Source organism: Somniosus microcephalus, chromosome 5 (genome assembly GCF_052327205.1).
Source record: "Somniosus microcephalus isolate GS21.2 chromosome 5, FLI_Smic_1.0, whole genome shotgun sequence".
Classification (NCBI taxonomy): Eukaryota; Metazoa; Chordata; class Chondrichthyes; order Squaliformes; family Somniosidae; genus Somniosus; species Somniosus microcephalus.
Genome location: NC_140991.1, coordinates 72390561 through 72534739, shown reverse-complemented (window position 1 = coordinate 72534739; position 144179 = coordinate 72390561). Strand labels below are relative to the sequence as shown.

Sequence of the window (144179 nt, the reverse complement as noted above, 5' to 3'; positions counted from 1 at the left end):
ATGGAGGGCTGTAGGTGGTAATCAGCAGGTGGTTTCCTTGCCCTGATGCCATGAGACATCATGGGGTCCGGAGTCAACGTTGAGGACTCCCAGTGCCACTCCCTTCTGACTGTATACCACTGTGCCACCACTTCTGGTGGGTCTGTCCTGCTGGTGGTACAGGACATACCCTGCGTTGGTGGAGGAGGAATTTGGGACGTTGGTCAATAGGTATGATCGTGAGTATAACTATGTCAGGCTGTTGCTTGACCAGTCTGTGGGACAGCTCTCCCAATTTTGGCATAAGTCCCTAGATGTTAGTGAGGACAACTTTGCAGGGTCGACTGGGCTGGGTACGCCGTTGTCATGTCCGAATCTGATGCTTAGACTAGGTCAATGCCAAGTCGTCCATCCAGTATTATTTTAATTTTAACTTTTTGTAGCAGTTTGATGCAACTGAATGGCTTGCTAGACCATTTCAGAAGGCGGAAGAGGCAACCACACTGCTGTGGGTCTGGAGTCACATGTAGGCCACATATAGTAACATAAAGACGGCAGATTTCCTTCCCTAATGATGGTGGGCTTTCTTCTCGATACAACGGCATGGCTTACTAGGCCACTTCGATATTCACTAGGAGACTGCCTGATACAACCAAATACAAATAAGAGTCTTTTTCATTGGAACAATGCTGATTATGGGCGATGCGATAGAAATGTTTCAAATTCTGAAAGGATGGGACAAGGTAGCAAGCATTAGACTGTGTACAATAGTTGAGACATCCAGAATGAGGGGCCACAGAAACAAGATTAAATGGAAGAGATTTAGAACAAAAAGAAAAACTTATTTTCAGAGAATTGTGTGGCTATGGAGTACACTTCAAGGTTAGTAGTCGAGATAAAAACAATGTCAACATTCAAGATTAGATTGGATAGGTGGATAAAAGAAAAAGGGATGGATGGGTGATTGGAATAGGGTGGGTATATGTGCCTATTTGCACACGTAGACAGTAAATGCTGAGATGGGCTCATTAGGCCAAATGACTCATTTTCGTGTTGTAACTTCTATGCAAGTCATGAAAATTTTCACTAAAACTGGGCCAGTTTTACAGTCAGCACTGGGCCTTTTTCAGCCCAAATTGTTGACCTTGGGGACTCTGTCAAGCTAGATTGTCAATGTGATCAAAACACTGGTTTCTTTGTTGGGGGCGGGGGGGGGGGGGGAAGGGAAGGGAAGAGGGAATCGAATAAAAGGTAGCTAAACAAAGATCTAGTTATGATCATATTTTATAGCTTGCCATGCAACTTTTATTAATCCTATGAAGTTAGAAAGTCACAGACAGTATGAGCAACAGTATCAAGCGACACTTGTAAAACTAACTGGGCTATTTAAAAATGGAAAAAAATAAATAAATCAGAAGCAGGTTCACATAGCCTTTCAGCACAGAAAAGTACAGCAAGATTTGTAAGTAGTTAAAATGGCAATCTGAATTATAGAGAACAAGTCCTGTTCAAAACTGATTACAGAAAATCTACACTACATTTATATAGATTCACTGAAAACAGAAAATTTCCCAGGCACTTGCCCGAGGCTTCTGCAAAAATATGGGAATGTAAGCAAGCCACAAAAGAGGTTTACACTCCAATATTTAATTCCCTCCCCCCCCCGCTTTTAAGTAAACAGCTTCGGCAGTCTTAGCCCCTTTCACACATTAGAAGATTGCCCCCTCCCAATCAAAATTACAACCTCCTATGATGTACAGTACCAAGGTTCAATATATACACCAATATCTTTTCACTTACTACATTTCCAGCAGTTTCTGATTATCCTTGGGTATTTTGTAGGACGTGTAGAATTAGTATTAAATTAGCTATGCTGTGCACCACTACAAAATGCCCAAGTATAATTACTGTAAAATTAGCTGTTCAAGTAGAATCTGGGAGGTGATTCCATCCAGGCACACAGTCAAAAAATAATTGACAGCAACCAATGCTGTCGCCACTGGTAAGCTGAACAAGCTGCATCAGAAATCAATTACATAACCTAAAAGCAGTTAAGACATTGGTTACATTTTGAAAATGAAATCACAAAATTGGTTTTAACCAAACCCAAAATGCAGTAAATTCATAGATCAATAGTCCATACTTAAAATGTATTTCTGGCTTATTAAGGTGACCCAGAATATTTTTATAATAATCATTGCCATCTGTCTTCACTTAACACATTCATTTTTTAATAGACCTTTTACTGCTACTTTACAATAATAAGAACAGGGCTCCCCGATGGCTCACCAAGATTATTCAGGAAGTATCTGAGCCATTGCGACTAAAAAAGTATTTTGAATGAGACGTTAAGACGAGGCCCCGTCTGTCCTCTCAGCAATACATAAAAGATACCATGGCACTATTCAAAAAGAAAGCAGGCAGTGTCCTGGCTAATACAGGAAACTCTTTATCCTGCACAGACGGGGCCGGTGTGGTGCCGGTTGATCAAAAAGTCCGGATTACAGAGTTACCAAGTTACAAGAACCCCGTACACAGCCACAGGTGCAGGAGCCCCGGTTACACGGCACTTGTGCAGGAGTCCTGGTTACACGACCACAGATCCAGGAGTCCCTGTTGCACGGCCACAGGTGCAGGACCTCCGGTTACACAGCCACTAATATACAGTAAAACATGCCTGAACCTACTCCTGAATTTTGTCGGTTAAGAGAGCTTTCCGGATTTTTTTTTTTTTTTTTTTTTTTTTTTTTTTAGGTGCCGGTTAAAAAAGAGTTTCCTGTATTTATCTCTCAACCAACATCACTTAAAAAAAATTCTTATCTTGTCATTAGCTCATTGCTGTTTTTGGCTGCCGCATTTCCCACAGTAGCACCACTTCAAAAGTACTTCCTTGGCTGTCACACACTTTGGGACAACCTGAGATTGTGCAAAAGAAAGTTTTTTCTTTCTTTCTTTAGAAGGTTGCAGGCTCAATCATTGTCTGTATTTAGTTAGCTGATCTTGCCAGGGTGGCAGATGTGCTGAAGTCGACTGCAGTGCCCGTGTTAGGAGCGGGAAGTCAGCCAGTGTTCCCAATGCGGATCGTTATCCAGCAACCCCTGTTGAAAATGCATGTGTGTGCACATCAATCGAGCTAAAATCAGGGCCAGCTCTGATGTCTGCCGACACTGGCTGACAAGTCTCACGTGGAACAGAATCAGAATAGAATCATAGAATAGTACAGCACAGGAGGCCATTCAGCTCATCGAGTCTGCGCCAGCTATTTCAAAGAGCAATCCAGTTAGTCCCACTCCCCTGCTCTTTCCCCATATTCCTGCACGTGAAGTGTGACCACTTGGGCTGGTATTAGAGGGCAATTGACGTTTGTGCAACTTGATGCGCTATCAATTACTCATAAAAGACTGAGAGTTAGAAGAGTAACTAAAGGCTTTTATTAACAACAGAATGGAGGTCTGCCTCGAGTGGTCGACCGGTCCAGGATACAAAGGGCTGGGGAGCAGTCACCTTTATACTAGGACCTGTGGGAGGAGTCAGCCGAGGCATGTCCAGGCATGTACACAGTGGAATACAAACAGGACAAACAGGAATACAAACAGTGGTTTACCACATTCACCCCTTGTTTAAAATTGAGTCCGGCGGGGTGAAGTGTATTAAAAGTTAGTGTATTGGAGTCTCTCCGGAGGTCTTGTCTGCCGCTGTGATCGGCGTGGCGACGGCAGGGGTAGTGAAGCTTCCGGCGTCGAGTCCAGCGTAGGCTGTGGCACAGGCGTGTCGTCCTCGTAGATGTCGAGCGGGTCGCGGGGCCCAGGCCTGCCGTCTGCTGGGGCTGGATATCGGATCGTGGGGGGGGGGGGGGGGGGTGGTAGTGGGTTACTGTGGTCCCCGAGGGTGCAAGGTCTCTTATGGAGACTGTGTCCTCCCGCCCGTCCGGGTATGCGATGTAAGCATACTGGGGGTTGGCGTGGAGGAGGTCGACCCTCTCGACCAGGGGGTCCGTTTTATGGGTCCTCACGTGTCTTCTCAGTAGGACCGGCCCTGGGGACGTCAGCCATGGCGGTAGCGATGTCCCTGATGTGGACTTCCTTGGGAAGACAAACATTTTCTCATGAGGGGTGGCGTTAGTGGCAGTGCAGAGCAGTGACCGAATAGAGTGGAGCGCATCGGGGAGCACATCCTGCCAGCGGGAGGTTGGAAGGCCCCTAGACTTTAAGGCTAGCAGGACGGCCTTCCAAACTGTCGCATTTTCTCTTTCCACCTGTCCGTTCCCCCGGGGGTTGTAACTGGTGGTCCTGCTTGTGGCAATACCCCTAGTTAGCAGGTACTGACGGAGTTCGTCGCTCATAAACGATGAGCCCCGGTCGCTATGGATATAGCTGGGGAAGCCGAACAGGGTGAAGAGGTTGTTCAGACATTTAATGACCGTGGCACTGGTCATGTCCGGGCAGGGGAAGGCGAACGGGAAACGGGAGTACTCATCAATAATATTGAGGAAGTACACATTGCGGTCGGAGGAGGGGAGAGGCCCTTTAAAATCAACGCTCAGGCGCTCGAAGGGGCGAGTGGCTTCTATCAGGTGGGCCCTGTCTGGTCTATAAAAGTGTGGTTTGCACTCAGCGCAGACTTGGCAGTTCCTGGTCATGGTCCTGACCTCCTCAATAGAGTAAGGCAGGTTGCGGGCCTTGATGAGGTGGAAGAACCTGGTGACCCCCGGGTGGCAGAGGTCATTGTGGAGGACCCGTAGTCTATCGATCTGCGCGCTGGCGCAGGTGCCACGCGATAGCGCATCCGGGGGTTCATTTAGCTTCCCGGGCCGGTACAAGATCTCGTAGTTGTAGGTGGAAAGTTCGATTCTCCACCTCAAGATCTTGTCATTTTTGATTTTGCCCCTCTGCTTGTTGTTAAACATAAAAGCAACTGAACGCTGGTCAGTGAGCAGGGTAAATCGTTTTCCGGCCAGGTCGTGCCTCCAATGACGCACAGCCTCCACAATCGCCTGGGCCTCCTTCTCAACAGCGGAGTGTCTGGTCTCCGGGCCTTGGAGGGTTCGTGAAAAGAAGGCCACGGGTCTCCCCGCCTGATTGAGGGTAGCGGCCAGGGCAAAGTCGGACGCGTCGCTTTCCACCTGGAAGGGGATGGATTCGTCCACTGCGTGCATGGTGGCTTTGGCAATGTCCTCCTTGATACGGTGGAAGGCTAAGCGGGCCTCTGCCGTCAAGGGAAAAGAGGTGGACTTGATCAGCGGACGGGCCTTGTCCGCATAGTAGGGGACCCACTGGGCGTAATAGGAGAAAAACCCTAGGCACCTCTTCAGGGCCTTTTGGCAGTGGGGCAGTGGAAGTTCCATAAGGGGACGCATCCGGTCGGGGTCGGGGCCGATGACTCCGTGTTCCACAACACAGCCAAGGATGGCGAGGCGGTTTGTGCGGAATATGCACTTCTCCTTGTTATATGTCAGGTTTAGGAGTTGGGCGGTGCGGAGGAATTTTTCGAGGTTTGCGTCATGGTCCTGCAAGTCACGGCCGCAGATGGTCACATTGTCCAGATATGGGAAAGTGGCCTGCAACGCATTTTGATCTACCATCCGGTCCATCTCCCTTTGGAAGACGGAGACCCCGTTGGTGACGCCAAAGGGAACCCTAAGGAAGTGATAGAGGCGGCCGTTTGCCTCAAAGGCAGTGTACTGGCGGTCCTCAGGGCGGATGGGGAGCTGGTGGTACGCTGATTTCAGGTCAATGGTCGAGAAGACGCGGTACTGCGCGATCTGGTTGACCATATCAGCTATACGGGGGAGTGGGTAGGCGTCCAGCAGGGTGTAGCGATTTATTGTCTGGCTGTAGTCGATGACCAGGCGCTGCTTCTCGCTGGTCTTAACGACCACAACCTGGGCTCGCCAGGGGCTGGTGCTGCCCTCAATAATCCCTTCTTTCAGGAGCCGCTCCACTTCGGTTTTAATGAAAACCCTGTCCCCGGCAGTGTATCGCCTGCTCTTTGTGGCGATGGGCTTACAGTCGGGGGTGAGGTTAGCAAACAGTGGTGGGGGGGTGACTGAGTGTGGAGAGGTTGCACCTGGTGCGCGGCGGGCAATTTGGAAGCTGCTGGCTGCAGACTGTGAGTGGGGGTAGGGGTCCACCGTACGCCATCGTAACACTTTTAAGGTGGCACTGAAAATCTAACCCCAGCAGGACGGCAGCGCAAAGGTCAGGCAGGACCAGAAGTTTAAAATGATCGTACACGGTCCCGTCTACTACGAGTGTCACCACGCAGTAGCCGCCAATGTCCGCCGACTGGGACTCGGAGGCCATAGAAATCCGCTGTTGCGCAGGCAGGACTGGGAGAGAGCAACGCCGCACCGTGTCGGGGTGGATGAAGCTCTCCGTGCTCCCAGAGTCAAAAAGGCAGATTGTATCGTGACCATTTACCTTAATGTCCATTGTGGAACTGGCCAGTTGGTGCAGTCTCGCTTGGTCCAGTGTAACGGATGCCAGCGTAGGGGTCGGTGTGTCGCTGCGGGTATCAGATGAGGCGGTGTCGGGGGCCTGCTGCGTCCCGGCTGTCGTCCAAGATGGCGGCGTCCATGATCCCCATGTGGCTGGAGGCGTCCAAAATGGCTGCTGTACCGGTGATTCGCACACGGCCGGGGAGGTCCAAAATGGCGGCCCGCATGGCCCACACGCGGCGCTGCTGGGGTTCGGGGTGGCTTTGGCCCTGCAGACGCTAGCGTAGTGTCCCTTCTTCCCGCAGCCCGAGCAGATCGCGTTTTTCGCCGGGCAGCGCGCTCTGGGGTGTTTTGCCTGGCCACAGAAGTAGCATTTCTGGCCTTGGGGCACTGCTGTCTGGCCTTGGGACACTGCTGCGGTAGTTGGGCCGTTGTTGGGGTGTGGCTGGGGTGGCACGGCGCTATGAGGCGGTACTACCGTGTCCCAGGCTGTCATTCCCCGCGGCGTCCACGGTGCAGAGGAGTAGGCATCCATGCCCTGGTAGGCTGCATCCAACGATAGTGCGAGTTCAGAGGCCTTGTTGAGGTCGAGGTTACTCTGCTCCAACAGTCGCTGTCGTGTGTAATTGGATCTGTGGCCCGCTACAAAAGCGTCCCGGATAAGTTCCTCTGTGTACACGGCGGCCTTTACATCCTTACAACCACAGGCCCGGCCAAGCACAGACAGTGCCTGAAGGTATTCCACGGTCGATTCCCCAGGTTGTTGTTTACGACTCCCCAGGAGGTGCCTGGCGTACACTTCGTTCACTGGGCGCGTGTCCTTGAGGAGCTTGATAGCATCCGTGTACGAGGTCGCGTCTTGGATGACCGAGTACACTCGGTGGTTCACTTTGGAGGTCAGGACATCCAGTTTGTCCTCGTCCGATTTGATTGCTTCGGAGGCGGTCAGGAATTTTTCGAAACACTTAAGCCAGTGAGTAAACTTGGTGGATGAGTCCGCCTCCCGATGATCTAAGTCCAGGCATGCTGGTGTGAGGATCTTCTCCATTATAAAAATGTTGTTAATAAAATTGATGCGCTATCAATTACTCATAAAAGACTGAGAGTTAGAAGAGTAACTGAAGGCTTTTATTAACAACAGAATGGAGGTCTGCCTCGAGTGGTCGACCGGTCCAGGATACAAAGGGCTGGGGAGCAGTCACCTTTATACTAGGACCTGTGGGAGGAGTCAGCCGAGGCATGTCCAGGCATGTACACAGTGGAATACAAACAGGACAAACAGGAATACAAACAGTGGTTTACCACACAACTATAACCAGCAAAGAGTCAAATCCTTCAGGTGGAGGAAAACATTTTTGATTAGGGGTAGTAAGACAGGATTTAATAGTTAAAATACATATTTTCAGTACGAAACAATACATTGCCCTGAATTTGCAGTCGGAGGCGTACCTCCGGAGTACACCTCCGACCCGCAAAATATTTCCAAACTTACTGCTGGCTCCAAAGCTAGAGTGTTTGGGTCCGGGGCCTCCAGGCGTACGCCTGCGTAAAGGCCCGCAGATCCCAGGCAGTTTGGAAGCATTCCTGGTGTCACGTGGGCCAGGTCCTCCAATGAGAAAGGAGGATTCCATTTCCAAATGGAATCCCAAAATAATTAAACAATTTAGACAACTGCAATAAAAAGTAAATGTTCTCATTTTCAAATTTAGTTAAATGTCCCTTCAATACAGCAAGTACAATAAAAATGTAATAAAAAAATAATTTTAAACATTTAATCCAGGCATTGCATAAAAAGAGTGTTTGTGCATCACTTTTTATTTTTAAACTTATTTATATTAACACTTACACTGGTGAAAGCAGGCCCTACGCCTGCTTTTACCAGGCGCAAGCGTTTCATGGGCATTTGCTGGGCCGTAGTTGGGCAAATAGCCCAGCCTGTTCAGAAGATCTGTCAAGGCATACCTTGCGCGATAACTCGGAACTTGCGAGGTCTTTCAGAAGGCATACGCCATCATCAGGTCTGCAAATTCCGGGCCACACATGTGAAAAAAAAACCTTTAACATGAAGAAAAACATTTATTTTTTTTTTTTTATTTTTTTTTTTTATAAATGGGCTCATGCACAAAAAGAAAATATAAGAATTCGGAGCAGGAGTAGGCCATACAGCCCCTCGAGCCTGCTCCCCCATTCAATAAGATCATGGCAGATCTTCAACCTCAACTCCACTTTCCCGCCCGATCTCCATATCCCTCGATTCCCCTAGAGTCCAATCTATCTATCTCAGCCTTGAATATACTCAACGATTCAGCATCCACAGCCATTTGGGGTAGAGAATTCCAAAGATTCATAACCCTCAGTGAAGAAATTCCTCATCTCAGTCTTAAAAGGCTAACTCCTTATCCTGAGACTGTGCCCCCTAGTTCTAGACTCTCCAGCCAGGGGAAACAGTCTCTCCGCATCTATCCTGTCAATCGCCCTCAGAATCTTATGTTTCAATGAAATCACCTCTCATTCTTCGAAACTCGAGAGTATAGGCCCAATCTACTCAAGCTCTCCTCATAGGACAACCCTCTTAACAGCTTACTTTCCCACCTAGCTTTGTTTCATCAGCAAACATGGATACATTACACTCGATTCCTTCATCTAAGTCATTAATATAGATTGTAAATAGCTGAGGCCCAAGCACTGATCCTCGCAGCAACCCACTAGTTGCAGCCTGTCAACCTGAAAATGACCCTTTTATCCCTCTCTCTTTTCGGTCAGTTAACCAATCCTCTATCCATGCCAATACATTACACCCAACCCCATGAGCCCATATCTTGCGTAACAACCTTACCTAATGCCTTTTGGAAATCCAAATATACTACATCCACTAGTTTCCCTTTATCTATCCTGCTAGTTACATCCTCAAAAAACTCTAACAAATTTGTCAAACACTGTTTCCCCTTCATAAAACCATGTTGACTCTGCTTAATCATATTATGATTTAAGTGCCCGGTTACTACTTCCTTAATAAATTGATTCCAGCAGTTTCTCGGCGACTGAGGTCAGGGTAACTGGCTTGTAGTTCTCGGTTTTTTGTCTCCCTCCTTTCTTGAATAGCGGGGTTACATTTTCTACCTTCCAATCTGCTGGGACGATTCCAGACAACCATTAGGCAAGTGACAGATGCCCTCTTTGCGAGGAGACAGCAATACAGCACCTTCCAATCAGGAGCGGAGAGCTCTCAAATTTGCCCACCTCGCTGAATTTCTTCGAGTGCAGGGCATAATTAATTGCAGACACGTTGCTTTGCAATCTTCCCCATCCTGAACCATCTACAGCATAGAGTAGCGTTAAGCGTAGAGTAATAAGAGATTGGAGTTGGGAGTCTTCTCTTAGCGACCCTGGTCAGGTCAGTCAACCTCTTGCAGCTGACCTGCTCTGCCAAGCGGCCTATCTCAAGACCTTTCTGTTGCCTGGTCGGAAGATGACATCCCTCCTCACGCCCATCTCCTCTGCCAAATCCTCCAACTCAACATTCAAAAACTTGTGGTGGGGTTTTCCAACTCCTGTGTCTGCCATTTCTGAAAGTTAAGTTGAAAGCAAGTTGCCCTGCCTTTATATAAGGCAAATGGTATGTTGGCCTTCGAAGCAAGAGGGTTCGAGTACAGGAACAAGGGTTCGAGTACAGGAACAAGGATGTCTTGCTACAGTTGTACAGGGCCTTGCTGAGACCGCACCTCGAGTATTGTGTGCAGTTTTGGTCGCCTTACCTGAGGAAGGACGTTCTTGCCATGGAAGGAGTGCAGCGAAGATTCACCAGGATGATACCTGGGATGGCAGGAATGACGTATGAGGAGAGATTGTGTCGATTGGGCTTATACTCACTGGAGTTTAGAAGATTGAGAGGGGATCTCATCGAAACCTATAAAATTGTCAGGCCTGGACAGACTAGATGCAGGAAGGATGTTTCTGATGACCGGGGAGTCCAGAACCAGAAGTCATAGTCTAAGGATAAGGGGTAAGCCATTTAGGACTGAAATGAGGAGGAATTTCTTCACCCAGAGAGTGGTGAACCTGTGGAATTCTCTGCCAGAGGGCGGTGGAGGCCAGTTCATTAAATATATTCAAGAAAGAGTTGGATATATTTCTTGAGGCTAAAGGGATCAAGGGAGAAGGCAGGGTACTGAATTTGGATGATCAGCCATGATCTCACTGAATGGCGGAGCAGGCTCAAAGGGCCGAATGGCCTACTCCTGCTCCTATTTTCTATGTTTCTATCAGGGATGCCCAATTTCCCCACCCCCCACATTAGGAGAGCTGGTAATCAATACCGCTAGTAGCACTGGCAGCCCGCTTACTGTATGATAATGAGGGTCCCTCACTAATTATAGTTCCAAGTAGCACAGCACTGATTCTGGGCCCAAACACTAGCTCAGGATGAATTTCTACCCAAAAATGTAAACACAAAGACACTCAAGCAGTACTTTCATACATTCTGAAATAGGAGACAAAATGTTGCACTTCACATTATTAAAATATACTCTACTGTATAGGAAGTTACTGCTTACAGCTCTTTGTACATACAGCAATATAAATAGCCATGTGGTGAGCATGCCATACTTTTTAAAAAAGAGAAGTCAGTTAGAGGGATGCAGCCTATATGCAGGTTGTTAATTTATTTTAACGCTGGGGTTGGTTCAAGTTTAGATTGCAGTAGTTGCCCATATGTAGGAGCAAACTTTCAAAAAAGTATCATCCTATGGAGAGTGGCTTCAGTGCAGATCAGGAGCCAAAGAGGAATATGACTGGAAATCAATGTTAAATTGATTTTTCTATCAACAATCATCATCATCATTGTTCAGACTGAGCATTTTGAGTAAAGCTGCCTTCAATTTTGACCCACTTACTGCCAAACCAGCATTACAAGTGGCGATTGCTACTTTAGTTTAAAATATTTTTCCAAGTGCAATTGGCTTTATCTTAAAGCGCTATTGCATCTGTGTAGAGTACAATTAAATAAAATGTTAGTCTTAGTTGTACAAATTGTACACACTTCTACACCAACACTGTACACTGCAATTGTGCCAAATACAAAAATGAAATTAATGGTGAAATTGTTCATAACGTTAGGCATTAAATATGATCACGCAGTTAGGAGTTTAAAAAACAAAATTCAGAAAAATTTGTCCAATTCTTCTGCAGATCCTGGACTTATCACCTAAACAACAACATTTCATAATGAATTCCAAATTCAACAGATTTTGCTGCCAGATTCACTTTTGCAAGAAAATAGGCCATAAAATTGTGCGCGCGTTAAGGTTAAAGGGACCAAGGGATATGGGGAGAAAGCAGGGACAGGGTACGGAATTTGGATGATCAGCCATGATCGCATTGAATGGCGGAGCAGGCTCTAGGGGCCGAATGGCCTACTTCTATCTTCTATGTTTCTATGTTAAAATTAAATCTAAAATACTGAGTGAATTAAGCAAATTTCATAATAAAAATTAAAGAGCTGCAAGCTTTTACTTACATATATAAGAGTGAAACTGTCCAATAGCTTCCAGTCAAATATTAGTACAAAAGATCTTCAGCAGTCACATAGGTTGCTGTAGACTGACCTCAGAAACCACACTTATCTGAAAGCAGCACGGTCAGGTTACTTTTCAATGTTGAACAGCCAAATTACAGTAAAATTACTGTTTAGAACATGGATACCCTTTACTTATCATTCACCAACATATGCAGCAGCATAATTTCTGGTTTTCCTTTAAAACATCTATACTGGCACGCACACAAAAACAGACTGCAAACGGCTGTACCAGGAATAAAAATAAACCAGGCTGTACAAAACATAAACACAGATTGTAAAAGCTTCTACAGGTATGTATAAAGGAAGAGATTAGCAAAAGTAAACATGGGACCCTTACAGGCAGTGACAGGGGAAATCATAATGAGGAATAAGGAAATGGCAGAGGCATTAAACAAATACTTTGCGTCTGTTCACAGAAGATGGTACAAAAAACATTCCGGAAACAGTGGGGAACCAAGGGCCTAATGAGAATGAGGAACTTACAGAAATTAGTATTAGTAAAGAAATAGAACTGGAGAAATTAATGAGACTAAAAGCTGATAAATCTCTTGGACCAGATGGCCTACACTCTGGGGTTTTAAAAGAGGTGGCTGCAGAAGATAGTGAATGCATTGGTTTTGATCTTCCAGAATTCCCTAGATTCTAGAACAGTCCCAGCAGATTGGAAAGTAGGAAGTGTAACCCCGCTATTCAAGAAAGGAGTGAGAGAGAAAACAGGGAACTATAGACCAGTTAGCCTGACATCAGTAGTAGGGAAAATGTTAGAATCTATTATTAGGGATGTGGTAACAGGGCACTTAGAAAATCATAATATGAATGGGCAGAGTCAACACTGATTTATGAAAGGGAAATTGTGTTTGACAAATCTAAGTTTTTTGAGGTTGTAACTAGCAGGATAGATAAGGAGGAACCAGTGGATGTAATGCATTTGGATTTACAGAAAGCATTCGATAAGGTGCCACACAAGAGGTTATTACACAAAATTAGGGCTCATGGGATTGGGTGTAATATATTAGCATGGTTTGAGGATTGGTTAACGGGCAGAAAACAGAGAGCAGGAACAAACGGGTCATTTTTGGGTTGGCAGGCTATAACTAGTGGGGTACCACAAGGAAAGTGCTTGGGCCTCAGCTATTTACAATCTATATTAATGACTTAGATGAGGGGACCAAGTGTAATACATCCAAGTTTGCTGATGATACAAAGCTAGGTGGCAAAGTAAGTTGTGAGGAGGATGCAAAGGGATATAGACAGGTTAAGTGAGTGGGCAAGAACATGGCAGATGGGGCACAAGGTGGAGAAATGTGAAGTTATCCACTTTGGTAGAAAAAAAATAGAACGAGAGAATATTTTTTAAATGGCGAGAGATTGGGAAACGTTGTCCTTGCACACAAATCACTGAAAGTTAGCATGCAGGTACAGCAAGCAATTAGGAAAGCAAATGGTATGTTAGCCTTTATTACAGAAGACAAAAGCAAAATACTGCAGGTGCTGGAAATCTGAAATAAAAACAGAAATGCTGGAAATACTCAGCAGGCCAGGCAGCATCTGTGGAGAGAGCAAGAGTTAGTGTTGCAGGTCGATGACTTTTCATCAGAACTGACGATAGGTTATCGACCGAAAACGTTAACTCCGTTTCTCGCCCCAGGTACTGCCTGACATGCTGAGTAATTCCAGCATTACTGTTTTTATTTATTACAGAAAGATTGTAGTATAAGCGTAAAGAAGTCTTACTGCAAATATATAGGGGCTTGGTGAGTACTGTGTACAGTTTTGGTCTCCTTACCTATGGAAGGATATACTGGCCTCAGAGGGAGTCCAACGTAAGTCCACCAGACAGATACAGTACCTGGAATGGGGGTGGGGGAAATTGTCCTATAAAAGGGAATAAGGAGACCAAGCCTATATTCCCTAGAATTTAGAAGAATGAGAGGTGATCTCATTGAAACATACAAAATTCTTACAGGGCTCGACAGGGTAGATGCTGGGAGGTTTTTCCCCTGACTGGGAGTCTAGTACTAAGGGTCACAGTCTCAGAATAAGTGGTCAACCATTTAGAACTCAAAGGGTTGTGAATCTTTGGAATTCTCTACCCCAGAGGGTTGTAGATGCTCAGTCATTGTCTATATTCAAGACAGAGATCAATAGATCTTTAGGTATTAAGGGAATCAAGAGATAGAGAGGAATAGTGCAGGAAGGTGGAGTTGAGGTAGAAGATCAACCATGATCTTACTGAATGGTGGAGCAGGCTCAAAGGGCCCAATGGCCCTCTCATGTTCTTAATATATTTGTTTCAGAATACAAAAAAGAATGGCAACTTTGCAAAGACAAAACAATTATTTATCAAATTACATTGTCAAGTTTTAACTGGGTTAAGTTTTAATGAGGGTCAAAAACCACAGAAAGCAAAGATTTCCTTTAAATATAAAGAACCTTGCAATCTTCATGGGATTTCAAAACTCTTATTTTTCAATTATTGTCTGCAATTCCATTAAACCTTCCTTTCTAATCTTATAAATCAATTTATAGTACATTTAAAAGAACACAGGCTACAATATTCAGCATCAGCATATACGTACATCAAACCAGTTGAAAGGCTGGGAAAGAATTCAGTTATTTTCCATGCATCCTAGGTGTAGAATATATATTTTTTTCTCAAACAAAGCAAAAATGTATGCAAAATATGTTGCCAGGACAATGGGCATCAAACCAGTGTAATAACATTAAATTATGGATCATAGATGACTGACTGCACTGAAAAGCTTGTAAATATTTTCAGCTGAAACCAATTTACCCCATAAGCCTTTTAGGAAATTTGTTGTGGCGGGGGGGGGGGGGGCACGGGGGGAAGAGAAGAGAAGTCCCTACTTTTTATCTCCAGAACTGGAATGGAAACAAGAGTCAAAAAGGGGGGGGAATAAATTTCACACACCACAAGAGGAGAGTAGTTTTAGCCTCAATATGAAGGGAAAGGTATTGGATTTGTTTCCTTTTCTGTAAATGTGATTCAAATAGGACTACTGGTATGATGCTTCTCCTCCACTTTGTGCGGTCTTGGGCCAGGGATTCCCAAGTGTCGGAGGGGATGTTGCACTTTTTCAAGGAAGCTTTGAGGGTGCCCTTGAAGCGTTTTCTCTGCCCACCTGGGGCTCTCCTGCCGTGTCAGAGCTCAGAGTAGAGTGCTTGTTTTGGGAGTATCGTATCGGGCATGCAGACGATGTGGCCCAACCATCAGAGCTAGTCAAAGCTTCGATGCTGGGGAAGTTGGCCTGAGCGAGAACACAGACGTTGGTGCACCTATCCTGCCAATGGATTTGCAGGGTCTTGTGGAGGCAGCGTTTGTGGTACCTCTCCAGTGCTTTGAGGTGCCTGCTGTACATGGTCCATGTCTCTGAAGCATACAGGAGGGCGGGGATCACTACTGCTCTGTAGACCATGAGCTTGGTGCTGGGTTTGAGGTCCTGGTCTTCAATCACACACTTCCTCAGGCGACCTAAGGCTGCACTGGCACACTGAAGGCGGTGTTGGACTTAGTCATCGACGTCTGCCCTTGTTGACAGTAGGCTCCTGAGGAATGGAAAGTGGTCCACGTTGTCAAAGGCCTCGTCATGGATTTTGCTAATTGGGGGGCAGTACTATGTGGCGGGAGCAGGCTGGTAGACCTTTGTCTTACGGATGTTTAGCGTAAGGCCCATGCTCTCGTACGCTTCGGTGAAGGTGCCGACGATGGTTTGGAGTTCAACCTCGAGTGTGCGCAGACGCAAGCGTCGTCCACATACTGTAATTCGATAACGGAGGATGGGACGACCTTGAATCTGGACTGGAGGCGACAGAAGTTGAACAGTTTCCCGTTTGTTCTGTAGATCAGCTTCACTCCAGCGGGGAGCTTACGGAGGGCGAGATGGAGCATTGCAGCAAGGAAGATCAAGAAGAGCGTTGGTGCGATGACACAGCCTTGCTTGACCCCAGTCTGTATGTGAATTGGATCTGTGGTAGATCCGTTGGTCAGGATCACGGCTTGCATGTCGTCGTGAAGCAGGTGGAGGATAGTGACAAATATTTGGGGGCAGCCGAATTTGAGGACATTCCATAATCCCTCAGTTGGCAGTGTCGAAGGCCTTTGTGAGGTCAAAGGCGGCCATGTACAGCGGTCGATGCTGTTCCCTGCATTTCTCTTGTATTTGATGCGCTTTGAGATCATGTCCATTGTGCCCCTTAGTGGATGGAATCTGCATTGCAACTCTGGGAGGAGCTCCTCAGCCACTGGGAGAAGGTGATTGAGGAGGATTCTTGTGATGACTTTCACTGTGGCAGACAGCAGGGAAACTCCTCTAATTACCACAATTGGACTTGTCACCTTTCTTGAAGATGGTCACGATTACGGCATCCGAGATCCCCTGGCATGCTCTCCTCCTTCCAAATAAGAGAAATGAGAGGGGGGTGGGGGAAAGAGGAGAGCAGCCCCTACTTTTTACCTCCAGAACTGGAATGGAAACAAGACAGTCAAAGAGGGGAATTAATTTCACACACCAAACTACCAAAAGATTGGAGTAGTTTTAGCCTCAATATAAAAGGGAAAGGTATTGGATGTGTTTCCTTTTCTATAAATATGATTCAAATAGGACTACAGGTATTAATAGTAAAACAAGAGTTTCAGTTATGATTAATAACTAGACAAAGAAAGCAAAGCCAGCATTTACTAGGAGTTCCAAAGTAAAAACAAACATGAACAAAACTAATTTTTACGTCACTAAAACGCCTGAATTTTAAGATTATGGAGTTTAAACCAAACATTACAAAAAGCTGAAGGATTTTTGGAAGGTAACAACCCTAAAATCTCATCTCATCTGTTAAGAGGACAGCTACTGTAACAATATAGTTTAAATTAAATGATTAAAGCACTTTTCAGGAGTAGGCACACTGTTTGTTACCTTTTCTTTGCAAATCTGAGTATTAAAAAAAAAATGCAAACATAACTTTTAAATGATCAGTTCACAGGTCATTTCCTGGATTTAAAAATAGCACCAGGTAACAGAACTCTCAGGAACTGGGAACTGCATTGCAAGACTTCCATTTTAGTGCTTGAATTTCAAAAGACAACTGCTTCTCTTTTGTCTCTGTCACACTCTCCTTCCCTCCTGGCCCCAACATGCTGTGCCGCCTTTTCCTTCCCCATGTCCTGTTTTGCTGCTGCCAGATACTCCCGAGGCCCCTCTTTGCTGCCCCTCTTGCATTCTTCCCCATCAAACTCTTTTCAAGGTGGCTCCTTCCTGTTTTTAATCCTTCCATGCTGCTCAAAAGTTGATTTTCATTCCCCCCCCCCCCCCACCGCCAAGCTGCTAACACTCCTGTTCTTCCTCACCCCCACCCAGACTATGCTCACATCCGATTCCCCTCCGACCCCCCCCAAACTAGGCTACCCGCTATGTTTTTTCTTCAGGCGGTTACTGTTCAGGTTTTCTCTCCTGTACTATGTAATATTTGGCTGCTGCTGTGCCTTTCTTTCTCTGGAACCTGGTCCTCCTGCAGCACGCCCTCAGTCTCCCCAAGACCCTACTGCTCTTCTCGCATATGTTCTTTCTATGGTGATCAGCAAAAATCATCCGTTCATACATCAAGAACCAGAAGTAAAATAAATTAACCATCAGATTGGATTATGCTTGGAGTGGAGAATCATCAGGTAACATAACATTACTTGTGTCTCAATATGATGGTTAATTTAATTATACACATGCTTAGGATTACGTATGGTGCACGGGAACTCCATTGAATAATCCGCCATAAGTAAAATAATTTTTCCTTAACTGATTATTACATAATTTTGCCCACACCTAAAAAGTGATCCACCATACATTTGATAGTAAGACATTACAAGATAGCGACACCGAAGGCGATAGAAATTCACACACGGGATGGGAAGTGGGCCTGCTTCGTATGGTAGAATAAAGGAGCCAGGCAGTAGTTTAAAATGGTGTGTGGCGAATATCAAAGAACAACGGTCAACCTCATCCAATGTATAGAAACCCTCGGTGCTCGACAGGGAGGCGATACGATGGTGGTTACGCCAAAAAGGCCATTTCCCTTTTATTGCTTGAAAGTCCTTTATTTGGTATGATGCGGTGCTTTTTGAACCGATGGGTCTGATCAACAAATTTTTGATCCTGGTCAATAAATTGAATAAAATTCCCCAGGAATTTACCAGATTCCTCGTAAGAGCCTTACAAGGTCAAAACTGATTTGCGTTAAGAAATCATAGTTTGCGACAGATTCCTTTGGCTTATCAGAATTAGCTTGCCTTTTTAAAACAAGGTCTTAGTTATCTGTTGAGAGCTGAAGTTTGGCGTTGTGGTAAACCACTGTTATCGTTTTCATTGTTGTACACTGTGGTTCACTACTGTTATCGTTATTGCACATTGTTACCTCTTGCTACTCACTGTGTACCAACGAATGCCTCAGCTGGCTCCACCCATGGCTCCGCCTACATGACCTGGTATAAAGGTGGCTGCTCGGCAACCCACTTCCTTCTTGGAACCAGTCGTCCACGAGAGGCACGCTCTGTTCTTTAGTTAATAAAAACCTTTTCATTACTATCCTAATTCATCGCTTTTTATGGATTAATTGATAAGCGTATCAATTTTATTAACTAAAAGTTAAAATGTCGGCACCTGAGCAGCAACAACAGCAGGCGTTGCTGCGAGCCCTCAGACCAGCATGCCTGGACCTCAACCCTCAAGCGGCGGGTTCATCTACCAATTTCGAACACTGGCTGAGCTGCTTTGAATCCTTCCTAGAAGCCTCTGCCGTGATATCGGAGGAGAACAAATTAAAAGTTCTGACCGCCCAGGTGAGCCCTCAAGTATATACACTCATCCGGGATGCTACTACGTACACGGCGGCTCTCGACCTGCTAAAAGGGCAACACACGCGCCCAGTGAATACGATTTACGCCGGACACCTCCTGGGATCCCGCAGGCAGCAACCGGGGGAATCAGTAGAGGCATTTTTACGGGCGTTACAGACACTCTGCAGGGACTGCGACTGTAAGGCGGTATCGGCTGCGGCGCACGCGGAAGGACTTATCTGTGATGCCTTCGTTAAGGGCCTCCAGTCCGACTACTCCCGGCAGAGACTGCTCGAAAGCAGGGAGCTCGACCTGAAGACGGCCGTAGCCCTCGCGCTCTCATTAGATGCGGCCCACCGAAACCTCGAAGCATACTCACGTAACGGTGCCGCGCCATGGTCATCGCGACCTTGGGACATGGGACCGCCGCCCCCGGTACCAACTACTGCAGCGATGTCCCGAAATCAACTGGGACCGCCGCCCCCAGTACCAACTACTGCAGCAATGTCCCGTAACCAGGCCCAAAAATGCTATTTCTGTGGCCAGTTAAAACACCCTAGAGCGCGCTGCCCGGCGAAGACCGCTACCTGCTCTGGCTGCGGGAAGAAAGGCCATTACGCCAACGCCTGCAGAGGGAAACCCGCGAACGCCAGCAGCGCCGCGTGTGAACCGTGGGGGCAGCCATCTTATCCGCCATTTTGTGCACCTCCGGCCGCGTGGGGATCGGAATCATGGCCGCCGCCATTTTGTCCGCCGCACTCAACCGCCATTTTGTCTCCGGACTCGGCCACCGTCTCGCCTGACGACCACATCGGCTCACTCAGCCATACACTGGCCTCCGTTACGCTGGATCAAGCTCTCCCTCATCATCTGTCCAGGTCCATGATGGACATTACGGTAAACGGCCGCGCCACTACTTGCCTGTTTGACAGCGGGAGCACGGAGAGTTTTATTCACCCCGACACGGTGCGTAGCCACTCCCTCACGGTCCTGCCAACGCGCCATCGGATTTCTATGGCGTCCAAGTCCCATTCAACGGACGTCGGCGGCTACTGTGTGGTGACCCTTTCGGTTAGGGGCACAGAATATTAAAATTTTAAACTTCTTGTCCTGCCCCGTCTTTGCGCTGCCGTTCTGCTAGGGTTGGGATTTTCAGTGCCACCTTAAAAGTGTCACATTGGCATACGGTGGACCCCTCCCCCCACTCACAGTCTGCAACCAACAGCTTTTAAATCGCCCGCCGCGCATCATTTGCAGTCTTTCCACACTCAAAGTCTCCCCCCCCCCCCCTTGTTCGCGAACCTCACCCGCGACTGTAAACCCATCGCTACCAAGAGCAGGCGGTACAGCGCCGGGGACAGAGCTTTTATTAGCTCCGAGGTGGAGCGTCTCCTGAAGGAGGGCATTATCGAAGGGAGCACCAGCCCCTGGCGAGCCCAGGTTGTAGTCGTTAAGACCGGCACTAAACACCGCCTGGTCATTGACTACAGCCAAACCATAAACCGGTACACTCAGCTGGACGCGTACCCCCTTCCCCGCATATCTGATATGGTCAATCAGATTGCACAATACAGGGTATTCTCCACCATTGACCTTAAGTCAGCATACCACCAACTCCCTATCCGCCCTGAGGACCGCCAGTATACTGCCTTCGAGGCAAACGGCCGCCTCTACCACTTCCTTAGGGTTCCCTTCGGCGTCACCAACGGGGTTTCGGTCTTCCAAAGGGAGATGGACCGGATGGTTGACCAGAACGCGCTGCAGGCCACCTTTCCCTATCTGGATAACGTCACCATCTGCGGCCACGACCAGCAGGACCATGACGTTAATCTAGAGAAATTCCTCTGTACGGCCCAGCGGCTGAATCTAACATACAATAAGGAGAAATGTATGTTTCGCACCACGCGCCTTGCCATTCTCGGCTGCGTAGTGGAGAACGGAGTCATCGGCCCCGACCCCGACAGAATGCGCCCCCTTATGGAGCTCCCCCTCCCCCACTGCCAAAAAGCACTGAAGAGATGCCTGGGGTTTTTCTCTTACTATGCTCAGTGGGTGCCCAACTATGCGGACAAAGCCAGACCCCTCATCAAGTCCACCTCCTTCCCCTTGACATCAGAGGCGTGTGCAGCCTTCACTCTTATTAAGAGTGATATTGCCAAGGCCACAATGCACGCTGTGGATGAGTCCATCCCTTTCCAAGTGGAGAGCGATGCATCCGACTTCGCCCTAGCTGCAACCCTTAACCAGGCGGGGAGACCCGTGGCCTTTTTCTCAAGGACCCTCCAGGGCCCCGAGATTCGGCACTCCTCTGTCGAAAAGGAGGCCCAGGCTATTGTGGAAGCAGTGCGACACTGGAGGCATTACCTGGCCGGAAAACGATTTACCCTTCTCACTGACCAGCGTTCAGTTGCTTTTATGTTCAATAATAAGCAGAGGGGCAAAATCAAGAACGACAAGATCTTGAGGTGGAGAATGGAACTCTCCACCTACAATTACGATATCTTGTACCGGCCCGGGAAACTCAATGAGCCCCCAGATGCCCTATCACGAGGTACATGCGCCAACGCGCAAGTTGATAGACTGCGGACCCTCCACAATGACCTCTGCCACCCCGGGGTCACCAGATTCTGCCACTTCATTAAGGCCTGCAACCTGCCCTACTCCATCGAGGAGGTCAGGACTATGACCAGGAACTGCCAAATCTGTGCCGAATGCAAACCGCATTTTTATAGGCCAGACAGAGCACGCCTGATCAAGGCCACTCGCCCCTTCGAGCGCTTGAGTATCGACTTTAAGGGGCCTCTCCCTTCCTCTGACCGCAACATGTACTTCCTCAACATAGTTGACGAGTACTCCCGTTTCCCTTTTGCCATCCCTTGCCTAGACATGACCAGTACCACGGTCATCAAATGTCTGAATGACCTCTTCGCCTTGTTCGGGTTCCCTAGCTATATACATAGCGACCGGGGCTCATCTTTCATGAGCGATGAACTTCGTCAGTACCTGCTCGCGAGAGGTATTGCTACGAGCAGGACCACCAGCTACAACCCCCGGGGGAACGGCCAGGTGGAAAGAGAGAACGCGACGGTTTGGAAGGCCATCCTCTTAGCCTTAAAATCTAAGGGCCTTCCGACCTCTCGCTGGCAGGAGGTCCTCCCTGCGGCGCTCCACTCCATCCGGTCACTCCTTTGTACTGCCACTAATGCCACCTCTCACGAGCAAATGTTCGTTTTCCCCAGGAAGTCCACATCGGGAACCTCGCTACCGACATGGCTGACTTCTCCTGGGCCCGTCCTACTGCGGAGGCACGCGAGGACCCATAAAACGGAACCCCTGGTCGAGAGGGTGAACCTCCTACACGCCAACCCCCAGTATGCCTACGTGGCATACCCAGACGGGCGGGAGGACACGGTCTCCATACGAGACCTCGCCCCCTCGGGCGCCCCTGAATCACCACCGTTATTCTCCACCACTTCTCCCAACCCAACCCCTGTAGACGGCATGCCGGAGCCCCAGGACCCTTCGTTGACCACTCAGACACCAGATTCGACGTTGGATACGGCACCACCGCCGCCGCTACGACGATCAGGACGGCATACAAGGCCTCCTGATAGACTTACCTACACGAACTTTTAGTACACTTCACCCCGCCGGACTCAATTTTAAACAAGGGGTGAATGTGGTAAACCACTGTTATCGTTTTCATTGTTGTTCACTGTGGTTCACTACTGTTATCGTTATTGCACATTGTTACCTCTTGCTACTCACTGTGTACCAATGCATGACTCAGCTGGCTCCACCCATGGCTCCGCCTACATGACCTGGTATAAAGGTGGCTGCTCGGCAACCCACTTCCTTCTTGGAACCAGTCGTCCACGAGAGGCATGCTCTGTTCTTTAGTTAATAAAAACCTTTTCATTACTATCCTAATTCATCGCTTTTTATGGATTAATTGATAAGCGTATCAGGCGTATTGCCTCAGAGAAGAGCCAATAGTGAAGTGCTACGTTCTTATGAAAAAATTAGGTTGTTTAAGAGACTCACCATCAGATTTTGTATGAAAATTCAACCGAGTAGTTTGGTCACAGTTATTGCGAAGGTTATCATGTTGCATGAGCAAGCCGAAGGCTTAAAATTATAAAACATTGGCCGGGATTTTAAGGTGGGTAATGATAGCAAACTGCCAGCAATTGTCATCATTACTTTTCTGAAACTGACCGCAACTTCATGATTTAGGGCATTCGCATCTAAACGCAGAAATCCTGAAGTTGAAGTTGTGGTCAGTCATTCACTGGTTACGCTGTGGGCACACACCCCCACCTGCCCCCCAAAGCTGGCAATCCGTGAAATCAGCGACACTGATGAAAACTTGAGCTTTTCCGTGCTAATATCACTGTTAAATACCCCATTAAGTGTTAAGCCTTGTTGGAATAGGTGTAGCTGGTGTTTTAACTCAGTATTGACTGCTAACTGATCGTTTTGGCCCTGAACAACTAATGTTTACATTTGTGGCATGTCAAATTTCTCCATTATGATAAAAATTACAATAAAAAAAAAACTTTAAAAATTAAAGTTTGTTCATGATATTTCAGCTTCTACCTTATCCCCAAGTGAAAGTCCCACTCTATTTTGCTCACTAACATTTTTAAAAAGTGAGGATAAAAGCTGCTTATTTCCTGGTTTGCTATCTGAGAATTCTTCAATGTGATTCGCTGCTTAGACAGCTTGTTGACGTCACTGCAGCTCTTCACTGGGGATTCCCTTTACACAGCGCTACAATCAATTGCACATCGAGAACGGTAAAGTTCCTGCCACAGAGATCATGAGATCTCTGTGGGCAGTTTTCTTAAGAGTTCAGCGGCGAGTACCTTAGCTTCGCCACTGACCGCAAATTACAGGCCAATATTTTGCTCCACAGCATAGGGATTTTGCTCCAGCAAAATTAGATGTGCTGACCCCAGTTTTAGTTTCTGTCGATATTCAACTTAACTTAATAAGTTGAATAATCATAAATGTTAAATCTACTTCAATGAGAAAGCAAGTTAATGAGAACTTTTAAATTCAAGTATTTCATCATTTTATAATGGAAAATACAAAAAGGTATTAATAGCATTTGTTTGACTTTTAAAAATCATTTCCTACCTGCTAGAGGTCTGGTAGGCTCCCTGTATGATCAATGGGAGTACATTGGCTTTGTAGAAAATAGCAAATTTGGATTCAGACCACCTCAAATCAGACTTAATCAGAAGGCAAGAAAGACATACAGCTACAAAACTAGTAAGATGGGGGAGGGATCTACAAGAAATGAAACCAGCCTAAATATAAAAACAGGAAAGGAGAGCATATGAAAGAATAAACTAAGGGAGGACATAGACGGTCAGGGAATAAAGAGAGTTATAGAACAGGAGTGTAAAAAGATGGTTAAAAATAGAGAGAGGAATTGCTATTAAAGAGTTAAAATGTCTGTACGGTGTAGATAATCAAACGGGGGCACTGGAGGCAATAAAACCTCGAGGAACCAGACACAGTAAGGATTACTGAGACATGGCTACAGAAAAATCAGGACTGGGAATTAAACATTGTATGGTATAGCCTATTTAGAAAAGATAGAAGGGGATGGTATAGCCTATTTAGACAAGATAGAAGGGGAAAAGCGAGAGGTGGAGTAGCTATACATATTAGGGATAACATAATGGCAATAGAAAAAGGTGACACAGCTATTGGCAACACAGAAATAGAATCCATGTGGGTAGAGATAAAAGATAATAAAGGACCAATCACATTAATATAGTGGTAGTTTACAGACCACCTATTGGTGGAAGGGAGGTGGAGGAAGAAATACGCAAACAAATTAGGGAATGAGTAAAAAACATAGAATAATCATCATGGGGAGTGCCAACTATCCTAATATTAATTAGCCAGAAGAGGTAGGTAAAGGGAATAAGGAAATGGAGTTCCTATAATGCGTACAAGACTCCTTTCTAACCCAATATGTAAGAAGCCCAACAAGGGAGGATTCAATACTGGATCTAGTAATGGGGAATGAACCAGAGCAGATAAAATAAGTAAAAGTAGGGGAACAACTAGGCAATAGTGACCAATATAATATGCTTTAAGATAATAATTGCGAAAGACATAAGTATGACTAAGACCAGGGTAATAGATTGGATGAAAGCAGATTTTATGGGGCTGAGAATGGTACTTGGCAAAATAAAATATTGGCAAACAATGATGTAGAACAGTAATGGGAAACATTTAAAACAGTGTTCAACAGAGTCCAGGAAAAATACATTCCACTACAAAAACAAGAACAAGCTAAACACTAATGAGACACCATTGATGAATAAAGACACAAGGGAAAAATTGAGGGAAGGAAAGAGGCATACACTAAATACATGGACAGCAGGGGAGAGCATGACGAGGGAGAATACAAAGATTAGGAGAGAAGTAAAATAAACAATTAGGAAGGCAAAGAGGAACTATGAAATTGAATCAAGGAACATAAAACAATAGCAAAATATTCTACAGGCACAAATTAAAAAAAATGAAAGTCAGGATGGGAATAGGGGCACTAAGGGATGGACAAGATAATATCACAGGCAGCGATAGAGAAATGGCAGAAATATTAAATAATTACTTTGCTTCAGTATTTACCAGGGAGACAGAACAGCTGGACTTGACATTGGACGATGAGATTAGAAATGAGATAACTGCATTTAAAATAGAGAGAAATATTAAATAAACGAATCATATGCAGAGGATAAAACTCCTGGTCTGGACGGATTATATCCGCACATTTTTAAAAAAAATCTAGGGAAGAGATAGCAGAGGCATTACTAGATATTTAATAATTCATTAGAAAAAGGTCTAGTGCCAGAGGACTTGCGGATAGTTAACATAATACTTATATTTAAGAAGGGAGATAGAACATGTCCAGGGAACTATAGACTAGTCAGCTTAACATTGGTGTTAGGAAAAATAATGGCATCCCTCCTAAAGGAGAAAATAGAAGAACATCTCGAAAACAAAAACATAATAAATGAATAGTCAGCATGGATTTCAAAAGGGAAAGTCTTGCTTGACCAACCTCAGTGAATTTTTTCCAAGAGTTAACAGAAAGTAGACAAGGGTAATGTAGATGATGTAATTTATCTAGATTTTCAAAAGGCCTTCAATAAAGGTACCACATAACAGACTAATGAATAAAGGCCAGAGAACGCAGAGTCAGGGGGGCAAGTAGCAGAATGGATAGCTAGCTGGCTTCAAAACAGAAAGCAGAGAGTAGGGGTAAAGGGTAGCTATTCAGAGTAGCAGACGGTGGGAAGTAGCATCCCACAAGGATCAGTGCTGGGACCACAGTTGTTGACAATTTAGATTAAAGATTTAGACTTTGGAATCAAAAAACACTTTCTAAATTTGCAGATGACACCAAATTTGGGCGGGGGGGGGTGGAGAGAGGAGAAAAAAAGAGGGGGAATCGTCAATACTGAGGAGGATGGCAACAGATTACAAGACAACATTTATAAACTTGCAGGATGGGGATATAATTGGCAAATGAATTTCAACACATAAATGTGAGGTATTACACTTTGGTAAGAAAAATAGGGAGGTCCCATATTACTTGGAAAATCGAATCTAAATAAATAGGGTAGAAGAGCAAATACACGGAGTACAAATACACAAAATCACTAAAAGTAGCGACAGATTAACAAGGCCATTAAATTAAAACAAAAAGCAAACCAAGCACTAGGGTTCATTTCTACAGCGATAGAATTGAAAAGTAGCAAAGTCATGCTAAACTTGTAACGAACCTTGGTTAGACCACATTGAGTACGGTGTACAATTCTAGTCGCATATTATAAAAAGGATACTGAGGCACTGGAGAGGGTGCAAAAAAGACTTACAAGGATGATACCAGAAATGCGAGGGTATACCTATCAGGAACAGATGTACAAACTCGGTCTCTTTTCTCTTGAAAAAAGAAAGCCGAGGGGTGACCAAATAGAGGTCCTTAAAATGATGAAAGGTTTAGGATAGAGTGGATAGAAAAAGAGAATGTTTCCACTTGTGGGGTTAGAGCATAACTAGGAGGCCATCAATGTAAGATAGTCACCAAGAAATCCAATAGGGAATTGAGAAGAAACTTCTTTTCCCAAAGAGTGGTGAGAATGTGGAGCTCGCTACCACCGAGTGGTTGAAGCGAATAGTATAGATGCTGGACAAACATATGAGGGAAAAGGGAATACAGGGTTATGCTGATAGATTTAGATGAGGAATGACTGGAGGAGGCAAGTGGAGCATAAACGCCGGCATGGACTGATTGGGCCAAATGGCCTGTTTCTGTACAGTAGATCCTATGTAATTGAGGGGTGCGGGAACAGTGAAGCATGCAGAAACATTATTAATTTTAAGCTGAAAAAGAGTTCTCACGATTCAATTAATTTATCCAGTGAGCAACTGAACCAGGAAGGTTCCAGATTTGATTCCCAGATTGTGCTGAGTTACTTGATGTTAGGACAAATGCCCTTTGGCTAGAGATTTTTTTTTTTTTTTTTTTTTTTTTTTTTTAATTCGTTCCTGGGATGTGGGCGTTGCTCGTAGGGCCAGCATTTATTGCCCATCCCCAATTGTCCGAGAAGGTGGTGGTGAGCTGCCTTCTTGAACCACTGCAGTCCTTGTGGTGAAAGTATCCCCAGTTAGGGAGGAAGTTCCAGGATTTTCACCCAGTGACAATGAAGGAACAGCGATATAGGATGGTTTGTAACTTGGAAGGGAACTTGCAGGTGATGGTGATCCCATGAGCCTGCTGCCTTTGTCCTTCTAGGTGGTAGAGGTTGCCGGTTTGGGAGGTGCTGTCGAAGAAGCCTTGTGGAGATGGTCATTGCCTGGCACTTGGGTGGCGCAAATGTTACTTGCCACTTATCAGCCCAAGCCAGAATGTTGTCCAGGTCTTGCTGCATGTAGGCATGGACTGCTTCATTAGTTCCATTCGCAGCTCCTCAGATAAACACTGTAATCATCAGCGAACATCCCCACTTCTGACCTTATGATGGAGGACAGTAACTGATGAAGCAGCTGAAGATGGCTGCGCCAAGGATACTGCCCTGAGGAACTCCTGCAGCGATGTCCTGGGGCCGAGATGATTAGCCTCTAACAACCACAACCATCTTTAGAACATAAGAAATAGGAGCAGGAGTATGCCATTCGGCCCCTCGAGCCTGCTCCACCATTCAATATCATGGCTGATCTGATCTTGGCCTCAACTCCACTTTCCTGCCCGCTCCCCATAACCCTAGATTCCCCTGTTTCTTTGTGCTAGGTATGACTCCAGCCAGTGGAGAGTTTGCCCCCTTATTCCCATTGACTTCAATTTTACTAGGGCTTCTTGACACTACACTCGGTCAAATGCTGTCTTAATGTCAAGGACAGTCACTCTCACCTCATCTCTGAAATTCAGCTCTTTTGTCCATGTTTGGACCAAGGCTATAATGAGGTCTGGAGCCGAATGGTCTTGGCGGAATCCAATCTGAGCATCGGTGAGCAGGTTATTGGTGAGTAAGTGCTGCTCAATAGCACTGTCAATGACACCTTCCATCACTTTGCTGATGATTGAGAGTCGACTGATGGGGCGGTAATTGGCCGGATTGGATTTGTCCTGCTTTTTGTGGACAGGACATACCTGGGCAGTTTTCCACAGTCGGGTAGATGCCAGTGCTGTAGCTGTACTGGAACAGCTTGGCTAGAGGCGTGGCTAGTTCTGGAGTGCAAGTCTTCAGCATGACAGCCGGGATGTTGTCAGGGCCCACAGCCTTGCTGTATCCAGTGCGCTCAGCCGTTTCTTGATATCGCATGGAGTGAATCGAATTGGCTGAAGACTGGCTTCTGCGATGGTGGGGACGTCAGGAGGAGGCCGATATGGATCATCCACTCGATATTTCTGGCTGAAGATGGTTGCAGCCACTTCAGCCTTGTTTTTTTGCACTCACGTGCTGGGCTCAGCCATCATTGAGGATGGAGCCTCCTCCTCCCGTTAGTTGTTTAATTGTCCACCACCATTCACGACTGGATGTGGCAGGACTGCAGAGCTTTGATCTGATCCTTTGATTGTGGGATCACTTAGCTCTGTCTATAGCATGCTGCCTAGCGTGCATGTAGTCCTGTGTTGCAGCTTCCCCAGGTTGGCACTTAATTTTTAGGTACACTTGGTGCTGCTCCTGGCATGCTCTTCTGCACTCCTCATTGAACCAGGGTTGGTCCCCAAGCTTGATGGTAATGGTAGAGTGAGGGATATGCCAGGCCACGAGGTTACAGATTGTGGTGGAATACAATTCTGCTGCTGATGACCCGCAGCGCTTCATTGATACCCAGTTTTTAAGCTGCTAGATCTGTTCTGAATCTATACAATTTAGCAGTGGTAGTGTCACACAACACGATGGAGGGTGTCCTCAGTGTGAAGACGGGACTTCGTCTCCACAAGGACTGTGCAGTGGTCACTGCTACCAATGCTGCCGTGGACAGATGCATCTGTGACAGGTAGATTGGTGAGGACGAGGTCAAGTAGGGTTTTCCCTCATGTTGGTTCTCTCGCCACCTGCCGCAGACCCAGTCTGGCAGCTATGTCCTTCAGGACTTGGCCAGCTCGGTCAGTAGTAGTGCTACCGAGCCACTCTTGGTATGGGACATTGAAGTTCCCCACCCAGAGTACATCGCGTTCCCTTGCTATCCTCAGTGCTTCTTCCAAGTGGTGTTCAACATGGAGGAGTACGGATTCATCAGCTGAGGGAGGGCAGTAGGTGGTAATCAGCAGGAGGTTTCCTTGCCCATGCTTGACCTGAAGCCATGAGACTTCATGGGGTCCGGAGTCAATGTTGAGGACTCCCAGGGCCACTCCCTCCCGACTGTATACCACTGTACCGCCACCTCTGGTGGGTCTGTCCTGCCGGTGGGACATGACATATCCAGGGATGGTGATGGAAGAGTCTGGGACATCGGCTGAAAGGTATGATTCTGAGAGCATGACTGCCAGGCTGTTGCTGACTAGTCTATGTGACAGCTCTCCCAATTTTGACACAAGTCCCCAGATGTAAGTGAGGAGGACTTTGCAGGGTCAACTGGGCTGGGAATGCCATCGTCATGTCCCAAGTCAGTGCCGAGGTTGATGCCAGGTGGTCCATCCAGTTTTATTCTTCTTATTGTTTTCTGTAGCAGTTTGTTACAACGGAGTGACTTGCTAGGCCATTTCAGAGGGCAGTTAAGAGTTAACCACATTGCTGTGGGTCTGGATTCCCACATAGGCCAGACCAGGTAAGGATGGCAGGTTTCCTTCCCTAAAAAGGACATTTGTGAACCAGATGGGTTTTTACGATAATCCGATAGTTTCATGGTCACCATTACTGATACTAGCTTTTTATTCCAGATTTATTTAATTAACTGGGAAGCAAAACATCAGTCAGAAAGGGTTCTTGCGCCTGATCACTATCCAGCAACAACTGTTAGAAGTGCGCCCATCAGACGAGGACATGATCAGGCATTGATGTGATGTCCTCCGCTATCATATTGCTTACTGGCATTCACCATCAAAGCTCAACTATCAAAATACCAGAGGGCAACCAGTAACTGTAAAACATTCCTTGGGACAAGGTGGAAAACTGGTATGAGTTTTTGAAAGTCGCCCTAGATAAGTCGTTGTTTGAGATTGTGGTGATCAACCCCTGACACAGAGCAACTAATATCTGTAAAGACAGGGTAATTTGCCAAATAACATTACAAGAGATACTACTTACCAGCAATCAGGGTTGGGGGAAGGGGAAGAGGCAGTCCCATTTGGCAACACTGAGAAGGGAGTATACTGGGATGGGGTATCAGGCTCTAACATTATTTTGATGGGGTCTCCCTGGGTCTAGAAGCACTGGGAGAGATGGTGCCGGGAATATTGGAGAGGATGGTTTTGGCAACCCTGGGGCAGGTCCTGGAATGTAGTATCACTGGGAGAGGGGTCCTAGGATCCCAGAGTATAGGGGAAGGGGCTGTTTCAGTGTCTTGAACCATTAGCAGCAGTTCTGGGATCAAGAAAAACTAGGAATGCAGTCTAGCAGTTTAATGAGCACTGAAAAACATGTCTTAGGATCTGGGAATGGGTGGGGGGGTGGGGAGAAGGGGTCTTGGGTTTCAGAGCACACGGGTGCAGGATTTGGCAGTATAGAAGGCAGAAGATTCTTGCAGCAGAGGGCTCAGCAAAATAGGACCCAAACAGCCTTTGGACCTTTCAGACAAATCAGGCACAACCTCCCCACCATTTTTCCATCGGTCAGCCTCCTACCTGATCCAGCCAGAGACCCTTTTTCACTTTCAAGTATCCAACACTGCTTTCCCAGTCATCAGCAAGTTCCCGTCTTTACCTTCTTGCCTTAAAAGCATTTAAGCTAAAGTTTTCTGCTTCTGTCCATCCAGCGCACATTGGGCATGCATATTGGGAAATTAATTCAGCTGGAGGTGTACACAGTCTCGAATAAACATAAATTTCCATAAACAAGCAACAATTACATCATTTAGTTTCCACATTTTTATGTAAAAGATCCCTGTGCTAAATGGCCTGTTTCGGTGCTGTAAATACTGTGTAATGTATATTTTGTTACAAAACCTTATTTTTGACATTAAAACATTTCACAGAAAAGAAATGGCAGACAAAATTCTTTCCAAAAAGCAACAAGAGATTTAACTGGCTCGTCAAAGTGTCACAGCGAAATGTTTACAGGTAGATTCTCATTATAAATGTTTATAAGCGCAGTTTCTATTCCATATATTGGCATAAAAAGCGTTACTGAAAATACTGGCATAGAAAGTGTGCGCCATACACAAGATTTAATACCTACAGCTGGAAACTAAAGGCAATTTGTACAGAAGTAACATTCTACAAAAATATACTGCCTATATTTTTCAGAACATATTCTGTAAAATCAGCGATACAATAGCAGAATATTAATTAGGTACCGCAGTGCCTTAGTGGGTAAATGCATGCATGACAGGGTACAAAGCCAAAATGGTCCCAGGCAAAGTTCTAACTTAGTTCTCCATTAGGACATCAGGTGGGGGAGGGGTTGGTTACTATCTAGTGACACCTGCGAGAAAATGTTCATGTAGGCATCTGGCTTGGCTATAATGCCCTCCGCAGTGAAATAGGCTTCCAACAAAATGAGGAATAGCCATTTAGGGAAGATAGAGGGATATCGGTATCCATGTAACCATGCATCTTAGCAAGAATCAGCACCTTCAGGGAAGGAGCGAAGAAGCTCCAAAATGGAATGCTTTAACTATCATAATGATTGTGCTTTTCCAGCTATAACAACAGAGCAGATGGGACTGGCAGACTTCTGCAACAATAGTTTTGATTTGCAAGTCATGTTAATGATCCATTTCATGAGACACGGGATTGAATAAGTTATACATGCACATATACACACTCAAGTTTCTGGAACACCAGTTTAAAACCTTTATGCCAAAATATTCACTTTATAACTATATACATTTCTGCAATAATTGGAAAAAATTGTTATGCAAAAAGGTACAATGTGTTACACAGCAATCTTATATCACTAGAATTGGGTTAAAAGGAATGAGTGCAATGGTTGCAGATAGAAAATGGTTTAGGATTTTTAGTTTCCGCAGACTTAATCTGAATAGCTTTCATGTTTTAACTTGTGTTGATCCAATAAAAAGGTATCATACTACTGTCAATCCTGTTGATTTAACAAACACCATGGGCTAGATTTTGCTGAAAAATTAATAGCGTCTGAACAAATGCGCAAATCGACCAGCAACTTGTAGCGAGGAAGAGGTGCCCTGTGAATTGCCACAAGTTGCGAAAGTCATCGCGCGCTTAACCTCCCTGTGATTTTCATGAAGTTGCTGCATTTGCACATTAATCTCGCCACAGAAAGTCAAGTCTAGTAATTAACAGTGCAAGAACCCTTTTAACGTGATAATTGTTGATGAATGTCAATCAACCTCTCTTGTCCAGAAAGCGAACAATTATAAGTGTGGAGTCTCATTCTCTCAGGTTGTAAATTGATTCAGGAGATTTTAAAACTATCAAATCACTTAATTTTTTTTTTTCTTTCTTCTCCTTTCCGTCTCTTTTTTCTCTCGCTCTTAATACAACCTGTCTTTCTTTATTCCTCTTTCTGTACCTGATGTGACATTGAATTCACCCACTTTAATTCACAGTCCTTCTCGGTTTTATTTCTCAATCCTTAAATCTCATTCGTTAGAGATCTGCTGTTTGTCCAAGTTGTTCACCGAGGTCCCAAATGCCCTGTTGCCCTCACTGCACCGTTGTCAACTCGCACTTCCAGCAACTTTGTGCGCAAAAAATTTTAAAACTTAAAACATGCCTCACTCATGGGGCACGCCACGAGATGCCACGCTCCAGCAAAATCTGGCCTTCTCAAATGGAAAGGACTGTACTACATACAAGTATTGTACAAATGTTACAGCACAATTAAAAAAGAGAAAGTTTAATGCAGCACAGATTTGGGGGATCAAAGGTTGGGAGTTTTTTTTTTCTTTAACAGTGTACAGTAGATATCTACAATAATGCTTTCCACTTTAGCCAGAATTTAAGGTATTAAAATGCATGTTAAAGCACATACTTCACAAAATGACCACTCATTCATTTCATAACCCATTGCTATTGCTGTCAAATTTGTATTGAATACTGCCTCCTGGTGATGGAATACAATTCCTGCCACAAGTAAAAGCTCGTTCTGGCATATTTTATACTGATCAGTTTGATTTTTTTTCTTTTCTCTTGTTCTTAATACAAAGTTAACACTGTCATTTTAAATTCTGTTCATTCTAAATATCAGAATTGCGAAATATTTAAAGTTACCAACAATACTGTCACTCTTTATATTAGAATATAATCCCAAGCATAAATTCTAGCCAAGAATTTTAGAAAAAGGATTTATTGTAACTGCTAAACTTAAGTTAAATACTTAAATTTGCCTGAAAGTAAAATGGACTTTTTAAAATTGAGACTTCAGGTTGATTCACGACAGAAACATTTATTTGATTCACAACAGAAAAATTTACATTTATTTATGAAACAAAATTCCCAGATGTCTTTCTGCACAAGAAGCTCTATATAAGCCATTGTCATTTACTTAAAATGATGAAGGGAATAGATTCTGTCCAGTTGGATAGGTTATTTGAGCTAGATAGGGATGGGAGAACGAGGGAACACAAGTATAAAATATATCAGCAAAGTGGTTAAATGCCAAGAAGTATTTCTTTTCAGAGAGTCGTCAGCCTCTATGACAGATTACCTCAGCATGCAGTAAGTATGGATTCCCTACAGACCCTCAAAAGGGAGCTGGATAAGTTCCTGAGAGAGGACATTTCATGCTATAATAAGGGTAGCTGGGATTAGCAAAACTCACGAGTTGCTCTGGTCTCCTGGGGCTTGCTTGCCTGCCTTTGGGGATCAGAGAGGAATTTCCATGAGTTTTTTTTCCTAAATTGACCTCAGATTTTTCCCCCTGTCCCAGGAGACTGCATGATTGCAGAGCAGGGGGGGGGGGGGCAGGGGCGGGGGTTGCCAATGGTGTACAAGGCTGCCCAATTCTGAATGGGATGGCTTTTATGGACCAGATGGTCTTTTCCCATCGTTCTTTTCCATATGTATGCTTGTAAATTTATATGCAATTATCCTTGAAGCTTATGGGTAATAAGCAAACATTTTAAAATTGAAACCGGTCTCATTACAATTATTTAATGGCAAGGAAATTGGGTGCTACAGTGTTGGAGGATATAGGTTCACTCAGATTATCTCGTGCATGCAGATGTCCTGATCTTAACTGTGTCTTTCTGGGGAGGTAGTAAAGAGAAGCTAATTGTTTCCCCACAGGGAAGGGGTGAAAGCTTTAAAACAAAATTACATGACTTATCGATCTATAATATATTAGAAAAGTATTGCATATAGCATGCACTCCCTGCAAGTACCATACTTTGCTCAAAATAACTCATGATAAAACAGCATATCTTCCAAAACACATACTGTATATACATATAGACACGCACACACACTAAAATGTCCACTCACTGGTCCTCTCACTGCACATAGAAAAAAATGTACTTTTGGAAATTTTACAAGAATATGTACTCAGAAAATTCCTACAATTTACATGAAAAGATTAGGTAGTTATTTAAAAAGCACAGTTGTGTTGCATTTTTAAATGGCTTAGTAGGTCAGCTGCCATGTAATTTCTCTTTAATTCTGATCAAATAAATACCAGTTACTCTTTATTCCTAAAGACTCAGCAGTCCATTGGTCTACTATACCAAATCAAAATAAAATGCTGGAAATACTCAGCAGATTAAACACTATTTGAAAAGAAAAGGCAGGTTTCAGGCCAACATCCTTTATCACAGCATTGATGAAGCCTTGAAACATTAACCTGTCTTTTCAGATGCTGACGGACATGTTGTACATTTCCAGCATATTCTATTTTTATTTCAGATTTCCAGCATTTGCAAGTTTTCTTAGACCTGCTATAATATATTTTGCACAGTTAACTGGTGTAGTGATCTTTAATTTTGGAATTTGACTATGCAATTAAACAAAAATGCAGTGGGGAAAAAACACTGTACACAAAGCTAGGCAAATATGAATTTCAAATAAATATCAATGGAAAATATTAGATGACTACACTTAATTTAAGATAAGGCATTTCATTTTTTTCCAAAAAAGTGAAATTAAAAACCACTAATTAAAATATAAATGATATGACCTTGGTAATTAAAAGATGGATAAAATGAAGCACTACATTCTTGCTGTTCTTAACCCATTTTTATACTACGCTGTTTAAGATTGGATTTCAGGAGACAAGCATGCATGCTTCCGGGGTTTACACGGCTTTCTTATCCCGCCAGACTCGCAGGCCCTCAAACAACAAGTCTATACTTGGATAGGGAGATAGATTTAGCAGTGTAAACATTTAAAGCCAGCTCATGGAATCTGACCTAAAGAACCAGCTTGCGTCTACTACAATCCAATTATATCCAATCAATCACCTCCCACACAAGTTCTTGCCTCACGAGCAAGTGATAACAGTCCTTCCCACAAATAATTAAGTTTAAGGTATTTGTGGATTTTTTAAAAATGTAATATTTTAACAAGGGGTATTGTTAACAGAGGTCGCATAAACTGTTGACATTTCTCCAGAGATGACTGGTCAACATCTTAAAAATCCTCTATACTGGGATTAACTATTAAACTCTTGTGGTCCTCTAACCTCCAAATACTACTACTTTCATCCAGGAACTAGTGTAAATAAATATTTAGCACTCTGAATCAATATAAAACAATAATACATTTGCCAAATTGCTATGGGAGAAAAAAACGACAGTCTTACCACTTTAATTCAATATAGCAGATCATAAATGCAGTACTTGCCATGAAATGCCAGAATAAGGCAGATTTATAGCTCTAGTGGCAGGGAGGCAGTGGAAGCGGAGAAAGAGTATAGCTCTCAGAAGCTTTTAACACACACACGTGTGAAATTAGCATCACGTGTGTAACAAGAATTTAATCATATAAAAATACCAAAGCCTATTTGTATACTGCAGTAGTATTTGTGCACGTACACTGACTGCAAGCTAAATAGCAGTAAAGAGTAGCTTCATTATTCATCATAAATCACAGCATGCAGTTTTATTACTGACACACTAATTTCAAGAATGTATTTAACCAGTGAACAAAAACAATCACGACTATATCTGAACAAACACTATAAAAACAAGTTACTATGCCTTTTATCATTCAACTAATTCAAGATTATAGATAGCCAACTCCAAAGAGAATATACATTTTAATGGGCTTCATAAAACATCATACCTCTGTCTTTTCTCTTCATCTTTCAGAACTTCATAGATAGCCACTAACTGAAAACAAAAAAAAGTAAAAATGCAAAATATTTAAACAAAAATACAAAATATAAAAAAAGGTACAATAAAATAAATAAAAGGCTGCCCTTACTTGTCTAAATTGAATTTCTGCATTTTCATCTTTGTTCTTGTCCGGGTGTAAGATCAAAGACATTTTCCGATAGGCTTTCCTGATGTCTGCTGATGAAGCATCCTGCAAAAATACAAAGTCGACTTTGTCAGAAATATATAAGGCTCTTAGCGTAGTGTTCTGATCGAGGAAGACAGCGGACCCAGTGCAGCTCCTCGGGCAATGTAATTTGAGCAACAGCCGCGTTCTGCACTCAGCTGCACATGACTAAACAGTCATTGGTTCGGACTTCCTTTTCTTTTTCACTTCTCTGAACTACTGCAACACAAAAAAAGTCAGTATACTTTGTATAAAACCTTCTGGATAAGGGCCTTGTTCAACAGTGAAGAAAAGGAACAGGGAGGGGATCACACCAGGTTAATAACATGATACTGCTCAACAACAGGCACCTGCTTGCATGGAGACTGAGGCTCTGCTTATTCAACCTTTGTATATTGCTGCACTGGATTTAAAAAAAGAAAACCTGCATACAACCATTAATATTTCTAGCAACACTCTATCCTCTTCGGTCAAAGAGAGACCTCAACCCTCATGAGTGAGACCGTTGCAAACACTTTAGCTTTTAACACAAGCCAGTAATTAGAAGATTTACATACAACATCTGCACAACACAAAACAAAATCAAGGCAGCAATTTTGCAATTCCAAAATCAATACAAGTTATTGCACAAACTGTTCAGTTTTGAAACTTAAATTGGAAAATACCATAAATTATACAGAGCTTTAGCTAATTCGTCTTACTGCATTATCTTAATTGTAAACACAACTGTACAGCATATCTGTCCAAGATGCTTGATATTTCACAATACAATTCAAATTTTGGAGAACTTCAATAACCCTCCCTATGTAAAGATGGAAATTATTCTCCCCCAAAAGGTTTCTATAAACAAATTGCAAGATGCATTTTGTCACAGAATAAATTAGATTCCGATTTTCTTTAAGAAAAATGCTAAACTAATTCTCAGAGGAAACAGTAAAAATAGAAGCTTGCGTAAATCTTCATCTTTGTAATACAGTATTAAGCATGATGCAGCACTTTACAATTTTTCTGCAGCGTTCCACCACTGCACTTTCAAACCCATATTTAAATTTCATACGCGTTTTAGGGAGAATGTTACCCATAGCAGGTGTAATTTAAAAAAAAACTGGCTCATTCAAGAATTCTGAAATATAAATTTAGTTCAATACTGTAAATGGCTTCAGAAATAACAGACTGACATTAACACAATAGTACGACAAGTGTTATCTGAACATTTAGTCCTCCTGTTCAACGCTGCTGTTTCCAACATGCTTTGTTAACAATTTATACTAAAGGGGAAAAAAAGCAAGACACGACCCCTAAAAAAAGTGACTAGTGACATTAAAAATAATCTTACAAGAATAATTTGGAGAACGGATGGTATCTGAAGCAAATAAGGTATTTAGACTACAACTTAAATTTCAAATCAAACTTGGAACCTGAATATTTGCTATTAAGAACAAATATGTTTGATGTATTCTTGAGAATATTAAACCCTAAATAATTTCAAAATTTACATTGAAAAATAAAATTGAGAATTCTTTGAAAATAATCCCTTTGCACCCTTACAGTTCATGTATAGCAAATTGTTGGAATTCTCTATTGATATTGCTAGTTTATAGCAGACATACTCCCTATAATTTATATTTTAATAGCTCATGGGAATAAGGTGACCTGTGCACATCTTGTTTTAGCCAATTTTATTGTTAGCATTGCAAAAGTCAAAATGACTGCATAAAAATACAAGGAATTCAACCATCTAGGCCTCAGTGTTCTGTACTCTAACCTAAAGTGTAATAGTAAATAGGATTATATTTTTTGTATAGACTAGGTATTACTCTATAAAATCCAGAATATTTATTAGATTGCTTGACTATAAACATGCAAGATGACAATATTGCCATTTACAAATTTTCTAGTTGTATTAAAACTGTTTACGTATGTCAACACCAATTACGATGACCCTAAACACAACTGTTCTTTTTGAACACCGAATAGTCCGCGTGCAAATTTCAAGGAGTTAATAAAATGAATATTCTAATACTACTACTCATCAAGATAGTTAATTTAATTGCTCACAGAAATACATAAGAATACAATTTTAGCAGTTTTGGGGGGATTAAATACAAAGTGTTCTGAAAATTGGATTATAGATAAAAAGAAAAAAATTACTACAAATGCTGGAATCCAAAATAAAAAAAGAGAAACACTAAAAATAGGTCTAACAGCATCTGAAAAAAAAAGTTTGTAACCTAGATTGATACCTTTCGTCAGAAACCTGAACAAAGGATCGCTATTTAAAATGATCAAACTGCCTTGTCCTTTTTTGGCTAACTGATCTGCTGTGCATATTCAGCATTTTCTGGGTTTAACTGTGTACACAATTTTTTGGGGGAATTCTAGATTCAGAGCGGAAAAAAAGATTGCGAACCAAATACAGTGGCCCAGCTCACAAAGTGCTAAGTCATTGGTCCATGCTTACAACAGGGGGAAGATGCTGAAGAGGGTCAGGCATTTCCCCATATGCTACATCACCCCTTGTGTGTAACAGCCAGTTCAAGAGCAGTACTGCAGATACCGAGGAGCCTGCTCACCATCTCAAGACAGAGAAGAGAAAGCAAAGGCAACAAACATAATACTGCGAAGTAGCTTACAAATTCTCTCAGATACTTCTAATTATATTTGTTTGATTCTAAGGTGCCATTGTTTCACTTTTTGGAGAATTAAAAAGTTTAGTACAGGGTACTTGCAAAAAATTGGTACCTCCAAAAATTTGTGTTTACAAATTGTAAATTGAATAAAGCTGATGAAAAGAACAAACTCACTTTCAGCAATATTGTATCTGCAATTACAGCTCCAGGCGGTGATGCGATTATTTATTACATTTTCTTAAGTGCATCAGGAAATTAGACTACTTGGATTAAAAAACAAGCCCCGAATGAAACAATTCATTGCTGCTGTTCATATTGACCTCAACATTTTTTAAATGCCAAAAACAAAAAACAAAAAATTCTATTGGTCACATCGATATAGATCTGCAACATTTAGTTCACAGTTCGGTTGGGCCAGTTAACTTTGACAATTTTAAAATCAGACATTAACAATTTGGCATCATAGGGTGATATCAGCAAGCACACATCACAAGTTTTACTCCATTCACATGCGACTTCATAATTTTTTTTCCCCCCACTCTTCTCCAGTGGTTGCTTACACTGAAGTATGGATCCATAGCACAGGGCACCCACCTTAATACAAAGAATTGTTCGACCACAGAAAGCATCACAGCGAGGCCCAGTTCTGGCCTCACCTAACATCCACATATGCACATTTTTAGCAAGGGTCATTAGAAACCAATTGAGAGCAGAGTCCTTTTTTTCCCTCTTTTACCGCCGCCCCCCCCCCCCCCCCCCCACAACATCGCTGCTCTGACTGAACAGCTTAATTCAGCACAGGCCAGAGATCGAACCAGAGCCCTTAAAAATAGATTTAAAACAGTTTCAGAAGTATTGGCCCTGAAATTACACCAGTGAGCAAATATTTAACGTTTTTGTCTAGCATTTCTCTGTTATTTTGGCAGAAACGTTGGCAGGTTAATGCCTTCACTAAAATATTGGAGAAGGGAATTTAAGATGGCCAGTTAAGTGCTCATCTGCTTGTATTCCACGGCATCATTTCTGTGCCATTGTTTCTCATCACCTTCTCTGAATCTAATGTTAAATACAAAATTACATCAATTCCTCTTTTAAACAAAATCAAAATGATGATTACAACAAATTTGCTACTTTTAGCCCATTTAAAAAACATGCAAGTCTTAATGTCACCATGGGAACTACCTTAGAGCAGTACAGGATTACACACTACAAGAAAGCTAAATTAACATACATGGTTGAGCTGATAGAATCGTTGTAGTACACTGGGTAAATGACCATCTTTACGGATGTTAATTTAGCTTGTTTGCTATCTCAGGCTTGGTAACTCCTTGTGGCCAGATCTCTCAATGAAGTCATCAGCACTCACTATTTAAACAAAAATAATCACCCCTTCCACCTACCAAAAAAAATCCAGCAGAAATGGCCAATAGATGTTACCAAATTTTTTTAATTTTTTTTTAAAACTTAAAATGCTTCAATAAAAAAAATAGGGCAAGACATAAAAAGCAATATTGCACACTCCAAGTCAAATGTATGTAGACTGAAGAGTTCTCCTACAGCGCCTTATCTAGTCTCAAAAAAATGTTATTCATCTTTCAGTCCTTGACTTGCAGTTACAAACCATCATTAATTATGAAGGTCAAAGCCAATTTTAATTAGGGCAGTATTTTGTTTGCACAAACACAGCCTTGTTTTTTTTTTTTTTATAAATGTAACTGGTAGCATAATCATAAAAATGTGAGAAATGCATGCTCCTGACAAGCTAGATTTACTTGCTTGAAGTATAATCTATAGCCTTGGAAAGAATTCTGAACAAGGTTAGCACAGCAAAGACCAAAATGATCAGGAGTGCTGCCAGTACAGTTTTTATATCTCCTATGCATTTATCCGTACAATTGCAGTACTGTGCTGATGCTTAACCATGTTAATTAATTAAATAGAAAGCTGCAAATAATTCACCATTACGTACAGAATTACAGTACAAAGCACCTTTATTTGCCACAATAACACACTGTACTAACATATACTATCAGGATTCAAACCCATGACAATTGTGTACTTCTCTGAATCACGAGAATCATGAGCCATAATTGTAATAAAGATGAGGGGGAAAAAAGATAAAGACCACTATACAGCTCTTTTCATTTAATACAGAAATCGCATTGCGAGATTTCACTAAGCTCTCCAACAGCAGTGGCATTTTTAACAGGGAAGCACTAAAAGTATTAGGGATTGCAATGAAGAAGAGCATAGGATACAACTTATACCCTACAAGTGGGCTAACTTGATGAATGACAAAGCAGCAAATGAGTGATCAGTACCATTCGTGATAAAAGTAATATCCCACAGCTCAGCGCATAGTCGCTACTTCAATAAACGAATTAGGTGAACAATTAGTCAATAAGTTACATCTCCCTGATGTGAACTATTTTAAGTGCAAACTATATTGATGTATGAACTGGCTCTGTGGATGCTGTGTAGATCCTTGCCCACCCCCATCAATTTTTAATTAAGAACTCATCTTCACTAAATTAAAAATTTTCTCAAAGATATCACAAGTAATATAATAGTTGCCAATTTCTACAGTAACTGGTTAGGGTAGTAACGAGAGAATAATGTTTGAACATGACTCGCCCTTACCGCTTTTAATTTTCAGAGCTAAAGATGTAGTATTAGGCAATCCAGAGCATTGATGCTGGGCAGAACAAAAAGAGATGCAAGAGTTTTTATTGTAGGAGATTATCTTGGTTAATTAAGAGTAGTTACTTTTAACCTCTGTCTAGCAGGGACGTATATATGGGCAGAAGTCAGTGCAGTGTTGAGCTGCTGTACAACCAACACAAAAGGAGGTTCAGAAGGATTTGCACTCAGAAGGTTTACAAAGTTAGATAATTCAATTGAGCCACTGTGCATATGCTTCAGACAGATATTCTGTTTGGTAGACTGAGGAATTCCAAAAAGTGGGATTGTACTGCAGAGCGTCAGGCGAGCTTATGCAGCAAACGGACAAATCCTTTTTTAAAAAGCTGCTGAAGCAGTGCATCAGCTCAATGTTTTTTGTGGGGGCAAGGGTTTTTCCCTTTCCACTGGGACAGCTAAAATCAGCTAAATCCCTAGAACATAGATTACTTCCACAATTAATTGCTGGGGGTTTACAACCAACTACCAAATTTATCACTATCTTAGATAGTTTTCTTTCTTACCATTATCTAATGAAGAATTTTTTTCCAACTGTTGTAAAGTAAAATGAACACATACCACCTTCTTCCCCCAGAGTAGCATGTGCTCAATTTTAATGCCTTTGTTGCTGTTATGTCACTGCCTAACCCTAATTGAACACATGCTATTAACCAGGTGTTAATAACAGATCTACAACTACTACTTTGGAAGCTCATATCTTTAAAATAGCAATCAAGACAACCTAGAGTTACACTATATATAGAAACACACCATCATCTTTGCCTTTTCTTAAAATGCAAAATTTTCTAAATTAACAGACAAAAAAACTACTGTTGTGATAAATCGGATAGCGCATAATTTCAGGAAACAATTGACACAAATTGCAGTATTTTCAAATCTGAATCATTGCATTCTCTTACATGTAGCATCAGAGTAACATCTGATATAGGATATCTAACAATTTAAAAATAAATTTAAAGATAAGTTATCTCTTTGTATGGTTAAAAATGGCAGAATAGAAAGATAGATTTTGGATAAAGTATGAGAGCAGTCGGGTCTCCTAGGTACTTCCTAAACCTACAAACTGGTCTAGTTCATCCCAAATATCAGGTATGTGTACATTTTAAAAAAAATACCTAGTACATTGAAGAAACTAGACAAGCTGAAAGCAGATGCACAAAGACAAGCATACAATAGAAAACCCCCAATATACAGGAGACCAGTGTGGATGTCGAGGTGAGTGGAAAAGTGAGGACATTTCTTTTAAGGAAATTATTCAACAGTCCTAAAAACTATTTATGCTGGGAATTTTAAACTTCCAAAATAAATGCAACTATCAGAGATGCTACACAAAACTAAAAGTTGGTGTTTTGCAACTATGTCTTTAATAACCTCAAAAAAACCATGGCTGACAGCAAGCCGCGCTGCTGAAGCACTCCATTCCATGCACGCAATTTTAAAGTCGCAGTTTACAACTATTTTGCGGTTTTCCCCAGCATAACCATCACAAACGGTGACTTTAAAATTGCACACATGGAAATATACACGTGCTCAACTCCAAATTCCATCCAGCAGCTGTCTGAGCAATTTATACAGCAGTGCAGAGCTTAACAGAACACTTCCTGAAACAGTTCTCCTAACGCAAATGCCAAATTATGAGGCAACCATAACATGCAAAGGCAACTGTGGAAAGTAAAAAAAACTGCAAAAACTGACCAATACAAATATCAAGAGGAACTCCCCACCCACTGCTAACTTCCTGGTTTGCTTTAGCTATTTGAATGGATGGTTTCCTGACCATTGCAAGATGCACCTGCTTTGGATAGTGCCATTTCTTTAGTGCTAGTCTTTGGTAACATTTTCAACAATGAATATGGTAAAGCAGAACTTTAGAAACATGTTTTAAGGTTTGCACTGTTATCTGAATTTTGCATAACAGGTTTCTAAGGGAGGCCCCTTTCCATCTATGGCTATAGCATTTTCAGTAACTAGTTCATAAGCTGTTCACAAACACTTAAAAAAACTCAAAGCTAGTGAATATTTATTTAATAAAGATGTGCAATTTCCAATTACTTCCAAACAAACTCATCACACCTGATGTTTTGGTTTGATTTCGCAGCACTTTCTGCATAAGCTCCCAAGAGTTTGAAACATCTGGATGAAACTATAAAGATTCCGCATTTAAATTTTAATTCAAAAATTTTCCCCCCAGGAGTTTGGGGGGGGGGGGGGGAGAAAGGGAAAGCCAATTAAAAAAAATGAAGCTCTGTTCTGAAAATTGTGTAGTGCATTTATGAGACCCACTCAGAAATATACGTTGACTTCAGCAGTATTAAATACCAATGCTAAATGTAAGGAATTCATCATTGAAACCTTTAAAACAATACTCATATGATACAGCTCCTTCTTATTCATTTCTAACTAATCTCCAGTGTCCTTTAGTTAACACATCACCACATGGCAAGCTCCACAGCACTGCCATCAAGTGGTTAGTCAGGATGTCACAACTGAAGCTCTTCTCCCCCTGGTATTATTGTAGCTTTCTTTGTGTGCAACAAAATGCATTGGAAATTTTTAATTTTTTTTTTTTTTTATAAATTGCTTCTATTTTTTTCCTCTCTCTCTGATGTGAACACATGGGGCATAAAAATGACAAAAGTTGAGGAATTAATGAATATAGAACAGAAACAAATTCTGGCCCAATAGTCCTATATCAAATGCAACATACAGTCACTCAGTTTCAGTTGTTTGCAACTAAAAGATACACTGCATGGTGCTACAGATTGAAACCGCCAAGAAACAGAAGTTACATTGCGCCTGTAAATTCAGCTTGCAAAATAATGAACCCACTTAAACCAATCAATTAAATTTATCCAATTAGGAATGAGCAATAAATGTTGGGCTTACCAGCAACACCCACATCCCAAGAATGAATAAAATAAATTCATCACTACCCTATGGAGTAAATATTCCCAATTGTACAATTCATATGGTCAATGGTTTATGCATCCCACAAGTAACCATAACTTTTTTTGATGCACCAATGACTAGCGTTAATCTGCACCGTCAAATGCATCAGTGACAGGATAAATGACACTATATTAGGAAGTGAGAAACAAAAACAGAAGTTGCTGGAAATGAGGCAGGCCAGTCAGCATCTGAAATACAGACAAGTTTACATTTATCAACTAAACACATCCACTAAAACACTAATCCATCTTTCCCTTTAAAATGGCAACTAGTCTTTCCAGCATGTTCTGTTTCCTTTATAATTTTCTCTCCTGCAGGCATTGTCTCCTACATGAGGTAGGATTCTAGAGGCATTGGGCACCCTGTATTACCTTGCCCAACAACCTGCCCAAGTAGTCCTTAATCGTGTATAAGCCACAACAGTGATCAGAAAGCAATTATACCATAGGGAGCATCAGACTGGTCATCAATGCTGTTATCACCCAATCTTCTACACAAATGCCCTTCCAGCAGGGGATTTTTGGACAGGGATCAACAACTGAATTCCAACCTGATTTTCTCCTCCCCAATCCAGGGGCACCGAGACCAATTGCACTCCTACTGTCAGCTCAGCAGAGATCAATTAACACATCACAGATCAGAAATTAAATTTGAGACTTTCCTAGTCTTTACAGTTCAGCTACTTACTGGACAAAGTCACGGAGCCAGAGAAGCCATTTTCAAGTTTTTCTATTTTTGCTTCAAATTCCCAGCATTTGTGTGTCTTTCATTTGCTTTCTAGGTAAGCATATTATTAAAAGCATGGATACAACACATCTAAAATATTATACATACGTTATACAAGTAATAAGTCATAGCCAACACAACTCATTCACAGCACTCCAGTACCACTCAGTATTCTTAATTTTCCACAGACTTCTGGTCAGAGATATGCATCCTTTATAGTTATTCCACAAGTAATGATTACATATGAATAGTAAATGTGGTCAACGCAGAATGAGAACTGAAGTATAAAGGGAGCTCTTACCAGCAACATTTACAGCTAATTCTTTGAAAAGGTAATGAAAGAGTAGACAAGGATAATGCAGTAGATGTCATGTACTTAAATTTTCAAAAGGCCTTTGATAAGGTACCACATTGTAGGCTCATGACAAAGGTTAGGGCATGTGGGGTTAGAGGACAAACGGTGGAATGGATAGCAAATTGTCTAAAAAAGGTAGAGAGTAGGGGTAAAGGGTAATTATTCAGATTGAAGGTAGAAAGCAGTGTTCCACAAGGATCAGTGCTGGACCACTGTTATTCACATTAACATTAAATGTTAGGAGCAAGTAACTTAGCATCAACATTTCCAGATGATACCAAACTGGGAGGTATCGCTCTGAGGAAAAATGCAACATAATACAAGACGACATTGGAAAACTTGCAAACTGGGCAGTTAAGTGCCCAATGAACTTCAACATAGAAAATTTTCTTCCTTCAGGTACTTATCCAATTCCCTTTTGAAAGCCACAATTGAATCTGCCTCCACCACCCTTTCAGGCACTGCATTCCAGATCCTAACCACTCACCGCATAAAAAGTTTTTCCTCAGATCGCCTTTGGCTCTTCTGCCATTCACCTTAAATCTGTGTCCTCTGTTCCCATTGGTGGAACCAGTTTCTCTCTCTAGACCCCTCATGATTTTGAACAACTCTATCAAATCTCCTCTCAACCGTCTCTGCTCCAAGGAGAACAACCCCAGCTTCTCCAGTCTATCCACGTAACTGAAGTCCCTTACCCCTGGAACCATTCTGGTAAATCTTTTCTGCACCCTCTCTAAGGCCTTCACATCCTTCCTAAAGTGCGGTGCCCAGAATTGGACATAATACTCCAGATGAGGCCGAACCAGTGTTTTATAAAGGTTCGTCATAACTTCCTTGCTTTTGTACTCTATGCCTCTATTTATGAAGCCCAAGATCCCATATGCTTTTTTAACCGCTTTCTCAACCTGCCCTGCCACCTTCAACGATTTGTGCACATATACCCCCAGGTCTCTGTTCATGCACCCCCTTTAGAATTGTACCCTTTAGTTTATATCGCCTCTCCTCATTCTTCCTACCAAAATGTATCACTTCGCACTTTTCTGCGTTAAATTTCATCTGCCACATGTCCGCCCATTTCACCAGCCTGTCTATGTCTTCTTGAAGTCTATCCCTATCCTCCTCACTATTCACTATACTTCCAAGTTGTGTGCCAACTGCAAATTTTAAAATTGCGCCTTGGACACCAAAGTCCAAGTCATTATGGAGGCAGAAATTCCAAACCCTATGGGTGGGTACGCGTTGTACTCACCCATAGGGCCAACGGAAATGGCAGTTTTAGGCATGCACTGGAAACCGGCATTTCCGACCAGTCAAGAAAGCGCTGGACAGATCCTCCGCCTGCCCGGGAGCAGGGCCTCTGTGGGCGGATAGTTCCGTTTTTTGGAGACCCTCTGCCTACAGAAAACACTTACAATTCCTGCTTTTATCAGGTTAAGAGTTGAAAAAAGTAAAAAAAAAAAAAATTCCACTGATTTATCAATTAAAGGTAAGTTTATTTTTAGCCCTGTTAAAAACTTTAATTCTTTTTTTCAAAAAATAAAATTTTTGTTTAATACTTAGTCATTTTAAAAATGTGATTTTTAAATTTTTAAAAAAAGTTTTACTATGTTTTTGGGGGTGATCTCTATTCATATATTTGACAGGGCTTCCTGTCAAATGTATGAATGGAGATTCCCTTCTCTGATTGGCTCCCCATGGCCCACGTGATCCCAGGGACGCTGCGAACCGTCTGCGCCTCTGGGATACGTGAGCCTTGCGCACCGGCAGTTTGGAGGCCCAGCAACGGAACTCTGCGCCTCCCGGGAGCCCTCCGGTCCAGGCGCAGATTTTTCCAGATCGCAGCCCTCCACCCGCGGGAGGCCTTCGAATGGAATTTCTGGGCCATGATATATCAACAAAAGCAGTGATCCTAGTACCAATCCCTGGGGAACACCACTGTATACCTTCCTCCAGTCCGAAAAACAACCGTCCACCACTACTCTGTTTCCCATCACTTAGCCAATTTTGTATCCATGCTGCCACTGTTCCTTTTATTCCATGGGCTTCAACTTTGCTGGCAAACCCATTATGTAGTACTTTATCAAACGCCTTTTGGAAGTCCATGTACACCACATTGCCCTCATCGACCCACTCTGTTACCTCATCAAAAAACGTAATCAAGTTAGTTAAACACGATTTGCCTTTAACAAATTCGTGCTGGCTTTCCTTAATTAATCCACACTTGTCCAAGTGACTGTTAATTTTGTCCCAGATTATCATTTCCAAAAGCTTCCTCACTACTGAGGTTAAACTGACTGGCCTGTAGTTTATACTTGCACCCTTTTTTTAATAAACAAGGGTGTCACATTTGAAATTCTCCAGTCCTCCGGCACCACCCCCATATCCATGGAGGATTGGAAGATTATGACCAGTACCTCTGCAATTTCCACCTTTACTTCCCTCAGCATCCTAGGATGCATCTCATCCAGTCCTGGTGATTTATCTACTTTAAGTACAGCCAGACTTTCTATACTCATCAATTTTTATCCCATCCAGTATCTCAACTATCTCTTCTTTCACTATGACTTTGGCAGCATCCTCTTCCCTTGCTAAAGACAGATGCAAAGTACTCATTTAGTACCTCAGCCAAGACCTCTGCCTCCATGTGTAGGTCTCCAATTTGGTCCCTAATCGGCCCCTCCTCTCCTCTTACTATCCATTTACTATTTATATGCCTATAGAAGACTTTTGGATTCCCTTTTACGTTAGCTGCCAATCTATTCTCGTACTCTCTCTTTGCCCCTCTTATTTCCTTTTTCACTTCCCCTCTGAACTTTGTATATTCAGCCTGGTTATCACTTGTAATAGAGTTATACAGCACAGAAAGAGGCCCTTCGGCCCATCGTGTCTGCGCCGTCCATCAAGCCCTGTCCAATCTAATCCCATTTTCCAGCATTTGGTCCATAGCCTTGTATACAATGGCATTTCAAGTGCTCATCCAAATGCTTCTTGAATGTTGTGAGGGTTCCTGCCTCTACCACCCTTTCAGGCAGTGAGTTCCAGACTCCAACCACCCTCTGGGTGGAAAAAGTTCCTCCTCAAATCCCCTCTAAACCTCCTGCCCCTTACCCTGAATCTATGCCCCCTTGTTATTGACCCCCCTACTAAGGGGAAAAGTTCCTCTTTATCTACCCTATCTATGCCCCTCATCATTTTGTACACCTCAATCAGGTCCCCCCTCAGCCTTCTTTGCTCCAAGGAAAACAACCCCAGCCTGTTTAGTCTTTCTTCATAGCTGAGGCGCTCCATCCCAGGTAACATCCTGGTGAATCTTCTCTGCACCTTCTCCAAAGCAATCACATCCTTCCTATAGTGAGGCGACCAGAACTGCACACAGTACTCCAGCTGTGGCCTTACCAGCATTTTGTACAGCTCCATCATAACCTCCCTGCTCTTATATGCTATGCCTCGGCTAATGAAGGCAAGTATCCCATATGCCTTTTTAACCACCTTATCTACCTGTTCCGCTGCCTTCAGGGGTCTATGTACATGTACACCAAGGTCCCTCTGACCCTCTCTACTTCCTAGGGTCCTACCACTCATTGTGTATTCCCTTGCCTTATTTGTCCGTCCAAAATGCATCACCTCGCACTTTTCAGGGTTAAATTCCATTTGCCACTTCTCTGCCCATCTGACCAACCCGTTTATATCGTCCTGTAGTCTGAGGCTTTCCTCCTTGCAATTTACCACCCCATCAATTTTCGTGTCATCTGCGAACTTACTGATCATACCTTTTACATTCTCATCCAAATCATCTATGTAGATCACAAACAGCAAGGGACCCAGCACCGATCCCCGAGGTACCCCACTGGACACAGGCTTCCAGTCACAAAAGCAACCTTCGACCATCACCCTCTGCCTCCTGCCACTCAGCCAGTTTAGGATCCAACGTGCCAAGGCACCCTGGATCCCATGGGCTCTTACCTTCTTGACCAGTCTCCTATGCAGGACTTTGTCAAAAGCCTTACTGAAGTCCATGTATACCACATCTACAGCATTTCCCTCATCCACACACCTAGTCACCCCCTCGAAAAATTCAATCAGATTGGTCAGACATGATTTACCCTTGACAAAGCTATGCTGACTATCCCCAATTAATCCTTGCCTCTCCAAGTGGAGACTAATTTTGTCCCTCAGAATTTTTTCCAATAATTTCCCTACCACAGATGTTAGGCTCACTGGCCTGTAATTTCCTGGTTTATCCCTGCTACCCTCCTTGAATAATGGTACTGCGTTAGCTGTTCTCCAGTCCTCTGGTACATCCCCTGTGGCCAGAGAGGTTCTGAAAATTTGTGTCAGAGCCCCTGCAATCTCCTCCTTTACCTCACACAGCAGCCTGGGATATATCTCGTCCGGGCCTGGGGATTTATCCACTTTTTGGCCTGCTAAAACCACTAGTACCTCCTCCCTCTCGATGCTAATATGTTCAAGTATATCACAGTCCCCTTGCCCGATTTCTATGTCTACATCGTCTTTCTCCATAGTGAACACAGATGCAAAAAATTCATTTAAAACCCCGCCTACATCATCTGGCTCTACACACAGATTGCCACTTTGGTCCCTAATGGGCCCTACCCTTTCCCTGGTTATCCTCTTGCCCTTAATATACTTATAAAACATCTTAGGATTTTCCTTTATTTTGCTCGCCAGTGTTATTTCATGGCCCCTCCTCGCTCTCCTAATTTCTTTTTTAAGTATGCCCCTGCACTTTTTATACTCCTCTAGGGCTTCCTCCGTCTTTAGTAACTGCCAAAAGCCCCCCTATTTTTCCTAATGCATTTTTGTATAGCCCTGGTCATCCAAGGTTCCCTTTGCTTGTTGGTCCCCCCCCTTGACCTTTACGGGAACATGTTGGCGTTGTACTCTCTCTATTTCCCTTCTGAAAGTCTCCCACTGCTTTGATGTGGATTTTCCTATAAGTAGCTGCTCCCAGTCCACTTTGGCCAGATCCTGCCTTATCATATTAAAATCGGCCTTCCCCCAATTTAGAACCCTTATTTCCGGGCCGTCTTTGTCTTTTTCCATGACCACCTTAAATCTCACCGAATTATGGTCACTGTCGCCAAAATGCTCTCCTACTGACACTTCCACCACTTGCCCGGCTACATTCCCTAGAACTAGGTCCAGTACCGCCCCCTCTCTTGTAGGACTTTCTACATGTTGGCTCAAAAAGCTCTCCTGGATGCACTAAGAATTCTGCACCCTCTAAGCCTTTCACACTCTGACTATCCCAATTTATATTGGGGAAGTTGAAATCCCCCACTATTATTACCCTATTATTTTTGCACTTCTGAGATTTGCCTACATATCTGTTCCTCTATCTCCCCTTGACTGTTTGGGGGCCTATAGTACACTCCCAGCAAAGTGCTTGCCCCCTTTTTGTTTTTAAGTTCTACTCATATGGCCTCATTAGAGGAACCCGCTAATATATCATCCCTCCTTACAGCAGTAATTGACTCCTTAATTAATATTGCAACACCCCCTCCCCTTTTACACCCCCCTCTGTCTCACCTGAAGATTCTATACCCCGGAATATTGAGCTGCCAGTCCTGACCCTCCCTCAACCATGTCTCCGTGATAGCAACAATATCGTACTCCCATGTGTTCAACAACAACTTCAGTTCATCCACCTTATTTGCAAGACTCCTTGCATTAAAATAAATGCCTTCCAGCCTTGCCATATTCCCTTTTGCCTTCACATATTTCCTCTGCCTTCCCAGCTGACTTGTTTTTTCCTCCGTATTTGGCTGTAAATCATCCCCTACTATAGCTCCACTCTGTATCCCATCCCCCTGCCAAGTTAGTTTAAACCCCCAACAGTGCTAGCAAACCTCCCCGCAAGGATATCGGTCCACCTCTGGTTCAGGTGTAAACCGTCCGACTTGTACAAGTCCCACCTTTCCCAGAAGCAGACCCAGTGATCCAGGAAACTAAAGCCCTCCCTCCTGCACCATCCCTTTAGCCACGCATTCATCTGTTCTATCTTCCTATTCCTATACTCACTAGCACGTGGCACCGGGAGTAATCCAGAGATTACAACCCTTGAGGTCCTGCTCCTTAATCCTTCACCTAGCTCCCTAAATTCTTGCTGCAGGACCTCATCCCTCTTTTTACCTATGTCGTTGGTATCAATGTGGACCACGACCTCTGGCTGTTCGCCCTCCCCCTCCAGAATGCCCTGCAGCCGCTCAGTGACATCCTTGACCCTGGCACCAGGGAGGCAACAAACCATCCTGGATTCACGTCTACGGCCACAGAAACGCCTATCTGTTCCCCTTACTATAGAATCCCCCACCACTATTGCGCTCCCACTCTTTTTCCTCCCTTCCTGGGCAGCAGGAGCACCCCCAGTGCCAGGAAGTTGGCTGCTGCTGCCTTCCCCTGATAAGTCATCCCCCCCAACAGTATCCAAAGTGGTATACCTGGTTGAAAGGGGGATGGCCACAGGGGTCCCCTGCACTACCTGCCTGCTTCTATTGTTCCGCCTGGTGGTCACCCATTTCCCTTCTGCCTGTGCAGCCCTACCCTGCGGTGTGACCAACTCACTGTACGAGTAATTTGCGACCCTCTCAGCATCGTGAATGCTCCACAACCCAGCCACCCGCAGCTCCAGCGCCCCAAGACGGCCCGTTAGTAGCTGCAGCTGGATGCATTTCTGGCACACGTGTTGGTCAGGGACACTGGCAGCGTCCCTGAATTCCCACATAGAGCAAGAGGAGCATATCACGGGGCTGGGCTCTCCTGGCATGACCTACCCCTTTAATCAATTTAAATTAAATTAATTCAATACCACCAGTAAAGTAAGCCTTACCTGGTCTCTGGAGCCCTCTGTAGGCCCGCTCTACCGCTGAAGCACCCGCCGAAGCTCTGAGGCCTTGCCTCACCTGACTCACCCAACTCTCAGCACTCTGTTGAAAACCGCACTCAGTGCAAAATCGCACTTCAAAGCCTGTTTTTATAGGCCCTGAAACAAAGACTTGCTGAGCCCAGCTACAGGAGAACCAGGTTAACCAGATTACTCCAGTTTCCCTTGTTAACTGCCTTCAGCTGCTCTGAGTTGTAGGACTTGTTTATCCCTTTTTAACCCTGCTTAAAGCTGGGAAATTTAGATTTTAAACAGTACACAGTAAATGTGAAACAAACAAAAGTTTGATTTCAGCAACCAGTTAAGACTCCCTGACTCACCCAACTCTCAGCACTCTGTTGAAAACCGCACTCAACGTGACATCTGTCATATGCCCACTTTTTCTGCTTTATCTTACTCTCTCTCTCTTTCGTCATCCAGGGAGCTCTAGCTTTGGTTGCCTTACCTTTCCCCATCGTGGCAATGTACCTCGACTGTACCCAAACCATCTCCTCTTTAAAGGCAGCCCATTGTTCAATTACAGTTTTGATTCCAATTTACCTGGGCCAGATCCATTCTCAACTCACTGAAATTGGCTTTCCTCCAATTAAGTATTTTTACTCTAGATTGCTCCCTATTATGTACCATAGCTAGTCTAAACCTGGATACTGTGATCACTGTTCCCTAAATGTTCCCCTACTGACACTTGCTCTACTTGCCCCACCTCATTCCCCAGAAACAGATTCAGCAATGCCTCCTTCCTTGTTGGGCTGGAAATGTACTGATCAAGAAAGTTCTCCTGAACACTTCAGAAATTCTTCCCCCTCTCTGCCCTTTACACTATTGTAAGAAGTCACACAACACCAGGTTATAGTCCAACAGTTTTATTTGAAATCACAAGCTTTCGGAGCGCTGCTCCTTCGTCAGGTGAAGTGGAGAGATGCCTATAGACACAGATTATATAGTCAGAGAATAATGCCAGATAATTACAGGTAATCTTTCTAACTGCCATTTATCACACCTTGGCAGAGAGATAATCACAGCAATCAAAGGTGTGAATGGTGTCCAAACAGGTCAGTCAGGAAAACATTACATCAAAGAACAATGAGGTGGGATCACAAGGAGTAAAATGTTGCAGATGCTGGGGTCTGTATGAAAAACAAAAAACAGAAAAAACATTTTCTTTGCTAGAAATCACAGCAGGTCCAGCCGCATCTGTGCGGAGAGAACAAGCCAATGACGACTCGAGTCTGGATGACCCTACGTCAGGTGGGGTTACATGTAGCGTGACATGAACCAAAGATCCCGGTTGAGGCCGCCCTCATGAGTGCGGAACTTGGCCATCAGTTTCTGCTCTACGATTTTGCGTTGTCGTGTGTCTCGAAGGCCGCCTTGGAGAATGCTTACCCAAAGATCGGAGGCTGAATGTCCTCGACTGAAGTGTTCCCCGACTGGGAGGGAACACTCCTGCCTGCCGATTGTTGCGCAGTGTCCGTTCATCCGTTGTCGCAGTGTCTGCATGGTCTCGCCGATGTACCATGCTCCGGGGCATCCTTTCCTGCAACGTATGAGGTAGACAACGTTGGCCGAGTCACATGAGTATGTACCATGTACCTGGTGGGTGGTGTCCTCATGTGTGATGATGGTATCTGTGTTGATGATCTGGCATGTCTTGCAGAGGTTGCCGTGGCAGGGTTGTGTGGTGTCGTGGTCGCTGTTCTCCTGAAAACTGGGTAATTTGCTGCGAACTATAGTCTATTTGAGGTTAGGCAGCTGTTTGAAGGCAAGTAGTGGAGGCATGGGGATGACCTTAGCGAGGTGTTCGTCGTCATCGATGACATGTTGAAGGCTGCGAAGAACATGGCGTAGTTTCTCCACTCCGGGGAAGTACTGGACGACGAAGGGTACTCTGTTGGTTGTGTCCCGTGTTTGTCTTCCGAGGAGGTCTATGCGATTTTTTGCTGTGGCCCGTCGGAACTGTCGATCGACGATTCGAACGTCATATCCCGTTCTTACGAGGGCGTCTTTCAGCGTCTGTAGGTGTCCATCGCGTTCCTCCTCGTCTGAGCAGGTCCTGTGTATTCGCAGGGCTTGTCCATAGGGGATGGCTTCTTTAACGTGGTTAGGGTGGAAGCTGGAGAAGTGGAGCATCCTGAGGTTGTCCGTGGGCTTGCGGTAGAGTGAAGTGCTGAGGTGTCCGTCTTTGATGGAGATTCGTGTGTCCAAGAATGAAACCGATTCTGAGGAGTAGTCCATGGTGAGTTTGATGGTGGGATGGAACTTGTTGATGTTATCGTGTAGTCTTTTCAGTGATTCTTCACCGTGGGTCCATAGGAAGAAAATGTCGTCGATGTATCTGGTGTATAGCGTTGGTTGGAGGTCCTGTGTAGCGAAGAAGTCTTACTCGAACTTGTGCATGAAGATGTTGGCGTATTGGGGTGTTTGGACACCATTCACACCTTTGATTGCTGTGATTATCTCTCTGCCGAGGTGTGATAAATGGCAGTTAGAAAGATTACCTGTAATCATCTGGCATTATTCTCTGACTATATAATCTGTGTCTATAGGCATCTCTCCACTTCACCTGACGAAGGAGCAGCACTCCGAAAGCTTGTGATTTCAAATAAAACTGTTGGACTATAACCTGGTGTTGTGTGACTTTTTACATTTGTCAACCCCAGTCCAACACCGGCACCTCCACACCATCTTTACACTATTACTACCTCAGTCTATATTAGGATAGTTGAAGTCCCCCATTATCGCTACTCTGTAGTTCTTACACCCCTCTGTAATTTCCCTGCAAATTTGCTCCTCTATCTTTTCCACTAGTTAGTGGCCTATAGAATACACTTCTATTGTTATGGCACCTCTATTGTTTCTCAACTCTAACCAAGTAGATTCTGTCCTTGACCCCTCCAGGACATCCTCTCTCTCCAGCACTAATATTCTCCTTAATCAATACTGCCACCCCACCTCCTTTCTTTCCTGCACACCTTATACAGTATTCAGAAATATTTAGTATCAAATCCTGCCCTTTTTTGAGCCAAGTCTCCGTTATCGCCACATCATCATATTCCCATGTGTCTATTTGCACCTGCAGCTCACCAACCTTATTTACCACGCTTTGTGCATTCACACACATACACTGTAAACCTATCTTAGACCTTCTTGTATTCTCTCTGTCTGACCCCACCTAATACCGTACTATTTCTTACTCTAGTGCTATCTGTCTCTCCCAATCCTTTGTGCACCTTGTTTCTCCTTTCTAATGCTACATCCTGGTGCCCAGCCCCCTGCCAAATTAGTTTAAACCCTCCCCAACAGCACTAACAAACCCTCCTGTGAGGACATTGGTCCCAGCTCTGTTGAGGTGCAACCCGTCCAGCCTGTACAGGTCCCACTTGCCCCAGAACCCGGTCCCAGGAATCTGAAGCCTTCCCTCCTGCACCATCTCTCCAGCCACGCATTCATCTGCTCTATCCTTCTATTTCTATACGCACTAGCTCATGGCACCGAGACTAATCCGGAGATTACTACTTTTGAGGTCCTGCTTTTTAATCTCTTGCCTAGCTCCCCAAAATCTGTCTGCAGGACCTCATCCCTCTTTCTACCTATGTCGTTGATACTGATATGGCCCATGACCTCTGGCTGTTCACCCTCACCCCTCAGAATGTTCTGCAGCCGCTCAGTGACACCCTTGACCCCGGCACCAGGGAGGCAACATATCATCCTGGAATCCCGTCTGTGGCCGCAGAAACGCCCATCTGTTCCCCTATCAATTAGGGGGACAGACAGGTATATTGAGTGTTGGTGGGGCTGAATGACCTAGGTAACATATAGTCCACTTTGCATAGGTAGGTTGATGAACTGCTTCTAGATGGCTGTGAAGACCCTGAACTGTTTTCTAGATGCCAAGATTTAAAATGCCTTCTTCAAAGTGTTTCTTGGATCCAAGCAGAAAATCTCTCAATGGCAGTCAATACATCAAGCATCTGGATTCTATAGGCAAATCAGATTCCTCAAAAAAGTAAAGTTACAGAGCACAAAAAGAACAAGGACCACACCATCTTTTTGGGAACTCTACAGGTCAAAAACAGGTTAAGAAAATGGAATGAATCTGGCTTTTCTGTGAACAGCTTGTAGGTTCTGAATCCGGAGATAGTTTCAGAAAGGGAGAGAGAGGGGGCAAGCAAATAGAGGATGACCTAAGTAATGGAAAGATGATTCACAATCTACTATTATGCAACAATTAGCAGGTAGCATGGTGCTAGAGAATCAGCCCCACCAACAATCAATATAGCTGGCCTGCTAGTTCCTTCACCCAGATACCCTGAGCGAAGCCGACATTCCTGTCAGCCACTCAGCCTACCAAATACAACAAGAGCTAAAGAACAGTGATGCTGAAGTGCAGAACACCAAAGCCACTACACAAATGTAAGTTTTTGTTGCAGTGTAAAGTTGAAAACATTCCAAGGCACTTCAGAGGCACAAGTAAAAACAGATGTTGAGCCACAAAAAGATTAGGAGGGGTAACCAGGAGCTTGGTCAGAGGAGGGGTTGCATAACACATTATTCGCACTAACATGGCATGAACTCACGGAGGAGACTTCCACCAGGAGATGGAGTAGCCTGCAGCCAGTTAGACCCCCATGCTCTGGAATTCCACCTTAAACCCCTCTGTCTCTCCACCATTAAGACCTTCCTTAAAACGCCCTCTGGCCAAGCTAATCTTTCCCTCTTTGGCTCAACGTCACTTTTTCCTTATACCTCTTTCAAGTGCCTCAGGATATTTTTCTACATTAAAAGCACTATACAAATGCACTAGTATGGAACCGATACATCACATTCAAGACTTTGAAGACTGTACCTACCAGGAACTCCAAAGGACGGTTGAAACAGTAATGCAGACTCAACTGTTTGAAATCCTTTGGCGAGGTAGCTAAACAAGGAGGGGAGGGCTCACCAAAGGCTACAAGTGAAAAGGAATTTTCATAAAGTTCTGTATCTAATACTTATAGATAAGATTAAAACCTATGGAATTAAAATAGCAAATTAGAGAGTTTATACTGAAAATGAGCTTTGGTATAGAAAAATCCATGGTCTGTCTGCGAAGCTCAGCATTTTCTAGCTTCCCTATTATTCAAACAAAAATTAAGGATGGACAGCCGGATAAGTGCAAATTATTACACACTGGAAAAGGAAACAAACACAAAAGTAACATAAAGGGGATTCTATTTTTTAAACAATTAGCATAGATGAAAAAGGAAAAGAAATTGAGTGACATTGGTCACTCTGAAGGAACAATTACTGCTATTCTGAACTAAGCTAATCAAATACTAGGATACACTTCAAGGACTTAAACTAAAAAGCAAAATTAGTCTAACCTTGTACAGGTCACCGGTAAGGCAACACTTACATAATTGAGCACAATTTGGGGTCTCAACCTTTAAAGAACCAAAGTCGTTTACAGCACTGGAGTCCATTCAGCCCATGATGTCTGTACTGACCCTTTGCTAGAACGATCCAAAACCAATTGCACTGCCCTGCATCTCCCCATTGCCCCGATCTTCTACTGTCAAATATTTATTCAATTTTTTCTTTAAAGCTGCAATTGTCTCTGCCTCAACCACTCTGGGGAAAAGCAGTCATACTCCAACAACCCACTGCGTAAAAAAAAAAAACTCCTGCTAACCTCTCATCACCAACTCCCCAACCAGGGGAAATAGTCTTTCCCAATTCACCCCATCAAAACCCTTCATAATTAAAAAAAAAAAAATCTCTTGGATGTCTCTTCTCATAACTACAGTTTCCCCATTCCTAGCATCATCCTGGTAAATCTATGCTGGATGCTCTCTCTGGCTTTAATGTCCTTTCTATAATGAGGCATCCAATGTGCAGAGTACTCCAACTGTGGCCTAACTAATGTTCTGTTTGAAAAATCATTACTTCTTTGCTTTGTTCTCGTACTCTATGCCCCCATTTATAAAATCCGAAATGCCTTTGGTCTTTTTTTGGTTTTACCTACCAGCACAGATGCAATGGAAAAGGGTTCAGAGAAGAGCAAGGACAATAAACTAATGGGCTACGGGTGCTAAATTATGAGAAGAAACTTGCAGAGCTGAACTCTTCACTGTAGAAAAAAAAAAGGAGCAGCATGTAGCAGCTCTTTGAAACACTAAAGGACATAGGCGATGTAGCTATCAACAGATTATTGGAACTAGAAGTTGCAGGTTTAAAATTAAGTCCCAAAAAGATTAGAAATACTCCCCACAATTCAAACAAAATCATACTGGCCAACATCAACACTATTTCTATCCTCGGACATCACTTCAAAAGCCTACCTTAAACTATTCCACCCTCTCGAATCATCACCCGACCCGGTCAAATTTTTCATTCCTCTTAAAAATCTTGGAATTTTTTATTGCCTTGTGCCCAGAATTCCCACTACTCCTTATTTGAGAACCTACAATCCGATTTCTGCCCCGCCAACAGCAGAGACTGCTCTTGTCAATCATTATTGACATTATCAGTCACCACATTTGTCTGTCGCTCACTCTTAATCTTTCTGCTGCCTGTGACACCATTGGTCATTCAATTCTCCTCCAACATCTTCCCTTGGCAGTGTATCTGCATGACACTGCTCTCTCCTGGTTCCATTCCAGAACTGACAAGCACATTCCTTTCTGCAAAATTCACTGATCAAACATGTTAAACTCTGATTCACCCAACTCCAATTTGTTACCTTGGCAGAACATATTTTGCATTCGATGTGGCTTGTCCTTATAAAACAGCAGAAGTATCATGAGCAACACCATGAGAGCGCCACTGAAAATATTTTTTGAAAATCATTTGGCGATCATTTTGCTTTCGCCAATAAGCTGAGTATTTACAATGAGAAAACGTTAGTAACCCAAAGATATTTTAAAAAATTAAGTTTCAAAGGTACAGTATAATGAAACTCACCACTTCAATAGTACAGTACTTTGTGTTTAAGATGCTTGCACCAATGTTTTGGGTTCAGGACTGTGCTTATGCGAGAAGGCTGAGCTTTGAGCTCATGCAGGTTCCCAGACATTATCACTGTTAGGAGAGGAGACTCAAAATTGCAATACTCCCAGTACTCATTTGTATATGCATCTTCGAGAAGTTTTTTCATTGATTGGCAGCAAGGTTGGCCATTCACAGAGCATGCCAGGGCTTGCTGTTTGCAAGCCTCTCCCCTCCAATGGAAAATTGAGAATAAACCTAACCCAGCAAATCATTTGTAGGCCACTGAAAGTATATAATGTTTCTGAATAAAACTTGGGTCACTATATTCAAACTAATCACGATATGCAATACCAAATTTCAAGTAGAATCTTTAGCAATGTATTCTAACTGGTTACAAAAGCTGCCTTTCTTTTTCTTGGTTTATAAAACAATTATGATTGTTCACAAGTAAAACAGGTCACAAATTTTTGAAGGTTTGTATCATTACTCAGGTTTTTTTGAATACTAGTCCTGTTTTACCAACAGGTCCTGCTTAACTAGGTAAAATTAGAGATATTTAGTAAAGGAAAAATGCAAATAAAGAGATTAGAGAAATTTTTAATCTATCTCAGCCATCACTATAAACAGCCACACACCAAGCAGCAAAAAGCTGCTCCTCAATATTACTTGGAGATTTATTTACTATGTAACTGCAATATTTATTCATCTACTTGCAGTGCATAGGGAAAACACTATTTCCAGGAACCAAATCAAAAAATACTTACTTCACTATCTCTGGGGACATCGCATACAAGCTTTTTTCAAAATTCTTTTCACTAGAGATGTGCATCCTTTCGCACAGCATAATCCTAACTTACTGCAAGCAATGCCACAGGGCACAACAGATATGGATATGCAGTACAATACATATAATGTAGAAAATAGAGTTAAAAAAATTGCCATGAACAATGTCACAGGAAATCAATTAATATTGCTAAATCAGTACAGTAAAAGTTAGAGGAGGTCATGCTGAAACTGTACAGTGCTATTCAAACTGTACTTTGAAAACTACATCCAGTTTTGGTCAGTGACAGGATAAGGTTCAAGGCACAGGTTCAAACTGGCAAAAGGCAAATTTAAGACTGATGTCAGGAAGTTTTTCTTCATTCAAAAAGTGGCTAAACACTTAGAATGGGCTTCCAGGTAGTCAAATACTTGGAACGATTTAAGAAGTGGTTGAACACTGCGATGGGGAACACGTAGGCTATTTTAGATGGATGAGCCAAGATGGGCCAAATAGGAACGTACACAACTAGAAAAGACAACTGCGGCCCTAAAGTTAAAGAATACCATCTCTTATATCCCAGCTTGCCCTGGATTTGCTAACCCTATCCACCGCCACAAACTCCCTGTTTCACACCACTCTGAATGTGAAATCTAAACTGCCTAACCCCTCTTTGGAGTTCCACTCTTTACCCCCAGAGACAAAGTTTGTGGTTATGTAGAATAGGTTATTAGCATTCAGTTTTATCTATACCCTTAGAATCTTGTAAATCTAAATATCGTCTCCCTTGCGTCTTTTCTCCAGTGCAAACATTCCCAGCTTTTTTTTTTTAAGCTGGGATTCTAAATAATGTCTCCTTGCAGTACAGATGCTTAAATGCGTATCAATGTAGCTGCCATCCATTCTTTTCAAAGCCAATATGTCCCCATGTAATATGATAACCAAAACTGTGCAAGGTACTCCAGGTGGGGCTAAACCAGTTACTATTACCTGCATAATGCATCACTTACAAAGACACAGGATGGCTACGTGATGATGACCACTGACTCTTCTGACTCTCGAATCAGAGGGTGGTGGGTCCAAGCCCCACTCCAGGAGCTTGAGCACATAATCTAGGCCGACACTTCAGTGCAGTGCTAAGGGAGTGCTGCACTCTCGAAAGTGCTGTCTTTCGGATGAGACGTTAAAAAGGTCCCGCCTGCCCTCTCAGGTGGACATAAAAGATCCCAAAGCACTATTCGAAGCAGAGCAGTGTCCTGCCCAACATTTAGCCCTCAACCAACATCACAAACAGATTAGCTGGTCATTGTCTCATTGATGTTTGTGGGACCTTGCTGTGCGTGTTTCCTACAGTGACACTTCAAAAAGTACCGAATTGGCTGTAAAGCACTTTAGGACGCCGAGGTTGTGCAAGGCGCTATATAAATGCAAGTTCTTTCTTTTCTTTCTACTTTGGGAATTGCAGCAGTGCAATGACATTGGACAGCAGTGTCATGCTGCTGTGGTTATTCAATGGAAAAGAGGCTGAAACTACAGACCAAGCTGACCTATGCTTCAGTCTTCACGTTTGTGCAGAAGATACACTGACACTGCAGATGATCCCTATTTATTATTTCAATTTTGTGTCGTCACATAACCAAATACAACAAGTGAAATCCAGTCAGTGAAATGCTTTTTTCTTAACGAGCCGAGCGCACCAAGCAGCAAAGGACACTTAGCTGCCTGGTACGCACGGAGCCCGCAAGGATGGCAGCCATCTTCATCGGCGCCATCTACAGTAGCTCGGAATAAGACAGACAAAAAAGCTGATGGAGGAGGTAACCTCGACTGGCACTCGCGTCTCTATGTTCCTTGCAGCAACTGACCCAGAGCGAGTTCCCCACAGTCACTGCCAGATAGCGGTGTCAGAGCCTGCAGATATAGTTAGTGGCATAATGGTGGGCAAGGTGAGTCTAACTGTGGTATCCACTGATTTCCCCCCCCCCCCCCCCCCCAAAAAATGCACTTAGAGCGTCTAATCATCACGTCGCTAAGATACATTCCTTGTGCTTCACATACAGTGAAGCACGGTGGCATAGTGGTTAGCACTGTTGCCTCACAGCGCCAGGGACCCGGGGTCAAATCCGGCCTCGGGTGACTGTGTGTGGAGTTTGCACATTCTCCCCGTGTTTGCGTGGGTTTCCTCCGGGTGCTCCGGTTTCCTCCCACAGTCCAAAGATGTGCGGGTTAGGTTGATTGGCCATGATAAAAATTGGCCCTTAGTGTTAGGGGGGATTAAATACGTGGGGTTACGGGGATAGGGCTTGGGTGGGATGGCTGTCGGTGTAGGGACCGGGTGCTAGGGTTTGGATGATCAGCCATGATCTCGTTGAATGGCGGAGCAGGCTCGAAGGGCCGAATGGCCTCCTCCTGCTCCTATCTTCTATGTTTCTAGTGCACATCTTCAGCCATGAAATAATCTTTTTAGGGTGATTTAAAACAACCCGTCATTTTAGCACAAAAGCAAAATACTGCGAATGCTGGAAACCTGAAATAAAAACAGACAATACTCAGGTCAGGCAGCATCTGTGGAGAGAGAGAAACAGAGTTAACATTTCAGGTCGATGACCCTTCGTCAGAACTGGAAAAAGCTGGAGATCGAACAGGTTTTTAAGCAAGTGTAGGGAAAGGGGGAAGGGGAGGAAAGAAGAAAAGGGAAGGTCTGTGATAGGTTGGAAGACAGGGGAGATTAAGAGATGGTGCAAGGCAAAAGAAGAGGTAATGGGACAAGTTAAGAAACAAAAGATGACTCTAGGTGAAGTGTAAATGGCACTGGCAGAATGAAAGACAGCTGCCACGTGGGAGAATTTAAAAAATAAATGGGGGGAAAAAAAAAAGATAGGGGCAGAGGTTATGGTCTGAAATTGTTAAATTCTATGTGGAGTCCAGAAGGCTGTAAAGTGCCTAATTGAAAGATGAGGTGCTGTTCCCCGAGCTTACGTTGAGCTTCGTTGAAACAGTACAAGAGGCCAAAGACGATGAGGTCCGAGTGGGAGTGGAGCGGAGAATTAAAGTGACAGGCGACCGGAAGCTCAGGGTCACCCTTACGGACTGAACGGAGGTGTTCCGCAAAGCGGTCACCCAATCTGCATTTGGTCTCCCCAATGTAGAGGAGACCACATCGTGAGTAGCGAATACAGTATACTAAATTGCAAGTACAAGTAAATCGCTGTTTCACCTGGAAGGAGTGTTTGGGGCCCTGGACAGTGGGAAGGGAGGTAAAAGGACATTTTAGCTTGCTCTTGTGGATTTAAACAGCTCCTTTTTAATGTCGTTTTTTTCCCCAACTCTTCCTGTTCTGAAATCTTTGTTACTTCAATTTCAGTTGGTTTTCTGGTATATTTGCAGACAGAGAGTTATTAAGTACCTTTAGAAGAAAACCACTTAAAAATTCATTAACATTCCAAAAATTAGTAACAGAAGCCAGTACTAGAAAGATACTGTAACATTGGAAAATAAACAGGATAAAAGGCCTTAGATCTTTTAAGAGCTCCATTGCTTACGGGGCTTCTAGTACTCTACCGTGTGTGAAAAAGTTCTTCCTGATTTTGCTCCTGAATTGCCTAGCTAACTTTAAGATTATGTCCCCTTGTTCTCGATTGCCCCACCAGAGGAAATAGTTCTCCCATATCTACCCTATTAAATCCTTTTAACATTTTAAACACCTCAAATCAGATCAACCATCAATCTCCTATACTCAAGCCAAATTTATGTAACCTGTCCCCTCATAATTTAACCCTCTAAGCCCCAGTATCATTCTGGTGAATCTGTGCTGCACCCCCTTCAAGGCCAATATATCCTTCCTTCAGTGCAGTGCCCAAAACTGAACACAGTACTCCAGACAGGGTCTGATCAAGGCTTTGTACAACTGAAGCATCACTTCCTCCCCTTTGTGTTGCAGCCCCCCTTGAGATAAAGGCCAACATCCCATTAGCCTTATTGATTATTTTTTATCCCGGTCTACTGGCTTTTAATGACATGTGTACATCTCTTTGCTCTTCTCACCATTTATAAAATATTCCGACTTATCTTTCTTGGGTCCGAAGTGGGTGACGTCACACTTGCCCACACTGAACTCCATTTGCCATAGCTTTGCCCATTACTTAATCTGTACCTTTGCAACTTCCTGCTTCCATCTGCACTACTTACTGTCCCTACTAATTTAGTTTCCATTCCCACATTACAACAGTGACTCCACGTCATAGAAACATAGAAGAGCAGGAGTAGGCCATTTGGCCCCTCGAGCCTGCTCCGCCATTCAATGAGATCATGGCTGATCATCCAAACTCAGTACCCTGTCCCAGCTTTCTCCCCATATCCCTTCAGCCTTAAGAAATATATCTAACTCCTTCTTGAATATATTTAATGAATTGCCCTCAACTGCCTTCTGTGGTAGAGAATTCCACAGGTTCACCACTCTCCGGGTGAAGAAATTCCTCCTCATCTCTGTCCTAAATGGCTTACCCCTTATCTTTAGACTTTGACCCCTGGTTCTGGACTCCCCCACCATCAGGAACATGCTTCCCGCATCTAATCTGTCTAGTCCTGTTAGAATTTTATACGTTTCAATGAGATTCCCTCTCATTCTTCTAAACTCCAGCGAATATAAGCCCAATTGACCCAATCTCTCCTCACGTCATTCCTGCCATCCCAGGCATCAGTCTGGTGAATCTTCGCTGCACTACCTCCATGGCAAGAACATCCTTCCTCAGGTAAGGCAACCAAAACTGCACACAATACTCAAGGTGTGGTCTCACCAAGGCCCTGTACAACTGCAGCAAAACATCCATGCTCCTGTACTCGAATCCTCTCGCTATGACAGCCAACATACCATTTGCCTTCTTAACCGCCTGCTGCACCTGCATGCTTACCTTCAGCGACTGCTGCACAAGGACACCCAGGTCTCGTTGCACTTCCCCTTCTCCCAATCTATTGCCGTTCAGATAATAATCTGCCTTCCTGTTTTTGCCACCAAAGTGGATAACCTCGCATTTATCCACATTATACTGCATCTGCCATGCATCTGCCCAATCACCCAACCTGTCCAAATCATACTGAGTTTCTCAGCATCCTCCTCACAGCACACACGCCCACCCAGCTTTGTGTCGTCTGCAAACTTGGAGATATTACATCTAGTTCCCTCATCTAGATCATTAATATATAGTGAATAGCTGGAGTCCTAGCACCGATCCCTGCAGTACCCCACTAGTCACTGCCTGCCACTCAGGAAAAGACCCGTTTATTCCAACTCTTTGCTTCCTGTCTGCCAACCAGTTCTCTATCCAAGTCAGTACCTTACCCGCAATCCCATGTGCTTTAACTTTACACGCTAATCTCTTATGCAGGACCTTATCGAAAGCCTTCCGAAAGTCCAAATACACCACATCCACTGGTTCTCCGTCATCTATGCTACCAGTTACATCCTCAAAAAATTCCAGTAGATTAGTCAAGCATGATTTACCTTTTGTAAATCCATGTTGACTTTGTTCGATCCGGTCACTGTTTTCCAAGTGCTCGGCTATTACATCTTTTATAATGGACTCTAGCATTTTCCCCACTACCGATGTCAGGCTTACCGGTCTATAATTCCCCGTTTTCTCTCTACCACCTTTTTTGAATAGTGGGGTTACATTAGCTACCCTCCAATCCATGGGAACTGTTGAGTCCATAGAATTTTGGAAGATGACCAGCAATGCATCTACTATTTCTAGGGCCACTTCCTTAAGTACCCTAGGAGTAGATCCTCAGGCCCTGGGGATTTATCGGCCTTCAATCCCGTCAATATCCCTAACACCATTTCCCTACAAATACAGATTTCATTCAGTTCCTCCCTCTCATTAGACCCTATGTTCCCTGACATCTCTGGGGAGGTTATTTGTGTCCTCCTTTGTGAAGACAGAACCAAAGTATGTATTTAATTGGTCTGCCATTTCTTTGTTCCCCATTATAAATTTCCCTGATTCTGACTGCAAGGGACCAGTGCTTGACTTCACCAATCTTTTTCTCTTCACATATCTACAGTACTTCATTGGCTGTAAAGTGCTTTGAGAAGTCAGGTGGACGTGAAAGGCGCGATTATAAATGCAAATCTTTCTTTTTTTCCTTTCGGGTCATCTGCAAAGTTTGATATACAATTCTCTATACCTTCATTCAAGTCATTAATAATTATGTTGAAAAATTGAGGCCCCAGAATAGATCCCTGGGAAGCACCATGTCACATCGCACCAATTAGAGTACCTATCCTTTATCCCTACTCGCCGTCTCCTGCCTCCCAATCAATTTCCAACCCAAGTCAAAAGGCTACCTCCAATTCAGTGCGCTCTCATTTTTGCTAACTGTGATCACTAATGTGCAGCAGTATAGAACAGACTTGAGATTTGCAGCAGTGTAAATAAGGTTTTTTTGTTTTTTTTAAAAATCAAGCTGGAGAATGCAGTTTAAAATGATAATAAAACCTCTAAATTATTAGAGGACAGTTTTAAATGGTGGTGTAAAAAATTTATCACTCGACATTTAATGTTTATGGAGGTTACAGAAGAGCAAGGCATTGACATTTGGAATGTTGTGTACATGAAGTATATAAAAGTAAACAAGGAAAGCAGAACCAGGACAAGAGCAAGAAAATGGTCGGCGACCTTCAAGCCAGATAAACAAAGTAAAATTAGTAAAGTTTCCAAGCAATTAAATAACATTGCAGACCATGGTCATTTAGGTTTTTGTGCCTATTTCTATGCTCCTGTCCTGAAAGCAGTCACTCATGTTAAAGGTACTATGCCACAGATGGCAGCAACCATTAAGTACCACAGACAAATGGGCATTCCTCATGGGCAAATCCAGACGTTGTGCCAGCAATTAATTCAATCATGAGACCATCACAGCCCTACCTATTCCTGTCCTTACCCAATGTGCACACCTACATGCTTTCCAACAGGAATCAGAGCTGTTTTGCCCCTCCCTTGCTGGGAACATGAAGTCCAGTTATGGTACCCGCAAAAAAAAAAAAAAAAAAAAAAAACTTAGTTGAGATCAGTTATCTCAGTTTAAGTCTGAAATTGAAACTAGAGCCTTCCAGGTCTGTATGTCTCAGCACCACACCATGCAATGGCAGAAATAGACCTACAGATCTAGTTTAAACAATGAGACTTCGAATTTGATACTTCAGCTTCCCCAACTAACTCAGTGCACCATCTAGTGCAGCACTGGGCCATACAGACTAGGAACGGGCCAGGTCTGATCTTTGGTCTATGCCAAGTGAACTGAAACTCAGCTGGGGTAACAAGTGACATCATCCTTCCCGATCATTATTCAGTTACTCCTGCTGGAAAGTCAGTGTGCACGGATATCTGGAAAGGAGAGTCCAAGGTCAGCTGTAATACCACCTCCTATTGTCAAATATAGCCTGCCAGCATTCCGCATCTAGGCTCAAACATAAATAACCAATGTATGGACAGGGTACTGGAGGGTAGCTAGCACCCATAGAACACACCCCACGCTGAGTTAGCAACTTCAATAGAGGAGAGAATACTAGAAAGCGGTTTAAAAAAAATGTTTGAGCAATAATTTAAAAACACTTCAGGACCAGGGTTAGTGCTCCTCAGATCCAACCCCAACATTGTCATTAAACCTGCTGACAAGGGTGGTGCTGTTGTTGTTTGGCGAACCGACCTCTACCATGTGGAGGCTGAACGTCAACTCCCTGACACCTCCTCCTACCTCCCCCTGGACCATGACCCCACTACCAAACATCAAGCCATTGTTTTCAAGACTGTCACAGACCTCATCTTCTCTGGAGATCTTCCCTCCACGGCTGTCAACCTCAGTCCCCCAGTGCTTCAGATATGTCTTCCTTTTTCCTCAACCGAGGATTCCCTCTACCGTGGTTGGCATAGCCCTCTACAGTGTCAGTTCCATTTTCTGCACTTCTGCTCTCACCCCTTCCCCTCCCTCCCAGAACCGGGATAGGGTTCCCCGTCCTCACCCTTCACCCCACCAGCCTCCACATTCAACGGATCATCTTCTGCCATTTCTGCCACCTCCAGCGTGATTCCCACCACCAAACACATCTTCCCATCCCCTCCAGCATTCCGAAGGGATCGCTCCCTCTGCGACACCCTGGTCCATTCCTCTAGCACCAACAGCCCCTCCCCTCCGCATCTTCCCGTGCAAGCGCAGGAGATGAAACACCTGCCCTTTTACCTCCTCCCTTCCCACTGTCCAAGGCCCCAAACACGCCTTCCAGGTGAAACAGCGATTTACTTGTACTTGCAATTTAGTGTACTGTGTATTCGCTGCTCACGATGCTGTCTCCTCTACATTGGGGGGAACCAAACGCAGATTGGGTGACCGCTTTGCGGAACACCTCTGTTCAGTCCGTAAGGGTGACCCTGAGCTTCCGGTCGCCTGTCACTTTAATTCTCCGCTCCACTCCCACTCTTACTTCTCCGTTCTCTGCCTCTTGCACTGTTCTAATAAAGCTCAATGTAAGCTCGAGGAACAGCACCTCGTCTTTCGATTAGGCACTTTACAGCCTTCTGGACTCAACATAGAGTTCAACAATTTTAGACCATAACCTCTACCCCTATTTCTTCAGGTTGCAGCTGTTGATGATTCTGCCATCCCCGTTCACAACATTTAACCCCTCCTGCCTTCCACCCGAACACAGACTGTCCCTTTTGTTCTTTCCTCCCCTCCCCCTGCCTCAGTGCCTGGTTAAAATCTGTTACTTTTTCCTGTTCTGACGAAGAGTCACAGACCTGAAGCGTTGACCGTTTCTCTCTCCACGGACGCTGCCTGGCCTGCTGAGTGTTTCCAGCATTTTCTGTTTTCGTTTTGGATTCCAGCGTCTGCAGCATTTTGCTATTGTTAGTGCGCCTTAGTGTTCATTTACCCTTTTGGAAATGCTCATGTGTATGCATTGGGTAAGAACAGGATTAGACTCAGCGGTGATGACTCCAGGGTTAAACTGACAGCCAAGGCACAAGTGAGAATAAAGGCAACTAGCACAAGGTGCAAGCTAGTAACGGCCACATAAACTGTAATCCAACGGGCAGTCAAACCATTTAGCAGAGTGGAGAAGGAGGAATAATTGATGAGAAAAAATCAAAATAAAGCAAATATACTTGTTTTTAAAAACAAGTGTTGGCTGGGTCATAGAAAACATTACGTACCCAATAGCTCAGAATTAAAGTCTCCACCTTCGAACCATACAAACCAGCCAGGTCTAAGTGTTGGTCTGTGTCAAGTTAGCTGATCTTCGACAAGGCAGCATACCCGAGTTAGGGAAGGAAAAAAAAAAATTCAGCCAAAGCTCCTGATTTTTCCAGTGACCTCTACTGGGAGTGCATGTAGGCAGGTGCTAGGTAAGGACAGGTTTAGGCTCACCTGTGAGGTCCTCCACAGTCAGATAGCCTACCAGCACTCACCTCAAGGCTCAAACATCAATAATTACTTGTACAGCATACTGAGTGGGTAAGAGGAGCTTGGAGACCACACTACAGGTGAAACCATACCATAAATGAGAGAATCAACATATTCAGGAGACAGCACAATGTCAAGAAGCAACAGCAGCCAAACCTTTCACCCTGCACCTGAACAGTCATAAAACCTCCTGCCCTGCATGTCAACTTGTATAGACTAGTGTGTCAACTACATTTCCCCAAGTGTTTATAAAGCTGCTGTGCCCCCTAGATCATTATTGTAAAAATACTACAAACTTCCAGTCTACTAATCGATTTAACTACTGTAAATTCTTCCCTTAAATGTGGAACAGCTGCAGAATTTTAACAAAACAGCTACATGATCAATATGGTTCAGTGCAGTCAATAAATTCAAGTTTTGCCAGCAAGCTCAGAATCACTGGGCAAATGGTAATACAAAAAAAAATGAAAAGATTTTTTTTTAATCCACAAAAACTTGCATTTATATAGCTCAACATAGGAAAATGTCTCAAAGCACTTCACAGAAGCATAGCCAGTTAAATAATTGATACCGAGCCAAAGAAGGAGTTATTAGGAGGAGTTTCGAAAGGCTTGGTCAGAGGCAAGTTTTAGAGCTAGTCTTAAAATGAAGAGAGGGGGGAATTGATGTTTAGGGAGGTAATTCCAGAGCTTAGGGCCTAGACGGTTGAAGGCAAAGATGTCAATTGTGGGGTAAAGGGAGTGGGAGTGCATATGGGGCCAGTGTTGGCACAACAGAGTTGCAGACGGTTGTAGGGATGCAGGAAGCTACAGAAATAGGGAGGGGCGAGGCCATGAAGGGATTTGAGGACGAGAATTGTAAAATGGCGGTGTTGGTCAACCAGGCGCCAATGTTGGTCATCGAGTACAGGGTGAGCAGAACTTGTGGGTTCAGATATTTTTGGCTAAGTTCAAGTTTATGCAGGGTGGAGGATAGGAGGCTGGCCTGGACAGCACTGCAATAGCCGAGTCTGGAGATGACAAAAGCGCGGACGAGGACTTCAGCAGCAGATGGGCTATGGCAGGAGCGGAGACACATGACGCTACAGTGGTGCAAGCTGGCGGTCTTGGTGATGCGAGAGAATATAGGGTCAGAAGCTCAGCTCAGGGTCAAATAGGACGTCAAGGTTGTGAACAGTCTGGTTCCACTTGAAACAGTAGCCAGGGAAGGGGATGCAAAAAAGAAATGGAGTTTGTGGCAGGGGCCAAAGACAGCTTCGGTCTTCCAAATGTTTAACTAAAAAGGAAATTTCAGTTCATCCAGGACAGGATGTCGGTCAAGCAGGCTGGCAACACAGAGGCAGTGGAGGTATCGACAGAGGTGGTGGAGAGGTAGAGCTGGTTGTCGTCAGGTTTCACGTGTATGCCGACATCAGGTCTTCAGATGTTGTCACCAAGGTGCAGCTTATAGCTGAGGAATAGGAGAGGGCCAAAGGATGATTCTTGGCAGACTCCAGAGGTAACAGTGCAGGAGGAGAAGCCATTGCTGGAGATTTGCTGGCTACAATTGGATAGTTAAGAGTGGAACCAAGTGAGGACAATCCAATTGAGTGAGACAATTGAGGAGAGGTGTTGGAGGAAGATGATGAAGTGGTTTTCATCAGGTCAATGATCATTAATTCATCTAGCCAACTTGTTTTGTATCAGGGTAATACATGCCCATAGCCACACTGATTCTTTTAAACATGATTTTGCTACAAACCTTAGAAAAGTTACAGGAACAAAAGAAAACGTAGTAGTGGTCATTACTCAAAGGCTTTATGAATGTCTTGGCCAGATATTTGACCCTGAAATGAGCTTCCAACCACATATCCGTGGCATAATTAAGACCAGCTATTTCCACCTCTAACATTGCCCTTCTTCGAACCTGCCTCAGCTCCTCTGCTGCCAAAACCCTCATCCATGCCTTTGTTACCTCTAGGCTTGACTATTCCAACGCATGCCTGGCTGGCCTCCCACATTCTACCCTATGTAAACTTGAGGTCATCCAAAACGCTGCTGCCCATGTCCTAACTCGCACCAAGTCCCATTCACCCATCACCCCTGTGCTTGCTGACCTACATTGGCTCCTGGTTAAGCAACACCTCCATTTTAAAATTCTCATCATTGTTTCCAAATCCCTCCATGGCCTCGCCCTTCCCTATCTCTAATCTCCTCCAGCCCCCCCCAGTCTGCGCACCTCTAATTCTGGCCTCGAGCATCCCTAATTTTAGCGCTCAACAATTGGTGGCCGTGCCTTCAGCTGCATAGGCCCCAAGCTCTGGAATTCCCTCCCTAAACCTCTCTACTTCTCTTTCCTCCTTTAAAACACTTCTTAAAACCTACCTCTTTGACCAAGCTTTTGGGCATCTGCCCGAATTTCTTGAGTAAAAGCCAAATTGGATTCCTGCCAAACTATAGAACATCCGATCATATCTTCACCCTACAGACCCTAATTGACAAACACGTTCACCATAACAAAAGCAAAATCTACGCATGCTTTGTAGATTTCCAGAAGGCTTTCGACTCCATCTGGCATGACGGTTTATTCCTGAAACTTATCGAAAGCGGGGTAGGAGGGAAAACATATGATGTAATTAAATCAATGTATACAAACAACAAATGTGCAGTTAAAATTGGAGACAAACAAACAAAATACTTCCCACAGGGGCGGGGGGTGACGCAGGGCTCGCCAATCTCACCGACACTCTTTAATATTTACATAAATGGATTGGCAAAACTACTTGAACAATCTACAGCACCCGGCCTCACCCTATATGAATCCAAGGTTAAATTCCTCCTCTATGCAGACGACCTGGTTCTGCTGTCACCAACTAAAGAGGGGCTACAGCAAAACCTGGACCTGCTGGAGTCGTACTGCCAGACTTGGGCCCTGACAATAAATCCCCAAAAAACCAAAGTCCTTGTGTTCCAGCAAAGATCCAAACATCAGGGACCCAAAATAAATTTCACAGTAGGAACAACCAAAATTGAACAAACCACTAACTACACATACTTGGGCTTAAAAATCAGTTCTACGGGAAACTTCAAACTGGCTGTGAATGAACTGAAAGAGAAAGCAAGAAGGGCTTTCTATGCCATCAAAAAATCAATCCAAATAGAAATCCCAATTAGCATTTGGCTCAAAATTTTCAAATCAGTAATTGAACCAATTGCACTCTATGGCAGTGAGGTGTGGGGACCGCTAACTCAACAAGAATTCGCAAAATGGGACAAACACCCAATTGAGATCCTACATGCAGAATTCTGTAAAAGTATCCTCCGGACTCAAAGGAAAACAGTAAACAATGCATGCAGGGCGGAACTAGGCCAATATCCATTAATAATCACTATCCAAAAAAGAGCCACCAAATTTTGGAATCACCTACAAATGAGCAACCCCCAATGCTATCACTACGACGCCCTGAAATGCCAAGAGCTGACCATAAAGAAGAATACCCTCAGTCAACTAGTCCTGGGACTCAGTGAAGTAACTACTAACAATACTAACAATAACCAGCCCCAGGACAGTGACAGGGTAACACAAAGAATTCGACCCAACACAATCGTCGCTAAGCAAAAGGAAAAATATGACATATTGGGCAGAAACAACAAAAACCCAAAGCAAACTCAATTGCTACTTGGCCCTAAACAGACAATACAACATAGCTGATTACCTGACCATGGTAAAGGATAACAAACTGAGAAGAACCTTGACAAGGTACAGACTTAGCAAACATAGCCTAGCGATCGAAAAAGGCAGACACAGGCAGACCAGGCTGCCAAGAGAAGACAGGATATGCTCTCACTGCAGTCAGGGAGTAGTAGAGACAGAGATGCACTTCCTCACAGCCTGTGGAAAATATCAGGACATCAGGGAGAATTTCTACCAAAAATTCTCACAAATATGCCCTGAATTCAGAAATCTGAATGACAACCAAAAACTCCCATTCCTACTGGGGGAGGAGAGAAGCTGTATAACACTGGCGGCACACTATGTTACAGCTTGCCATGAACAGAGGGACAACCAGTAAACTAAGAAATGAATATATATAAACAATGCGAATGTATATTTATACACTCAGGGATATACCTGTTTATACACTGTGAATAGAACTGCGTTTATGTGCTCAACCATAAATGTATTTTGATGCTTTGGCAACATAAGATGTAACTTATCATGCCAATAAAGCGATTTGAATTGTGAATTGTATAAATACAAATTTGTTGTTGAAGAATTTCTACATTCTATCACCTTACTTTTACGTCAAATTTTATAAAGCTACTCTCAAAATATATTATTTAACACAGGAAACCTATAAAAAGAGTAACTAAAATGTGTAATAGCAGCAATATGCGGAGGACTGTGTGACACAATGCATTAGCACGTTTGCTTTTTACCAGAGACCACAGCTTGAATCCAAACAGATGGATTGAAACTTCTCTCTCTGCTGGCTGTAGAGGTCCTATGTAAATTAGTACAGGCAAGTCTCAGTTCAGTTTCTCGTGGGCACAACAGAAAACTGCCAAAATTCAGCATAATTTTGCAATCCCAGAGAGGCCAAAGGACTGGAGTGGGAAATATTAAAATTCACATTGGTGAAGTTAGGTTGGTGAAGTTAGGTTGGTCTTCTGAAGTTCAGGTCAATACACATCGTTGGAACAGAAACAATTAACTCTGCATATGGCCATGTTGTACCAAAGGCTTGATGTAGGCACTGGATAAAAAAGTGTTTATACCCAGCATGGACATATCCCTCACCTTCATAAGCACAAAAATCCAAAGAAAAAAAGTCATGCAACAGTTTATCATTGCATTTATGCAAGATCAGTGCAATTTTATTCACTTATCAAAGCATTTTTTAAATATCCATGAAAATTATGAAAAAGCACTGCATAAACCAATTTTGTTATAGATCGATGATTTTTCTTTTTGACAATGTTTAGAACTTATTTCTAAAGGTTGCGATAATAGGTTCAGATATGCAACGAAGGCTGGAAAATTGTACTTCCCCAAAAAAAAAGTTCACCACCTGGGAAGTAATTTCCCTATATTTTTGCCTTCATTTCCAATAAACCTTTATTCCTTTATCAGTTTTCTTCATTTATCCGATACTATGCGGCAGCTGTAGCTTCTTCCCAACTTACTAACTAGTGTCAGGACTGATAGTTTTTGGGATTAATTTCAGCAAGTCGGTGATGATTGGGGGGGGGGGGGGGGGGGGGAATGCTCTGTGCACTGCAGGTACGGCCTATGCTAACTATACATGGAAGTTATAGGAATTTGGTGCATTAGTGTTAATAGAATGGATTGGTCACTAACTTTCGTCTATGCTCTTATTAAAGCACTAATCTGGCAATGAAGGTGTTTTTGCTGAATAATGACTTGTTAAAGAGCAACTGCAGATAATCCACCAACATTGATGTGTATGTTATCGTATGCGACACCTGCGCCTGTGCACACTCGGAGGCCGAACTCCAAACCATCGTTAACACCTTCACCGAAGCGTACGAGAGCATGGGCCTTACACTAAATATCCGTAAGACAAAGGTCCTCTACCAACCTGCCCCCGCAACACAGTACTGCCCCCTGATTATCAAAATCCATGACAAGGCCTTGGACAACGTGGACCACTTTCCATATCTCGGGAGCCTACCGTCAACAAGGGCAGACGTCGATGACGAAGTCCAACAACGCCTTCAGTGCGCCACTGCAGCCTTCGGTCACCTGAGGAAGGTCTTTGAAGACCAGGACCTCAAACCCGGCACCAAGCTCATGGTCTACAGAGCAGTAGTAATACCCGCCCTCCTGTATGCTTCAGAGACATGGACCATGTACAGCAGGCACCTCAAAGCACTGGAGAGGTACCACCAACACTGCCTCCACAAGATCCTGCAAATCCATTAGGAGAGGCGCACCATCGTCAGTGTTCTCGCTCAGGCCAACATCGAAGCTTTGACCACGCTCGATCAGCTCCGATGGACGGGTCACATCGTCCGCATGCCCGATACGAGACTCCCAAAACAAGCGCTCTACTTGGAGCTCCGACATGGCAAGAGAGCCCCAGGTGGGCAGAGGAAACGCTTCAAGGACACCCTTAAAGTCTCCTTGAAAAAGTACAACATCCCCACCGACACCTGGGAATCCCTGGTCCAAGACCGCATAAAGTGGAGGAGAAGCATCCGGGAAGGCGCAGAATACCTCGAGTCTCTTCGCCGGGAGCAAGCGGAAGCCAAGCGCAAACAGCAGAAGGAGCGCACGTCAACCCAAGCACCCCACCCACCCGCCCCTTCAACCACCGTCTGCCCCACCTGTGACAGAGACTATAGGTCCCGCATTGGACTCAGTCACCTGCGAACTCATTTTTAATGTGGAAGCAAGTCATCCTCGGTTCCAAGGGACTGCCTAAGATCTTATTCACAGCAAGAACAGAAGCTAGAGTTGTTAAAATTTGCACAGATGTTACATAATATGAACTAAATTATTGCCATTTATAACTAGTATCTCCCTCTCCCATATATAAAAGTTGTGCATCTGTCACACCTTAAAATGTCACATCTGCACCTGATGGGCTCAAATATAGTTTTCAGTTTGTGAAAAGCTACAGAACATGCAATTTATAAATTGCAAGTGGCAATGAAAACTGGAGTCAAAAATGAGCAGTCAGCAAACATCTATTAATGATGATGAAGGGGAAACAGTAAAATGCTCAAAATATTGGAGATTCATCTACTCTTGATTGCGCTCTGGAAGATGGGGGTAACCTTAACTTTAACCACCGGGCAAAGCACGATTAACAGCAAATCGGCAGCTCGTTCTCTTCTTAGGCAGTCCCTTGGAACCGAGGACGACTTGCTTCCACACTAAGAATGAGTTCTCAGGTGACTTGATGAGTCCAATGCGGGACCTACAGTCTCTGTCATAGGTGGGGCAGATGGTGGGTGGGGTGCTTGGGTTGACGTGCGGTCCTTCCGCTGTTAACGTTTGGCTTCCGCTTGCTCCCGGCGAAGAGACTGGAGGTGTTTGGCGCCTTCCCGGATGCTTCTCCTCCACTTTGTGTGGTCCTGGGCCAGGGATTCCCAGGTGTCGGTGGGGGGTGTTGCACTTTTTCCAAGGAGGCTTTGAGGGTGTCCTTGAAGCGTTTCCTCTGCCCACCTGGGGCTCTCTTGCCATGTCGGAGCTCCAAGTAGAGCGCTTGCTTTGGGAGTCTCATATCGGGCATGCAGACAATGTGGCCCGTCCATCGGAGCTGATTGAGCGTGGTCAAAGCTTCGATGCTGGGGGTGTTGGCCTGAGCGAGAACACTGACATTGGTGCGCCTATCCTGCCAATGGATTTGCAGGATCTTGCAGAGGCAGCGTTGATGGTACCACTCCATCGCAAGGATCCTCCTCAATCGCCTTCTCCCAGTGGCTGAAGAGCTCCTCCCAGAGTCGCAATGTGGATTCCGCCCACTAAGGGGCACAATGGACAGGAGCTCGTTCTACACCTCAAATGGCCCAGATTTTGCTGGCAAAATGACAGCAAGTTTAATGACACTCGCCGTTATTATGTGCAAGTCGTCCAGCAGCGTGTGGCGAGGAAGAGATACTCCGTGAATTGCGAATCTCCACAAATTGCTGGACAATTTGCATCGCTCAGACGTTAGCCTCGTGAAAAAAGCATCTCGCCCTCCCCATGAGTTTCATGAAGTTGCTGCATTTGCACATTAATTGCCAATTAAACTTGCCGCAGAAAGTTAGGGTTGCTACTTAACAGCACAAGTATATTTTTAATGAAATAACAGAAAACATTGACTCTGTTTCTCTCTCCTCGATGTTGCCGGACCTACTGAGTGTTTCCAGCATTTTCTGTTGTTATTCCAGATTTCCAGCATCCGCAGTATTTTGCTATTGTATATTTTTAATGAGGTGTCTTATGTTCCTGCAACGCCACTCAATATCTCTGGCCCAGAAAGGGAACAATTTAAACTGGAGTCTCATTCCTACAGAGTGGAAAATTGTTGAGATTTTTTAATTTTTACTGTTTTTCTTACTTTTCCTTTCTCGCTCAATCCAATTTTTCTTTCCTTCTTGCTTTCTGTACCTGATTTGACTAACTCACCCTATTTTGTTCTCCTTTGATCCTCTGTTTCTTTCTCAATCCTTAAATCTCATTGGTTGAGATAGACTAAGGTTCCAGGTACCCCGTTGCCCTCACTTAACAGTTCGCACTTCCAGCGACTTAAAGGGCAAAGAATTTTCAAGCTGAAAGGCGAGGGAAAAAGTTTAACGGGCACGCCCCATTCCAATAAAATCTGGGCCAATATTCTTTTCCATAGCTATCGCCTGTTCCTCATCCAACAATAGAAGTTAAAATTACCCCCGTAATAATAGGCAAGATAATTACAAGCTTTCTGTTTGCTTTACAATTCAACTAGTATTTTTTAAAAACAGCATTGGTCTAATTAAAGACTGTCGAATATTCATGACACACAAAAAAGTTACACAGGTGTGAAATCAGTACATTCCCCCCCAACCACCCCCCCCCACCCCCATTTACACCTCCCAAAATACAACTTAATGTAAAACTTAAATAAAGCATTTGAAATTTAGACTCTAGCTTTTCTTAAAATAATTCTAAAAAGCAACTAACCACAAACTGCTAGAAGCTAAAGAAATAAAAATATTCTCTGTTCAGCTGACTGAATAGTGCTGACGCAACCTGGAAAGTTGGTACACTGAAGTAGCCTTTATTTTATATATATTGATAGTACTAAATGCTTCAGGAAAACTAACACTTAAGCTAATGCACTTTAATGCTTTGTTTGGAACACAATTTATTACCTCAAGTTGTCCACACCACGAGTGACGGCAACATAATCTGTATTATTTCACTCTCCAGATGCAATCCAAGTTTCAACAGGCAGAATTTATAACTGTACTCTCGAGTGTTTTTCACAGTTCAAGTGAACCCAGTATGAAAATTACACACATGGGCAAAAAGAAATGTCTGGACTGCAGCAGCATGAAAATTTCACACACCCACCGGCCTGATGAGAACACACAAAAATGTGTTTGAATGATAGGTTAATTGTGGGTTTGAGCATATCAATGTCCATTTTGACATACAGTAAACAAATTGAGCATATCAATGTCCATTTTGACATACAGTAAACAAATTGAGCATATCAATGTCCATTTTGACATACAGTAAACAAATTGAGCATATCAATGTCCATTTTGACATACAGTAAACAAAAACTATCAAAAAAAGCAAGCTTCTTGGCTTCAGTCACTCCATTAAGTAGATTCCACATCCAGAAGGTTCTGGGAGTTGACTCTGGCCAATATCTACTTATACAATTAGGTGTAACTTAGGGGATGCAACAATGCATTCCTCTTGACACAAACTGATACTGTGAACTAGCATGTGCCGCCACATGCATTTCTCCAATCTTTTGATATTACAGTCTGGTACAATGAGGTCGATGACAAGTCAGGGAGCTGGGTTATTTTGCTTGACTGGACAAAAGGTGCAATTCCAAACTTTTTATTAAGAGCAAACTTTTCCTACATTGCTTTCCATAACAACAGAAAACACACACTATTCCAAATAGTGCACCTATTATATTTTTGTTTTATTTCCCTTCATATCAGCTTCAAGCTGGGAAAACTGACAATATCTTAATTCACAGCACGGACCTGCCTTCTCTCAGCCTTTGTTAGATGACCCCAAACATTGTTTTCTCTGCTTTTGGTTAATTCTAACACTAACCTGGCTATTTCCCCTGCTGAACTCAAACAAATCGAGTCACTGCAATTAAAATAGGAGATATAATTTTTTGTTGCGTAAGGATATAGAAACATAGAAGATAGGAGCAGGAGTAGGCCATTCGGCCCCTCGATCCTGCTCCGCCATTTAATGAGATCATGGCTGATCACCCAAACTCAGTACCCTGTCCCTGCCTTCTCCCCATATCCCTTGATCCCTTTAGCCTTAAGAAATATATCTAACTCCTTCTTGAATATATTTAATGAATTGGCCTCAACTGCCTTCTGTGGTAGAGAATTCCACAGGTTCACCACTCTCTGGGTGAAGAAATTCCTCCTCATCTCTGTCCTAAATGGCTTACCCCTTATCCTTAGACTGTGACCCCTGGTTCTGGACTCCCCCGCCATCAGAAACATCCTTTCTGCATCTAGTCTGTCAAGTCCTGTTAGAATTTTATAAGTTTCAATGAGATCCCCTCTCATGCTTCTAAACTCCAGTGAGTATAAGCCCAATCGACCCAATCTCTCCTCATACATCATTCCTGCCATCCCAGGCATCAGTCTGGTGAATCTTCGCTGCACTACCTCCATGGTAAGAACATCCTTCCTCAGATAAGGGTGACCAAAACTGCACACAATACTCAAGGTGCGGTCTCACCAAGGCCCTGTACAACTGCAGCAAGACATCCTTGATCCTGTACTCGAATCCTCTCGCTATGAAGGCCAACATACCATTTGCCTTCTTAACTGTCTGCTGCACCTGCATGCTTACCTTCAGCGACTGCTGCACAAGGACACCCAGGTCTCGTTGCACTTCCCCTTCTCCCAATCTATTGCCGTTCAGATAATAATCTGCCTTCCTGTTTTTGCCAAAGTGGATAACCTCGCATTTATCCACATTATACTGCATCTGCCCAAATCATACTGGAGTTTCTCGGCATCCTCCTCACAGCACACATGCCCACCCAGCTTTGTGTCGTCTGCAAACTTGGAGATATTACATCTAGTTCCCTCGTCTAGATCATTAATATATAGTGAATAGCTGGGGTCCTAGCACCGATCCCTGCGGTACCACACTAGTCACTGCCTGCCACTCGGAAGACCCGTTTATTCCATCCCTTTGCTTCCTGTCTGCCAACCAGTTCTCTATCCAAGTCAGTACCTTACCCCCAATCCCATGTGCTTTAACTTTGCACGCTAATCTCTTGTGGGACCTTATCGAAAGCCTTCTGAAAGTCCAAATACACCACATCCACTGGTTCTCCCTTATCTATTCTACCAGTTACATCCTCAAAAAATTCCAGTAGATTAGTCAAGCACGATTTACCTTTTATAAACCCATGTTGACTTTTACCGATCCTGTCACTGTTTTCCAAGTGCTCTGCTATTACATCTTTTATAATGGACTCTAGCATTTTCCCCACTACCGATGTCAGGCTATAATTCCCCATTTTCTCTCTACCACCTTTTTTAAATAGTGGGGTTACATTAGCTACCCTCCAATCCATGGGAACTGTTCCAGAGTCTATAGAATTTTGGAAGATGACCAGCAATGCATCTACTATTTCTAGGGCCACTTCCTTAAGTACCCTAGGATGTAGATTATCAGGCTGTGGGGATTTATCGGCCTTCAATCCCGTTAATTTCCCTAACACCATTTCCCTACAAATACTGATTTCATTCAGTTCCTCCCTCTCATTAGAGCCTATGTTCCCCAACATCTCTGGGAGTGTGGAAATGGAAGCTAAGTAAGAAAACTGAAATAAAATGAAGGAGTCACCATGTGTAAAGGATAATGGATAAATAATGCAGAGGTTCAGTAATGTTCTGAACAGAGGGCTCATAGGTAACCTCGTCAGACATGGGTGAGGTCACTACCGACGCCAGTTAAATGAAGTAAGATATAAACTAATCAAGGAGATGGGACAGGTTGTAGAATAGGATAAACTAATCATCAGGGCGCAGAAAAAAGGGACAAGTGTGTAATCAAAGATTATAGGATAGTATAAGCCAGGAGGGAAAACCCCAGATTAGAGAGAATCTGGCAGCGAGGACCTAGGAGCAACACTCGACAGCAGGGACCTGGGGACAGAAACCCTACGTAGAGGTTTGGACAGAGATTGATCACCTCGGACCAAATCAGGTAATATCAATATAAGTTGAGTCCTATATTTTGGAATTGTACTTTAAATAATGAACGGTGTTGGTTAAGCATTTATTAAAGATAAATCTTTGTACACGAAATCTGTTGCCTGTGTGTTTGTTCAGACCAAACTTACATTTGAACTCTAAAAGGAAAATTGCAAACCTATTTGTTCAATCTTTCAAACATCTAGCGAAATCTGAGCAACAGGGAGGTTATGTGTGTCCTCCTTTGTGAAGACAGAACCAAAGCATGTATTTAATTGGTCAGCCATTTCTTTGTTCTCCATTATAAATTCCCCTGATTCTAACTGCAAGGGACCTACGCTTGACTTCACCAATCTTTTTCTCTTCACATATCTATAGAAGCTTTTACAGTCAGTTTTTATGTTCCCTGCAAGCTTACTCTCATACTCTATTGCCCCCCTCTTAATTAATCCTTTTGACCTCCTTTGCTGAATCCTAAACTGCTCCCAATCCTCAGGTTTGCTGCTTTTTCTGGCCAATTTCTATGTCCACTCCTTGGATCTTATGCTATCCCTAATTTCCCTCGTTAGCCACGGTTGCGCCACATTTTGTGTTTTATTTTTATGCCAGAGAGGGGTGAACAAATTATATAGTTCATCCATGCGATCTTTAAATGTTTGCCATTGCCTATCCACCATCAACCCTTTAAGTAACATTCCCCAATCCATCCTAGCCAACTTGCGCCACATACCATCGTAGTTTCCTTTATTTAAATTCAGGACCCTAGTCTCCGAGTCAACTACTTCACTCTCCATCTTAATGAAGAATTCTATCATATTATGATCACTCCTCCACAAGGGGCCTCAAACAACAACATTGCTAATCAATCCTTTCTCATTACAGAACACCCAGTCTAAGATGGCCTGATCTCTAGTTAGTTCCTCGACATATTGGTCCAGGAAACCATCCCGTATACACTCTAGGAATTCCTCTTCCACAGTATTGTTACTAATTTGGTTAGCCCAATCTATATGTAGATTAAAGTCACCCATGATAACTGCTGTGCCCTTATTGCACACATCTAATTTCCCGTTTATTGCCATCCCCAACCTCAGCATTACTGTTTGGGGGGGGTCTATATACAACTCCCACCAACGTTTTCTGCCCCTTGGTATTTCTCAGCTCTACCCATACAGATTCCACATCAGAGCGAATATCCTTCCTTACTATCGTGTTAATCTCCTCTCTAACCAGCAATGCTACCCCACCTCCTTTTCCTTTTTGCCTGTCCTTCCTGAATATTGAATACCCCTGGATGTTGAATTCCCAGCCTTGGTCACCCTGGAGCCATGTCTCCGTAATCCCAATTATATATCATATCCGTTTACATCTATTTGTGCAGCTAATTCATCCACCTTATTACGAATGCTCCTCGCATTAAGACACAAAGCCTTCAGGCTTGTTTTTTTTAACACTCTTAGTCCTTTTAGAATTATTTACTGTGGCCCTGTTTAATTTACACGCTTGATTTCTCTGCCTTCCACTTTTGCGTTTCTCCTTCCTGTCTTTTGCTTCTATCCTTGATTCCTTCCTCTGTCTCCCTGCACAGGTTCCCAACCCCCTGTCATTTTAGTTTAAACCCTCCCCAACAGCACCAGCAAACATTGGTCCCAGTCCTGCCCAGGTGCAAACCGTCCAGTTTGTACTGGTCCCACCTCCCCCAGAACTGGTTCCAATGTCCCAGGAATTTGAATCTCTCCCCCCCCCCCCCTTGCACCATTCCTCTAGCCACGTATTCATCTGAAATATCCTTCTATTTCTACTCTGACTAGCACGTGGCACTGGTAGCAATCCTGAGATTACTACCTTTGAGGTCCTATTTTTTAATTTAAATCAAGGGATATGGGCAAAGGTGGCTAAATGGAGTGGATGTACAGATGAGCCATGATCTAATTGAATGGTGGAACAGGCTTGAGGGGCTGAATGGCCTACTCCTGTGTTTTATGTTACTATGTTGCAGTTGAATAGGATAAAAGGCAAGCAATAAATACATTGGAAATGTGTCAAGTTTGGGGATATCTGACCAGGGTATTAAAAGAAATAGGTGAGGAAATTGGAGATGCATTAGCCATAATCTTCCAAAGTTCTCCAGATTCAGGAATTATGCCTTTGGATTGGAAAATTGCAAATGGCACTCCATTATTTAATTAGGGAGAGAGAGAGAAACCAGGTAACTACAGACCTGTCAGTTTAACATCAATTGTGGGGAAGTTACTGGAATCTATCAGAAACAGAGTAACTGAGCATTTGGGCAAGTATAAGCTGATCAAAGAGAGTCCAAGTTCCCCTCCAAGTCACACCACCCTGACTTAGAAGTATATCGCTGATCCTTCATCGTCACTGGGTCAAAATCCTGGAACTCCCTCCTTAACAGCACTGTGGGAGTACCTTCACCACACGGACTGCAGCAGTTCAAGGCGGCGGCTCACACCACCTTCTCAAGGGCAACAAAATGCTAGCCTTGCCAGCGATGCCTACATCCCACAAACAAATAAAAAAAAGCAAGGAGTTGTGAAGGGTACGTCATCATGTTTGACTAATCTAATTGAATTTTTTGAAGTCACTAGCATGGTGGATAGGAGAGCGTCTATGGATGTTGTAAATATGGACTTCCAGAAGGAAAGTGATAAGGTTCCGCACAAGAGATTATTAGTAAAAAAATTAGAGCACACAGAATTGGAGGTAACATTGTGACATGGGTCGGTAATTGGTTGGTTAGTAGGAGATAGACAGCAGGGTTTGGTCTCTAATTGGGAGGATGTGACGTGGTGTTGTTCAGGGATCTGAAGGGACAGCTGTACATCCAAGTTTGCAGATGACTCCAAGTTAGGACGCGCAGTAAAAGTTGTGTGGCTACACAATCACTAAAAGCTAGTGCATAGGTACATGAGGCCTTCAAAATGGCTCATGGAATGTTGATCTTTATCTCAAGGAGGTTAGAATTCAAGTGAAAAAAGTGATGCCTCAATTGTATAGAGCCTTGGTCAGACCAAAGCTCTGCAGTCCTGCCACATCCAGTCGTGAATGGTGGTGGACCATTAAACAACTAACGGGAGGAGGAGGCTCCAAGAATATTCCCATCCTCAATGATGGTGGAGCCCAGCACGCGAGTGCAAAAGACAAGGCTGAAGCGTTTGCAACCAACCTCAGCCAGAAGTGCCAAGTGGATAATCCATATTGGCCTACTCCCGAAGTCCCCACCATCACAGAAGCCAGTCTTCAGCCAATTTGATTCACTCCGCATGATATCAAGAAACAGCTGAGTGCACTGGATACAGCAAAGGCTATGGGCCCCGACAACATCCCGGCTATCGTGAAGACTTGTGCTCCAGAACTAGCTGTGCCTCTAGCCAAACTGTTCCAGTACAGCTACAACACTGGCATCTATCCGACAATGTGGAAAACTGCCCAGGTATGTCCTGTCCACAAAAAGCAGGACAAATCCAACCCAGCCAATGACCACCCCATCAGTCTACTCTCAATCATCAGCAAAGTGATGGAAGGCGTCATCGACAGTACTATCAAGCGGCACTTACTCACCAATAACCTGCTCACTGATGCCCAGTTTGGGTTCCGTCAAGACCACTCGGCTCCCGACCTCATTACAGCCTTGGTCCAAACATGGACAAAGGAGCTGAATTCTAGAGGTGAGGCGAGAGTGACTGCCCTTGACATCAAGGCAGCATTTGACTGAGTCTGGCATCAAGGAACCCTAGTAAAACTGAAGTCAATGGGAATCAGGGGGAAAACGCTCCACTGGCTGGAGTCATACTTAGCACAAAGGAAGATGGTTGTGGTGGTGGAAGGTCAATCATCACAGCCCCAGGACATCGCTGCAGGAGTTCCTCAGGGCAGTGTCCTAGGCCCAACCATCTTCAGCTGCTTCATCAATGACCTTCCCTCCAACATAAGGTCAGAAATGGGGATGTTCGCTGATGACTGCAGTGTTCAGCGCCATTCACAACTCCTCAGATAATGAAGTAGTCCATGCCCGCATGCAACAAGACCTGGATGACGTTCAGGCTTGGGCTGATCTGTGGCGCGAATGTTACCTGCCACTTAAGTGCCAGGCAATGACTATCTCCAACAAGAGTCTAACCACCTCGCCTTGACGTTCAATGGCATTACCATCACCGAATCCCCCACTAACATCCTGGGGGTCACCATTAACCAGAAACTTAACTGGACCAGCCACATAAATACTGTGGCAACAAGAGCAGGCCAGAGGCTAGGTATTCTGCGGCGAGTGTCTCACCTCCCGACTCCCCAAAGCCTTTCCACCATCTACAAGGCACAAGTCAGGAGTGTGATGGAATACTCTCCACTTGCCTGGATGAGTGCAGCTCCAACAACACTCGAAGCTCGACACCATCCAGGACAAAGCAGCCTGCTTGATTGGCATCCCATCCACCACCTTAAACATTCACTCCCTCCACCACTGGCTTACCATGGCTGCAGTGTGTACCATCTACAAGATGCCACTGCAGCAACTCGCCAAGGCTTCTTCGGCAGCACCTCCGAAACCCGCGACCTCTTCCACCTAGACGGACAAGGACAGCAGGCGCATTGGAACACCACCATCTCCAAGTTCCTCTCCAAGTCACACACCATTCCTGACTTAGAAGTATATCACTGATCCTCAATCCTGGAATTCCCTACCTAACAGCATTGTGGGAGTATCACCACCACACGGGCTGCAGCGGTTCAAAATGGCAGCTCACCACCACCCTCGAGGGCAACTAGGGATGGGCAATAAATGCTGGCCTTGCCAACGATGCCCAGATCCCATAAACGAATAAAAAAAAAAAAAACAAGAAAATTTTAATAGTCTTACAAAGGGTAAAGTGCAGATTCACCAGAATGATACCAGGCTTATATGTATCATTTTGAGTACTGAGTGCATAAACTTTGCATGTATTCCCTTGAGTTTAGAATGTTGAGGGGTGATCGAATCAAGGTATTTAAAATGATAAAAGGATTCAATAGGGGAGATGCAGGAAAATATTTCTTCTGGCGAGTGAATCCAGAACAAGACAACAAAATCTTAAAATTAGAGCTACACCATTTACGAGCGAGATCAGGAAGCACATTTTCACACAAAGGGTAATGGAAATCTGGAACTCACTCCCCTAAAAAGGTATGGATGCTGGGTCAATTGACATTTTCAAGACTGAGATCAATAGATTTCTGTTGGATAAGGGTATCAAGAGATATGGAACAAAAGGAGGTAAATGGAGTTGAGGTAAAGGTCAGCCATGACCTAATTGAATGGCAGAACATGCTCAAGAGGCTGAATGGCCTACTCCTGTTCATAGCTTCCCATGTTTCTTTTACTTTTCCTTTATGTGTGTAACACTCATTCAATTACAAACTATTTGATAGGTACATATGTTCACTGGTTAATAAACAGAATCTCACTGGTTTAAACAGAAGTGAAGTCTTCTTTCCCCTCTCTCTCTGGTGGTCTCTCCCCTCAGGCTAGGGCACAATCTTTTGATGTTTCTTCTTTCAGAAGGTTCCGAGCTTGGCTGTTAAGCTCTATTTATGTCCCATTTGTTTATTACAAAATTCTGCTAACCTAGACAGTGTTATCTGCTTTTTCTTAGAGCAGAAGTATAGGTTCTAATTATCACAGTTTCAACAATGGAATACAACTCAAGACATTCGCAAGTGTTCCATCCTTCTTCCTGGTTAGTCTTTTTCAAGGTTCCTTTTTAAACTTAATTCAATGTTAATTAGTTCCTCTTTCAAGGTTGTTTCTAAAAGGCTTCTGTTTCATTAGGGTTACCAGTTTTATGGATTCCTATAGTTCACAACTAGCGTTGGGTAATAAAATCATATTCAGCAAATACAACTACTTAGCAATTAAACATCACAGCATACCCTAACCTCATTTTCTATTCTAGCTTTGCTGACCAGCTTAATTTCCTTTACCTTGCTTTTCTACTCATCTCAGGCCACTGCTACCTGCAGTTTATACTATGGAGTATATTATGTCCGTGTGTAATTGAGACACGGACTGCAGGGGTAGGTTACAACAGGTGTTTACTGAGTGGAGACAAAACTGGAACTACTATGCAAAGTTACTACACAGGCTTATATACAGGGGTGGTCACTACTGGTACTGCAGTATACAGGGGCTGCAGAATATAGTTCCTTCTGCAAAGTACACACACTACAATTCCTCCCCTTTTAGCTAAATAGTACATAACATTCGATTAATAATTAAACAACATATTTACAATTACAGTTGCTAGATACATTAGCTGAAGTTAAGCAATTATAAGTTCAGTCTTTGAGGAGGCTTCCTGATTCTGTCTGGATAACGCCTCTTTGGGGTATCAGGTTCTTCTGGCAAAGTTGAGTCGGGATCAACGTCGTTGTTTGGTTCGTCTGCTTCCAATATCACCGATTCCGAGGTAGATGCAATTGGTACTTCGGTTTCATCACCAGGTGTATCGGATCGTGGTGTGGAATTGACGTTTTCCAGTGACTCTAGAATCTGGTCAGCATGGTGTCTTACAATGCTCTCTCCAACGTCCACGGTATACATTAGAGGTCCTTGCCGTGTGCAGATTGTTCCTGGCTGCCATTTCTCTGTGCGGTAGTCCCGGGCCAAAACTGGTTGACCTATCTTGAAACTCCTGGTTGGCCTTTCATTCATATTCTGAAGCTGCCTGTTCTCCACATCTCTTCTGATGTTTGGCTTAACCAAATCCAAGCGGCATCTTAGTCTTCGATTGAAGAACATCATGGCTGGAGTTTGGTTGGTAACCGCATGTGTCGCATTCCGGTAGGCAAACAAGAAGTTATCCACCTTGTGTTGTAGGGGTATGTCTTCATTACACATTGCCTTGATAGCCTTCTTGACTGTTTGAACGAACCTCTCAGCCAATCCATTGGTGGCTGGATGATATGGGGCGGATGTGTAATGCTTAACACCATTGTTCTTTAAGAACCTCCGGAACTCTTCAGACACAAACTGTGGTCCATTGTCGGAGCAAATCTGTTCAGACAGCCCATTTCTGGTGAATATGGTTTGTAAGACTGATAGTTTTTTCTGTGGTGGTTGAAGACATTTTTATTACACCTCTGGCCACTTTGAATGTGCATCCACCGCAATTAAAAACATCGAGTCCATAAATGGACCAGCAAAATCAATGTGTACCCTTTGCCATGGAGATGAGGGCCACTCCCATGGATGTAGAGGGGCTTGTGGTGGGGCGTTTTGGACCTTCTGGCATCCTGTACAGCTCTTGGTCCTCTTGGTCATCTCTTCGATTTCCCTATCGATTCCCGGCCACCACACAAACGCTCTGGCTAAGTTCTTCATTTTTACCCCTCCCAGATGACCCTCATGAAGCTCATTGAGCACTCTATCCTTCAATTTGGGTGGAATTACTACTCTGGATCCACACATCAAGGTTCCTCTGCACACTGACAGCTGTTCTCTTCTCGGTGAGAATGCTGGCAACAGTGGTTCGCCATGTGCTGGCCATCCCTTCACCGTTAAATCATAGACCCTGGAGAGTGTCGGGTCATTTCGTGTTTCCTTTTCTATGTTTGCATTCGTCACAGGTAGACATTCGGCGATGGTCGAGTGGAATATCTCCACAGGATCCACTGCAGGCGTTTCTTCCACCGTCGGCAACGGTAGGCGCGACAATCCATCAGCATTCCCATGCTGTTTAGTTCCTTTGTACTCGATATCATATTGGTGTGCCCCTAGGAAAAGGGACCACCTCTGTAGCCGTTGTGCTGTCATTATCGGGACGCCCTTCTGATGGTTGAAAATGGAGACAAGAGGTTGATGATCAGTTAGTAGAGTAAATTTCTGTCCGTGCAGGTAGTGATTGAACTTCTTCACCCCCCCCCCACACCAGGCTGAGGGCCTCTGTGTCAATCTGGGCGTAGTTACGCTCGGCTGAAGTTAACGAGCGTGACGCAAAAGCTATCGGCCTCTCTGAACCATCAAGGAATTTATGTGACAGTACCGCTCCAACGCCGTAGGGAGACGCATCACACGCCAGTCTTATCGGTAGTGATGGGTTGTAGTGAGCCAATACTTCTTTTGAAGTGATTAGGTCTTTACTCTTCTGAAAGGTCCGCTTACATTCATCGCTCCATTTCCATGCTACTCCAGTTTGTAGTAGAGCATTCAGTGGGTGCAGAATTGTGGACAAATTCGGCAAAAACTTATGGTAGTAATTCACCAATCCGAGGAATGACTTCAGTTGCGACACATTTTCAGGCGCTGGAGCCTTGACTACCGCTTCAATTTTGTCAGGGGACTTATGTAACCCCTCTTCATCAATCACGTGGCCACAATACGATCTCTCTTTCTTAAAAAACTCACACTTGGGGCGATTGGCTCGTAGCCCATGTTCTCTTAGTCTAGTGAGCACCTGCTCTAGGTTGGCAAGGTGTTCACTGTCATCTTCACCTGTCACTAGGATGTCGTCCAAGTAACACCGAGTCCCCGTAATCCCTTGCAGGACTTGTTCCATCACTCTTTGCCATATCGCCGGAGCTGATGCTACTCCGAATACCAGTCGATTATACTGGTAAAGACCTTTGAGAGTGTTTATCGTGAGATATTTCCTAGAGGATTCTTCACCTTCCATCTGCAAATATGCTTGTGCTAGGTCAATTTTTGTAAAACGCTTCCCTCCAGACAGTGAGGTGAAAATGTCTTCTATCCTCGGGAGAGGATACTGCACTGTGAAGGACTGGGTTCAGTCACCTTGAAGTCCCCACAGATGCGAACCTTCCTTGGCTCCTCAGACTTGTTTAACGTTTTCTTCATGACAGGAACGATGGGTGTCGCCCACTCGCTCCAGTCTACTTTAGATAACACGCCTGCATTCTCCAGCTCTGCCTCGACGGCTGGGCGAATTGTATACGGTACCGGTCTTGCTTTGAAAAAACTTGGGAATTGCATTCTCTTCTATTTTTATCGAGGCGGTTACGCCTTTAAGAGTTCCCAGTCCTTGTTGAAATACCTCTTTGGTGTTAGCTAAGATTTTTGACAATCGTCCAGGTGTGACATCGTCATCCTTTTTACCAGCCACAGTCAGTGCCTGAATGGAGTGCCAGTCTAAACTTATCTTTCTGATCTATTCACGTCCCAATAACGGTGGTCCACCATCTTGCAGTATGTACAGATACAATTTCTGTATTTCCTTGCCGTTTTATTCGACAGGCACCCTTATTTTCCCTCTGGGGTATACTTTCTGCCCCGTATACGTCTTCAAGACAATGGATGTCTCTTTCAAGGGTATGTGAGAATAGCCGCTCCTAGTCTCGTCGATTCATGAGAGTCAGGGCTGATCCTGTATCCAATTCCATTTTGACTTGGGACCCTGCTATCGTGAGGGTGACCCAAATGGTTCGGTGATCCTCTTTTGCGATTACGTTGTGAAGTTCGAGACAGCTTAGTCTCTTGTTCCCGGATTCACTATCGCTCTTCCGAACTACTGTCCGTCATCTTTTGTACTTTCCTGTACTGTTCCTTAGTAGCCTTTTTGTTGTCATTAGTCTTCTTTCCAGACCTGCAAACTCGTGCAATGTGTCCCATCTTTCCACATTGCCTGCATATTTTGTCCTTGGACCAGCAGTCCTTCTGGTCATGGTTAGTTCTGCCGCAGCGATAACATTTTTCAAATCCCCGTATCATTTCATGGGTGCTGTATTCTTGTGGCTTTTGCTGTATTTCCGCAGCTCCCCTTGCTGCTGCTTCGTACGATACTGCCACGCTGAAAGCCTTATCTAGCGTCAGCTCTTTCTCTGAGAGTAACCTCTTCTGGGTTCCTTCACTCAGGAGTCCACAGACAAATTTGTCCCGTAGGGTATCTGCCAGTCCTGCTCCGAACTGGCAGTGCTTTGATAGCTTGCGTAGTTCCGTAAGGTAATCAGCATTGCGCTCATCTTTATGCTGATTTCTCTTGTGGAATTTAAATCTTTCTGCTATCAGCAGCAGTGTAGGATTTAGGTGTTCCTGTAGGATATCAACAATTTCGTTAAAACTTTGCGCCATCGGTTTGGCTGGAGTGATCAGGTTCCGCAATAGGCCGTACGTTCTTGCGCCCATTAAGTTTAGTAGTACCGATGCCTTTTTCTCATCGGCTACTTCATTTGCCTTGCAATATACTTCAACTCTTTCCACATACGTGGTCCAGTCTTCTATTGCATTATCAAAGGCAGTGATATTGCCAGTCTTCAGCATCTTGGAAATCTAAGATGGCACCTCCCGCACTTTGCCTTCTTCCCCGATTGAACAAAATGGCACCTCCCGCGCTCTGTCTTCTCCGCTGCTGCTAGCGCTGTTGCTGGCGTTTTTATGCCTTGATGGCGACGCCCTATGGTCTTCGCGCACCCCCCCCCCCCCGCGGCAAACTGCAGCTCCTCACGGCTTCCTGCGCTTCTAGTTTCTTTTATTTTCCCGTCGTCTGTACGCTGCCCGGCTTCGTAGCACCGGCCGCGCCCTGTGTGCTCCACTCTCTCTCTCTTCTTCCCGACAACGCTGCTCGGCCCCGTTGAAAAGCCACCCGATCGAGCTCTAGCCCGCCGCAGCCCAGGAAGGATCAGTGTACTACCTGCTACCAGCCCGATTAGCTGGAACACCATAGACAGGATAACCAAGCCCCGCTCTCGACAGCCTCTCCTGCAAATCTTCAACTCCGATGAATCAGAGGCGGTTGTCCACGGTCGACGCCCGTTTCTTCTGTTTGTTTTTTTTTTTCTTTCTTCGTTCTGGCCTCGACCTCCAACAACTTCGCTTCAGGGATGGATCCCCATGATGTGGTGCAGAACTGTAGGTAAGTTCGGATCTGCTCGTCGTCCGTGTGTAATTGAGACACGGACTGCAGGAGTAGGTTACAACAGGTGTTTACTGAGTGGAGACAAAACTGGAACTACTATGTAAAGTTACGACACAGGCTTATATACAGGGGTGGTCACTACTGGTACTGCAGTATACAGGGGCTGCAGAATATAGTTCCTTCTGCAAAGTACATACACTACAGAGTACAATCTCTTTATTCCTCTCATTACTTCTGCCCAAACATTGGGATATTTTGTGGGCCCTTATTAGCATAAAGCTTGCTTGCAAAATGAGGGTTTAATCATATTGTTGCTTGCAAATTATGTCAGGGTGAGCAAGGAGCCACAGGGACTGAACCATATTATAAAAAAAGTGAAAAATGGTCAGTCACCAAAAAAGATAGGGATGAAACAGAAACCCATAAAGAAGAGTGCAGGGTATATTTATCTACTGCAAATGGCAAGATTCCCAACAACCATCTGCCCAGCCATGTAAACCAAAATAAAAACCCAAGTGTGGGTACACAAGCCTTAGTGGCAGTTTGTTATTCTACAGTATCTAATTTGAACAATTTAGTCTACTGTGGAGATGCGATGACTTTTGTACAATGCCCCCAATCATGGCAACAAAGGTACTTCAATTACTGTACTGAATTTTCTTTTGGTGTGGATTGTTTTCTAGCTCCATAACTTGTTGGAAATATAGCTGCTTTAATATTGCTCTTTTAAATTGGATTCTGCAAGTCCAGCATCCATTAGCTGGTTTCCACATTTATGTGGTTAAATCGGTCTTAAATGTGACTTGTAGACCCAAAACTGTAAATCACAGATGAGCCCAATGCTCCCTTCACCTGATGTACATGCACACATACTTTCCAGCAGGGGTCACTGGATAGCGATCAGGAAAGAAAACTAGCTAATTTTTCCCCTTAATCCAAGGACACCGATGTCAAGTGCAGAGTCTTGACCAGCACTGAAGGAAGTCATCAAACTCAGCACAGAACAGGCACTGAACTGTTTTATATTAAAATTTGAACATATTATTTCACACTAGTGGATATACTGTACATAGGATATACAGCACAGAAACAGGCCATTCTGCCCAACCAGTCTATGCCAGCATTTATGCTCCACACGAGCCTCCTCCAGTCTTTCCTCATCTAAATCTATCAGCATAACCCTGTATTCCCTTCTCCCTCATATGCTTGCCTAGCCTCCCCTTAAATGCATCTATACTATTCGCTTCAACCACTCCCTGTGGTAGCGAGTTCCACATTCTCACCACTCTTTGGGTAAAGAAGTTTCTTCTTAATTCCCTGCTGGATTTCTTGGTGACTACCGTATTTTGATAGCCTCTAGTTATGCTCTTCCCCACAAGTGGAAACATTCTCTCTGTATCCACTCTATCAATATTTTTCATAATTTTGAAGACCTCTATTAGGTCACCCCCTCAGCCGACTTTTTCCAAGAGAAAAGAGACCCAGCCTGTTCATCATTTCCTGATATGCATACCCTCGCATTTCTGGTATCATCCTTGTAAATCTTCTCTGCACCCTCTCCAGTGCCTCTACATCCTTTTTATAATATGGCAGCCAGAACTGTACACAGTACTCTGTGGTCTAACCAAGGTTCGATACAGGTTTAGCATAACTTCCCTACTTTACAATTCTATCCCTCTAGAAATAAACCCTAGTGCTTGGTTTGCTTTTTTTATGGCCTTGCTAACGTGTGGTGCAACCTTTAGTGATGTGTATTTGTACTCCGAGATTCCTTTATTCCTCTACCCCACCTAGACTTGCACCCTCCAAGTGATAAGTGACCTCCCTATTCTTCCTACCAAAATGTAATACCTCACATTTATCAGTGTTGAACTTCATTTGCCAATTATATACCCATTCTGCAAGTTTATTAACGCCCTCCTGTAACTTGTTGCAGTCCTCCTCAGTATTGACTATCCCCCCCAATTTAGGGTCATCCGCAAATTTAGAAATTGTGTTTTTGATTCCCAAGTCTAAATCATTAATGTAAATTGTGAACAACACTGGTCCCAGCACTGATCTTTGTGGAACACCACTACCCACCTTCTGCCACTGTGAATAGCTACCCTTTATTCCTACTCTCTGCTTTCTCTCCTGAAGCCAACCAGCAATCCATTCTGCTACTTATTTAGGACATTGAAGACTGAGATGAGAAATTTCTTCACTCGGAGGGTGGTGAACCTGTGGAATTCTCTACCACAGAAGGCTGTGGAGGCCAAGTCACTGAATATATTTGAGGAGATAGATAGATTTCTAGACACAAAAGGCATCAAGCGGTATGGGGGGAGAGCAGGAATATGGTATTGAAATAGAGGATCAGCCATGATCATATTGTAAGAAGTCACACAACACCAGGTTATAGTCCAACAGTTTTATTTGAAATCACAAGCTTTCGGAGCACTGCTCCTTCGTCAGGTGAAGTGGAGAGATGCCTATAGACACAGATTATATAGTCAGAGAATAATGCCAGATAATTACAGGTAATCTTTCTAACTGCCATTTATCACACCTTGGCAGAGAGATAATCACAGCAATCAAAGGTGTGAATGGTGTCCAAACAGGTCAGTCAGGAAAACATTACATCAAAGAACAATGAGGTGGGATCGCAAGGGGTAAAATGTTGCAGATGCTGGGGTCTGTATGATAAACAAAAAACATTTTCTTTGCTGGAAATCACAGCAGGTCCAGCCGCATCTGTGTAGAGAGAACAAGCCAATGACGACTTGAGTCTGGATGACCCTACGTCAGGTGGGGTTACATGTAGCGTGACATGAACCCAAGATCCCGGTTGAGGCCGCCCTCATGAGTGCGGAACTTGGCTATCAGTTTCTGCTCTACGATTTTACGTTGTCGTGTGTCTCGAAGGCCGCCTTGGAGAATGCTTACGCGAAGATCGGAGGCTGAATGTCCTTGACTGCTGAAGTGTTCCCCGACTGGAAGGGAACACTCCTGCCTGGCAATTTTTGTTGCACGGTGTCCGCTCATCCGTTGTCGCAGTGTCTGCATGGTCTCGCCGATGTACCATGCTCCGGGGCATCCTTTCCTGCAACGTAGGAGGTAGACAACGTTGGCCGAGTCACGAGTATGTACCATGTACCTGGTGGGTGGTGTCCTCACATGAGATGATGGTATCTGTGTTGATGATCTGCATGTCTACCTCATACGTTGCAGGAAAGGATGCCCCGGAGCATGGTACATCGGCGAGACCATGCAGACACTGCGACAACGGATGAACGGACACGGTGCAACAATCGGCAGGCAGGAGTGTTCCCTCCCAGTCGGGGAACACTTCAGCAGTCATGGACATTCAGCCTCCGATCTTCGGGTAAGCATTCTCCAAGGCGGCCTTCGAGACACACGACAACGCAAAATCGTAGAGCAGAAACTGATAGCCAAGTTCCGCACTCATGAGGGCGGCCTCAACCGGGATCTTTGGTTCATATCACACTACATGTAACCCCACCTGACGTAGGGTCATCCAGACTCGAGTCGTCATTGGCTTGTTCTCTCCACACAGATGCGGCCGGACCTGCTGTGATTTCCAGCAAAGAAAATGTTTTTTGTCTGTTTTTTGTTTTTCATACAGACCCCAGCATCTGCAACATTTGACCCCTTGTGCTCCCACCTCATTGTTCTTTGATGTAATGTTTTCCTGACTGACCTGTTTGGACACCATTCACACCTTTGATTGCTGTGATTATCTCTCTGCCAAGGTGTGATAAATGGCAGTTAGAAAGATTACCTGTAATCATCTGGCATTATTCTCTGACTATATAATCTGTGTCTAGAGGCATCTCTCCACTTCACCTGACGAAGGAGCAGCGCTCCGAAAGCTTGTGATTTCAAATAAAACTGTTGGACTATAACCTGGCGTTGTGTGACTTCTTACATTTGTCCACCCCAGTCCAACACCGGCATCTCCACGCCATGATCATATTGAATGGCGGAGCAGGCTCAAAGGGCCTACTCCTGCTCCTATTTTTCTATGTTTCCTTATCATAGAGTCATAATGGCACAGAAGCAGGCCATTCGGCCCATCGAATCCTTGCCGGCTCTCTGTAGAGCAATCCAGTCAGTCTCATTCCCCCGTTCTATCCCCATAGCCCTGCAAGTTTATTTCCCTCAAGTGCCTATCCAGTCTCCCCTTGAAAACATTGAGCGTCTCCGCCTCCACCACTTCCGTCAGCAGAGTGTTCCAGGTCCTCACCACTCGCTGTGTAAAAACGTTTTATCTTCACATCCCCCTGTATGTCTTACCCAAAACCTTAAATCTGTGTCCCCTAGTCCTTGTACCATCAACTAGTGGGAACAGCCTTTCCCCATCTAGCCTATCCAAACCAGTCATAATCTTGTACACCTCTATCAAATTACCCTTCAACCTCCTTTTTTCCAATGAAAACAAATCCAGCTTCTCCAACCTGTCCTTGTAGCGAAGATCCCCCATCCCCAGAACCATTCTGGTAAATCTCCTCTGCACCCTCTCAAGGGCCTTTACATCTTTCCTAAAGTGTGGTGACCAGAACTGAACGCAATACTCCAGTTGTGGTCAAACCAGCGCTTTGTAAATGTTCAGTATGACTTCTCTACTTTTGTACTCAATACCTCTATTTATGAAGCCCAAGATCCCATATGCTTTGCTAACCACTCTCTCAATATGTCCTGCCACCTTCAGGGACCTATGCACATTAAATCCCAGGTCCCTCTGTCCCTACACACTCTTTAAAACTGTGCCATTAAGTGTATATTGTCCCCCGACTCCGCATTCCCTGACCTTGTTAATCAGTCTATTATGGGGTACCTTATTGAAGGCCTTTTGAAAATCCAGATAAATTGCATCTACTGCATTACCAATGTCGACTCTGTTACCTCTTCAAAAAATTCATTAAGGTTGGTCAAGCAAGACTTTCCCTTTTGAAATCCATGTTGACTATCCATTATTATATTTTTGGTTTCTAGATGTTCTTCTGTTTTCTCCTTTAGTAGGGATTCCATTATTTTTCCTACCACCGGTGTTAAGCTGACTGATCTATAATTACCTGGAAATGTTCTATCCCCCTTCTTAAATATCAGTATTACGTTAGCTATCCGCCAGTCCCCTGGCACTACACCTTTTTCTAACAAATTATTAAATATGCATAGTAATGCCTTTGCTATCTCTTCCCTAGATTCTTTTAAAATGCATGGATACAATCCATCCGGACCAGGGGTTTTATCCTCTGAGTTTGATTAATTTATTTAACATATCCCTTTTATTTTAAATGCACTTATCTCATTACTAATCTCATCATCCAATGTCATGTCCACCTGTTCTATCTCCCTGGTAAATACTGAAGCAAAATAATTATTTAATATTTCTGCCATCTCTATCGTTACCTATGGGGTTATCCTGACTATCCCTTAATGGCCCTATTCCCATCCCTACCTTCCTTCCTTTTTTTTATTGATTGTACCTATAAAATATTTTGCTATTTTGTTTTATGTTCCTTGATACTTTAATTTCATAGTTCCTCTTTGCCTCCCTAATTGTTTTTTTTTTACTTCTCTCCTAATCTGTATAATAACCCTATTACAACATATGACAACTTTTTTTTTTAATAAACAGATCTTTTTTTTTTTTTTTAAATAGACAACTTGTTCTCCTTAACATAATGGAGCTTTTTAATTATGGCACGGAGACAAACCTCGCAGTACAAAACATTAAAGCTGAATAATCTGTTTGACAAGTCAACGCTGGCTGAATTTTCAATTTAAAAAACTCTACTAGATGCTCAAATACTTCAAGCTTTGCGAGCATGGAATTAATACAAGTTATCTGGCAAATAGAAACTGTTTTACACCATCTACACAAGTACAGTAATTACAAAGCATGGGAAAGATGATCAAAAATGATTTAGGAGAGGAGTACCTAACTACAACTAATGTACCCCTCCCTCCATCGGTGAACTTAGAAACGGAATTTTCTTTGTTTATTCGCTATCCTCCTTTTAGCTCTTGTAGCAAAATCATGGTAGGATTGGTTTCCATGGTTGGGTTGTCAGCCCTCCCAGATTGTCCTCAAGTCTCCTGGACACTCCTGCAAGCAAACCTGAGAGAAAAATCAGAAGGGAATTTTATTCTCCCATTTCACTGCAGCCAGGCATACAAGAACAGCAAGGTCGCAACACACCCAGGATGTAATGTGGCCCTGGTGCATGCGCGCTCTAGTAAAATCATGCAATGCACAGAGCAGTTTCTGGAGCAGAAAGGATTTTGGGCATTGTAGCTGCCACTGATCAGTTGCCATGTGGAATGAAGTGTCAGGGGGCCAATGGCATGGGTTGGGGCGGTTGGAGGTGGGAGTTTAGGTGATGAAAGCTCCTTGAATATAGTAGAGTTGGCAACCCTATTCCACGATAGCCGACAGCCCTCCAATACTTCATTCAAAGTATCACTCTTCATCTGTACAGCTAGACTGAGTGTCAGTGGGTTATTCAACCACAGGGGAATAACAGCCAAGCATCCTTGATGCTCACATTAGTGCATTTTTCACAAGAGCACCTCTCTACCCGAGTACACTGAGGCAAACTGTGCCAAAACAAAGTTTAAAAAAAATCCTCCATAAGACATAGGCTCGCCGCTGGCCCCGAAGAAAGTTGCGATTTCTGTGGCGAGAAGTTTGCCTTTCTCGACGTACAATTCATTGTAGGGATCTGTAATGGGGATCCCCAGTGAAGAGCTGCAGTGACATCAACAAGCTGTCTAAACAGCCAGTCATGTTGAAGAATTCTCAGACAACAAACCAGGACTTTTAAAAAAGTTAGAGAACTAAATAAAAGATTGGGGCTTCTCACAAGAGGAGGAGAAGGTAGAAGCTGAAATATCATGCACAAGCTTCAATTTTTTTTTTTTTTTAAAGTTATTAAAATATTTTAATTTATCATAATGGAGAAATTTGACACTCCACAAATATAAAAATTAGTTTTTCAGGGCCATAACGGTTGTTTAGCCGTCAATATGCTGTTAAAACCAGTTACACCTATTCCAACGAGGCTTAACATTTAATAGGGTATTTAACAGCAATATTCACGCGGAAAAGCCCGAGTTTATCATCAGTTTCACTGATTGCCAGCTATGGGGGGGGGGGGGGGGGGTGGTTTCCACAGTGCAGCCAGTGTCAGAGCAGTGAATGACTGACTACAACTTTAGCATTTCGATGCACATGCGTTAAATCCTGAAGTTGGGGTCAGTTTCAGAGGTGTAATGGCAACGAACGCTGACAGTTCGCCGTCATTACCCACGGCAAAATCTGGGCCATTGAATTTTACTGCACAGAAACAGGCCATTTGGCCCAACAGGACTATGCCGGTGTTTATGCTCCACACAAGCCTCCTCCCACCTTCATCTCACCTCTATTAACATATCTTTCTATTTCTTCCTCCCACATTTACATGTCTAGCTTCCCCTTAAATGCATCTATACTATTCACCTCACCCACTCCTAACTTTATACACCACAATTAAAAGTGCATCACCCTAACCTCCTGTAGCTCCTCTTTTTATTTGGTCGTATTAGCACTGCTGTACAGACCAGAAGGTCCCAGGTTTGATTTCTGGTCTGTGCTGATCTCAACAGCAGGAGTTGGAAAGTACAGTTGACCTCCATGTTCCTGGACTCGCTAATCAGGTGGTAGCGAGTTCCATATTCCTCATTACTCTAAGTAAAGAAGTTTCTCTTGAATTCCTTATTGGATTTATTAGTGACTAGGGTTGCAAAGGGGTGGAAAGTTTCCGGTAAATTTCTGGAAATTTTCCACGGGAAGTTTAGCTTGGGAATTTTGCCCAAAAAAGCACATCCTAGCATAATATTGTTTTTTTTGTATTTCTTTCCCCACAGGTCCTCTCTTAAAATTAAGAGAGATGGAATCTTAATTATTAAGGAATTTCTTAATCAATATATGTTTATCTTCTTACTTGGCTTGTTTTAATAATTACAAGTTTTGTGTGTGACTGAACAAATGTGTCCTGATTGGTTGGATGAGTGGATGTGCGATTAGCTCCCTCTATTTGTAATATTTGCATATCGAATTGTGATTGGCCTGCAGGCATCTGTAAGACTGCTATAGTTTTTTTTTAAGATCCAGGTTAGGGGTCCTGAGGGAAGTCATTTTGTTTTCTGCTGATGTTGTGATGATGCAGTAAGTAAATCAGACTTATACCAAATAAACCAGTTACTTGTTGAACTCTGTTGTCCTTCAATTTAAAATATACAAAATAATACACTATTGGTGATGTAGTGTCGTGTGTGTACAGGTCATGCTTCCATCACATGGAGCATCAGCAAAAATGTACTCACCCTGTTGCAATCGTGCTGATCGACCGCAGTTCGACAGAGATGAATGCCCTTTATTTCTCTGCATAGAACAATGCCACGTTTACCGTCGGATGTGTGGAAGCATTTTACCCCAGGCATTAAAGATGGAAAGACTGTGTACATATGGCTTTCTACAGTGTTTGCACATGTAAAGAATGCCACAAAGATGCAGCAGCATTTATCCAAATGCAACAACTTCACTCAAAGCTCACAGCAGTCAGCCCAGAGTTCCTCTGCTTCCATTCAAGAAGTTGATGGTTCTCATTCAGCATCAGGCTCCTTATCATCAGCAACTCCTGGCCCACTTGGAAGGTTCTTTGATACAATGGATAACCATAGCCAGAAGAATGCAGATGAGTGCCTTGCTCGAGCTGTATATGCAACAGGCTCACCCCTCATGCTCACAGCCAATGTGTACTGGAAGAGATTTTTCAATGTTATTCGCCCTGCATACTGTCCTCCCACCAGACATGCTTTGTCTACTTATTTGCTGGAGGCTGAGTATAACAGAGTCCAAGGAAAGCTCAAAGAAACGATAGCGATGGCAGACTGTGTTGCAGTTATCTCAGATGGGTGGTCAAATGTACGAGGGGAGGGCATCATAAACTACATCGTCTCCACTCCTCTCCCAGTGTTCTTCAAGAGCACAGACACGAAGGACAACAGACACATACATTGCTGATGAGCTGAAAGCGGTCATCAACGATCTTGGATCACAAAAAGGTCTTTGCAGTAGTTACTGACAATGCTGCGAATATGAAGGCTGCTTGGGCTCAAGTGGAGGAGGCCTACCCTCATATTATGTCTATTGGGTGCGCAGCTCATGGGCTTAACCTGCTCCTCAAGGACATCATGGGTTTGAGAACCATGGAAGCACTGTACAAGAGAGCCAAGCAAGTTGTTAAGTATGTCAGGGGAAAACAGGTAGTTGCAGCAACCTACAACTCCAAGCAAATGACAAAGAACAAGAACACCACACTGAAGCTGCCCAACAACACTAGATGGGGTGGTGTTGTCGTAATGTACAACAGCCTTCTGGAGGGTAAGGAGTCGCTGCAAGAAATGGCAATATCCCAGTCTGGGGATATGGAAACCACCATCAAGAAAATACTGCTGGATGATGTGTTTTGGGAGAGAGTGGTTAGCAGCCTTAAACTACTCTCACCAGTAGCATCTGCAATTGCTCAGATTGAAGGAGGTGACGCTGTCTTGTCAGATGTTCTCAAGCTTTTTACTGATTTAAAAGAACAAAATCAGCATTGTCCTACCCACATCCCTGCTGCTCAAAGCAGAGGAGAAGGCAATTGTTCAATTCATACAGACGCGTCAAGAATTTTGTGTCAAGCCGATTCATGCTGCAGCATACATGCTGGACCCAAAGCGTGTTGGGAGACCAATACTTTCTGGAGAACAGATCAACAGCGCTTAGTGTGATTTCTACCCTCTCACACCATCTCAATCTGGATGTGGGCAAAGTTCTGGGAAGTCTGGCAAAGTTCTCTACCAAGCAAGGTCTTTGGAATGGGGGTGGGATATGGGAATCATGCAAGCATATCAGTGCACATACCTGGTGGAAGGGACTTTGTGCATCTGAGGCCCTGTCACCTATTGCATCGGTGATACTCCAAATCCCACCTTCATCAGCGGCCTCTGAACGAAACTGGTCACTTTTTGGGAATACGCATACAAAGGTGCGCAACAGGCTGACTAACAAGAGAGTGGAGAAACTGGTGGCTATCTGGGCGAACCTACAACTTATTGAGCCAGATACAGAAGTGTCCACCACACAGCTACACAGACGAGGAAATGGACACGTCAGAGCCAGAGTCAGAGAATCAGGAGGAGCAATGAGGAGTAGAAGACTCAGAAGACTCATGAGTAGAAGACTCAAAAGGGACAAAATAAGGACAAATTACAGGCTAAATAAGTGGATGCTCTTTTTATTTTATTTTAGCTGGGTCTTTTTTGTGGGGGTTCAATAAAGTTCAAAATTATAACCTAAATAAAGTTTTGAAAGCCCATTTTTATTTGTATGGAACAGTATGTCTATTTTGACGACAAAAATATAAGGGTCAGAAACAAAAACCATCAGTGTGCAAAAAACTCAAAATTCCCATAAATTCCCTAAATTCCCATGGAAAGTTTCCTCTTAAAAATTCCCAGAATTTTGCAACCCTATTAGTGACCATCTTATATTCATGGCCCCTAGACATAATGCATCACTGCTAACACGAGGCGAATAAAAACTCCCCAAAGTTCCCATTCTAACAACTGGAAGAAAACATTAGTGTCAAGTATATTGAGTTAAATCAACTGTTGGCAGAAACCTGCAGCTGTTCTGGAAACTTCTGCAGCAGAGCTGTTGAACCCTGTGGATCTAAAAGATAATTTCCTCTCAATCCCTAGGATTGCTGTATGGGTGGCCTCTTCATTTGAGAGACTGGCAATTTTATTCTAACTAGTAACTTTGCTCTAGAAGGAATAACACTTTAGTGCCCCAAGTCAATTTATAAGCATTTCACTTATGCACTTTTAAGTATTAGTAAACATTAGACCACCTGATACCACCTCAATGCACAGTACTCAAATTTACACCCTAACACAACTAAAACATGTTTACTCTACACACAAGAAAGTTGTTAAAGTTTATCACAGAAGATAGAACTACTCCTGGGTAACTTTATTAAATTACACAATTATACGTTCTAGGATGGTGCAAATTTGAAGCATTTTACAAGCACAGGATAATATAATAAAGCTTATTTACCATGTCATGACACAAAGGGAGCTTCACTATATTGTTTTCAGGTCGAGGGAAGATAAACTTTAAATGCTTCTCATTATAAAAAAGGACTTTCATTGAGATATTGGCCCACGACAGAGAAGTTCAGTGGAGCACAGTATAATCCCCAGTAAGCAGAGGTTGCAGAATGTTAAGCTACTAAACAAGATTTGTATTTCATAAAGTAGACCTTTATTAATTCACCAATAAATTGTTCCAGAGCAAAGATTTCTCAGTGAAGCAGCAGAGCAGTTTTAAAAGTTAGAGGAGCAGCTACATAAAAAGGTAATTAATTCCTTTGTAGATGAGGATCGCTAGGACCCAAAGAATATCAGCATTAAGAACTTGGGGATTTCCTTTCATTGTATAAGCTAGCTGGAAACTGCTCACTGAAGCACAAGGGCATTTCTTCAGCCATAGTATAATAGAAAGCTTTTTTGCTAATTTTCTCTTCTGACAGCACCAGCACTTACTGGGCTGCTGGCAGCTCTCCAGTACCACGCCCAAGCTTCATGCGTGAACCAAGACAGCAAGTGTAGACAAGCTATTTTTCCTGTGTAAAGCATCACAATAGAGTCCAATCCTGTCCTCGCTTGATATCTACACAGCACACTTTTAGCAGAAGTCTCTGAAGAGCAATCATGAGGGGGAAGCCCATGTGACTTTCACCTCCCTAGTCCGGGAACACCAAGGTCAACTAAATAATTTTTATGGGATGTGGGCGTCGCTGGCAAGGTCAGCATTTATTGCCCATCCCTAATTGCCCTCGAGAAGGTGGTGGTGAGCAGCCTTCTAGAACCACTGCAGTCCATGTGGTGAAGGTGTTAGGTAGGGAGTTCCAGGATTTTGACCCAGCGACGATGAAGGATCGGCGATATACTTCTAAGTCAGGATGGTGTGCGACTTAGAGGGGAACTTGGAGGTGGTGGTGTTCCAATGCGCCTGCTGCCCTGGTCCTTCTAGAGATAGATGATGTCGCGGGTTTGGGAAGTGCTGCCGAAGAAGCCTTGGCGAGTTGCTGGAGTGCATCTTGTAGATGGTACACACTGCAGCCACAGTACGCCGGTGGAGGGAGTGAATGTTTAAGGTGGTGGATGGGGTGCCAATCAAGCGGGTTGCTTTGTCTTGGATGGTGTCAAGCTTCTTGAGTGTTGTTGGAGCTGCACTCATCCAGGCAAGTGGAGAGTATTCCATCACACTCCTTACTTGTGCTTTGTAGATGGTGGAAAGGCTTTGGGGAGTCAGGCGGTGAGACACTCGCCGCAGAATACCTAGCCTCTGACTTGCTCTTGTTGCCACAGTATTTATGTGGGATGGTCCAGTTAAGTTTCTGGTTAATGGTGACCCCCCCCCAGGATGTTGTTGGTGGGGAATTCGGTGATGGTAATGCCATTGAATGTCAAGGGGCGGTGGTTAGACTCTCGCTTGTTGGAGATAGTCATTGCCTGGCACTTCTGTGGCGCGAGTGTTACCTGCCACTTATCAGCCCAAACCTGAACGCCGTCCAGGTCTTGTTGCATGCAGGCATGGACTGCTTCATTATTTGAGGAGTTGTGAGTGGCGCTGAACACTGGGCAGTCATCAGCGAACATCCCCATTTCTGACCTTATGTTGGAGGGAAGGTCATTGATGAAGCAGCTGAAGATGGCTGGGCCTAGGTCACTGCCCTGCACTGTACATTCCAACTCCTGCTCTACTGAGATCAGCACAGACTAGAAATCAAACTTGGGGCCTTCCAGTCTGTATAGCAGTGCTAATCCTACCAGGTAAAAGGAGGAGCTGCAGGAGGTTAGGGTGATGCACTTTTAATTGTGGTGTATAAGGTTTCTTTAGGCTCTGACACATGGATTCGAGCAGAGTCTTGAGCAGAACATGCACTCAGGGCCACAGATCCCTGTACAGCAAGTTCCTGATCTCAGCCAAATGTTGGTTATATTTTTAATTCTACTATTCCCAACGGCTAACAGTAAGCATAGCACTATGCAAGGGTTTAACATGCGTGCACAGAGTTCCATTTCATCTGATCAGAAGATGACACAAAGCTGGCATTATAATTGTGCTTCTTTATCACATGGCAATAATACAGCAGGTAGCTAAGTGGAAGTGTGTCACGTGCTGTAACAATGATTGTTTCTCAGAATTTATTACACCAGAACCCTTTTGATTGTTTTAAGACTGCAAAACACTCAAACCATTGGCTTCTTACTTTACAGAACAAGTACAGAATTGCATCACTATTAAATCTATATCAACTCTGCAGTTATCATTCTAAATTCAAATTCAGCAATATTAGAGAAGACCACAGTTTGGGGCATTCGACCCTCACTGGAAACCATAGTGCCACAAAAGTACAATCTTAAAAAAGGGAGGGGACTGGGGGGTAGACTAAGAGTAACTTTTATGCTTTTGAGTAACAATGTATCCTTTAGTGTTCTTAACAGTGTTTTGATTGCCCAAAAACAAAGATAACATTGCATCATGTCATGATGACAGTTAAATTTATAAATATAAAAAAGGTGACAACAAGGGGAAAAAGAAAATGAGTGAATATGATACAAGAGAAAATTAAAAACACTGATCATGTCCCAATAGTAGGATACAAATGGTTGCCTTTGGCTCCCCATGGGATGAACTTTAAATCCTAGCCTGCCATTGTGGGAAGCTGCAAAACAGAATCAGGCACTTTGCCACAGTGACTAAGGGGTGGGGGAAAACACCTGCAAAGCTCCTGTTCATTTCCTACTAATTCAGTAGAGCAGCATTAACCAAGGCCCTGGTACAGGTCGCCTTCAATCTTTTCCAATTAGGAAATGGTGCATGATCAGGTAGAGGGGGGGGGAAAGGCTGAATTAAAAAGAAATTAAAATGCATTTAAAAACAAATCTAATAAGTACCTGTATCAATCTAAAAAGGCTTAATGTAACTACAGCAAGTCTTAAAAATGATTTCCAGTATGCAATTTGATTATCCTTGGACTCAATTTTTAAACATACTTCTAAAGTAACACATTAACAGCCCTCATACACTAACAAGGATTTACAAGACTGTATAACCAATCAGTCGGTATGGAAACGAGAATGCAAAACAGCCACTTAACTCACGAGAATTTATCCCTCACTTAAAGAGAAATGCAGATTCAAAGCAGCAAAGGACAATCCCACTGCACCACAGGCAGCTCTTTGAAATCAATGTCACTTTTAAAAAATATAGTTTGTATTTCTGAGCAGATATGGGTCTTAAATTAAATATAAAATGAGATATGTGGGGGGGGGGGGGAGAAACAGAGGGAGAGTTTTTCTCTTACATGATGCTTTACAAATCCTCACACACCAGAAAGGCGGCTGAAACCCGAGACAGCGCGGACACGCCGGCGGCCCCTTCTCACCAATTTTCAAACCTTCAAAGGGCCCGAGTCAGAGAGCAGCGGCTCCGGGCTAGGCCCCAGCAGCCTGGGGCTCCGCACCATCACTCAGCCCGAGTGACGAGCTCCACAAATCGTACACCGAAGCGGCTTCAATAACCGCAACAACAAACCAAAAATAAAACAACAAATCCCCGGCCAGTCAGTCGGAGGCCTGTCCCTCCTCCTCCCCCCACTCTCCTCTCACCTGCTCCACGTCGAGGAACCGGTAAAAGTTCTCCTGCACTTCCTCCACCAGGTCGAAGAGCTCCAGCTCGGCCGTGTCCCAGCTCAGGCAGCCGGGCGCACAGGTTAGGAGCAGCAGCGCCGAGGCCGCCAGCGAGAGCGGAGAAGGCATCGCCCGAGTCACTCACTGACCAACCGTCCGACTAACTGACTGGCACCGGCCTTGGAACGTGGCTCGCTCGTTCACTCGCTCAGCCGCTTCTTAAAGGGGCCACGCACATCTGACCAAACTCAAGTCAAGAGTTTGAGAGAGGTGCTGAGGAGGCAGAGGGGTGTGTCGTCCGCCTGCCTACATGTGAAAGCTGAACCCTGCGCCTGCACAGAAGGAAGGAAGAGGAGGAATCCAAAGAATGCAAGGAAATCAGAAACAAAAACAGAAAATGCTGGAAGTACTCAGCAGGTCAGGCAGCCTCTGTAGAGAGAGAGAGAAGAAAAACAGGGTTAACGTTTCAGGTCCATGACCTTTCGTTAGAACTGGAAAATGTTAGAGCTGCAACAGGTTTTATAAAGTACAGAGGCAGGGAAAGGTGGAGGGGAGGAAAGAACAAAAGGGAAAGTCTGTGATAGGGTGGAAGGCAGGAGAGATTAAATGGCAAAAGGGATGATGGTGCGAGGTAAAAGGAGATACCTGGGGGTATCACCCACAGAGGTGACGGTGTGGGGAAAGGAAGAAGAAGCCATTGCTAGAGATGTGTTCGGATAGGAAGAAATGGAACTATGCAAGAGTAATCCCAAGAAGCTGAATGACGGAGGAGAGGCATTGGAGGATTATGGGATGGTCAGCCATATACTGAACACTGCAGAAAGATTGAGTAGGATGAGGATGAATAGTGCATCAGAGTCATAGTTCAAAGGTTGTCGTCTATGACTGGATAGAGCTGTTTCGATGCTGTGTGAAAATAAAAAGCCAGAAAGGATGGATTTGCACATGAAGTTTCAGGAGAGATGAAAATGGAGCTGAGCCACGACCTTGGAGATGGGGCCACTTATTGAGGGTGGGATTTTTGAGGAGAAGGGTGATGATGGCCGTTTTGAAGCAAAGAGGAACAGTGCCTAAGCAAATGATATCAGTGAGCATGGGGACCATGAAGGGGAATTGAATGGTCAGGAGTTGAGTGGGGAGGGAATAGAAGAAGTAGGAGAAATATCTCAACAAGGTGAGTTTGGAGTGGGCAGGGTAGATAGGTGAGAAACACGCAAATGGACAGAGGGAAATCTGAGGGTTACAGACAAGGAGGTGGAAATGTGGAGGAGCCTGGGGAGACAATTCCAGTGGGCAGGGCTATAGTGACTGAAAGAGTAGCTGTTTATAGAAACTGAAGTGCCTCCCTCCTTCCACCTCCCAAGTTTTCTCTCTCACTCTCCTGCTGGTGCTGACCCCTGCTGGGACCATTAAGGATAGGTTAGATGGGTGATTGAAGGAAAGGGGGAGAAGTGATATAGGAAAAGGGTGGACACATGGAATTAGGACTACTGCTCGTGTGGAGGATAAACACCAACACTGACGGCCTGTTTTCATGTTGTGGTTTCTGTGTACTTCTCTGTAATGGTGGAGTGGGGAACAGTGAATAACTTGGTGTTAGAGAGCGAAGGGTGACAGAGAACACATGACTGGAGAAGATCGGTGAGGCATGAAGATAATTGAAAATTAGTATGAGGATCTTCAATTCAACTTGCTAGGGCAAGAGAAATCAATGGAGTTTGGAGAGGCTAGGGGTGATGCAGGATGTAGACTTTTGTGCAGGTGAAGATGCGGACTGCAACCCTCAGTGTGAGTAAAGAATTAATGATATTCTTGCATTTATATAGCGCCTCACAACCTCAGGACGTCCCAAAGCACAACAGCCAATGAAATACTTTTGAAATGTAGTCACTGTTGTAATGTAGGGAAACACGACAGCCAATTTGCACATAGCAAAGTCCCACAAACAGCAATCAGATGATGATCAGATAATCTGTTTTAGTGATGTTGATAGAGGAATAAATATTGGCCAGGACACCGAGCATAACTCCGCTGCTCTTCTTTGAATAGTGCCATGGGATCGTTCATATCCACCTGAGAGGGCAGATGGGGCTTCAGTTTAACATCTCATCTGAAAGGCGGCACCTGCAACAGTGCAGCACTCCCTCAGTACTGCACTGGGCTCAAGTCTCTGGCATGGGGCTTGAACCCACAAACTTCTGACTCAAATGTGAGAGTGCTACCACTGAGCCAAGGTTGACACCTGGAGTAGTAATTTATGGAGAGTGAAGGTGAAGAGGTCAGCTAAGAGCAAGTTAGAAAAGTTGAACCTTGAATTGGTACAGGCAAAGATTAGTGTTTCAACTGTAGTGGGGGAAAGAAGGGGCAGAGGCAAATAATGTTGCAGAAGTTTTGTAACAAAATAATTGTGGGGAGAAAGCTGCTTGGAATCAAGCAGTATGGGTATATCTTGGCTGTCACGATGCTGAGAGGGTCGTGGATTACACGTTTGATGAGTTGGTCACGCCGCAGGGTAGGGCTGCACAGGCAGAAGGGAAATGGGTGACCACCAGGCGGAGCAATAGAAGCAGGCAGGTAGTGCAGGGGACCCCTGTGGCCATCCCCCTTTCAAACAGGTATACCAATTTGGATACTGCCTGGGGATGACTCACCAGGGGAAGGCAGCAGCAGCCAACTTCCTGGCACCAGGGGTGCTTCTGCTGCTCAGGAAGGGAGGAAAAAGAGTGGGAGAGCAATAGTGGTAGGGGATTCTATCGTAAGGGGAACAGATAGGCGTTTCTGTGGCCGTAGACGTGACTCCAGGATGGTTTGTTGCCTCCCTGGTGCCAGGGTCAAGGATGTCACTGAACGACTGCAGGGCATTCTGAAGGGGGAGGGTGAACAGGCAGAGGTCGTGGTTCACATTGGGACCAACGACATAGGTAGGAAGAGGGATGAGGTCCTGCAGCAAGAATTTAGGGAGCTAGGTAGCAGATTAAAGAGTAGGCGCTCAAAGGTTGTAATCTCTGGATTACTCCCAGTGCCACGTGCTAGTGAGTATAGGAATAGGAGGATAGTGCAGATGAATGCGTGGCTAAAGAGTTGGTGCAGGAGGGAGGGCTTTAGTTTCCTGGATCACTGGGCCTGCTTCTGGGGAAGGTGGGACTTGTACAAGTCGGACAGGTTGCACCTGAACCAGAGCGGGACAAATATCTTTGCGGGGAGGTTTGCTAGCACTGTTCGGGGGGGTTTAAACTAAAATGGCAGGGGGTTGGGAACCTGAGCAGGGAGACAGAGGAAAGGAAAACAGGGATAAAAGCAAAAGATAGGAAGGAGAAAAACAAAAGTGGCAGTCAGAGAAATCAACGGTTTAAATCAAACGTGGCCACAGTAAATAATAATTCTAATAGGTCTAAGAGCGTTAAAAAAACAAGCCTGAAGGCTTTGTGTCTCAATGCGAGGAGCATTTGTAATAAGGTGGATGAATTGGCTGCGCAAATAGAGGTAAACGAATATGATTTGGTTGGGATTACGGAAACGTGGCTCAAGGATGGCCAAGACTGGGAACTCAACATCCAGGGGTATTCGATATTCAGGAAAGATAGGCAAAAAGGAAAGGGAGGTGGGGTAGCATTACTGGTTAAAGAAGGGATTAATACAATTGTAATGAAGGATATTAGCTCTGATGATGTGGAATCTGTATGGGTAGAATTGAGAAATACTAAGGGGAAAAAAACATTAGTGGGAGTGGTATATAGACCTCCAAACAGTAAGGCGGAGGTTGGGGATGGCATTAAAAGGGAAATTAAAGAAGCGTGCAATAAGGGCACAGCAGTCATCATGGGTGACTTTAATCTACATATAGATTGGGCCAACCAAATTAGTAACAATACTGTGGAGGAGGAATTCCTGGAGTGTTTACGGGATGTTTTCCTGGACCAATATGTCGAGGAACCAAACAGAGATCAGGCCATCTTAGACTGGGTATTATGTAACGAGAAAGGATTAATTAGCAATCTTGTTGTACGATTGGATAGGCAATGGCAAACATTCAAAGACCGAATGGATGAGCTACAGAAATTGAGCAGTTTAGGAGTCAACAAAGGAGGACAAAGGGATTAATTAAGAAAGGGAAAATAGAATATGAGAGTAAGCTTTCAGGGAACATAAAAACTGACTGTAAAAGCTTTTATAGATATGTGAAGAGAAAAAGATTGGTGAAGTCAAGTGTAGGTCCCTTACAGTCAGAATCAGGGGAATTTATAATGGGGAAACAAGGAAATGGCAGACCAACTAAATACATACTTTGGTTCTGTCTTCACAAAGGAGGACACAAATAACCTCCCAGAGATGCCAGGGAACATAGGGTCTGATGAAAGGGAGGAACTGAAAGAAATCGGTATTTGTAGGGAAATGGTGTTAGGAAAATTGATGGGACTGAAGGCCGATAAATCCCCAGGGCCTGATAATCTACATCCTAGGGTACTTAAGGAAGTGGCCTTGGATATAGTAGATGCATTGCTGGTCATCTTCCAGAACTCGATAGACTCTGGAACGGTACCCATGGATTGGAGGGTAGCTAATGTTACCCCACTATTCAAAAAAGGTGGTAGAGAAAAAGCGGGGAATTACAGACCGGTAAGCCTGACATCGGTAGTGGGGGAAATGCTAGAGTCTATTATAAAAGATGTAATAGCAGAGCACTTGGAAAGCAGTGACAGGATCGGACAAAGTCAACATGGATTTACAAAAGGTAAATCATGCTTGACTAATCTACTGGAATTTTTTGAGGATGTAACTGGTAAAATAGATAAGGGAGAACCAGTGGATGTGGTGTATTTGGACTTTCAGAAGGCTTTCGATAAGGTCCCACATAAGAGATTAGCGTGCAAAATTAAGGCACATGGGATTGGGGGCAAGGTATTGACTTGGATAGCGAACTCGTTGGCGGACAGAAAGCAAAGAGTTGGAATAAACGGGTCATTTTCCGAGTGGCAGGCAGTGACTAGTGGGGTACCGCAAGGATCGGTCCTAGGACCCCAGCTGTTCACAATTAATATTAATGATCTGGACGAGGGAATTGGATGTAATATCTCCAAATTTGCAGACGACACAAAGCTGGGTGGGAGGGTAAGCTGTGAGGAGGATGTCGTGAAACTCCAGTACGATTTGGACAGGTTGGGTGATTGGGCAGAAACATGGCAAATGCACTAAAATATGGATAAATGTGAGGTTATCCACTTTGGTGGCAAAAACAGGAAGGCAGATTATTATCTGAACGGCAATAGATTGGGAGAAGGGGAAGTGCAACAAGACCTGGGTGTTATTGTGCCCCAATCGCTGAAGGTAAGCATGAAGGTGCAGCAGGCGGTTAAGAAGGCAAATGGTATGTTGGCCTTCGTAGCAAGAGGGTTCGAGTACAGGAACAAGGATGTCTTGCTACAGTTGTACAGGGCCTTGGTAAGACCGCACCTTGAGTATTGTGTGCAGTTTTGGTCACCTTACCTGAGGAAGGACGTTCTTGCCATGGAGGGAGTGCAGCGAAGATTCACCAGGCTGATACCTGGGATGGCAGGAATGACGTACGAGGAGAGATTGTGTCGATTGGGCTTATACTCACTGGAGTTTAGAAGATTGAGAGGGGATCTCATCGAAACCTATAAAATTCTGTCAGGTCTGGACAGACTAGATGCAGGAAGGATGTTTCGGATGGCCGGGGAGTCCAGAACCAGGGGTCATAGTCTAAGGATAAGGGGTAAGCCATTTAGGACTGAAATGAGGAGGAATTTCTTCACCCAGAGAGTGGTGAACCTGTGGAATTCTCTGCCACAGAGGGCGGTGGAGGCCAGTTCATTAAATATATTCAAGAAAGAGTTGGATATATTTCTTGAGGATAAAGGGATCAAGGGATATGGGGAGAAGGCAGGGACAGGGTACTGAGTTTGGATGATCAGCCATGATCTCATTGAATGGCAGAGCAGGCTCGAAGGGCCGAATGGCCTACTCCTGCTCCTATCTTCTATGTTTCTATGTATGTCTGCTGGAAGAGGGGTTGGAAAAAGCAGTGGCAGCAAAATTTCTGTACAGCTGTCTCATTGGATCCCCGCTGATTTTACAATCTTTGCACTGCAGTTCTGGCCAACGTTACGTCAGGAGTGCACAATCTGGCCTATGGATTTTTGCGGCTACACCCTTGTTATATAAGCATTATTTGACAGGGTATCTTGCAGCTAACATTGCTACATATGTTCCTCTTCTGTTTCTGTCGTCATGCTCCAAGAACCAGCCCGACCTGCCCCATATAGTCAGCAACTCAGCACTTCACAACATTCTGTGTCAAAAACTTCAGCCACAGCAAGCGCCAGCACAATTATGTCTACCCCAGTGTATTTAGATATACGGTTAGAGGAGCATGAGTCAGCAGGAGTTTGTGGCAGAGAAGAAACAGAAATCCACTGGACAAAAGACCAGCTTGTGTCCTTCCTCAGCTGCAGAGCCTTAGCATTCAGACCTCATGGAGTCTGCATTTCAAAGGAGGATGTTTCTGAGCATCAAAGTTTTTTCTGTTATTAAAAAACTTGCTGAGGACCCTGAAAGATGTGGTAGTGACTATGAAGGAGACCATTACCCAGATCCATGCAGTTCTACATGGCCACTTATCTGGAATGCAGCAAATAGCAACTACGGGGCATTTGCACCAGTGCCCTTAGTGTATGAGGTCCTTTCCACGGTGGTAGAATGTTTTGTCAATGCTCACACTAATGGTGTGAAGGTCTTGGGCTCCAAGCTCCAAAAGGGTGTATTTATATAGTGCATTTAACATAATAAAATGTCCCAAGGTGCTTCACAAGAAGTGGTAGCATAATGGTTATGTTCCTGGACTAGTAATCCAGAGGCCTGGACTAATGATTTGGCAAGACAAAAGTTCAAACCCCACCACAACAGCTGGGCAATTTAAATTCAGTTAATTAAATAAATCTGGAATAAAAAGCCAGTGTGAGTCATAGATTTATACAGCACAGAAAGAGGCCCTTCGGCCCATTGTGTCCGCGCCGGCAATCAAGCCCTATCTATTCTAATCCCATTTTCCAGCACTTGGTCCGTAGCCTTGTATGCTATGGCGTTTCAAGTGCTCATCTAAATGCTTCTTGAATGTTGTGAGGGTTCCTGCCTCTACCACCCTTTCAGGCAGTGAGTTCCAGATTCCAACCACCCTCTGGGTGAAAAAGTTTTTCCTCAAATCCCCTCTAAACCTCCTGCCCCTTACCTTGAAACTATGCCCCCTGGGTATTGACCCCTCTACTAAGGGGAAAAGTTCCTATCTATCTATCCTATCAATGCCCCTTATAATTTTGTACACCTCAATCAGGTCCCCTCTCAGCCTTCTCTGTTCTAAGGAAAACAACCCCAGCCTGCCCAGTCTCTCTTCATAGCTGAAGTGCTCCAGCCCAGGTAACATCCTGGTGAATCTCCTCTGCATCCTTTTCAATGCAATCACATCCTTCCTATAGTGTGGTGACCAGAACTGCACACAGTATTCCAGCTGTGGCCTAACTAGCGTTTTGTACAGCTCCATCATAACCTCCCTGCTCTTATATTCTATGCCTTGGCTAATGAAGGCAAGTATCCCATATGCCTTTTTAACCACCTTATCTACCTGTCCTGCTGCCTTCAGGGATCTATGTACATGCACACCAAGGTCCTTCCTAGGGTCCTACCATTCATTGTGTATTCTCTTACCTCGTTCGTCCTCCCAAAATGCATCACCTCACACTTTTCAGGGTTAAATTCCATTTGCCACTGTTCTGCCCATCTGACCAACCCGTCTATATTGTCCTGTAGGCTGAGGCTTCCCTCCTCGCTATTTACCACTCCACCAATTTTCGTGTCATCTGCAAACTTACTGATCATACCTCCTACATTCATATCTAAATCATTAATGTACACTACAAACAGCAAAGGACCCAGCACCGATCCCTGCGGTACACCACTGCACAGAGGCTTCCAGTCACAAAAACAACATAGAAACATGGAAGATAGGAGCAGGAGTAGGCCATTCGGCCCCTCGAGCCTGCTCTGCCATTCAATGCGATCATGGCTGATCATCCAAATTCAGTACCCGGTCCCTGCTTTCTCCCCATATCCCTTGATCCCTTTAGCCTTAAGAAATATATCCAACTCCTTCTTGAATATAATTAATGAACTGGCCTCCACCGCCTTCTGTGGTAGAGAGTTCCACAGGTTCACCACCCTCTGGGTGAAGAAATTCCTCCTTATTTCTGTCCTAAATGGCCTACCCTTTATCCTTAGACTGTGTCCCCTGGTTCTGGACTACCCGACCATCGGGAACATCCTTCCTGCATCTAGTCTGTCCAGTACTGTCAGAATTTTATAAGTTTCAACGCGATCACCTCTCATTCTTCTAAACTCCAGTGAGTACAAGCCCAATCGACCCAATCTCTCCTCATACGTCATTCCTGCCACCCCAGGTATCAGCCTGGTGAATCTTCGCTGAACTCCTTCCATGGCAAGAACATCCTTCCTCAGATAAGGCGACCAAAACTGCACACAATACTCAAGGTGTGGTCTCACCAAGGCCCTGTACAACTGCAGCAAGACATCCTTGTTCCTGTACTCAAACCCTCTTGCTACGAAGGCCAACATACCATTTGCCTTCTTAACCATCTGCTGCACCTGCATGCTTACCTTCAGCGACACCCAGGTCTCATTGCACTTCCCCTTCTCCCAATCTATTGCCATTTAGATAATAATCTGCCTTCCTGTTTTTGCCACCAAAGTGGACAACCTCACATTTATCCACATTATATTGCATCTGCCATGTTTCTGCCCAATCACCCAACATGTCCAAATCATCCTGGAGTTTCTCGACATCCTCCTCACAGCACACACGCCCACCCAGCTTTGTGTCATCTGCAAATTTGGAGATATTACATCTAGTTCCCTTGTCTAGATCATTAATATATATTGTGAATAGCTGGGGTCCAAGGACCGATCCCTGCGGTACCCCACTAGTCACTGCCTGCCACTCGGAAAAGGACCCGTTTATTCCAACTCTTTGCTTTCTGTCTGCCAACCAGTTCTCTATCCAAGTCAATACCTTGCCCCCAATCCCATGTGCCTTAACTTTACACGCTAATCTCTTATGCCGGACCTTATTGAAGGCCTTCTGAAAGTCCAAATACACCACATCCACTGGTTCTCCCTTATCTATTTTACCAGTTACATCCTCAAAAAATTCCAGTAGATTAGTCAAGCACGATTTACCTTTTGTGAATCCATGTTGACTTTGTCCGATCCTGTCACTGTTTTCCAAGTGCTCTGCTATTACATCTTTTATAATGGACTCTAGCATTTTCCCCACTACCGATGTCAGGCTTACCGGTCTGTAATTCCCCGTTTTCTGTCTACCACCTTTTTTGAATAGTGGGGTAACATTAGCTACCCTCCAATCCATGGGTACTGTTTCAGATTCCATCGAATGTTGGAAGATGATCAGCAATGCATCTACTATTCCTAGGGCCACTTACCCTAGGATGTAAATTATCAGGCCCTGGGGATTTATCGGCCTTCAATCCCATCAATTTCCCTAACACCATTTCCCTACAAACACTGATTTCTTTCAGTTCCTCCCTTTCATCAGACCCTATGTTCCCCAACATATCTGGGAGGTTATTTGTGTCCTCCTTTGTGAAGACAGAACCAAAATATGTATTTAGTTGGTCTGCCATTTCTTTGTTCCCCATTATAAATTCTCCTGATTCTGACTGCAAGGGACCTACACCTGACTTCACCAATCTTTCTCTTCACATATCTATAAAACCTTTTACAGTCAGTTTTTATGTTCCCTGCTGGCTTACTCTCATATTCTATTTTCCCCTTCTTAATTAATCCCTTTGTTGAATCCTAAATTGCTCCCAATCCTCAGGATTATTGCTTTTTCTGGCCAATTTATATGTCCTCTCCTTGGATCTTATGCTATCCCTAATTTCCCTTGTTAGCCACGGTTCAGTCACTTTTTTTGTTTTATTTTTGTGCCAAACTGGGATGAACATTTTCTGTAGTTCATCCATGCGGTCTTTGAATGTTTGCCATTGCCTCTCCACCGTCAACCCTTTGAGTGACATTCCCCAATCAATCCTACCCAACTCACACCTCAGACCATCATAGTTTCCTTTATTTAAATTTAGGACCCTAGTCTCTGAGTCAACTACTTCATTCTCCATCTTAATGAAGAATTTGATCATATTATGATCGCTCCGACCCAAGGGGCCTCGTACAACAAGATTGCTAATTAATCCTTTCTCGTTACATAATACCCAATCTAAGATGGCCTGATCTCTGGTTGGTTTCTCGACATATTGGTCCAGGAAACCATCCCGTAAACACTCCAGGAATTCCTCCTCCACAGTATTGTTACTAATTTGGTTAGCCCAATCTATATGTAGATTAAAGTCATCCATGATGACTGCTGTGCCCTTATTGCACGCTTCTTTAATTTCCCTTTTATTGCCATCCCCAACCTCCACCGTACTGTTTGGAGGTCTATATACCACTCCCACTAACGTTTTCTGCCCCTTGGTATTTCTCAATTCTACCCATACAGATTCCACATCATCAGAGCTAATATCCTTCCTTACAATTGTGTTAATCCCTTCTTTAACCAGTAATGCTACCCCACCTCCCTTTCCTTTTTGCGTATCTTTCCTGAATATTGAATACCCCTGGATGTTGAGTTCCCAGCCTTAGCCATCCTTGAGCCATGTTTCCGTAATCCCAACCAAATCATATTCATTTACCTCTATTTGCGCAGCCAATTCATCCACCTTATTACGAATGCTCCTCGCATTAAGACACAAAGCCTTCAGGCTTATTTTTTTAATGCCCTTAGACCTATTAGAATTATTATTTACTGTGGCCATGTTTGATTTAAACCGTTGATTTCTCTGACTGCCACTTTTGTTTTTCTCCTTCCTTTCTTTTGCTTTTATCCTTGTTTCCCTTTCCTCTGTCCCCCTGCTCAGGTTCCCAACCCCCTGCCATCTTAGTTTAAACCCTCCCCCAGAGCACCAGCAAACACACCCCCTAGGACATCGGTTCCAGCCCTGCCCAGGTGCAAACCGTCCGGTTTGAACTGGTCCCACCTCCCCCAGAACCAGTTCCAATGTCCCAGGAACTTGAATCCCTCCCCCTGGCACAATTCCTCTAGCCTCGTATTCATCTGAAATATCCTTCTATTTTTAACCTTCGACCATCACCCTCTGCCTCCTGCCACTAAGCCAATTTTGGATCCAATGTGCCAAATTGCTCTGGATTCCATGGGCTCTTACCTTCTTGACCAGTCTCCCATGCGGGACTTTGTCAAAAGCCTTACTGAAGTCCATGTAGACTATATCAACTGCACTACCCTCATCCACACACCTAGTCACCCCCTTGAAAAATTCAATCAAACTGGTTAGACATGATCTCCCCCTGACAAAGCCATGCTGACTATCCTTGATTAATCCTTGCCTCTCCAAGTGGAGACTAATTCTGTCCCTCAGAATTTTTTCCAAAAGTTTCCCTACCACTGATATTAGGCTCACTGGCCTGTAATTCCCTGGTTTATCCCTTGTGGTAAACCACTGTTATTGTTGTTCACCGTTGTTGTTGTTGTTGCACACTGTTGTACCTATGCATGCCTCAGCATGTCTCTGCTGGCTCCGCCCCTGGCTCCACCCACAGGCCCAGGTATAAAGGTGATTGCTCTGCAGCCCCCTGCCTTCTTGGAACCCAGTCAACCACGAGAGGCATGCTCTGTTCTTTGCTAATAAAAGCCTTTTAGTTACTCTCCTAACTCTCCGTCTTTTATGAGTAATTGATAGCGCATCAATTTTATTAGCAAAAACAAAATGTCGACAACAAACGCTGAGCAGCAGGAGCTGCTGCGAGCCCTCAGACCAACACGCCTGGACCTAGACCCCCAAGAATCGGGTTCGGCTACCAAATTCGCGCATTGGCTGCGTTGCTTCGAGGCCTACCTGCATGCCTCAACTGTGACCCTGGACGAAAACAAGCTGGAAATCCTGGCCTCAAAGGTGAGCCACCAAGTTTATACAATATTCCAGGACGCGACGACCTACGCGGCGGCTATCGATCTGCTAAAAGGGCAATACGCACGCCCGGTAAATACGGTCTATGCCAGGCACCTCTTAAGATCCCGCAGACAGCAGCCCAGGGAATCGGTGGAGGCCTTCCTACGGGCACTACGGATACTCGGCCGAGGCTGCGATTGCAAAGAAGTATCAGCCGCAGCACACACGGAGGGACTGATCCGAGATGCTTTCGTTGCGGGTCTAAGGTCCGACTACTCCCGGCAGAGACTGTTGGAAAAGGGAGAAATGGACCTGAGAAAGGCAGTGTCCCTCGCGCTCTCGCTCGACGCGGCCCACAGGAATATGGACGCCTTCTCCCCTAACCGCCCCGCAACGTGGACGCCACAACCTTGGGTCATGGGACCGCCACCTTCAACTGCTGCTGCGATGTCCAAGGCACAGAAATGCTATTTTTGTGGCCAGGCAAAACACCCCAGAGCACGCTGCCCGGTGAGAAACGCTACCTGCTCCGGCTGCGGGAAGAAAGGACACTATGTCAGCGCCTGCAAAGGTAAAACCGCTAACGCCAGCAGCGCCGCGTGCGAACCGTGGGGGCAGCCATTTTGTCCACCATCTTGGGCTCCCCCAGCCGCGTGGGGATCGGGATCATGGGCGCCGCCATTTTGTCCGCCATCTTGGACATCTCCAACTTCAACCACGGGGGACCCGGACTCAACCACCGCCTCATCTGACGACCACATCGACTCGCTCGACCATACGCTGGCCTCCGTGACGCTGGACCAATCTCTCCCTCATCAACTGTCCAGGTCCATGATGGACATTACAGTAAACGGCCGCGCCACTACCTGCCTTTTTGACAGCGGGAGCACGGAGAGCTTTATCCACCCCGACACGGTGCGCAATTACCCTCTCCCGGTCCTGCCGACGCGCCATCGGATCTCTTTGGCTTCCAAAGCCCAGTCAGCGGACGTCGTTGGCTACTGTGTAGTGACCCTTTCAGTACGGGGCACAGAATACAAAAATTTTAAACTTCTGGTCATGCCACATCTCTGCGCTGCCGTTCTACTGGGGTTGGATTTTCAGTGCCACCTTAAGAGCGTCACATTAACGTACGACGGACCCCTCCCCCCACTCACAGTCTGCAGCCAGCAGCTTTTAAACCGCCCGCCGCGCACCATTTGCAGCCTCTCCACCCTTAAAGTCCACCCCCCCTCCTTGTTCGCTAACCTCACCCGCGACTGTAAGCCCATCGCTACCAAAAGCAGGCGTTACAGTGCCGGGGATAGGAGCTTCATTAAATCCGAGGTAGCGATACTCCTGAAGGAAGGGATTATTGAAAGTAGCACCAGCCCATGGCGAGCACAAGTGGTGGTAGTGAAGACTGGCGAAAAAAAGCGCCTAGTTATTGACTACAGCCAGACGATCAATCGCTACACCCAGCTAGATGCATACCCACTCCCCCGCATATCTGACATGGTCAATCAGATAGCACAATACCGAGTGTTCTCGACGATTGATCTGAAGTCGACATACCACCAGCTCCCCATCAGGGCTGAGGACCGCCAGTACACGGCATTTGAAGCTGACGGTCGTCTCTACCACTTCCTCAGAGTTCCCTTCGGCGTCACCAACGGGGTTTCAGTCTTCCAACGGGAGATGGACCGGATGGTTGACCAGAACGCGCTCCAGGCCACTTTCCCCTATCTAGACAACGTCACCATCTGCGGCCACGACCAGCAGGACCATAATGTTAATCTAGAGAAATTCCTCCGTACGGCCCAGCGGCTGAACCTAACATACAACAAGGACAAGTGTATGTTTCGTACCATGCGCCTTGCCATTCTTGGCTGTGTAGTGGAGAACGGAGTCATTGGCCCCGACCCCGACAGGATGCGCCCCCTTATGGAGCTCCCCCTCCCCCAAAAAGCACTGAAGAGATGCCTAGGGTTTTTCTCGTACTATGCTCAGTGGGTGCCCAACTATGCGGACAAAGCCAGACCCCTCATCAAGTCCACCTCCTTCCCCCTGACAGCAGAGGCCTGTGCAGCCTTCACTCTCATAAAAAGAGATATTGCAAGGGCCACGATGCACGCAGTGGATGAGTCCATCACTTTAAAAGTGGAAAGCGACGCATCCGACTTTGCCCTAGCTGCAACCCTTAACCAGGCGGGGAGACCCGTGGCCTTTTTCTCAAGGACCCTCCAGGGCCCCGAGATTCGACACTCCTCTGTCGAAAAGGAGGCCCAGGCCATTGTGGAAGCTGTGCAACATTGGAGGCATTACCTGGCCGGAAAACGATTTACCCTGCTCACTGACCAGCGTTCAGTAGCTTTTATGTTTATTAATAAGCAGAGGGGCAAAATCAAGAACGACAAGATCTTGAGGTGGAGAATCGAACTCTCCACCTACAATTACGATATCTTGTACCGGCCCGGGAAACTCAATGAGCCCCCAGATGCCCTATCACGTGGTACATGCGCCAACGCGCAGGTTGATAGACTGAAGACCCTCCACAATGACCTCTGCCACCCGGGGGTCACCAGGTTTTTTCACTTCATCAAATCCCGTAACCTGCCCTACTCCATCGAGGAGGTCAGGACCATGACCAGGAACTGCCAAATCTGTGCCGAGTGCAAACCGCATTTTTATAGGCCAGACAGAGCAAGCCTGATCAAAGCCACGCGCCCCTTTGAACGGCTGAGCGTCGATTTTAAAGGGCCCCTCCCCTCCTCCGACCGCAACGTGTACTTCCTCAACATAATTGACGAGTACTCCCGTTTCCCGTTTGCCATCCCTTGCTCAGACATGACCAGTACCATGGTCATTAAATGTCTGAATGACCTCTTCGCCTTGTTTGGTTTCCCTAGCTATATTCATAGCGACAGGGGCTCATCCTTTATGAGCGACGAACTTCGGCAGTACCTGCTCGCGAGAGGTATTGCTACAAGCAGGACCACCAGCTACAACCCCCGGGGGAATGGCCAGGTGGAAAGGGAGAATGCGACGGCCTGGAAGGCAGTCCTTTTAAACTTGAAATCTAAGGGCCTTCCGACCTCTCGCTGGCAGGAAGTCCTCCCTGCGGCGCTCCATTCCATTCGGTCACTGCTCTGTACAGCCACCAATGCTACCCCTCACGAGAGAATGTTGTCCTTCCCCAGGAAGTCCACATCGGGGATCTCGTTACCGACATGGCTGACTTCTCCAGGACCCGTCCTACTGCGGAAGCACGTGAGGTCCCATAAGACGGACCCCCTGGTCGAGAGGGTGAGCCTCCTCCATGCCAAACCTCAGTATGCTTACGTGGTGTACCCGGACGGGCGGGAGGACACAGTCTCCATACGAGACCTCGCACCTTCGGGTGCTCCCGAAACACCTCCCTCGCCACGCACCACTACCCACGCCTACCCCCAGTACGCTTACGTAGCGTACCCGGACGGGCGGGAGGACACAACCCCCACACGAGATCTCGCACCTTCGGGTGCCCGTGAAACACTACCATTGCCATCCACCACTACCCACAACCCAACCCCGCTAGACGGCATGCCGCAGCCCCAGGACCCGTCATTGACCACCCAACCACTCAATGAGACGCCAGATTCAACGTTGGATGCTGCACCATCACCGCCGCCACCACGACGATCAGGACGGCATACAAGGCCACCTGATAGACTTACTTACACGAACCTTTAGTAACCTTTAGTACACTTCACCCCGCCGGACTCAATTTTAAACAAGGGGTGAATGTGGTAAACCACTGTTATTGTTGTTCACCGTTGTTGTTGCACACTGTTGTACCTATGCATGCCTCAGCATGTCTCTGCTGGCTCCGCCCCTGGCTCCACCCACAGGCCCAGGTATAAAGGTGATTGCTCTGCAGCCCCCTGCCTTCTTGGAACCCAGTCAACCACGAGAGGCATGCTCTGTTCTTTGCTAATAAAAGCCTTTTAGTTACTCTCCTAACTCTCCGTCTTTTATGAGTAATTGATAGCGCATCATCCCTACTACCCTTCTTGAATAATGGTACTACGTTAGCTGTCCTCCAGTCCTCTGGCACCTCCCCTGTGGCCAGAGAGGTTCTGAAAATGTGTGTCAGAGCCCCTGCAATCTCCTCCCTTGCCTCACACAGTAGCCTGGGATACATCTCATCTGGGCCTGGGGATTTATCCACTTTTAAGCCCGCTAAAACTGCTAGCACCTCCTCCCTCTCAATATTAATTTGTTCACGTATATTACAATCCCCCTGCCTGATTTCTATGCCTACATCGTCCTTCTCCATAGTGAACACAGATGCAAAATATTCATTTAAAACCTCACCCACATCTTCTCACTCTACACACAGATTGCCACTTTGGTCCCTAATGGGCCCTACTCTTTTCCTGGTTAACCTCTTGCCCTTAATATACTTATAAAACACCTTGGGATTTTCCTTTATTTTGCCCGCCAATGTTTTGTCATGCCCCCTCTTTGCTCTCCTAATTTCTTTTTTAAGTACCCCCCTGCACTTTCTATACTCCTCTAGGGCTTTCACTGTTTTTAGTCCCTTGTATCTGCCAAAAGCCTCCCTTTGTTTCCTAATCCATTCTTGTATATCCCTTGACATCCAGGGTTCCCTGGGCTTGTTTGTCCCACCCTTGACCTTTACGGGAATATGTTGGCGTTGTACTCTCTCTATTTCCTTTCTGAAAGACTCCCACTGCTCTGATGTGGATTTTCCTATGGTGACCATGAAACTACTGGATTGTTGTAAAAACCCATCTGGTTCACTAATGTCCTTTAGTGAAGGAAATCTACCGTCCTTACCTGGTCTGGCTTATATGTGACTCCAGACCCACACTAATGTGGTTGACTCTTAACTGCCCTCTGAAATGGCCTAGCAAACCTTTACCACCGCTACAAAAAACAATAACAATAAAATGGGACGGAGCATCCAGTATTGACCTAAGCACTGGATTCGGACATGACAAAGGCACACTCAGCTCAGACAACCTGCAAAATCCCGATTGCTGACCTTCCCCCCCCCCCACCCCTGCCGATTGCCGGAGATTGTCCTCAACGGTCCCCAGCTGCAGCCTCCTGCTTCTAGTGTTTCTTCTCACCCACCCGCCAGCCAGGCTGGCCATTTGGCTGGCTCCTGGCAGGGAGGTGGAGCTACAATATATTAATGAGGCCCTGCCCGAAGATCCCTTGCCTTGCTGGGTTCTTCGGATGTTTTGGGCCTCCCCCGCAACTTCCCTGTCTCCCCAGTAATATCGGGACCAATGAGTCGAATGGCCTCCTTCTGTGCTGTAAACTGCTATACTAAACTTCAGCTCATCCAAAACTCTGCTGCCCATATCCTAACTCACACCAAGTCCTGTTCACCCGTCACCCCTGTGCTTGCTGACCTACATTGGCTCCCGGTCTGGCAACGCCTCGAAGTGCTTTGGACGCTTTACTATGTTAAAGGCACTATATAAATGCAAGTTGTTGTGTTATATGGTTCCTATGCCCTCCTATAAGAACTATATAACAGGTGGTCAGAGAACATAACATAAGAACATAAGAAATAGGAGCAGGAGTAGGTCATTTGGCCCTTCGAGCCCCTGCTCTGCCATTCAATAAGATCATGGCTGATCTTCTGTCTCTTCACTTTCCTGAACTATTCCCATATCCCTCGAGTCCCTTAATATTCAAAAATCAATCGATCTCTGTCTTGAATATACTCAACAACTGAGCCTCCACAGCCCTCTGGGATAGAAAATTCCAAAGATTCACCACCCTCTGAGTAAAGAAATTTATCCTCATCTCAGTCCTAAATGGCCGTCCCCTTATTCTGAGACTGTGACCCCTGGTTCTAGACTCCCCAGCCAGTGGAAACATCCTCTCTACATCTACCCTGTCAAGCCCTGTAAGAATTTTGCATGTTTCAATGGGATCACCTCTCATTCTTCTAAGCTCTAGAGAATATAGACCTAGTCTACTCAATCTCTCCTCATAGGACAATTCCCCCATTTCAGGAACCAGTCTGGTGAACCTTCGTTGCACTCCCTCTATGACAAGTACATCCTTCCTTAGGTAAGGAGACCAAAACTGTACACAATACTCCAGGTGTGGTCTCACCAGGGCCCCATATAATTGCAGTATGACGTCTTTACTCTTATACTCAAATCCTCTTGTAATAAAGGCCAACATACCATTTGCTTTCCTAATTGCTTGCTGTAGCTGCATGTTAATTTTCAATGATTCGTGTACAAGGACACCCAGGTCCCTCTGAACACCAACATTTCTCAATCTCTCACCATTTAAAAATACTCTGACTTTCTGTTTTTCCTACCAAAGTGGATAGCCTCACATTTCTCCACATTATATTCCATTTGCCATGTTCTTGCCCACTCACTTAGCCTGTCTATATCCCCTTGAAGCCTCCTTGCATCCTCCTTACAACTTAAATTCCCACCCAGCTTTGTATCATCAGCAAACTTGGATATATTACATTTGGTCCCCTCATCCACATCATTGATGTAGATTGTGAATAGCTGAGGCTCAAGCACTGATCCTTGCGGTACCCCACTAGTTACAGCCTGCCAACCCGAAAATGACCCGTTTATTCCTACTCTCTGTTTTCTGTCCGTTAACCATTTCTCAATCCATGCTAGTATATTAACCCCAATTCCATAAGCCCTAATTTTGTTTAATAACCTCTTGTGTGGCATCTTATCAAATGCCTTCTGAAAATCCAAATACACCACATCCACTGGTTCCCCCTTATCTATTCTACTAGTTACAACCTCAAAAAACTCTAATAGATTTGTCAAACATGATTTCCCTTTCATAAATCCGTGTTAACTCTACTCAATCCTATTATTATTTTCTAAGTGTTCTGTTACCACGTCCTTAATAATAGATTCTAGCATTTTTCCCTACTACTACTGTCAGGCTAACTGGTCTGTATTTCCCCGTTTTCTCTCTCCCTCCTTTCTTAATTAGTGGGGTTACATTTGCTACCTTCCAATCCACGGGAACCGTTCTAGAATCTATGGAATTTTGGAAAATGACAACCAATGCATCCACTATCTCTATAGCCAGCTCTTTCAAAACCCTAGGATGTAGGCCATCAGGTCCAGGGGATGTATTGGCTTTCAGTCCCATTATTTTTCGAGTACTACTTTTTTACTAATACTAATAGCTTTCAGTTCCTCAGACCCTTGGTTCTCCACTATTTCCGGGAAGTTTTTTGTATCATCTTCCGTGAAGACAGACACAAAGGGCTGGATTTTACCAGCCCTGAGGAGACGGGTCTGGAGGCGGGACTGCTGGGAAAATCCCCCAAAATGGGAGCGGGTCCCAAACCCGCTCCTAACCTGCCTCCAAACAATCTTCCCGGGAGTCGGGTCCCTGATTTGCACGGGGTCCCGACTCCTAGAGGCGGGAAGAGGATTACAGCCATTTAACTGTCTGTTAACAGGTAGTTAACAAGCAGTTAAGAGGCTTTTTCCCATTTTTCCACTGCTGCTGCGGGCTTCCCGATGTCGGGGAACCCCACCAGGGTAAATAGGCGTGATGTGGGTCTACTGTAATTTTTGTCTATATATGACAGCTGCAGAAGTGGTTTAAAGCATTCAATGGGACACTAGTGAGTTGCAGAGGTAAGGAAAAGTTATGAAAGTAATGTTTAATGTGTTTAGATGTTTCTGCAGGTGACAAGCTGTGAAGTGTTGTATAGGCTCATCTCATCGGGAGAAGTGACAGATGGCTTCTGCAATCTCAGCTGCAGCTGCCATCTGTTTTATCCTAAGGAGAGAGTAATTGGAGAGCCTGGGTGAAAGGGCTCACCTTTGGACAGTGATTGTCATTGTTTGACAGCACCTCAATGCTGTCAAACACTGTCAAATCATCTGTCAAACAAGTGTGGTGGATATGCCTTTAAGAAAACTGGCAGATGAAGTGTCATCAAGTGACGTCATCTGACACCAGCTTTCCCTTAATTGTCCGGCAAGCCCGCAGGGCGGGCTTAACAAGGCCAATCAGGGGAAAATAGCGTCAGCTCGTCAGACGTCGCTGGAACCCAAAAACCAGCAGTCCCGCCTCGAGCTCGGCCTTCCAGGTAAGAGTCCACCCACTGAATTTGTTTAATTTCTCTGCCGTTTCCTTATTCCCCATTATAACTTTTGTGTCGGCCTGTAAGGGACCCACATTTACTTTTGCTAATCTTTTCCTTTTTACATACCTATAGAAGCTTTTACAGTCTGTTTTTATGTCTCTTGCTAGTTTACTCTCATATTCGGAGTCATTTTTTCCAAGTTATTTTTGATACCTTCAAGGATTTTCTGCCCCTTTAACAATTGCACCTTGCTTTCTGGTGCTGCAGCAGGTGCTGCAGTATCACTGGTTTCACGGAGTTGCAATGGAGGGCTCCTTCTGTAGAGCGGAGTTACTACCAGGAGCCCTCTTTGCATATTTCATTGTCCCCAATCCTAGAAAATAGATTGGTATCACAGTAGAACTTCTCGTGGTGGTTCTACCCCAGAGGAAAATCCAGGCGTAGCTGTTTAAGGACTAAGCCAGTAACAGACAGACATCACAGTAGTGGACATGGTGGAAGCGATTACAGGATCACCTCAGCATAAGGATGCTGAATGCCAACTCACTGCCAATAAGCTCCCACTGACACACAGCAGCCAGCCACCTCACTTACTCCTGACACTGGGGGGACACCTACAAAGAACACTACAGTACAAAATATATTTGATGTCACCAAGGAAGCTCCAGTAATATTAGCCACATACAGTAATTACTTTTAGGGAATTAATGGGGGAATTTTCTAACGATATCTACTGTCCTGTGTGGGGGTGGGGTTGGAAAATCCTACAAGCAGTTTTTGCTTTATTGTGCATGGGTCTTAAGGTCACACGATCACAAGGTAATTATGGATTAGGAAGAAAATTCAGTCCATCAAAATTCATCCAGAAAGATCCTAATCCCCTTGTAGCGTCCAATTTTTAAAAATTAAATGTTTCAACGGTTTTGGCTCCACGACTGGAAGTCATATTTTTGTGTGAAGAATTTCCTAACATCGGTCCCAAAATTACTTTTTACTAGTTTGAACCTGTGTCCTCTTGTTCTACTGCTGCAATTTAATTTAAAGTAATATTGCATGTTAACCTTTTCTACACCCTTAACAATCTTATACACCGCTGTAAGATCACCTCTCAGACACCCAACTTTCTCCAGTCTTTCTTCATTCAGATTCCAGACACTGGAGTTCAGCCTTCTGGCTCTTCTCTGCACTGCCTCCAGCATTTGAATGTCTTTCTCATTTCTTGGCAACCAGAACTGGATGCAATATTCAAGGTGTAGTCTAACCAAGGAATTATAAAGTTTGATCACTACCTGCTCTAACCTGTATACTACTGTTTTGACTATGTAGTTCAACATCTTATTGGATTTGTTGATTAGAGTCATAGAGTTATACAGCACAGAGAGAGGCCCTTCGGCCCATCGTGTCTGCACCGGCAATCAAGCCCTGTCTATTCTAATCTCATTTTCCAGCACTTGGTCTATAGCCTCTAAATGCTTCTTGAATGTTGTGAGGGTTCCTGCCTCTACCACCCTTTTAGGCAGTGAGTTCCAGATTCCAACCACCCTCTGGGTGAAAAGGTTTTTCCTCAAATCCCCTCTAAACCTCCTGCCCCTTACTTTGAAACTATGCCCCCTGGTTATTGATCCCTCTACTAAGGGGAAAAGTTCCTTTCTATCTACCCTATCTATGCCCCTCATAATGTTGTACACCTCAATCAGGTTCCCCCTCAGCCTTCTCTGCTCTAAGGAAAACAACCCCAGCCTGTCCAGTCTCTCTTCATAGCTGAAGTGCTCCAGCCCAGGTAACATCCTGGTGAATCTCCTCTGCACCCTCTCCAATGCAATCACATCCTTCCTATAGTGTGGTGATCAGAACTGCACACAGTATTCCAGCTGTGGCCTAACTAGCGTTTTGTACAGCCCCACCATAACCTCCCTGCCTTGCATTGGATGGGCATGTTGAGTCTAGTAAAACGCCAAAGTCTCTTTCAGCTTCAGCCGTAGTTATTTCAAGCACCATTCATGTGTGTCATTTATTTTGTTCTCCTTTTTACCTCCTGATACCAAGTAATAAGATGGCTCTGCAACTGCTGGCACCGTGTTTGATGCTGTGGTGGCTTTCTGGACCTGCCATCTTTCTGGCTCAGTGTAGGTCATTTGAGTGGGACAGCTGGCTGGCATGGATGTTGACTCACCTTAAGAGACAGCTCCCTCATCTGTGCCTACTCCTGCTTTCCTCTTTACTCCCTCAGCATATCTTGTGATCTGTGTGGGAGTAGCTCATAGGGCTTCAGTAAGATAGATGAACCCTCACATCAGGGTACAGTACCAGCTAATTTCCCAGCATGGTGAATCCAGGCAGAACAGACTTGGAATCCAAGAGCTCTATAACATTGAAAGCCTTGCAAGACTTGCATTTATATAGCGCCTTTCACAACCACCGGACATCCCAAAGCACTTTACAGCCAATGAAGTACTTTTTGAAGTGTAGTCACTGTTGTAATTTAGGCAATGAGCAGCCAATTTGTGCACAGCAAGCTCCCACAAACAGCGATGCAATAATGACCAGATAATCTGCTTTAGAGGTGTTGGTTGAGGGGTAAATATTGGCCAGGACAACGGGGATAACTCCCCTGCTCTTCTTCGAAATAGTGCCATGGGATCTTTTACATCCGCCTGAGGGGGCAGACGGGTCCTCGGTTTAATGTCTCCATCAGTTAAAACATTCCTTAGAGAGCCCATGGTTGTACTTAGGACCTTTGTTAAATGGGAGTGGAGGGGTGCTCCATTGTAGATGGCCACCGTGGACTGCAGTCCTGCAACGAGGTCAAATACCACTGCAAAGATGTGATTAGTGGACTCCTCCATAACAGCCATTACACCTTTCAGGGTGGCCTCGCATTCTCAAATGACTCCCTGAATTGATGGTACTCAGAAACCAGTATTCTTTCGTATATAAGCTCCAAATAACAAATAAGGGTAGCTTTGAGCAGGTATTCTGGCTAGCTAGTTCCTGCTCTTCTGTTTCCATTTAAACTTGCACCTCCTCACTCGTTATGTGTGCTTCACCTGGTAGTTCCTTCTCAAAATCCACATCTGAAACCCACAGAGTGAATATTCTTGGTACTTAAGACAAGTAGAGTGAGTGCCACTGTGTGTCATGAGGTGGTGGGAATAGCATCTTCTGAGCCTGCATCTGGTGGGTTCCAAAGGGACACCTATGGAAACAACAGAGGAACAAGTATTACAATGATATCAACAATGTATTCCTTGTAACAAATATGACTTGGCAAGACATGTACTACATAGAATTTACAGCACGGAAACAGGCCATTCAACCCAACTGGTCTATGCCGATGTTTATGCTCCACATGAGCCTCCTCCCACTCTACTTCATCTAACCCTATAAGCATATCCTTTTATCCCTTCCTCATTAATTTATCTAGCTTTCCCTTAAATGCATTTTTGCTATTCGCCTCAACCACTCCATATGTTAGCGAGTTCCACATTCTAACCACTCTCTGGGTAAAGAAGTTTCTCCTGAATTCTTTATTGGATTCATTAGTGACTATCTCATATTTATGGCTCCCAGTTTTGGACTCCCCCGCAAGCGGAAGCATCTTCTCTATGTCTACCCTATCAAACCCTTTCATAATTTTAAAGACCTCTATTAGGTCACCCCTCAGTATTCTCTTTTCTGGAGTAAAGTGTCCCAGCCTGTTCAGTCTTTCTTGATAGTGATAACCTCTCAGTTATGGTATTATCCTTGTAATACTTTTTTGCACCTTCTCCAATGTTTTTACCTCCTTTTTGTAATATGGAGATCAGAACTGTGCACGGTACTCTAAGTGGGGTCTAACTATGGTTCGATAAAAGTTTAACATAACTTTTCTGCTTTTCAATTCAATTTCCATATGGAGCTGTCTCCTCTCTGTAAACACATATGGCCTGGACTTTGCTCTTTGGTGGCGAGCCCACCGGAACTGTGGCAGGGTGGGCTTTTGAAGCAATTGGATTTTTGGGGCCCGGCTAATTTACATATTGTTGAATGAGCTCCGAGCATGATGCCTGTCAGAGTCAGCTGCGGAGCACTGCCAGCTGTCTCTGGGGCAGCTCGCGTACTGGCAGATTTCGTAGACGTTTTCAATTTGACTTGCTTGCGGACTGCAATCAGTCATCCTACACTTGGCTAGCAGTCCATTTAAAATGTACATCCTCACCTCTGTTTTCTTAGCAGTACTGGAGCCCAGAATGCAACACTGTTCCTATCATTCAGCTTGGCAAAGGTGTAAATAAAGGCTAATGCATCAGATGATGTATTCCCTTCATTTACATGCCGTGCTAATAACATCCACCCAAGTATAAGTGGGTGTATTCACTGCCCCTAACCCCACCATCAGTCTAGAGGAAAATCCCAAAATGGAATGGAACCCAGCTGATTTACTTCCCCTGTCCGACCCAGTACTGCCTAAAAACGGTTGGTAAAAGGAAGGAAAATCTAACCCATAATCTTGCGGCGGTCAATAAAATGTACCTAATTTGAACATCAGTGCAATTCTATGAACCATGTACAAACACATTGAAAACCTTATATAAATAAAAACCAACCACCAGATCTGTGGACAAACAACCTACTTTACAGACACATACTAATTTAATCAGATTAACCTGAACCCAATCTCTACCTCTCCACATAAACTGTGCATTCTTCTATCTACCTGTTATTTTCCTGTGCTGTCACCGATAGGTGTTCTCGCAAACCCTATACTCCATGAGATGCTGGAACACAGCTTGTTATTAGTCAAGCAACTCTTCAATTTTAGATCATTATGAAATAACAACATACCATAATTTGCTAAAATTATTTTGCTATCATATATCTGGCACTCAAATCCCTCAGCTCAGATACTTATACACCCTTATAACCCCTACTGCCAATATAGACTCGTGGCAACTCAATAGCTTACCAACGTAGTTAGAGTCTCAGTCACCAGCATTCACTCAAAAAACTTGCTGCCTCCCCTTCTGAGAACTGAACGATCGCTTCAGCTTTCCAAATAGGCTGTACCTTTCTACTGATCAGTAGAATGAAAGGAAGGTGCAGGACATTTCCCAAGTCTCAGATTTTTGGAATATAAGAGCAATTTTACTGTCGCTGGTACTGAACACAGTCCTAAAAGTGTTAACTCAGAGGGAATCAGAATGACCAACCTTCTGCAAACACACAAATATCACCATGCCATAAATATAAACTCTGGAACTTTGCTGGATTTAAATCCACCTCACGGGTTATTTTTGTAAAATGGTGGAGATTAATGTAAAAGAGAACACCCTTCACTGAAAAAAGAAAAGGTAAGAGCTCAATAAACTGATCATCATGCCCTTGTGGATCTATGAGGCATCAGAGTAAAAAAAATGATACAAAGCCCGTCAACAACACTGTTAGATTGATCAGATTTATTAAAGACCCCACACAATTAGCTACTGATTCCTTACCTGCCAGTGCAGTGGTGAAAAGCTTTTTCCACGCGGTTTCTGTTCTGCTCTGTATCTGATACTATGATGCTTTGTTGGATGCCATATTTGCGAATGACAACGTGCCTGAGTGTGTGAAAGTTTATGGGGAGGAAGAAAAAGCAGCAATGATGAGGTAGATTCAAACCAACACCCCCACCCTATCCAGACATCGGGTGGGCAGCTAGCAGAGCGGCCCCAGCTAAAAGTAATTTCCCCCCATTTTCAGGGTGCTACTGCTCTGTTTCCACCAGGGCCAGGAGGCCTCAAAAATCTCCCCCATTAAATACTAACATGGAGATGCAGGATCCCCTTCTACACGACCCTCTCCAACTGGCTTCACCAGTTCCATACCGACTACTTGCCAAGTGATTTATTCTAAGCAGGTTATTTGCTTTAGACTGAGGGCACCCCTACCTGTTGCTCGTTGTTCCTTTTTTTCTGTAAGGCTGAACAGAATGGTGAAGTGCTGCAAGATTGAAGAGCCCTGACACTTTTCTGTCAGTGTTAGCTGTGGCTCAGTGGGTAGCACACTCACCTCTGAGTCAGAAGGTTGTGGGTTCAAGTCCCACTTGTAGTACATAAATCTGGCTGACACTCCAGTGCAGTGCTGAGGGAGTGCTGCACTGTCGGCGGTGCCATCTTTTGGATGAAATGTTAAACAGAGGCCCCATCTGTTCTCTCAAATCCCATGGTGCCAATTTGAAAAAGAGCAGGGGAGTTCTCCCCGGTGTCCTGCCCAATATTTATCCCTCAATCAGCATCACTAAAACAGATTATCTGGTCATTATCACATTGCTGTTTGTGGGAGCTTGCTGTGTGCAAATTAGCATTACAAATATTATTTATTGATTTACTGTCATGTATTTACTTTTCAGCAATTAATTTAATTATAAGTTTGTTACATTGCAATAATTTTAATGTTGAATGTTAAAAACAAGCAGCATATTTCTGTGCCCAGTAGTGTTTGCCTGATAAATTCCTGAACCTATATTACTACATAAAATCATACTATAAACTCACAATGGCAAGAAAATAGTAAATCTACGATAACACTATATGCGTCTTGTAACTGCTGGATCAGACAGCAGAAATTCCAAAACAACAACATTGGGGCCCAGATTCACAATAGCTCAAGTACAATAAAAGCTCTACTATGACTGAGGAGCTCATCCTTTAAAACCACTACTACCCCAAATATACATACAGTAAGCGTGCATGCACCCTAGCAAAATGAATGGAGCCAGCAATTGTTCTGCATAAAAATGATGAGCCAAGATCATGGGCGGCAGGGGTTATAACATGGAGTGGGTTTCTGGTGGGAAACCATGTCGGTGAGTTAATCTCCCTCCCGCTAGAGGCAGCAGGAGGCCTTTTGATGAATTTAACCCTGGGGCCTCACTTAAATTCTGCTGGTCAACTTCCCGTCTGGAACGGGCATGAAGAGGGTTCAGAGCGACTGGCAGCTCCTGAAGATTGAGCGGTCAAGGGCTGCCTGCTGGCTTCCAGGTAAGTGGCGGGCAGGGAGGGGGCAGTCCGGGACTTTCCTTGTGGGGCCTGGAGGAGAACTGCTGCTCCTCCTGGCCCCACAGAGGGAAGTTTCTGACTTAACTTTTGGGCCTCTTCTTCGTCCCCGACCTTCTTTCAGTTGGCAGAAAAGCCACTGCAGCGGCACTGTTCAGGCCAGCTGTTAAAATGCACTCGGAATCCTGTTGATGGAATAGGACCTCAATTTGCAAGAAGTCACGAGGCCTCCGCATGCTTTAGGTGGGCACCTCTGCAGAACACTGGAGGTTAAGATCATCGGCAGTGGGAAAAGGGAAATTTCCGACTGGTAACTAATCTGCTCAGTTTCAACTGCCCACCCACCCGGCTTCCACCGGACAGGTAGAGTTCAAATTGACTCCCTTGTGTTGTAAAGACAGGTGGTCAGCAGTTGTGATAGACAGAAGACATTTTTGTCAAAACATAAGAAAAGTTAGAATTGGTGTATGAAGAACTGATGGAAGAAATTAACCCATTGCAACAACAAACTAAACATGAGATTAGGAACAATGAACAACAGGAATGGAGATACCAAACCAGAAAATGAAAGCCACCTAATCAATTAGATTTCTATTCTGATTGGAAAAATTAGCTTTATGATACAGTACAATGTAGAGTTTATTTGAATGTTGCATTTAGCAAAAAAGATAGAAGGGCCAATTTCACTTGTTGCAGTCACCAGACGCTACAGAGAGGAAAAGACAGTGACGGCCTTCTAATGCAGGTAGGGACATTTTTTACTGTCACGGCAGATCTTCGGGCTTTCTGGCTACTGCTGGAGCTAACAACCAGGACTGTAGCTGCAGGCTTCTCCAAACTGCAGCTGCGCTCGTGTTTTTACCCCTACATTCCTAGCACAAGGCCCTATTGGGGTGGGCCTATTGCAGAGGTGTCCCTGAGCCATCCTATTGACCCGACACAACAAAATTGGGCACAGAGATGCTTTGACAGGAGCAGCGCATTTTAGGTGTGAAGACTGCAGGCAGGAAAGGAAAATCAGCACTACAGTTTCCTGAAAGGTAGATGCAATGATATGTAAATGTTGTATAGAGCTATCTAGTGGACAGAAATGGGATTGATATATAAACACTTCCATGCATCATAATTCTGGCAGTGCACTTTTGGAAATCTCTTGACTTAAATGCATCTTAACCTTTAAAGGCTTGCAGCAGCTTAAAGTGATAGCACTGTTTTCAGCATTGGCTGCAAAAAGATGTGCAGCTGAAGACATCTCTGGCACCAGTCTGAGGAGAAACAGGGCACCCTGCTTTGATGAGGAAACTTTAGAAGTCTTGCTGAAGCAAGTGCAGCTCAGGAAATGCCTTCTCTATCCCTCTATGGGCATCGGGTGAGCAAGGTGGTGAAGCAATGAGCTTGGCAAATGGTGGCAGATTCCAACACTGTGATGAGGATGGGTCTCCAGTATCGTAAGAATTTAATTGATCTCAACAGGAGGGGCAAGACAGAGCGCTGTAATGACAGCTGTTATTTATGCACTGTGCCAACTATTACTATCATGCACTGTTCCCTTTTTACCAATGCATCCCTTCACTTTTTCCCCACCTTCCCACAGTGTCCATTATGCTACACTGTGCACTTTGCAGCACCTCCTTCAGTAGAAGGCTGTGTAAGACAACCTACTGCCAGCTCCTTCCATAATCAGCACGATGAATCAGGTGGAAGCATGCATCTTGTTGTATCTGTGCTCCATTGGTGTTCAGGGATGCTGTAGAAGTCAGGACAGCAGGAGATATCTTTGGTTTCCCAAGCTCCAACTTTTGACTTGCTAGATATCTACAAATATCTACATGTTTGCTGCTTGGCAATCTGGCATTTACCTGCATTATCTGGCATTAGATGGTCATGCACAAGCTGAACATTGATGGAATTAAAGCCCTTGCATTCATATATGGGGCACTGCAGGGGTACATATGGGTATCATCAAAGACATTACAGATGTCTGGGAATTGCCATTCAAAAAAATCCGAGGGATCTGTCCTGTTGCTCTTTGTTGTTCATGGGGACTATAATATAACTGCTTTCTCTCATTGGTGTCCCTACCACCCCACTGTAAGGAGTTTGACCAAAACGGTCGAAGGCAGCTGTCACTTCACTGCCACAAGCAGTGCTGTGCCTGCCCTGGAGCCCTCCTAGAGCACATTGCACATCACTGTTACTGTCTCCCTGGTGAATCAGAGCTTCTGATAACCCTTCTCCTCTGTCAGGTCCAGATAATTCTTTTGTGGCTGATGTATTTGTTTGGCAGGATAACAGCATATGGAAGCCCTCTTCCTGCAATGATGCTGCACTTCCTTGGCATCCATAAGTCCTTTTTGTCCTCCTCCTCCTCTTCTTCCGAGTAACACCAATACAACGGGATTCTGACTGGAGCATACCTTATGTTAAGGAGGATGGTGAGAGCAGAAATCTGTGTGTATATCCCCAGCTCTCCTTAAAATTTAATCGAGACAGTACAGCCCAAATGCATATAAAATCTTGACATTTTCTCTCCACACTGCCCTAAAGTCAAGTTAGCAGTCTCAATTCAAGTCCCTTTAAACAACGTTGGATCTCAAATGGAGCCTAAAACTGAGAATACCCAGCTTATATGGGCAATATTAGCACATGACCTGTGACAAATGTTAGGGGAGGAAATTGACGAGGTAGGTGGATTTACATCAGTTCTATACCTATAGCTTGGTTCCATTCTTATCTATCTAATCGTAGCCAGAGAATCACCTGCAATGGCTTCTCTTCCCACTCCCGCATCGTTACCTCTGATGTCCCCCAAGGATCTATCCTTGGTCCACTCCTATTTCTCATCTACATGCTGCACCTTGGCAACACCATCCGAAAACACAGCGTCAGTTTCCACATGTACGCTGACGACACTCAGCTCTACCTCCCCACCACTACTCCCGACCCGTCCACGGTCTTTAAATTGTCAGACTGTTTGTCCGACATCCAGTTTTGGATGAGCAGAAATTTTCTCCCATTAAATATTGGGAAGACCGAAGCCATTGTTTTCAGTCCCCACCACAAACTCCGTTCTCTAGACACTGACTCCATCCCTATCTCTAGCACTTGTCTGAGGCTGAACCACACTGTTCGCAACCTTGGTGTCATATTTGACCCTGAAATGAGCTTCCGACAACATATCCGCAGCATAACTAAGACCGTCTATTTCCGCCTCTGTAACATCGCCCGTCTCTGCCCTTGCCTCAGCTCATCCGCTGCTGAAACCCTCATCCATGCCTTTGTTACCTCTAGACTAGACTATTCCAATGCACTCCTGGTTGGCCTCCCATATTCTACTCTACGTAAACTTGAGGTCATCCAAAACTCGGCTGTCCTAAGTCCCGTTCACCCATCACCACTGTGCTCGCTGACCTACATTGGCTCCCGGATAAGCAAGGCCTCAATTTCAAAATTCTCATCCTTGTTTTCAAATCCCTCCATGGCCTTGCCCCTCCCTATCACTCTAATCTCCTCCAGCCGCACGACCCCCCCCCTCCCCGAGAACTCTGCGCTCCTCTAATTCTGCCCTCTTGAGTATCCCTGATTATAATCACTCAACCATTGGTGGCCGTGCCTTCTGTTGCCTAGGCCCTAAGCTCTGGAATTCTCTGCCTAAACCGCTCCGCCTCTCTACCTCTCTTTCCTCCTTTAAGACGCTCCTTAAAACCTACCTCTTTGACCAAGCTTTTGGTCACCTGCCCTAATTTCTCCTTATGTGGCTCGGTGTCAAATATAATACTCCTGTGAAGCGCCTTGGGACGTTTTACTACATTAAAGGCACTGTATAAATACAAGTTGTTAATGTTGTTGTTAGCATTTAATTAGCTTTTGTTTCAGGTGCAATCTTGTTCCATCCCAGGGCTCATGACAAGAAATGCATGTCAAATGCAAATGGCCATTGACCAGCGCTACGCTGGGGGTGGGTGTACACTTCCTTTTTTTTTCTCTACCTAACATTCCAGAAATAGGCACACACAGGGTGATAGGCAGAATAAATCAGCCGCACGTGCTCAGAGATGGAAGCGGACATGTCCTGACCATCACAGGTCTAATAGGCTACAAACTTTTACATGGCACACTTCGAGGAAAAACAGGCTACAATGGTGTACTTTTGAGCACTTATAGCTTTCATTTGAAGGAGCAAGCATTATCACTTCACTATCATACCTTTTCAAGAGGATGGAGTCCTTCTCCTTTAAGATTTCTCTCTCTGCACCCAGAGTAGAAGTGAGAAGTTCCAGTGTCAGGATTAGTTGCAGTAATACTGAAGCCTCAGTATACAGCCCTTAGTGCATCTGGTGACATGTGCATGCAACATTGGATGGAAGGATATGATTGAAGGAACACTTCCAGGTGAAGGGTGTGAGTGCAAAGTGCACCATGAAGCATGATGGACATTCCTAGTAAGGATTGAAAGTACTTTGAGATCATGGGCTATTGTGGGTCCCCGATTCTGGCATAAGTGCCGGGATGTACCTCAGGGATCGGTGCTGGGTCCCTTGCTGTTTGTGATCTACATTAATGATTTGGATGAGAATGTAAAAGGTATGATCAGTAAGTTCGCAGATGACACGAAAATTGGTGAGGTGGTAAATTGCGAGGAGGAAAGCCTCAGGCTACAGGACGATATAAACGGGTTGGTCAGATGGGCGGAAAAGTGGCAAATGGAATTTAACCCTGAAAAGTGCGAGGTGATGCATTTTGGACGGACAAATAAGGCAAGGGAATACACAATGAGTGGTAGGACCCTAGGAAGTACAGAGGGTCAGAGGGACCTTGGTGTACATGTACATAGATCCCTGAAGGCAGCGGAACAGGTAGATAAGGTGGTTAAAAAGGCATATGGGATACTTGCCTTCATTAGCAGAGGCATAGAATATAAGAGCAGGGAGGTTATGATGGAGCTGTACAAAACGCTGGTGAGGCCACAGCTGGAGTACTGTGTGCAGTTCTGGTCGCCTCACTATAGGAAGGATGTGATTGCTTTGGAGAGGGTGCAGAGAAGATTCACCAGGATGTTACCTGGGATGGAGCGCCTCAGCTATGAAGAAAGACTAAACAGGCTGGGGTTGTTTTCCTTGGAGCAAAGGAGGCTGAGGGGGGACCTGATTGAGGTGTACAAAATGATGAGGGGCATAGATAGGGTAGATAAAGAGGAACTTTTCCCCTTAGTAGGGGGGTCAATAACAAGGGGGCATAGATTCAGGGTAAGGGGCAGGAGATTTAGAGGGGATTTGAGGAGGAACTTTTTCACCCAGAGGGTGGTTGGAAGCTGGAACTCACTGCCTGAAAGGGTGGTAGAGGCAGGAACCCTCACAACATTCAAGAAGCATTTGGATGGGCACTTGAAATGCCATTGCATACAAGGCTATGGACCAAATGCTGGAAAATGGGATTAGATTGGACAGGGATTGATGGACGGCGCAGACACGATGGGCCGAAGGGCCTCTTTCTGCGTTGTAAAACTCTATGACTCTATGACTCTATGTGTCCGTTGTGACCCACCATCAGTGACCATGCCAGTGTATGCAGAGTGGGTAGGAGGTTCCCTCATCCTTGTGGGCACTGATGCCACCAAAGGTGCTTTGGGAAAGTGGGAGAAGTGACACACGCCAGTCGTTCTCCCCTGTTCCAGAGTCACCCACTTTAACATTTTTTTTTCCTTAAGCCCTAGGTCCCCTTTACCAAAAGGCTAATGACAGCCCAGGAATTGCAGCCATTTTTGGGGGATCCAGACCAAGTGGCAGACCTGAACCCTCAGATGGGCCACACTTCCACTGGTCATCTGGCCAGAACTTCCCCTTTCATTCAGTGTAGTAGCCAGATTCCAGGCCTGGGCCAAGAAAACACCCAGCCTGAGAAATTACCACCCTGGTAACACCCTGTCATACACAGGAGACCTTGTTTTGGGCAAGTGGAGGTTCCACCCGAAATATGCCGCCACAGAAACCCAAGGTAGAAGCTAGGACCTGGCATATCCAGGTCATGGTCTAATTCTCAGGCCTTCTGCTGCACTTCTACCTGACTTATGGCAGGAGTGCAATAGAAGGCTTGTGGAAATTTGGGGTCAATGTTGTATGTGCCATATATGCTCAATATAGTAATGGAAGGTATTGTTATATGCTCTTCTACTTCCTACTGTATTGAACCTATGAGCTACAGGTAGATGAAGTTGTGACTTCCTCCATCAGTGGGGAAGGGGAAATTGGATAATAAAGGCAAAGCCAAGAAGGTTCTGTTAAGAGAAAGAGAGAAAGAGAGGCGGTAGGTGAAATGTTATTGCTGACATGTATCATTGTTAAATGTTATTATTAAATACACTTTTCTGTATACATAACCATGTTTGCAGCTTTGTGGAAGAAGTTGAAGATCCTGTTATCCATTGCTTACATAGTTCTTTATACTATATTGCTTCCAAGTATACTGGATGCTGCTCATGAAATTAATGCTAGTAGATACCTCTTCCTTGCTCTTCCTGGGAGTCTGCTGCACTTACTACTAAAAAGCCCCCACCCCCCCTCTGCCTCATTTCCTCTAGAAGAATTTCTATTGCTTCATCTAAGGAAGCAGGGTGCTCTGTGGCTTCCTGCGCTCCTTACAGGCAACGATTTTTTGAACACCGTTGCTGTGTTTCAAATTGGTCAAGCCTGACACCTTAAGCTGCTGCAAGACTTCAAATTCAGCAGCAGAATGCAATTTCCTGCTCACCAGCGGGCAAGCTCCCAATCACAAGCATTTTCAACATGAGGAGCTTGACTACATTATTCAAATGACACTGACCACAGAAATACACACAAGACAGATCAGGAGGTGCGATTCCCACACTGCCCCACTTCCAGTTGCATGTTCGGATCACACTGTTGATTCTTTTGCCAGGCATAAAAATAGGCACGTGCAATGGTCACGTGCACACATTCTTTGGGACACTTCTGTGGTGCATGGGTAAAGGCCTGAAAATACTGTAATCCAATGCCTAGCGAAAGAAACCAATCTACAGTAATGGAGAAGAAGGCAACACTGAAGCTCCTGACAGAGGGGCAGCCAGTTTGGAGCAAAATTTTTGGAAGAATTAATAGATGGGATGTGTAAGCTTTATGAGTTCTTTTTGCACTTTTTATATTTATTATTGTGTTAAGAGAAATGAGCATGAATTCGCGCCAGTAGTGCTTCACCGCCATGCTTTAGTGCCTCGGCGGGGATTCCATCTGCTCCTGAGGCCTTGTTGTTCTTCAGTTGTCGGATGGCCTTTTCAACCTCATGCCGGGCTGGGGTTGTGCTGAGATGGTGGTGGGTAGCATGCTGTGGGATGGAGTTGAGGACACTCATGTCGAAGACAGAGTCGTGGTTAAGGAGATCTTCGAAGTGCTCCTTCCAGTGGGCACTGACTGCTTCCCTGTCCTTGCTGAGTACCTCTCCATTCTTGTCCCACAGTGGGGAGGGGCCTTGGGTGCTTGGGCCGTGTTTGAAGAACAGGATCTCAAACCCGGCACTAAGTTCATGGTCTACAGGGCAGCAGTGATGCCTGCCCTGTTGTATGCCTCAGAGACATGGACCATGTACAGCAGGCACCTCAAAGCACTGGAGAGGTACCACCAACACTGCCTCCGCAAGATCCTGCAAATCCATTGGCAGGATAGGCGCACCAACGTCAGTGTTCTTGCTCAGGCCAACATCCCCAGCATCAAAGCTCTGACCACGCTCAATCAGCTCCGATGGACGGGTCACATTATCCGCATGCCCGATACAAGACTCCCAAAACAAACGCTCTACTCGGAGCTCCGGCACGGCAAGAGAGCCCCAGGTGGGCAGAGGAAACGCTTCAAGGACACCCTCAAAGCCTCCTTGAAAAAGTGTAACATCCCCACCGACACCTGGGAATCCCTGGCCCAAGACCGCACAAAGTGGAGGAGAAGCATCCGGGAAGGCGCCGAACACCTCAAGTCTCTTCGCCGGGAGCAAGCGGAAGCCAAGCGCAGGCAGCGCAAGGAGCGCACGTCAACCCAAGCACCCCACCCACCCGCCCCTTCGACCACCGTCTGCCCCACCTGTGACAGAGACTGTAGGTCCCGCAATGGACTCATCAGTCACCTGCGAACTCATTTTTAATGTGGAAGCAAGTCATCCTCGGTTCCGAGGGACTGCCCAAGAATTGTGTTAGAAATTTTATTTCTTGGGGTGGGGGTTCAAAGTGGCCATTGAAAGGATTTTAATTGATTTATTTTCTTGTGAATGGAAATTTTTTGAGAGACAGGCCTCCCAAAATGTCCAGGTGCTCTGGCACGCTTGCGCCATTATTCCAACAGGTGTGTAGTGGTGGGTCTGGGAAATAGGCCAGCCCTCGGATACACTGGGTCCAGGTCTTTTCTGGTAGTTTCCAGCGGGTCTTGTCTGGGGTGGTCCGCCATCTGCCCCAAACATGGTCCCCTGTGTCAGAGGGAGCGGGGCCTGGAGTAGGGACTTGCTAAACATAGCCTGTGTTGGAGGCTGGTAAAACTTAGTGAAATGAGACTTACTGATCTCTGACAGGGAGCAGGTGGGCCCCACTGGGGAGTAGGCAGGGTGGAGTTCAGGCCAGAGAAGTGGCCTGGACCTCCAAAGACAAGGTAATTATAATTTGTTTTTATTATAGCTCTTTATAAGGAGGCCAAAGGAGCCAAAAAGAAAACTTTCGGCAGGAGGGGTTGGGCACACTTGCCCCGGATGGCAGCAGATGCAGGAGTTTCCAGCCTGTGTGGGCTAGCTGGCGCTCTCACTAATTAGTTGCCCTCCTACTGGCCCCACATACTCCAGCAGGGTCAGATCTGGAGGGCACAATCCTGGTTCGTGTCCCCAAGCAATTTCGGGGTCGTAATGAAGTGTGCTGTGTGCCTTTGTGATGAACAAGGCTTTCCTATAACACGTCTTTTGGACGTGTTCCAACATCACTCCCTTCTGGATATGAGGTCCTGGCAACAATTCACCAATTTAATGTGAAGGGAATTCCGAGACACAGTGTGTTG

The 144179-nt window shown here is 44.5% G+C and overlaps 1 protein-coding gene and 1 long non-coding RNA gene across 2 annotated transcripts; both read right to left on the bottom strand.

Moving 5' to 3' along the window:
* Positions 1-27369: 27369 nt before the first annotated feature.
* Positions 27370-108418, bottom strand: LOC147117113 (dnaJ homolog subfamily C member 1-like). The gene is made up of 3 exons (XM_085987808.1): positions 107933-108418; positions 36866-36967; positions 27370-36771 (listed from the first exon to the last, which is right to left on the bottom strand). The coding sequence occupies exons 1-3, from the start codon at positions 108080-108082 to the stop codon at positions 36709-36711; spliced, it is 315 nt and encodes a 104-aa protein (XP_085843934.1). The 5' UTR covers positions 108083-108418; the 3' UTR covers positions 27370-36708.
* Positions 98834-107913, bottom strand: LOC147117114 (uncharacterized). The gene is made up of 2 exons (XR_015078376.1): positions 107629-107913; positions 98834-99278 (listed from the first exon to the last, which is right to left on the bottom strand). It is a non-coding gene; the product is annotated as an uncharacterized LOC147117114 (long non-coding RNA).
* Positions 108419-144179: the final 35761 nt, after the last annotated feature.

Bases quoted from the DNA above. Each gene is read 5' to 3' on its own strand.
- LOC147117113 (XM_085987808.1), bottom strand. From the start codon at position 108,082: ATGCCTTCTCCGCTCTCGCTGGCGGCCTCGGCGCTGCTGCTCCTAACC. The intron at 36,968-107,932 runs GTGAGAGGAGAG...GTATTTTTGCAG, and splicing joins GGTTCCTCGACGTGGAGCAG to GATGCTTCATCAGCAGACAT. The intron at 36,772-36,865 runs GTAAGGGCAGCC...TTTTGTTTTCAG, and splicing joins CAGAAATTCAATTTAGACAA to TTAGTGGCTATCTATGAAGT.